The 112,550-nt window shown below is 39.9% G+C and overlaps 2 protein-coding genes across 4 annotated transcripts; one reads left to right on the forward strand and one right to left on the reverse strand.

The window, feature by feature from the left end:
• Positions 1-8,752: 8,752 nt before the first annotated feature.
• Positions 8,753-64,748, reverse strand: SLC9A6 (solute carrier family 9 member A6). 3 transcript variants are annotated; one of them, XR_009450683.1, is made up of 17 exons: positions 64,397-64,748; positions 54,095-54,294; positions 52,636-52,713; positions 52,303-52,379; positions 51,884-51,996; positions 49,449-49,554; positions 41,131-41,277; positions 35,826-35,926; positions 35,441-35,529; positions 33,579-33,692; positions 30,204-30,315; positions 29,124-29,277; positions 22,657-22,687; positions 20,680-20,759; positions 17,595-17,700; positions 10,323-11,431; positions 8,753-9,325 (listed from the first exon to the last, which is right to left on the reverse strand). XR_009450683.1 is itself a non-coding variant. In XM_059679657.1 (16 exons), the coding sequence occupies exons 1-16, from the start codon at positions 64,722-64,724 to the stop codon at positions 9,305-9,307; spliced, it is 1,857 nt and encodes a 618-aa protein (XP_059535640.1). In that variant the 5' UTR covers positions 64,725-64,748; the 3' UTR covers positions 8,753-9,304. The 3 variants fall into 3 exon arrangements, 2 of the variants coding, with proteins under 2 accessions (XP_059535640.1, XP_059535639.1); XM_059679657.1 differs by lacking the exon at positions 10,323-11,431; XM_059679656.1 differs by having other exon boundaries at positions 8,753-11,431.
• A 10,259-nt stretch (positions 64,749-75,007) lies between these two features.
• Positions 75,008-88,108, forward strand: MMGT1 (membrane magnesium transporter 1). The gene is made up of 4 exons (XM_059678924.1): positions 75,008-75,284; positions 80,183-80,235; positions 85,409-85,512; positions 87,398-88,108. Exons 1-4 carry the CDS (start codon positions 75,206-75,208, stop codon positions 87,555-87,557), a joined length of 396 nt encoding a protein of 131 aa, XP_059534907.1. The 5' UTR covers positions 75,008-75,205; the 3' UTR covers positions 87,558-88,108.
• Positions 88,109-112,550: the final 24,442 nt, after the last annotated feature.

Below are 112,550 nucleotides of genomic sequence, written 5' to 3' on the forward strand. Positions count from 1 at the left end.
ATAGTGCAGAAATTATGTGTACAGAGTCTCCTGGTTCAATAAAATCACAGTTGAGAAATCACATAGAAATACCAAACATTAGAAAATATTTAAGAGATTGATCCTGGTAAAGGGCATTATGAAAAGATAGCATGGATTTCTCTATGGGGAAAAATGGCCATTTAGTCTATTTTATTTACAAACTAGGAATTTTAAGCTCCAGACTCACATAGCCAATGGTTTACTGGATGGCTCCATTTGGCTAGCCCACAGGTACTTCATGCTCAATGTGTCCAAACCTGAACTCCTTCCCTTTCCCTCTCCCCTGATGTATTCTTCTTCTTGGGTTCCACATCTTGGGAATGGAACCACCATTCACTCAGTGCAGAAACCTGATGTTTACCTTTAACATCCCACTCTCCCTCACCTCTCATATTCAAGCGGTCAACAGGTCTCCCCTAAACCTGCTTTTGCCCTTCCTTTACTGTCACCATTGGTCAGTTCAGTGATGTCTCCATATTCCTGAATTCAATGGATGCTCTTCTTCCTATGTATTACTTCATCTTTTTCTGATTTTGACAATGTATTTTGAACACTTTCTTCCCTTGATATCTGTAACACCAGTCTCCCCTTGTTTTCTACCAACCTTTCTAGTTATTCCTTCTGTCTCCTTTTATTCTACTTTCCCTTTAAATGCCACTGGTTTTGCTTGGCTTTTTTTCCTAGGACTCTTTCTATTATACACTTTCTATTGGTGATCTCATCCACTGCCCAAATCAAGACCTCTCTCCTGTGCTTCAGGCTTATATATAGAATTTATCCTTTAAGCCAAGGCTCAATTCAACCCCACCTTCTTCAGGAACCATAGAATAATAATTCACCTAATTATAAATCTGTCTCTACCACTAGACAGTGAGCTCCTTGAGGGCAGGTACCATGCCTTATTCACCTCTGAGTTTCTAGTACCCAGGACTGGCACTCAGTTTGTTGAATGAATGAATGAATGAATGAATGATTAGTAGAATCAAGTAATTAGTCTGCTACAAAAGATAGAGGTTTGAATCCCATTGCAGATATTCCTACCAATGAGTCAGAAAGAGTAAAGCTCATCTGGAGAAAATACAGTGTAATGAGAGCGAAGTTGCTGGTTCTATCATTGTATGGACCAGCCAGGTTTGTCCTAGATCAGTGATGGCGAACCTATGACACACATGTCAGAGGTGACATGCGGACTCATTTTTTTGGTTGATTTTTCTTTGTTAAATGACATTTAAATATATAAAATAAATACCAAAAATCTAAGTCTTTGTTTTACTATGGTTGCAAATATCAAAAAATTTCTATATGTGACACGGCACCAGAGTTAAGTTAGGGTTTTTCAAAATGCTGACACGCTAAGCTCAAAAGGTTTGCCATCACTGTCCTAGATATTAACCAGTCATCTTGAAAATGGGATGTTGGTCATCAAGAGGAGTGGGTGCAACACAGAATCACTAACCCAAATGGTGGTAGGGTCTAACCATCCCCAGCAGGTAATCTTCCTCTCTCATTGGTGTCTCCACCTGAACTTTCTTTGTAGGGTGAGACTGGTGTAAGTTCAGGAAAACCTTGGCAAGAGGTACAGGAGAAATGTCTCCTTCCTTAGTGTTCCTAGGGGCTACAGCTCTAACTCCACCAGCTACTAGGAAAGACTACAGTGAACCAATAAGTGAAGGGTGTCCTTTGTGAGGTTCTGAGTTGAATATACATTTTAAAGTCAGCACATGAGTCCTACAATTTCTGGGTGGAGAAATAAAATTCTGCTGAGGAATCAATGTAATCATGGGCTAACATAAAAGCAATTTCAAGAAACACCAATCAGGACTAATATTACTTTTTTTAAAATGACACCTCTCTGTGGATCATCTTTCCCTCAAGGTAGTTCTTAAGTGACTTTTCCAAACGATTCCAGAGGCAAGGAAGACTTCATTTTGGAAACATTGGCTGGTGAGCTGGTGACTCACACCTCAGATGAATTAATGAAAGTTAAGAAAACAAAAACCAGATGTTTCCTTCATCGTAATATAGGCATCTATGGGGTGTTTTTTTTTGGTCACTTACACTGTCAATTGCTGATTTCCTTCTATTGAGGAAAAAATTGATTTTGAAAAAGTTTGTATCCCTGTATATTTAATGAACTCGTTCCAATAGTTGCTATTTGGCTCAAAGGTCCACAAAGACTGCGGCTCAAGAGCTGACTGTTTTAGCAAGCTTATGGCACACAGTGTTTGAGAACAGCATATCAGAAGGCTTTGGATACTAGATTGGATTTGCTAGAAACTCTTGCAACAGCCTTTGGGGAAAAGCACTAAGTGAAGCAGTTTCCTCGCTTGCACATAATCCTCCACAGAACCAGAATGGGTCTGGCTAACTAGCCATAGCTTCCTTTCAAGATCCAGTATTCATTTCTTGGCCCTTTACCCTCCTGGAAAATGCTAAGAACTGCATTTTAGAGATCCCACAACATATATTTTCATTCTTCCGGCTATGGAGGATACACCGAAATCCAGAGTCAGGCACTTTTAAAACATTCCTAACACCACCCTCCTTCCCTGAGAACTTTGGAAGCTTTCTGCTTTGGTTTAAACACTTATTTTCCCCAGACACCACCCATATCAGGAAACTACAGATGTTCCTAGGTTATAATGGGAGAATGGATTACAAGTCCTGGTGTTTTTCAAACTTGCATCCTCTCCCAACTTTCTTGTTTGAGGCACTTAGTCCCCTTCTCCTACCCCCCTTTTCCCAATTGGGCTCCATCTGTCCTTACCTATGTGATCCAGAGGCAAATTTAGATTTGTACCTTTACTGATACATATTTTAATATTGCTGTCAAAAAAGTTATGCTCTAAAACTGTAGTTACTACCATTCCACCCACCCATTTGCCCAATCCAGATTTCTGAGAATCATTGTAAATGGCCCCTTCTCACTCCTTCACTAGATTAGTGTCCAAGTTTTGTTGAATTGGACTAAATGTCTCTTGCATCTATTCCCTCTTCTCCATCTCCATTGACATTTCTCTAGTCCAGGCCACCACTCTCCCTCAGGCCAAGTCTTCTAACCATCATCTGTGCCCACTCTTGCCCCTATCCAAATAATCCATATTTTCCACTGCAGCCACAATGAGAGTGATCTTTCTAGAACCCAAATTGGTCAGTTATCCCATACACTGTCACTCCCTGGTAATGTAGTGGGCATGGCGGCCTGGGAAATTTTCTTACACCAGTGAGTAATGTGGAAGTGTTAGTTAAAGCTAGGCTAAAGTCATAGAAATGACAGGGCTTCCTTAGCCTCCCCATCCTTTCCCCTGTTGTATGTTTATCATCTGGGCTTTCCTTCATTGTGGTGCCACATGGTCTCTATACTTGCTAGTCTTACCCACTGGACTGTGGACTCTGGATCTTGTTAAATTTTGTATCCTCAGCACCATTCACAGTGCCTGACACAGAGCAGGCATTCACAACTGCATACTAATATAGACAACACCTCTCTCTCCAAGTCAGTGTGCCAGTTACCCATTGACCCTGTAACAAATCACTACAAACTCAGTGGCTTAAAACAATACCCACTTGTCATCTTATAGTTATGTAGGTCACAGGTCTGGCACAGATCTTGTTGGGCTAAAACCAAAGTGTCAGCAGGCTTGTGTTCTCTAGGGGAGAACCCTTTTCCTTGCCCTTTCCAGATTCTAGGGGCCGCCTTCTATCTTTAAGGCCAGGAATGTAGCATCTCTCTGACCCTGCTTCTGTAATCGCCTCTCTTTCTCTGAATACTGCCAGGAAAGCTTGGAGGGTCTGTATGATTAGATTGGGCCCACCTGGATAATCCAGGAATATCTCCCCATTTCAAAATCAGTTGATTAGCAGCCTTAATTCCATCTACAACTTTAATTCCTTTTGTCATGTAACTTAATGTATTCACAGGCTCCAGGGATTAGGGTGTGGACATCTTTGGGGTTCATTATTCTGCCAACTATCAATCACAATTAGGGAGGGACCTGAATTCCATACGGCAAACACTTTCTAATGAGTTTCATACAATTGAAATACTTTTTACCTAATTGGCCACAGTCACCTTCAGATCAAAATAATGATTTAGTCATCTCCGTGCCACTAGTGCCTGGCCCAGCGCACAACCCATATGAGGTACTCAGGGTCTGTGACCAGAAGTTAGTGAGTAAAGATTAGTTGACTGGAATGCTTAACTATCAACCTCTTGGTTCCCCTTAGAAAATGGAGCTGTGATTGCTTATGTTTCACAATTATGTTAAAAAAGGTTTTTTTGTAGCACAATTGGGGGTCCAATTGTCATTATCTTGCAATCTCATACTAAACAAGCTCTAAGATTGAAAAAACAGGCATCTTCCATTATCTGACAGAAGACTTCCAGATTTTTCAAATGAAAACAACAGCTCACATGCTTTTGGCCTAGTCCACATGGGAACACAGCTGTATAGGAAATTCAAATGAACAAAATAAAAAAAAAAATCATGCAATAAAGCCTCATGACTCCCAAAGCAACCAAGACTTGAATACTTCTCAAGCAATTTTTGTAGGATTAGAATTTAAAAACACAGTGAATCACTTCAGTTCCAACAAATCTGGAGAAATTAAACCTTGTTTCCAAGAAGCACTCACAGAGCCTTCAATGCAATTTTCCATCACTGCAAAAGAAATAACATGCACAACTAAGCTGCGTCTCTTTAGTGGGTCCCAGTGCCCATCAGACAGCACCAAGTGGAAAATGAGCAGACCTGGAGTCCAGCCAGGACACCAGGGGCAGGACTCCCAAGCTGCAATTGCAGTATGAGTACATGGTAAAGATATGGCTCTTTCACTCGCAGACAGAATTGGCCAGAAACTGTCAGGTCTCATGGAGTTCAGTCTGCAGCCATGACAGTCCCAGCTAAGCCAGTTCTCAGAGTTCAGTCTTTGCCATGGCAACCTCTTGGGACACCTCCAACTCGCTGAACTGGAGATTCTGTAGGAAAGCAGCCCAGAGTAGAAGCATAGTGTGAAAAGTTTTCCATATTTTATTCATATAGCACCTCATCAGCAAGACATCACAGAATACTCAACCTCAGTTTCAAGAGCCTTCTAAATCCTGGTCAAAATGCTTCAATGTATATCACTTCATCTGATTCCCTAGACAGACCTGGCAGCTACTTGGGGCTGGATCATAATCCAGTACCTACCACAGTGCTGGCATATGACAATAGCTCAATAAATGTTTACTGAATCAATGGACTATAATCATTTTTTAAAGGAAGAAACAGGCTCAGAGGGGTTTAACTGGCTTCCTAAAAGCATCCAGTGGCAGACAGGGCTAGGACTGTGGATTATATCACTTCTATGCTACGATGCTGACCTTTGAAAACCAACTCAATAAAGGTCAGGAAGACATTTCACTCCTTTCAACAAACATTCTTTGAGTATCTACCCTAAACTAGACCTTTCCAGCACTCTTCCTCTGTTTTCTGCCTGCCCGGCTCCTTCAAGCCTTGGTACTGTTACCTCCTGAGCAAGGCCATCTGACAAGCCCTCCCACATCTGCCCTGTCCCCATCTCCCTCTACCACATTTCCTATTTCTCACTTATCCCAATCTCTTATTACTTTATGGATATTTGTTTATTTATGGCTGACTGGAATGTAAGGTCCATGAGGGCAGGGGGCTGGCCCACTTTCTGGTGGCAGCCCACCATAAGATGAGGGGGAAGTGGCCACTGAAACAGAAAGCCAATATGGTCTTAGGCACATTCATAAAAATGTCTAGAACAATGATCTTCTGGTATATGTCCAGAAGAAAAGAAGGGAATGGGGTTGTAAGCCTGGCGGGGGCGGGGGGCGGGAGTGAAATGACTCAGAAAAGACATACCAGCTCCTCTTTTCAAAGTTCTGAAGGGTGCTATACAGAGGAGGGGTGTGGAGTTGCCTGAGAGGTGCAGTGGGAGAGAGCTGAAGGGGAGGAAGTTGAGGGGAAGGTTTGGGTTCCAGATGATTCTTGGGTACTATGTCCTGTTTTCCACACTAATATGCAAGTGTTATGAGTGGAGCCCGCATGTATTTATTCCTCACTATGTGGATATAGCACAGTACATGGTATGTTGGTCACTCAATAATTATTTGATTGAATGTTGTATGGAAGATCAAGTGTAGGTAGAGGGCTGTCACTGTTCACTCTGCCTAGCATGTTCCTCATCCTCACCCCCTTCATCTGGTTGACCCTTTGCTTACTCTTGAGGGTTCAGCTAAAATATCACTTGGTCAGAAAAATCTTCCCTCTTCTACCACCAGATCTGAGTCCTCCCTCATGGCTTCCTATAGTTTTCCATCATAGCCTTATGATTATTGTATTTGATGTACTTGCTGATTATTTAAGATAGAGATTCCCCTACCAGAAGGCAATCAGTCTTTCTTGCATGAATAATTCCTAACAACTGGTGATAGCTGTTGGCATTTCCTGCAGAACAGTGGTTCTCAACCTGTGGGTCGCGACCCCTTTGGGGGACGAACGACCCTTTCACAGGGGTCGCCTAAGACCATCGGAAAACACATATATAATTACATATTGTTTTTGGAATTAATCACTATGTTTTAATTATGTTCAATTTATAACAATGAAAATACACCCTGCATATCAGATATTTACATTATGATTCATAACAGTAGCAAAATTACAGTTATGAAGTAGCAACGAAAATAATTTTATGGTTGGGGGTCACCACAACATGAGGAACTGTATTAAAGGATCGCAGCATTAGGAAGGTTGAGAACCACTGCTGTAGAATATGCTGTGAGAGGAGAGACTTTTGTTGTTTGCTGCTGTATCCACTGTGTGTGGCACAAAGTAAGCACTCAACTATTTCTTAATAAATTAACTTTACAGCTAAGTAAGTGGAAAGGCAACTGGCCAATGTTACACAATAAGCAAGTAGCAGAGTCTCGATTTGAACCCAGTTATGTGTAGCTCCAAAGCCTGGGGTTTTTCTATTACACCAAACTATGTGGTCACAGAATCATTATTCAGAACCATAATCTCTGCCCTAAGACATGGGCACCTTGGTGAAAATGTTGAAAGTTAGAGTGTGAAGGCATGATGCTAGCCAGATTGCCTAGCCCATGGGCTCAGAGACACAGGCATCTGTAATAATAAAAGCATAATATGCTAATTAGACCAGACAAACGACCTTCTGGATGTCATTCCAGATGTCCTTCTGGATGAAGCCACAGTGGCGGGGGCTGAGGCAAAGGTGGTTAGGGTCAATCAGGCAGGCAGGCGAGTGGTTAGGGACAATGTGGTAGGCAGGCAGAGTGGTTAGGGGCAATCAGGCAGGCAGGCAGGCCAGGTTAGGACCCAGTGGTCCCAGATTTCAAGAGGGATATCCGACTGTGGGATGAGGCCTAAACTAGCAGTCGGACATCCCCTGAGGGGTCCTGGATTGCGAGAGGGTGCAGGCCAGGCTGAGGGACCCCCCCACCCCCGTACATGAATTTCATGCACTGGGCCTCTAGTTTTAGTAATAATATGAGAAACTTCCCAACCAGGGAACTCTTATCTGCAGTCAATAGTGCAGCAAGTGGAGGAACAGAACTGGGAATTCATGTCCTACCCTGATGACATATAGGTGGTAGGCAGCAGGATAGAAGTCTGCTGTTCCCTTCATCATCTTTCTAGGTATAGCCAAGATGGATTAGCCTGGATCTTGACAATGAAGCCAGTAGAGTAGTGGTTAACAGTTTAGACTTTGGAGTCAAGATTGGATTTGAGTCCTGGCTTTTTCACTTAATAGCAGTATGATAACTTTTCTGAACCCATTTCCTAAGCTTTGAAATGAGAATAGAATGTTCCCCCACAGAATGATTAAGATTAAATTAATATAGATATAAAAATATCTCATATACACATTGTTTTATCTAAGAGGGGCTCAAAAAAGGGGAACTATTGTTATCATGTCTAATTTATTTCAAGCCTTATACCTCATACTGCATTATATGTGGGGTACTTCCTATCAAGGACTTTTTGATTAAGTCAAAACATCTATACTTTCACCTCCATATGCTCATGTATTGAGTCATGTTAACAAGTTTATTGCTAAAATCTAATGTAGGGTTTGATTTGTGAATTAGAAAACAGGGGTTTAGTCAAGAAAAGAGCCTGTGGTGTGTAAGTCCACTAGCTGTGTCTCTCACAGGACCATGAGCAAGGAAGCTGGAATGGATGGCAACAACACAGAAATAGGGTGGTTGGTGCCATTACTATGTTATACAAAATTACTGCCAGCAAAATTTAACCTAGCTTCTTATGTACAAAAAGAAAGACCTAGCTCTAACTTGGAAAAAGAACTATTTGTGTGATCATGCTTTCAGCCAAATGTGGAACTGTCTTTCTACCTAACTGGATACAGAATTTACTCTCTCCATAAAATGGAACTAACATTTTCATTACATTATCCATTACTGAGTTAACAGGCTACCAACCAGTGCAACAGGATTTGACTGATTTGAGTCATATTTCATAAATGGTTCAATTGTCCCCATAAGTAAATACATCCAGCCTTACACATAAGCACCACAAATTTGCCACCCCATAAATTATGTTGTTAGGTTTCTGTTTGTTTCTTTTTAAAACATCTTTCTTCCTCCTTTCCCAGTAGATATATATGTACAAAAATAAATGAGTCAGCACTCTTTACTTCTCACTAGAATAAACTGTGACGTAAATACGGTGAGTAGTTATTTGCAAGGCTATAATTTTTTTAATGACAGATTTTCCTAAAAGAAACCACTATAACATTTGTCCAAGTACTCCAGAGGAAAACAAAAAATACATAAAGATTAGAAGTCTATTACTATAACATCACATTGCCAAACACGGACAACTAGGATAAAATGCCAAGGAACCTTAAAAAATAACTTTAAAAGAGAAGGTTCAAGTCATTTAAACGTGTAAGGTTCACAAAGAACAGAAAAGTCCGAGAGCAGCTCTACTTGTGCGTGATGGCAATTCAAACTGTAGTTCATCTAGGTCCATTCAGGTGTCTAAACCCACAGATGTATGAGCAGAGTTTGTTTTTTTCCTTCTTTGCTTGGAGATGTGCACATAGATTAGAAGAGAGGAGAATCTTCCAGATGCTGATGTGAGCACAGCAGACTTGGTTCCCCTTTGATAATTTACAAAGGCTGATTTAGTTGACTCAAGCATTATCAGTTTCTCTAAGGAAAAGTCATATGCATGCTGAAACAGACAAGTTACCAAAATGTCATGCTAAGTATTTATAGTCATTTTCATAAAGTGAGCTTAGTAACCTGAAAGAATAAAAAAGGTAGCTGTTAATTTCTTGTATATCCTTTTACAACGTGAATAACTTCATGAGTAAATGACACTGAAGTTTAAAGCCCCTCAAGCATACATTAACAAGAAAGTATTGATTGCATGAAGAGGCACACATCATATAAAATGCACACTTCACAGGGTTCCTGCATAGCAGGAAAGTCACTATCACATATAACAAATGGCTCTGCCAACAGTTAGAGCTGCCACTCAAGTGTACAACAGTAGAATTCCCTTAAAATCTCAAGGAGTATTTACAACAGCACAGATACCTTTGGGAGAATAAATATATTTTTTTGGAAAGATATTTTTTGTTGGAAAATTTGAACATCATGTAAATAAATCAATTTTTGAACTGGATAAAATTTAAGGCAATGCTACTCAGACCTGAGGGGGGAAACCCACAAAGTTTCTCTTTTCCTTCAGAAACATTAACAGGTTAGAATCAACATAAGAAAGTATCCCCCTTCCCAGCATTCAATGAACCTTTAGGTATTTTAGGCATCACAAAATAGCATCCACTTTCATACTCTGACTATGAAATGGGAAATTGTTATGCATTCTTCCTTGAAGATTGTAAAAAACAAAAACACATGGCAGCTTAGGTATTTCATATTAAATAATAACATGAAAATAAAGACAACTACACCAGTACACACAGAGGAATCACCACCCTTACAATAAGCTCTCCAGAGCACTGAATTTCTCTTATGACCAAATTTGGTGTAGTGTGCAAAGATCATGGATTCATAAATTAACTTTTAACATTAACTACAGACTAACAAGTGACAGTTAGACACAGTTAAGTTCAAAAATTTTACATTTTGCTCCTGTTTGTCTGCTAAAGAGCAGCAATTTAAATCGATATAAAAACTTGTGACCACAAAGCTTGTTGTACAGATCAAGTACAGAAATCAGAAAGTAAGCAGCAATGAGTTCCTTATTTAAACTTATCTGGTATAGAATATTTACATATTTGGGAAGAGAGACCTGCATGCCACCATTCTCTTTACTCCTCTCCTGCCCTCTGCCCCCTCACAGCCTGCCCAGCTCCTTCAAATTGAAATCAAGTGTCCTGAACTATATATGCCTGTACTTTGGCTAAGCTGGCTGGATGCGTCTTCTACGATCTTGGTCTGGAAGAAAAGAAACAAAGTCTTGGAAGTCAAGTGCAGCCTTCTTTTCCCAACAGTAGTGTACTATAGTCAAGGAATCGGTTCTTTCATAGCAAAGGGGGGAAAGGGCCCCACTTCACTCCCCAACCTGAATGGGGCAAGATTAGAATGCCATCAGCCTCTTGTGCCACAACAGGCCACCAGAGAAAAAGGAAAGAAAAGGTCAGGACAAAGGCAGCAACAATCAACACAAGTCTCCTATCAAAGGAACCTCTCCTCTCTGGGCTTCCCCTGAAATAACATTCCCTCTTTCTTCTTCCCCTCTCCTCCTACAAAACAAAATTAATTCACATCACAAAAACATGGTACTCTTGTTAAGTGTCAGGTAAATATAAGAAAGAGTAACTCTGTCACTTTTTATATTTTAACTGAGACATAAAGCTAACGGAACACACAGCATCACTTAAAATAAATTTCTAAAACAGATCCAGTCTACATAGTGCAGCCAATAAAACATAAAAGAAGAGTTTGTTCACAATCTGCCTCGTACATATTTATATTCTTTCAATGCCATATAAATAGCATTTATATAGCTTAAACATTCAGACATGCACTGGGACTTTTTAGGTAGTACGAATTTCTTCACAATCACATGTGCAAATTTTACAAATCACTAAGTGAATATTAGTAAATTTAGGCTGGACTGTGTCTCGTATTATCTAACAAATTTAATGGGGGTTCAGAATCATCCATAGGAAGGACTAGGCGTGTTCCCCGAATGACCAGTTCATGGTCCCCAAATGCAAGCTCGCGGTCCAAGGCATCTTCAGAACTGTTGCCCATAAATCTCCTTGGGCCACCAGATGTTGCTGATTCAGTGCTCACAGTAGAATCCCCATACGTCAAACTAATATCACCATCATTGAGAATAAGATCGGAATCATCATCTTTCAATTGCTCCTGGTTCTAAAAGCAAATAAAATAAGTTTTAAGAATTGTTAAGAAATTCAAGAAACATTTCCAATAGCAGAATTTTCAAGGACTCCCTATTTAAACCCCTCAGGGGTAGCAGCTGCCCTTGGGATAAAGTCTAAAGTCCTTTCCTTGACCTAAAAGACATTGTTGACTTGTGCCATCAGCTTCATCTCCCACTACAGTCAACTTCCCCAACCCCAATAGCCCCATTGTGTTCTGGCTAGACTAAGCTGCTGACAGCTGCTTAAATCTTTCAAGGTTTCGCTTACCTACTGTCTCTTCTGCCCTCCTTCACGTGATTATCACCTCATTATCAATGAGGTCTCGGCTTAGAGTCATTTTCTCCCAGAAGTCATTCTTGAATTTCCAAGACTAGCTGAGGTGTACCTGCTATGTTCTCCCCTAATCCTGTACTTAGCCCTCTCCCTAGAGCAGCGGTTCTAAACCTGTGGGTTGCGACCCCTTTGGGGGTCGAACGACCCTTTCACAGGGGTCGCCTAAGACCATCCTGCATATCAGATATTTACATTACGATTCATAACAGTAGCAACATTATAGTTATGAAGTAGCAATGAAAATAATTTTATGGTTGGGTCACAACATGAGGAACTGTATTTAAAGGGCCAGAAGGTTGAGAACCACTGCCCTAGAGTGTCACTCACCCTTGTAACTGCAATGACACTGGTCTATTTTGCACTCTCCCCCCACTAGACTAAGTCCCTTCTATGCTCTAGTCCAGTGGTCAGCAAACTCATTAGTCAACAGAGCCAAATATCAACAGTACAACTATTGAAATTTCTTTTGAGCCCAATTATTTAAACTTAAACTATATAGGTAGGTACACTGTTATTAACTTAATTAGGGTACTCCTAAGGCTTAGGAAGAGCCACACTCAAGGGGCCAAAAAAGCCTCATGTGGCTTGTGAGCCGCAGTTTGCCGACCACGGCTCTAGTCCAATAACCTAATAGTTTGGGGCATATAGAGAGAATTCACTAAACTAATTTCAATTGATTATTGAATGGACTTATATAAATGAAGCTTTTACTTCTGTATTAACAATGCCTAGAAATACAATATCCCCCAAATATGTTGAATCCTCACTGCATACTTGTCTCCCAGCTTGATAAACTTTGGTTCTAATGTAAACTTTGTGGCCCAAAGAGTATAATTGAATAAAGCTCTACAAAAGGGAAAAAAGTCAAGAATATATAGTGCCATTTTGGTAAAAAAATAATGTATGTATGCATAGAAAAGTCTAAAAGGGCATTCAACAAAATGATGACAGTTATCTTTGCATGCTAGGGTTGCTAGTAATTTTTATTTTCTTCTTTATGTTTCTGTACTATCACAAATTTTATTATAATGAATACACATTACTTTTAAAAATAAGAAAGTTATTTTTAACGTAAAGAGTAGGAATCGCCAAACCGGTTTGGCTCAGTGGATAGAGCGTTGGCCTGCGGACTGAAGGGTCCCAGGTTTGATTCCGGTCGGGGGCATGTACCTTGGTTGCAGGCGCATCCCCAGTGCGGGGCGTGCAGGAGGCAGCTGATGGATCTTTCTCTCTCGTCAATGTTTCTGACTCTCTGTCCCTATCCCTTCCTCTCTGTGAAAAACCAATAAAATATATTAAAAAAAAAAAAGAGTAGGAATCATTCTAACCACTCATAATGATCAAGGGGAAAAAATAACAACAACCTGTGTGTCTAATACTCCTTAGGAGAATAGAGCTGATAGAAACATCTTACATCCAGCTCTCCAATACTATGTGTGTTTGAAATTTTAAATTTGTGTAAGAGGCCCTCGCTGGTTTGGCTCAGTGGATAGAGTGTTGACCTGCAGACTGAAGGGTCCCGGGTTCAATTCCTGTCAAGGGCACGTACCTCGGTTGCAGGTTACCTGGCCCTGGTCAGGGTGTGTGTAAGAGGCAACCAATCAACGTGTCTCTCTCACATCGATGTTTCTCTCTCCCTCTCCCTTCCACTCTCTCTAAAATAAAGTAAAAATATCCTCGTGTAAGGATTAACAACAACAAAATTGTGTAAGATAGTCAAATAGACTGAGGAGACTACTAGACAAAATAAAATAAATTTAATTTGCTTTGCTTTGCTAGAAATTTGCCTAAATAGTCAAAGATAAAGATCAAACCCGTAACAACCAACCAACTATAATTCCTACCTGCCTAACCTAGTTAAAACACTAAGTCTAACTAGTGTCGTATCACTTAATTCAGCAATGCTCAGAGCAAAGGTCTGTGACACCTTCAAATGTCAGCAGGAGCTCTTCAGCACATCCTAATGTCTTTCTTTATTAAGTTTGAAGTTTGGGGATGTATCTATCAAATTTAAAAATGCATATATGCTTTTGGACCCAGCAATTTAACCTTTAAAATCTATTCTCTATACCGTTATATACTTGAGTAAATTTAGATTCACAAGGATACTCACCATAAACATTGCTTGTAATAACAAAAAGGAAAAGAAAACAACTTAAAGGTCTATCCATAGGAGACTGACTAAATTAATCTTGGGATAGCCATACAATGGAGCACTATGCAGCTACAAATAAAGAGAAGCCAAAGGATCGCATGTACTCTTAAAAAGGTAGCCATGACATATCATTAAGCAAAAAATAAAAAAGCAAGTAGCAGGACAATACACTGATTATGATCTTATTTGTGTAAGACAGTAACAGCTATATATATACATATAAGTTTGTGAAGATAAAATATTTCAGGAGGTATCCACAATAAAACCTTAGTAGACTTCCTCTAAGGCAAGCATGTCAAACTCGTGGCCTGTAGGCTACATGTGGCCCACAATGAATATTTTTGCGGCCCAGCCAATATAACGGTATGTAAGAAACATTTTAATAAAAATTTTGTAACTTAATTTTTACAATATCTTGTTATACATAATTATAAATAACAAACTACAACGTTCGCTAATGACTGATTACTATAATCATGTTGCATTCATTTCCCTTACGCGCCTTATGCGCAGGCGCACCATTTCTCTCCACTAATACTAGCAGCGAATATTTTAGCAGCCAATTGCCACATCATTAGTCTTGTACTGATTTGTTTGGTGTGTGCAACAGGAAATATTTCACTTTCGGAGAACAAGAAAAATAGGTTTATTTGTGTTACGCTTATTAATTTGTCCAGTTATTCAGTGTCTGGTAAGTTAATGTTCAAGAAAAAAATATTACTTTTTATTAAAATGTTCTATTATTTTAGGTTAATGATTACTCATTTATTTGATCCCTTTGTATTCAGCATTTCTCTATCGAAATAAACCTATGTTTCTATAAAAATTGAAGAATTGAAGCTTTTTTTTTTTTGTGGCCCACATAAACTTAAACCTGGTTTATTTGGCCCATGTTAGCCTTTGAGTTTGACATGCTTGCCCTAAGGGATATAGGTAGGAGGAGGGCAACTTTTATTTCTCACTTTGTACATTTCATACTGTTTGAATATTCTTATAAAAAGGGGAGACTTGGACACACACACACAGAGAATACCACGTAAAGATGAAGACAGAGATCTGTGTGATATATCTATAAGCCAAGGATGCCAAAGCTTGGCAGCAAACCCCAAGCTAGGAAACTAGGAGAGAGGCAATGGAACAGATTCTCCCTCACAGCCCTCAGAAGGAACCAGGTCTACCAGAACTGTGAGACAATAAATTTCTGTTGTTAAACCATTCAGTTGTACTACTTGTTACAGCAGCACTAGGAAACTAATACCACAATGTCCTATTTTGCTTTATTCCACAGGACACACAGTCCTTCTGAAACTCTTCTGACTTTTGGAGATGGCTGAGTGGGTCTCTGAAATCCAAGAGCTGAGCTTCACTGATTCACCAACAGAGCTGTCTGACCCCTCTGCACAGAACCACAGAGCACAGAGGGAAAGGAGATTGTGTTTGAGAGAGGGGACTTTGGGCAATGTGGGAGGGAGAGAAGAGACAACATGTGGTGTTCCGTCATCCCAGCAGCACAATCTGTCAGAAATGTAACTCATGACTAAATGTAACACAAAGCTCTAAGGCACTCCACCCTGATCCAGGTGCCACCCCCACTGAGTGAGTCTAATCATCTCCATCTATTCTCTGTGGGGTCTGCACTAACACACCACAGAGAACTGGGGGAGTGCATGTCTGCACTGCTCCACCACAGTCTCGCCTCTCTATTCAAGATGTTGCATCAGAGTAGTCAAAATTGGCGAGTTTTCTTTTTTTTAAAATATATTTTATTGATTTTTTTAGAGAAGGAAGGGAGAGAAATAGAGAGTTAGAAACATTTATGAGAGAGAAACATCGATCAGCTGCCTCCTGCACACCCCCTACTGGGGATGTGACTGCAACCAAGGTACATGCCCTTGACCGGAATCGAACCCAGGACCCTTCAGTCCGTAGGCTGACGCTCTATCCACTGAGCCAAACCAGTTAGGACTGGTGAGTTTTCTTAACATGGTCACTTTATTTGATACTATAGATTATTTTGAAGGGTTAGGTTAGAAATAATTCTTTTTTTGGAAAGAACTTAAAAATAAAATGTTCATACATTAAAGTAAAAGCTGGTTAGCATTTGTCATTTTCTTTCTTTGTTGTACCACTTGCCAACTCATCAATCATATGTTGGTAGCTAAGAAAAAAAATATGGCATCTGCCTAACAGGCATGGCTCAGTGGTTGAGCACCAAGAGCTCACCAGTTCAATTCCTGATCAGGGCACATGCCTGGGTTATGGCTTGATCCCCATTGGGGGCCGGGGGGCGTGCAGGAGACAGCCAATTGATGATTCTCTCTCATCATTGATATTTCTACCTCTCTCTCCCTCTCTCTTCCTCTCTCTGAAATCAATAAAAAATATGGTATCTAGATTATATCTAGTTATGCTCACACCTCCCAGCTATGTGGAATAGAGGTAGAAAAAGCTTCCCTAAGATACAAAAGATGGTAAGTGTGAAATAAAAGATCATCTGTTGCATTTTAGGGGCATCAAAGATTGTTTCATTAATCTCCTCAATATGACTGTGACAACCTGAATTTATAAATTAAGACACACATTTGGTACTGAGCTTAGGCTTCATACTACAAATAAATGAAAACCAGCATGGAAATAGAATTATTTATTAAAATCACCAACAGTTAAATGAGGTACTATTCTAGATTTGTTTTCAAATGCTGTTTCAAAGGCTATCCTATCTAATAAAGAGGGAATATGCTAATTGACCCTCGTCGCAAAGATGGAGGCGCCCACAGCCAATAAGGAGGGAATATGCCAACTGACTGCCCCACCCTCAAAGATGGCAGCACCCACAGCCAATAAGGAGGGAATATGCTAACTGACTGCCCCAATCTCAGAGATGGCAGCGCCCACAGCCAATAAGTAGGGAATATGCTAATTGACCACCATGCCCTCAAAGATGGTGGCACCAACAGCCAATAAGAAGGGAATATGCTAATTGACGGTCATGTCACACCCTTAAAGATGGCGGCACCCACAGCCACAAGATGGCGGCACCCAGTCCCCTCAGCCCCACCAGGGCAGCAGGCGCATGGCCTTGCTGTACACCTGCCTCCAGAGTCCCTCAGTCCCCTAAGCACCCCAGACACCCAGGACCGGCCCAAGGTGCAGGCAAGCCTTGGATGGCAGCTGCCCAGCCAAGGCCCAAGGTGCAGACAAGCCTCAGGTGGTGGCTGCCCAGCTGCCAAGGGCCTGCCCTAGGCACAGGCAAGCCTTGGATGGCAGCTGCCCAGCCGCCCAGGCCGCCCGAGGCTCAGGTAACCAGGGCCGGCTGAGGCTTGCGCTGCCAGCAGTGGCAGCAGCAGAGGTGTGATGGGGACATCGCCTTCCTCTGATCGCCGGGTCACCTCCCGCCCCTGAGGGCTCCTGGACTGTGAGAGGGGGCAGGCCGGGCTGAGGGACGCCCCCTCCAGTGCATGAATTTTCATGCACCGGCCTCTAGTAAATTATATTTATAGATTTCAGTTTATTTTCTGGCTGAGCAAAATATATATGCTTATATTCCCTCTCATGGATTTTATACCTTAAAGGCAAGCAAAACAAAACAAAACTAGTAACTGAACCACAGAGCAAATAAATTTAACTTAATAAAGAGCTTAGGTTTTGGATAAAACCCACTTACTTCATAAGCCTGGGGGCTGGTTAGGCATCTGGCAATGGGTCCACAGCAGGCAGGGAGTGTTGTTGTGAGAGGAGGCCCACTATGCGTCAGCAGAGGCTTCAGATAGCTGTACTGGTTAAGGAAGAGCTGTGTTCCTTTCTTCACAAATTTAAAAGAACAACTCATTTAATAACAACCACTATTTGAATGGATAGCAAAGGAATTTCACATATGTTGTCTCATTTCATCACCACATTATGTCAGTGAGATAGCAAAGGGAGCTTTTGTTATTATCTCTATATCACAGATATGAAAACTAAGGCTCAGAGAGGCCCATGATCTGCCTCAAGTCACACAATTAAGTAAATGAAGCATCAATATTCAAAGCCAGATTGGTTTGATACCAATAATTAAGAGAGTTTGGTATTAATGTAAAAATAGACAAATAGAAAAGAGAGTCCAGAAACAGACCCGCACATATATGGCCCAGTGATTTACAACAAAGGTTCCACTGCAATTCAGTGGGTTAAGGATGCTATTTTCAATAAATGGTGCTGGGTCAATTGAATACCCAGTAGGTCTTGACCCATACCTCACACCGGACACAAACTCAATAACTAAAACAATCATACTTTTAAAAGAAAATATCTTCATGTCCTTGGGATATAAAAGATTTCTTAAGATATAAAAATCACTAATCATAAAAGAAAAGATTGATAAAATAAACCTCATTAAAATGAAGAAGTTTTGTTCCTCAAAAGACAGGATTAAGAACATGAAAAGATGAGCTACATATTGGAAGAAAATATTCACAATACATATAACCAACAAAGAACCCAATTCAGGAATATAGAAAGAACTTCAAATAAGTTAGACAAGACAACTCACATAATGGGTAAAAGAACTGAACAGACATTTTTCAACAAAGAGGATATCAAAATGGCCAATATGAAAGGATGCTTGACCTCAGTGGTTATCAGAGAAATGCAAACTAAACCACATGAGACATCACTACAAACCCATCAATATGGCTAAAAATGAAAAGGTTGACAAATATCATATTTTGGTGGAAATGTGGGACAACTGGAGCTCCTTAACTTGCTAATGGGGGTACAAATTGGTTACAAGCACTCTGGAAAACTGGTTGGCACTAGCTATTAAAGCTAAATATATACTTGCCCTAAATTCTACTCTTAAGTATCTAACTCAAGACAAATGAGTGCCTATGTTTACCAAAAAATATATGCACGAAAGTTTAGCTTCATTTGTAATAGCCCAAAGCTGGAAACAAACCAAATGTTTATCCATAGTAGATGGTTAAAAAAAACCAACCCATAGTATATTCATACTATGGAACACTACACAGCAATGAAAAAAAACAAAAACGCGTCACTAGTACAGACAACAATATGGATAAAATATACAATGTTGAGTGAAAGAAGACATAAAATAGCACACATGATTCCATCTGTATGATAAACAAAAGCAGGTAAAACTAATCCATATTACTAGAAATCAGAATTGTGATTGCCCTTTTGGGGGTGGACAGGGAAGTCATTATTGGCTACAAGGAAACACAAGGTACCTTCTGGGGTGCTGAAAATGTTCTACACACTTTCTATGGGTGGAAGGCACACAAGTATATACCCAGGTCAAAATTCATTAAGCTGTACACTTAAGATTTATGTATATTTCTGTATTTAAGTTGTATCTCAATTATAACAAACAATCTGGCTACACAAAGGAACTGAAATCTAGAGTTGATGAATCATTAATTCCACCAGGGCACTGGGTTTTAAAATTGCCAGGTCTTAGCCTAGTAGTACTTAATAGGGTAATATTGAGTCAAACAAGTCTTGGTGTTTAGCTCTATAAAACTATAAAGAAAAAAAGCTATTATTCTACTCTTTCTCTATATTAGGATAAGTTAACTGATTTGTATATTATGCAGAAAATGTACAGAACATTTTATGTAGGAAACACTAAACAAATTTTGTTGAATGAGAGGGGTGAAAAGGCCCCAAGAGATGTAGAAGTGGCTTATATCCAAAATGCTGATAATGGAGCCAAAAGTAATGACATAATCATTAAACAATTTTAAAGAGCCAGGATCTCTCTCCCTAATGAGAGTCTTAATACCATAGATATGCATGCATTCTTGTTTCCTTACAGTAATTTAATTCATTTGCAGGAATACCCTGTGAAAAGTGAACATAAAAATCTAGCTCACAGAATATAGTAAGTAGTAGATTATAATGATAATTATCCAATGCATTTTTCTTAAATATAAATGATTTTGTTCAGAAAGACAAAAGCAAGGAAAATCTTCTTATGTAGTTGTCCCAAATATGCTTCAATGGAACATAAACCAGGTTTTGATTCATTTACTGGTAAGTCTCAGCTTGAAAGAACTCCATGGTCCCTTTTTATAGTTCAATTTTCAAATGAGAAATTAATTTTAATAAATAGTGATAAAATATTTTTAAAGACATTATGAAAATAGGTTATAGACTATAACTTGACCCAAAGTATAGCTATGAAGAAGACTATTACAAGAGGACAAGAATGAAACTTGGCAAACAATAAAACACTGGCATTCTGAATAGAGTAGAATCTGCCAGTCTTTGGAAAGGTCAGAGAAAAAAGGTATATCACTCATTATTGGGGTATCTAATATTAAACACTGTGTTTTTAATCTTAATCTTGTGCTTTTTCCTAAGGCAGCCTTTCCTTTTTTATTCTAGCAAGTACACTGACAAGAACCAAAAATACCTTTTGCAGGGTTCACTAAATTAGCTAAAGGACAATAAATGTTAAAGTTTGCTCAATAAAAAAACCCTATATATCAAAGAAAATCTAACATAAGGGATCTTTCGTTCCTCCACACAGCCAGCTTTTGAAATTATCAGTTCCTACTGGTTTCATGGGTTTCCAGAGGAATTCATTTGTGTGGGTTTCCTTTAATAACCTTCTCACTACACTGAGGAGAAAGGGAAGACCAAAGGTTTTATGTTCTGCTTCAGGATGGGAATGGTCAAAACAGTTGTTCCATTAAATTGCAATTATCCATGTCCACAATACCATTTTTTTTTTCAATTAAGGATACTTATGATCAAAGTTGTACCACATCCGGAAAAGCCAGGCACTCTCGGCTTTGGTAGTTCTTCTTTCATTTTCAGGAATACCCTGCAAACAAATAATAAATCAATCAATATATAAACAAAGATAAAAACACATTTATTTAAGAGTTATTTCTTTATACAACCAGAAATATAGCCTATTATGTATAAGGTACTCTCCAACCTGGGGGACATTAGAAATTTTCAAAGTTGCTACTATGTTCTAACATTAGCAAAATGAAATCAAGTAGGGAAATTCCATATTAAGCCTGACCAGCTAGGAGGGAAAACTAACATAGCAAGCTGGCGTCTTCGAAATAGCTTCCAAAAACATAAACTGAGTCCTTATTTGTAATGTGGTGGGGCCAGTAGTGGGGAGTTAGGTGAATGGGCTCATGTCGGCTCTGACATGAACTAGTTGGGCAAGTCCCTTCCCCTCTGTGGGCCTACCTGAATTTCTTCATGCATGCAATGTGAGGGTTAGAAAATATTTAAGGCCCTTTCTAGCACAAGTGCTCTATGGTTTTGGTTCCTTCCTGGATATAAATGAATCTTCCTTTAAATATATACACACAATAGAAAAGTGGTCAAGAATACTGCATGGACTTACAAGAGCCAAAAGAGCAATTAAGCTATAAATCTCACCACATAAACACCTGTACACCCAACACCCACACATTCCATACTTACTACACAATTCCTCCGTGCTTCCCAGTGGACCCTCACAATATTGAGTAAACAATGTAACAACCCAAGACATCCATAGGGTTTTGAAGGCAAGGGAAAAACTGTATTTTTTTTCTGTATGTCACAGGTGGTATTCACTAACCTGGCTCTCTCCCTGTCACTCCATTTCCATTTCTCCTCTGTGATGACAGAGGTGACAAAGCAGGTGGAGACTAAGAGGTAATGAACAAGCATTTGTCTGGTGATCTGTATGGTAACTTTACTTTTTTTTGGACATGAGATAGAAGCATTAAGGAGCTATTATCCCCTTGGAAACTACCCCAGCAGCTGAGCATCATGGGAATTTATTCTGCCTAGTTTGCTCAGGTATTTCAAGCCCATGGAATTATACTTCAAGGTTCTTACAAAAGAGAAGTACTTACTATATCACATACACACTTATCACTCATAACTAACAAAATTAGCATTTAGGAAATGGATCTGACTAATGATTTTTTGAACCACACCCTGAAGACAAATAGCCCAGGGCTTGTTTCAGACAAGAAAAAGAATTGTGTTTTGAAAGAGATGCTTTCCACCTTTAAAAATATTTCCGCAATTTCCCATCTAATTCTAAAGTCTAGGGCAGAGTCACATATTAAGCGGTGCTCAGAATCCATTAAAAGGTGGATGGAAAATACCAGGAAAGAGTGGTCAGTCTACAGAAGACACAAAATTACACGGTACTCAGTCTACCAGGTTCAGGTGCCGAGGAACAACTGAGAAAGTAACACATGGAAGCAGGCAAGAAAATGTGGGCAAGGCTAAGGCACAGAGTAAGAAACTGCATTCTCCTGATCAGGCAGGGAAGGCTCCAAAGCAGTTCTCAAGGGCAGCTGCTGGTCATCCAATTTGAATGTTACACAGGAAGAGCAGCTGGAGTGGGGCTTACATCAGAGAAAAGCCTTCATGCGCAAACCCAAGTGGAAAAAGGTTCCCTGTGCCAGAGCAGTCACTTGAAAACTCAGGAGTGCTTATGGGACTGTTCTTCTCTGCAGCCGAAGCCCAGGTAGGCCCACAGATATGAGAGCTGTCACCCCTGATAACCACACACTGTCTAAAATTCAGTTTTGTTTCTATCACAGAGTGAGAAAGGCCAGGAAAGATGCCAGTTAAAAGCTGATACAAATAGGACAGGATCTAAATAATGGTGGCATGAAGTCTACAGCAGATTGTTTTCTTTCCAAACAACTGTACATTTGACAGAAACGCCAGGGACAACACAAATGCATATTTACCAAATGTTCTTGGTCTGAATCAACACCAACCCTAAAGGAGAAAAACAAAAGGCAAATGAGATCTTGAAGCCAAAAAAAAAAAGTCTATTCACATATGTATATTGTCAGGGAACTACTTTTTGCAATGCAGTAGCTATGGAATGGTTAATGTTTTCTTGCTTCTCTCTGGCTGTTGATATAAATTTTTGGCTCCTGCCACTTTGCTTAGCAACAGCTCAGATCCTTAGACAAGCAGGGTCTACTAATGATTCTCTTCCTACAATCCAACTTACCATTTTCAGAAAAATAACATTTGCTTCTCTGAATACAAGTCCATTATAAGCAGAGTCAGAGAAAGCAGCATTGTCCCAGTCACTGAATAAGAACTACTTACTGGGTAGTTCCAAATACAAGACTGGCACAATGCAGTTCCAGCAGGGAGTTTCATGTTTTTGGACCTCTCAGCTCTCATGGTAACATTCTGTTGTGATGACCGAAGAGAGGGTCCAATTACAGTGTTTGTTTTTTTCATAGGCTAATGGATACACATTAGCCTTGGTTCTTCATAATTCTTTTTCATCTGCTCAGAATCCTGCTTTTCGTTTCCCAGGGAACAGCTTCATTATAAAGAAGTTCTCTTTGACTCTTCTTTATCTCCTCAACACCAACAGCACTCAGCAACTCTGTTCATTCTTTCTAAGCTGTCTCTCACATCTTCTCCCCTTTCCATTCCAACTTCTCACGCTCTGGCCTCATTCTGACTCACGGGGTCTGTAGCAACTGGATGTAAGGTTTTCCAGCTGCCAAGCTCTCCCCTAGATTTTGTTATTTAGAGCATAGAACTCAGTGGGTTATTCCCTTGACAAAAGACTCTGAGAGCGGCTTACAACCCAGAGGGTGAAATCTAAAGTCCTTTGTGTGGCATTCAAAATTCTCTACAAATTAGCACCCCACCGATCCAACCTGCCTGTCCCCTTATTCTATTCTACATACTCTCTCTTAGCCACACCTGACTACTCCTCTCCAAAATCCCTGTCCTCTCCCGAGCCTCCATGCCTCTGCTTATGCTGTTCCCTCTACCTGAAATGCACTGTCCCTTGTTTTCTTACTCCTTTTACGAGTTCCAAATGAACCATTCTCTGACCCTCTCCAAGCAGAATCATTTTTCCTTTATGCTTTAACAACACTTTCTAGAACCTTCTATAACACTTAACACAGTACAGTATAGTTATTTAGCTGTCAGTCTCCCCAAACAGACTGTGAGCTCCTTGAGGGTAAAGGTCATGTCTCAATTCATCTCTGTAGCCCCAGAGTCTAGCACAGTACCTGACACACAATAGGTGCTCAAATGTTTAGCGATTAAGGTCACTGCTACAGGTAACATAGAAAAAATAGCAGTGTGAGAAGCTGTAGCAGTAGCAATTCAGAATACAAATAATACTGAAGGGAGAGAAATGATGCAAGACCTCATCTGAAAGGCAAGTGAATCATGGTCAAGTACTTGAAAACAGATGGATTCGTAATTCCAAGAAAGGTTCATTTCTTCTTTGTTAAAATGGCCAGAAGCTGCTCAATAGCTTCTTGAGCACATTAAACTCTAACCACATTTGTGCATCTAAAGTGACACCTAGTGGTCTTAGAGAGAAAGCACCAATTCAATGTAATAAACATTTAGAGAACACTCATTATCTGCCAGGCATTGTGCTAGGCACAGGACATAGACATGAATTAGACATGGCCCCTGCTGTCAAGGAGCTCAAGGACTAGTGGGGGAAACAGACACAACTGGAGCACAATCCCCAAAGACTCTGTAATCAGGGAGAGCTGGGTTCTAATCTGACCTCAGCTCCTTTCCAGCTGTGTGAATGAACTTAGTCAAATTATGTAGCCCAGTGAACCATGATTTTATCACCTGAAAAATAGGGATAATATTCACCACACAGAGTTGCTGCAAGAATTAAATGAGAAAAATACATCTCGAGATGTTAAAAGAGTGTCTGGTATATCATTAACATGAAGTGGTAGCTCTTATAACAATACTAGAGGCCTGGTGCACGAAATTTGTGCACTGGGAGGGGGGGGGGTGGAATCCCTTGGCCTGGCCTGCGCCCTCTCACAGTCTGGGACCCCTCGAGGGATGTCCGCCTGCCAGCTTAGGCCCAATCCCCCCAGCAGTCGGACATCCCTCTCGCAGTCCAGGACCCCTCGCTCCTTACCACCCGCCTGCTCGCTGCTTCTTATTGCTCAGCTTGCTGTTCCTTAGCACTGCTGCAGAGGTGGGAGAGGCTCCTGCCACCGCCACTGTGCTTGCCAGCTGTGAGCCTGGCTTCTGGCTGAGTGGTGCTCCCTCTGTGGGAGCGCACTGACAAGCAGGGGGCAGCTCCTGTGTCTTCCCCCGGTGGTCTGTGCACATCATAGCAACCAGTCGTTCTGCCATTTGGTCGATTTGCATATTAGGGTTTTATTGTATAGGGTTGTTATCACAAGGCTAATTGAAATAAGTGCTGTTATAAAGATACCCAACATTAAGCAAATGGAAGAATGGTTCCAATACAAAAGAAGATGGCAGAAAGGAGAAGGCACTTGAGCTATGTCATTTCTTGGTAGTGAAAGAGAATTCAAGGCAAAGAAACAATGGGAGCAAATGCTCGGAGACAGAGAATTGCAAAATATGTGTGGTAAATGACAGGAAGCCAAATGTGACCATCACAAACTATGAAAAGATGTAGGAATAGCTAGTTGGTTGGCTCTAACTCACTGAGGATCTGTTGTCTATACAATAGCTGGAGTGATGCTTTTACCTTACAAAAATAATCATGTTGCTCCTTTACTTTAAAATCTTACAAGATTTCCAATTGGACTTTAAAATCCAAATTCATTACCATATCTATGAGACCCGAAAGCAGGGGTCCACAAACTAAGGCTCATAGGCCACATCCAGTGCACTTCCTGTTTTTGTGAATAAAGTCTTATTGGAACACAACCACACAACTGACTTATGTATCATCTGTGGGGCTTTTTAAAAAAATATATATTTTTATTGATTTCAGAGAGGAAGTGAGAGGTAGAGAGAGTTAGAAACATCAATGATGAGAGAGAATCATTGATTGGCTGCCTCTTGCATGCTCCCCACTGGGGATCGAGCCTGCAATCTGGGCATGTGCCCTTAACCAGAATTGAACCTGGACCCTTCAGTCTGCAGGCCGATGTTCTATCCACTGAGCCAAACCAGCTAGGGCACATCTTTGGGGCTTTCACGCTAGAGTTGAATAATTGAGACAGAGACCATGTGTCTACAAAGCCTAAATTTTACTAGCCACCCCTTTACAGGATGTGTTTGCCAACTACTGCCCCTATAGGATTTTGCCCACCTTATTTCCTATCTACACTTCAATCACTATATTCTAGCTATGTGGACTTTTTTCCCTGTTCATTAAAGAGGTCAAGTTTGTTCCTGCCTCAGGGCCTTTGCATATGCTTTTCTCTCTGCCTGGGCTGCTCTTCTTCCTGCTCACTGTTTAACTGGCAATACCTTGTCTTTCAGATAGACTGAGGTTAAATGTAGCTGAGAAGAGAGAGAGAGAGAGAGAGAGAGAGAGAGAGAGAGAGAGAGAGAGAGAGAGAGAGAGAGAGAGAGAGAGAAAGAGACCTTTCCTCACCTCCGCCTATAAAATACGTTTGATCCCTAGTCACCATCACAGTACCTTGTTTGTCATCATAAAATTTAATATCACCTAAAATTGCCATTTTCATTTGACTGCTAGTTTAGTCTTCTCCCACTAAAATATAGACTTATGAGACCAGGGACTTTTTCTTTCTTATTACTACTGCTGTACCTCTCTAGAGCAGGGTCTCAATCTTCACATTACTGACATTTTGGCACAGATCTGTGCACTGTAGGGTGTTTAGCAGCACCATGGGCCTCTACTAACTAGATGCCAATAGCAGCTTCCTATCTTAGATTGTGACAATAAAATGTCTCCAGACATTGCCAAATGTCCATTGCAGTGGGGGCGAAATCACCCTCAAATGAGAACCATTAAACAGTGCCTGGCACATGGGATGCTCAATTTATCGAATGAATGACTAAAAGGCACATTAGCAATGTTGTGCTGAGAACTTTACAGACATTAGCTCACTGACTACTTACAACAACCCTAGGAGATGGGTACTAACACACATGACAAATGAGAAAATTAAGGCTTAAAAGGGTAAATTGAGGCTCAAGATCACAGAATTGGTAAAGGAAAGAATAAGAACTCAAAATTAATGAGCAAGAACTCAAAGTAAAGTCTAAGTCTGCATTAATCTTCAACTTTAAGGACTTATTTCAGCCTCCTCAAAATTGTACTAGCCAAATTTCGGAGTTGGGAAGTGAAACTTAAATTCCAGTCTCTCTTTGCAGAGGCCAAAAAATCCCAAAACAAGAATAACAAGAGTTAACCTAAAACTGTAAGGTAATCTATAATAATAAAAGCATAATATGCTAATTAGGCCAGACGTCCTTCTGGATGAAGCCACGTCAGTGGAGGCCAAGGCAGCCGCCACATAGGCAGGGGCTGAGCCCCTTGCATGAATTTCGTGCATAGAGCCTCTAGTATGTGTGTGTGTGTGTGTGTGTGTATAAAAAATTAAGAAACAAACTATGCCATAGGACAGGCAAGATGGGGCCAAAGAGTTTTCAAAGATGGTGAAGTGTATTCAACTTTATGTGAGTATGGGGGGTTGTGGGGTTTTTTTTGGGGGGGGGGTAAAGCATGGATATTTTGTTTGGTTTGTGTGAAGGCAAGTTAGAGAAGAGAACTGATTTTACCTAAACATTAAGACTCCATTTAAGAGTATTATTTTTCCAAAATTATTACATTTAATTTTTCTTAGAATAAGGAGTCTTTATTTACAAGCTCTTGAGAAAAGGAAAATATTTAATCCTCTCAAAATTTACCACCCTCATTTCTTGATGATGTTCCTTTATCCAACATTTAATTGTCTGTATGACACTGAACAACTTAGAATTTTTTAAGCCTCTATTTCCTCATTTGTAAAATGGAGCTACTGTGATTAGATAAATTTGTAAAATGCACTTCGTAAATGCCCAGAACATAGTAGGTGCTCAAAAAAATGCCTGGTCTTTCCTGAAGTAATAATCGGGGTTATACAAACATTATTTTTGTGTATTCTTTATTATATACAGCAGCACAGAAATTGCAAGAAAGGTATTTGAATAGTAAATTAAGATAAAGATAATAATCTCTTTAAAAGTGTGTTTTAAGGCTGGCTGGTCTTTAGAATGAAAAAATGGAAAACAGAGTCTATAAAATGTGAAATACGGTTTTCATTAATGAACCCTAGGTATTCTGGAAGCTCAGTAGCTCTTTTTAAAAAAATATTTTTATTGATTTTAGAGAGAGGAAGGGAGAGGGAGAGAGAGATAGAAACATCAATGATGAGAGAGAATCATTGATCGGCTGCCTCCTGCACACCCCACACCAGGGATGAAGCCTGCAACCTGGGCATGTGCCTTGAATGGGAATCGAACTGTGACCTCTTGGTTCATAGGTCGACGCTCAACCACTGAGCTATGCTGGCCAGGCTCCATAGCTCTTAAGGTCTATGAAGTTTCAGCCAAACACAGGACTAAAATCTACAAAGGCTTTAGCAACATAGGCTGTTGTATCCATGGAAACAATGCAGAACTCTTGAGATACAAGGGAGCTTTCCAGTTGAATACATTAACGAGTTTGAATCTAAGACAGAGACCTCACAATCTCGACCTTGGATTGTCAGGTCAGAAACCATGGTGATCATAAAGATGAGAAATAATGATTATATCTTATATTGATTAGGGTTGAGATAAGCAGGACTGTCTTACAGGGTGCAGAAGAAAAATTTTGATGATCCAATCTGGTGATGTGGATCAAAAGCTTTAAACATATGAATATTCTACATTCAAGCAATCCACTTCTAAGAATGCATCATAAGGAAATAATCAAATGCACAATGGTGTGTGCATTTACAAATGTTCACATTGTTATTGGTAAGAGTAATAGCAAAAGCCTCAAATGTTAATGGTAATAGCAAAATCCTAGAAATAATACAAGGTAGAGATTTGGTTAAATAAATTATAATACAATAAATAAATAAATAAATAAATAAATACTAAACAGCCATTAAAATAATATTATTTACTAATAACATAAATGCCCATGCTATATTACATTTAAAAATAAGTTTATAAGAGTACCTGTAGTATTGGCCCTTTTTGTTAAAAATATATAGAATGTATAGTAAGAGGTCTGGAAAGACATCCTTTAAAGTGTTAACAATGGTTTCTTTTGCATATTTTTCATTTTTCTGTACTACATGTTAGTTTTTAAAAGGAAAACATTAAATATTATAGATTTCTTAAAGTTTAAAAATTTATCATGATTAAAAGAAAGAAACCTGAATTATAATTTAATATGGAAATGAGGTCCCCAATCACTACTTACCTTATATGCAAGCATGACAGCATGGCAGTGGTACCACCACCAAATACCCATACCGTAAAAAACACAATCAGAAGTGTGGTGCTGAACATCATTTGCCGTGCATAAGTGGCAGTATCTCTAATGGCCAAGGCAAATGCCATTGCACCACGAAGGCCTAAAAGGAAATGGAAGAGGCATTTCTTCAATAACTTATTACCAATGTGAGCTTCGTAAATTCAGAGAAATTTCTGAGAATTAGAGGGGTGTGAACAAATACATATGTACCAATAAATGGAAAAGTACCAATAAATGGAAAAAAGTACCAATAAATGGAAAAAAGAATTAGTAGATGATACTGACATACATTGATCTTTTAACAATTTTTTGAAATTTATTTTTAAATTTACATACAGTAAAATTCACTCTTTTGGGTGTATAGTTCCATAAGTTTTGACAAATGCATAGAGGTGTGTGACCATTAACACAACCAAGACACAGAACAGTTTCATTACCCACCCACCCCCAAATTCGTTTGTTCAACCTCTTTTTAATTCAACCTGTCACCCTGCCAAACCCCCGGCAACCAATCATCTGTTCTCCATTGCTATGCTTTTGTCTTTTTCAGAATGTCATAAATGAAATCATACAGTATGTGACCTTTTGAGACGAGCTTCTTTCACTCTGCATAGTGCCTCTGAGGTTCATCCATGTTGTATGTATCAACAGTTTGTTCTTTTTAGTGCTAAGTAGTATTCCATTGCATGGAAATACCAGTTTGCTTATTCATTCACCCATTGGAACAGAAATGGACTGTTTTTAGGTTTGGGTAATTATTAATAGAATTGCCATAAACATTCACATACAGATTTTTGTGTGAAAGTGCATAAATCTTTATCTTCTCTACTATGTGGAACCAGAACATTAAAATTTTCCCATAGAAGGGAATACAGACACTAACTTTTTTTTTTCTATTGGAGGTTGCAACTTCAATGTTTAAGGGAGTAATATCTTACCAGCATATCATTTCCATTTAAAATCAGGCTGGCATATACATTGTGAGTGGTTTCTTGGAATGGGGAAAGAGAGGGAGTTATAACTTACCAGCAAACATCATCATGTGTTGAAAATTTGATCCAATCTTACTTCTTCTACCCAAATTAAGTAAGAGGGACAAGGGGTAAATATTAGCAGCTCTCCCCAAGAAAATAGCAATCTAAAATTATTAATAGGTTAAGGGTAATTTCTTTTTACTATATTAATATTATTTAGACTCTACATTCAAGATGGTGAAAGACTATCTTAGGAAGCTGAGTTTCTAACACAGTCTTTCGATTTCTCTAACACAGAGCAGTCCAATGGAACTTTGTACAATGATGAAATGTTCTATATCTGCATTATCCAACATACTGACTGCTCGAAGTGTGGCCAGTGTGACCTAGGAACTGAAATTTTATTTCATTTAAATTAATTTAAATTTAAATAATCACAAGTTATTTGTGCTTATTTAAATTTGTGCTTATTTAAAGGTTAGTTGCTACCAAATTGGACAGTGCAGATCTAACATATAAGAAACTCATGAGATGAACAGAAACATGTTTAAAAGCAGAGATTCTTGGGTATAATCTTAAGATTATTACTACAATAGGTTAATTCACTGTAATTGTCAGTGTTAGTAGGAGGAAGAGTAATATTGGCTAAACTTGCCCTTGCTTCCTCGGAACAAAGAACCTTATACCACTGAAATTTCTGCTAGCTCCGATGCAGTCCTCTAAGTCTATAACTTCCACCTGCTTCAAAGGGAAGGCTTAATGGTAATTCAGAATGGTTTTAACAACAAAAAACCCCACACAATTTTAGTATCTTTTATTCCAATTTGTTGTCTATAGAGACTCTGCTTTACAATTACAATTTTTATCTCAGGTGTTACAATATAATCTCCACCCCATTTTCTGAAAGATATATAAAGGAAAATCTAAGATTAAAAACAAAACAAGGATGGGGAAACAAGTGCTGACCTAAGTACCGTTGGAAATCATTAGCATCTGTAAGGCTAAAGGCAAAAAGGAACTGTACATAAGCATTATATGCTCATTGGTAAAACTTCTATCTTGTTTAATTCTCAGTTAATTTGGATCTTTGTCACATGAAACCAAATCTAGGTCCTAACTAACATAGCCAGCAAGAGAACAGCTCTCCCTTGTAGGGATCAATTTTCATGGTAGGATTTTGTATCCCGAAACTTCAATTCTTAACAGACTCAGAAACCTAGGGAAAATAATTAGCCTTATTTCCGGTGAAGTACAGTGGAGCAAGGAACGTGACTGTTCAACAATTTCTCAAATACTAGCAGGATATGGAGTTACTGATCTCATGGGAGTCTTCAGGCTAAGGTTCTTCTCTTATTAATAGGGCTTTATCTTTTTTTTCCTGAAGTTCATTCCCAGAAGACTAAGTCTCTGTAGAATGGCATTCACTAATACCTCACTTTCTAACAGAGATCCTACTTAGAGCTTTAAATTAAAAAATATTTCTGCTAATCTCTTTGGCGGAATCTGTATTCTGAGGTGGTTTTAAAATATTTCTTTTTAAAATCACTAATTCAAACATCCTCTCTATTTTTTTTTTCACGTTTCGTGTTTATCTATCTCACTTGGATAGTTCTTCCACCTGTCTGGGACCTCCAGTCCAAAGATTCTGTTACTTTCCCCTCACAGTCAGTCCTTTCCCTGCTTCACTTCCCTTCTTAACCACATCTTTTTTTAAAAAAAAAATATTTTTATTTATTTCACAGAGGGAGAGGGAGAGACAGAAACATCAATGATGAGAGAGAATCATTGATCAGCTGCCTCCTGCATGCCCCCCACTGGGGATCAAGCCCACAATACGGGCATGTGCCTGACCAGCAATTGAACAGTGACTTCCTGGTTCATAGGTCGATGCTCAACTGAGCCACACTGGCTTAGCTTAACCACATCTTAATAATATTCTGCAATACCTGACATTCATTTGTCTCTTTCTGTGCTTTCTTTGCCTTGAGCCCAAAGAGCCGTTTTCTTTGCACCCACTTGACAAAACCCCAAACCTAGATGGAATCAACTATCTCTTTCCTCCACGCTTACAGCTAAGTACTCCAGGTTGAAGTCATACAACAGGGCAGATTGATTCTACTGCTAATATCTATTCCTAAGACTCAAGTGGGTCCCTATTACTGCTCAGCAATCCTACAGCATTTCTTTGGTCAACTCACTGTCCCATTCTCTAAAACAACTATTTCTAAATCTTCTCCACAAAACTCCTGTCACCTGTGGAATCCAGCCTCCAAGATAGTCCTCAAAAATCCCTCCCTGCAATTATTCACAGCCTTGTAACATCCCCGCTCACACTGCACCAGGGTCCACCTGTATGACCAACAGAATGTGGCAGAAGGGATGATGGTATATCACTTCCAAGGTCAGGTTATAAAAGGCACTTTGGATTCCATCTTGGGGCTCTCTTAGCTCACTCCCTCTGGGGGAAGCAATGTTATGAGGTGCCCCATGGAGAAGTCTATGTGGAGCAGAACTGAAGCCTCTATCTAACAGCCGTGTGAGTAAACTTGGGGTGGATTCTCCAGCCCATCAAATCTGCAGAGTCCCAGCCCAGAGAGAGATTGCAACCTCAGGAGGGATGCTTGAGCCTGAAGAGCCCAGCTAAGCTACTTCTAGTATCCTGACTCTCAGAAACTGTGATATAATACATGACTGTTGTTGTTGTAAGCTGCTAAATTTTAGGGTAATTTGTTACATAATAGATAACTGATAGGCCACCTGCTCCTATCTCACTTTCAACAGATAATCTCACCTCATATTTTATAGATTAAAATAGAGGTTAGCAGTCAGGAACACCATCTTACAAATGTGCCTTCATCTCTATATAACCTACCCTCTCCTGGAGCCATGGTGGAGTTATTCCTCCTCCCAGTGAAGGCCAATCCTTCCCCACCCGCTCTGGATTTCATCTCCTCCTGCTTTCTCATGAGGCTGGCAATACTGATTGTTCCCTTTCATGTACTCAGCTTCTCTCTTTCAACTGGATTTTTAAAGACTCAACAAGAATGAGATTGGGGGAAGGCAGCCTCCTTCAGTCTTTCACCAGCTTTCAATGACCCTGTGGCACAGACTGCACTGCTCCCCAGTATCTACACTCTCTTTCTTCGCTTTAGCAAAAGAGGACAAACATTTTATAGTTTTCTCTTTTGGCATTAGCAGAATGGTAGGAAACTTTTTTCTGTCATTTCAATCTATCAGTATTATTTGTGCAATAAACAGATGAAGATAGAATAAACAGAGCAGAAAAAAAGAGTTAAAATCCTTACTTGTACTGAGAGGAACATCTTATATATTTAAATGTATTCTTGTGAACTACCCCTCTAGAAAACACATGCAAATCTCAATTTTTAAAAAAAGTTTTAAAAATAGAACAAATTATAAAGGATACAAATGCTCCTACTACAAATGTTGGGTTAAAGACATGATTCTGGAAGGTGAACAGTGTCAGTCCCATGTAGGAGAAGATGAAATTCTCTGCCAAGAAATTGAGAAGCTCAAACAACTGAAACGAAATGTTAAGAGGTTAGTCCAGTAAATAAATTAAGTTATACAATGTGAAAACATGAGTATTACTAAGACAACAAAACAGATACTTCAAATATGTAAAGTTCATGTATATCCCCCAAAATATGTGATTCAGAGGGAAGCAAATGTAGTTATGACATTTGCTCTGACAATTTTTCTTTTGGAATGTTCCTTGTTGTCCTGCCATTACCTTTGTCTACCTTTCATCACTTCCCACCCATAATGCTGCAAAAGGACCCTAACTGGTATCCCTGTCACCCATCTGTATACCCTTACCCAATTAATCTTTCTAAATATGGCAGTTTCATAGACACTTTCCTCTTCACAGGCCCAAGTTCAAATTCTTTGTCCTGGCATAGAGCACTTCATGACAACTCTCATATTGCTGCCCTGCCGTTTGATTTCACTTTTTACCTGGGTCTTGTCCCTCATTTATGGAATCAGTGCATCATTGTCTTGTGCTCTGTACCCTCCTTCTATGATAGCTTTGTAGCTCATCAAGCCTCAAACCAACCCCCCTGCTTCTCTGAAATCTGGTATGACATGTAATCTGAAACACAAAGCTAGAAGTTCTATTAGTCTGTTTTTTTAAATCTTTATTGTTTTAAGTATTGCATATGACCTCCTTTTCCCCCGATTGACCTCTTCTAGCCCACCCCTGCCCCACTCCAGGCCTTCACCACCCTATTATCTATTTTGTTTTGTGTGTTTTTTATGTACATAAGCTTCATATCACCAATAAGACTGGACACTGTGACCTTGTTTTTTTTTATTCCCCACTCCACTGGGTAGAAAAATGCCACCACCACCCCAGTTGATTATCTTCTCTACACTTATTGCACTGAACTAATTTGTAAAAGGGATTTGTAGCTCCAGTGTATAAGAAGCCTAATTTCTTTTGAGGGGGTGGGGGGGAAAAGCATATGCCAATCACTAAATTTGTGGTTCCAGAAAAAAGAAGTACCTTTGCTCCTGCTTTGTCATGAGTCCTCTCCAGGCTAATCTCAAGTGTTCTAATCATTTGGTAAAACTTAAATCTTCTATTTCTTGATGTAATCATAATCAATTATGCATCTGTTTCTATTCTAAACATTACATATTGTTCATATCTTTGCACCATATACCTCATAAGACTAGAAAATGCTATGCCTAGCTCCTTTATAATTCCCTTCAGGTGCCCCGCACAACTGTGCATTCAAGGCCACATGTAGCCCAACCCCTGATGTTTTCACATTTCTAGAAGTGCCTGAAGGACATTAATCTCTGTAACATCCAGCAGTAGATCCAGTCAAATTAGAAGTTAAACTTACCAACGTCAAACAGCCATGGTTCTAGTCAGACCTGACTAGAAAAACATTCCTCTTAAAAGTCATTAGGTTAAGAAAACAGGGAAGGAAGCTAACTGACACAATCACAATAGTCCCTGGCTATTCTGGTCACCTACCTCTATCCTAAAAACTGTCACCCTTCAACCTGCCAATTCCATCTATTTCTGGAGTCAAAGGAAGAGGAGCCAGGTGGTGAAGGCCTAGGGCAGGATGGGAACTGGGTGGTGGGGGGCAAGGAGGGAAAATGGGAAAGACATTTGTAATACTCTCAATAATAAAGATTAAAAAATAATAAAAATAAAAGAAGAGGAGTCAGAATGAGTAGGCATCATTTTGAACAGATTTGTTTCACTACAGGGAGAAAAACTTTATTCACAAACTATAAAGTTTATCTTACCTGTTTAGTTCTATGCTGAGACTCTGTGGACAAATTATTGTATGTATAATGGGCCTGTGTGATGCCACAGAACAACACTGCAACCACTCCTGCAATGACAAAGTGTTCAAAGTTCACGTGAAAGGAGAGTTCCCGACTTTTCTATGGAGGTTTTTATTTTACAGAAGTAGATTATACGCTATGTGTTGACATTTTCAGTTGTGACTTACTTTGTTGAGACATACCACTTCCATTGAAAATCTTTTTTACATTCTAAAGTGACAGCATATATCACAACCCTAATAAGTGTGTTTAAATACTAAAGGAGTTGGTCTGCCAGTAAAAAAAATTACTAGCAGAGTCACTCTCTGTAAGGACTTACAATCAAAAGGAGAAAGTAACCTACCCGTGAAACCCCATGCTTCAGCCAAGAGGAAGGTACTCCATGACATCAAGAAGAACAAGCCTGTCTCCAACAACTGGAACTCCCGTAATTTGGTGAACTTTGTCACGTAAGACTGTCAAGGTTGGTAACAAGATCTTAATACAGAAGTGCAACTAGAAAAAGTAATAGTCAAAGCAAGGCAACCATGAAAATAAAAGAAGGCTTTACCGCCTAACACAAAAACCACAGAATAAAAAGGCACCAGCGTGAAGCAACTCTTAAAATGAGCATCTCACTGAGTGAGCAGCCATCCCTTTCACGAAGAAGTCTTACAGCTTAGTCTCTCTGATTGTTTTATGGGTATCACATGCCTTGCCAGAAACCACACAGTAAAGGACAGGTAGAGATGGGAGCAACAGATCAGATACACAACATGCCAACACTGATTATTAATCTGTGACGCAAAGCAAAAGAGCTTCCATACTTACAGCAATTTATATTTATTTAAAATGTCATTTCCATGAGATTTTCTATTTATCTGATGCCCTAACATCTCTGTGATGCAGAGCATTCCATGATGAAGAAACTGAGGCATGTCACTCACTTAACACTAGTCTAAAAAGTATTTGCTAGTTGACAATGGAAGGGCCTGTGTGAAGCTGTGACAAACCTCAGGCTGAAATCTACATTCAATTCAATAAACCTGTACTACAACAAAAATATTAATAAGATATACTTCCGACCCTCAAGGAACTGTAATGGGGAAGAGATACTATTGGGCCTAGCTCCTTCGAAGAATTCTTTTTACTGCCCCTTTGTGCCTCAATTCACCTGTAAAAAGCCATAAGACAAGTTCCTTCCAGCACTTAGCTGAAGTATAGAAAACTTATAAAATCTTGAAAGCAGTGTTAATTTTACATGAAAGTGTCTTAGAAGTTTTAGAGCTGGAAGCTCTTTAGAGATCATCTAGTCTGAATGATTTTCCCTGCTGCTCCCACCCTCTACCTTCCTACACAGAGGACCCATGAGGTGAAGTGTCAATGCTTCTATACCAGAAACTCTAGCAAGGCAGAGGTCATGTCTGTCTTGTTTATTTTTGATGCCCAGGAGCATAGCAGCTGGCATATAGTGGGCAATAAAAATGTTTTCTGAATGAATACAAGAATGACTTGCCCAATATTTCAAATTGCAAACTAATGGCAGTGTCTAGGACTCTGTAGTACAAGGTTAAAATTGGTGAAAACTGAGATGAACTCCGATCTACCTTATCCCAGGAACCCTATCTAGTTCAGTTGGCATAATGGTCATAGGTTTCTTATTTTTCCTTTTAAACAAACAGCAAAAGACTGCCAGGCTGAACTGTAAGGCACGGCTATAGGGTTAAGCCTTGGAATGTCCTGTTGGCAAAGCCACAAACAAGTCCCAGCTTAAAGGGCACAGTCCTCTTAGCATAATTAGGCTTGACTTTATAATGCTCCCTAGATCCTTCCTAGGTAGCTAATGGGCTGTGGGAGGCGCAGCAAGTGCTGCCAAAACAAATGAAACTCACAAGAACATTGTAACTATGGTGACCACTACCTTGTTTACCTCTGGCTATAAAATAAAGGCTCAGCTTGCCACTGGATCTATGTGGCCTCAGCCAGGCACAGGAAGATCCACTTAGACCCAGCTTATTCTCTCTGTCTGTTATTTCTTCATCCTTCACTGCCCTCACTCAGGCTTTCGAACCCTTGGCTGAGCTGGCTCGGCGCATGTGGCACCCAACGTGGGGCCTGAGTTCGGGGGAACTACAGTTGTCAGGTGAAAGGGGCTCCAGTGAAGCACGTGCAGAAAACAAGAAGGAAGGTAAGCAACGAAGTTCAGTGATATAACTAGGTGTAAAATATGGGAAATTCAGGATCGCAGGAAAAGAATTTATACGTGTCTATGCTTAAGGCTATGCTCTAAGCATGGGGCTGTTCTGTGAGGTATGAACAGCTTTTCGAGTTGTTGGGTTTTGTGAGTAAAATCTGCCCATGGTTTTCTGAGGAAGGAAAGGTAAATATAGAGGCATGGGATAAGGTAGGAAAACAACTTAAAGATCATTACATAGCTGAAGGTCCAGAGGAAATGCCTGCCTCTGCTTTCAGTCTGTGGTCCCTGATTAGGGACTGCCTAGAGCAGGGGTGGGCAAACTTTTTGACTTGAGGGCCACAATGGGTTCTTAAACTGGAACGGAGGGCCAGAACAAAAGCATGGATGGAGTGTTTGTGTGAACTAATATAAATTCAAAGTAAACATCATTACATAAAAGGGTACGGTCTTTTTTTTTTTTTTTTTAGTTTTTTTTTTTTTTATTGCTTAAAGTATTACAAAGGGTATTACATATGTATCCATTTTATCCCCCCGCCCTAGACAGTCCCCTAGCCTCCCCTATCACCCAGTGTCTTATGTCCATTGGTTATGCTTATATGCATGCATACAAGTCCTTTAGTTGATCTCTTACCCCCCTACCTACTGCCCCCCAACCCTCCCCGGCCTTCCCACTGCAGTTTGACAATCTGTTTGAGGCAGCTCTGCCTCTGTATCTATTATTGTTCAAAAGTTTATAATGGTCTCTTATTCATTTCAAATGGGCCGGATCCGGCCCGCGGGCCGTAGTTTGCCCACGGCTGGCCTAGAGCCCACTCCAGAAAGGGAGTGGATGAATGTGGCAGGGGAATCAAGACAGATGGGGGAAGGCTACCAGAGGCTTCCAACTCCACCTGTACCGTCCGCGCCTCTGCTGCCTCCTCCAGTGCCTGGGGCTACAGCTCCTGTGGGAGAGAGCCCTCCTGATAATGCACTTCCTCCCAAATACGAACGAGGATTGGAGGAAGCTAGGGAACAGCGCCAGCAGGTTTGGGATAATGAGGGTCTGGTGCAAACATTTGGGGAGCTTACTGTTGCTCATAAGCCTCTCCTTTTACCCCCTATACAAGCAGCTAGAAATGAAAGTCAAAGGGCTACAGGGAGTGGAAATAAGCAGTCTGGACTATGTTCAGGATGCAGGAGAGGAAAGCGATTGAGTAAATGACTGATGTTGATAATCCAATGTACCCTAGGTAGGGAAATTTCAAGCGAGGCCAGCCCCGGTCCCACCAGACAGTAGAGTCCTTACCCTTGACTGCACTGCAGCCTTTCCAGCCAGCTCAGTAAACCTTTATCATACCACCCCAGGAAGTGCAGGATTGGCAAACTCTTCCTGGGGTGATAGATCAGGACTCAGGTAATAGCGGAAAGCGCCAATCCTACTCTTAAAATGGATATAAGATAGCATTTGGGGTTTTTCTTTTTAATGCCTGTTTTGGATTGAGTAAATAGATTTTACTTAGTTTTAACACATCAAAGTTAGCTCTTGATACAAAAATAAAAACTAACAGTTTGACTCAAAGTTAAGGTTTTATTTTGAAGTGCTAAGGCTCAAAAGTAGAACCAATTCACAATAAAAATGTAAAGCTGCATAATTTGCAACTTTTTAAGTTAAAGTAGGAAGTCGTAAATACAGAAGAGCATGTATGTTTATATGTATTTAGGAGGTCAGAGCTATTTCTTCAGGTTTCATCATACCATGTTTAGTAGCCTATTCTAATGAGTTCTTACCCACTTTAGCCGAGTAAAACAAAGTTGTCTTATTGAGGCTTCATGTGATATCTTCTGATTTAACATTTTGGAGCACCTGACAGCATTACCAGGGATGAGGAGGAATGCAGTAGCAAGCTCTAAAATGTATACCTTTATATGAATGGTCAGAATTCCATCAATATAAACCTTTTTTATAAAAACAAAAAAAGGGGGAGAAGAATGTTACTTGTTAAATTTTTTGAATTACAATGCAGAGAGTTGTACAGCGGCTGAAAGGCATTGGGCTTCCTGTACAATAGCCTCTGCTGACTTAGCCTGGCAAGAGTTTTGCACAAACCAGCCAAGAGTTTTACCAGATCTAGTAATGATATGGGGAAGATGTTGTGTTTTGTATCTTTCCAGAAGGAGCAGTACAGCCAATTTGGGTACCAGAGTGTTACGTGTGCCACCACAATGGACCCAGAGAAGCTCCTTGTCCCATCGCTCAAAAAACTGATAATTGCCCCGATGACAGCAATACAGAAAAGGAAGATGATGAAGGCTACGCGAGGGACCGAGGTGCCAACATGGGGTCAGCTAAAGAAGTTAACAACTGAGGCCCAGCAGATGGTAGAAAAGCAAGATGTGGAAGCTACTCCCTCAATCATGTTTCTGGATATGCTAGCATTGGTTAGCTGCCAGTCTTCTGCAAAGTCTTGCGCAGCCAAGTCCAAGGACTCTGAGTAAATTAGCAAAAGAAACTTTCATTTAGCAGAAACTCACTTATTGCTGTTTTACATTGGCATTGTTTTGTTATTCTTACTAGTTTTAAAAATGTTAACACATTGGCACTGTTTTGTTGATAGCCAGAGCTTTATGTTTAAGTTTTAAAATGTTAACATGTCTGTAGTTTACGTTTTGCATTGGCATTGTTTTGTTATTGTTTTAATAGCCAGAGTTTGTTCTTGATGCTTAAGTTTTACTTTCATTAAAGTAGCTTAATAATTAAAGAAGGGCGAGATGTGGGGTGCGGTTATAGGGTTAAGCCTTGGAATGACCTGTTAGCAAAGCCACAAACAAGTCCCAGCTTAAAGGGCACAGTTCTCTTAGCATAATTAGGCTTGACCTTATGATGCTCCCTAGATCCTTCCTAGGTAGCTAATGGGCTGTGGGAGGCGCAGCAAGTGCTGCCAAAACAAGCGAAACTCACAAGAACATTGTAACTATGGTGACCACTACCTTGTTTACCTCTGGCTATAAAATAAAGGCTCAGCTTGCCTCTGGATCTCTCTCTGTGCCCTCAGCCAGGCACAAGAAGATCCACCTAGACCCAGCTTATTCTCTCTGTCTGTTATTTCTTCATCCTTCACCATCCTCACTCAGGCTTTCAAACCCTTGGCTGAGCTGGCTTGGCCCACTGAACAACAACACAGAATACTCAGAGTCTCTTTGAAATATATCTGCCTTTATATCTATTTAGTCTACAACCTTAAAATTCACCACAAAGGGTGACTATGTCTAATTAAACCTTTGTAGTGAAAGTTTGAGGGCATGTAATCCTACATAAAATAATTATATTATTTTCTTTATTGGTAAAGATGAATACCTAATGTTTTCAAACCAAGTACTTAGTTATAAGGTTAATAATTATAACACAGTGCCAATTATGGAACTAGGAGAGACCATAGAACACAGCATTCAATTACATTGTTGGGTTAATAAGAAAGGATAAATATTATAAAAGGATATTAAAGCTGTCACCACTCCAGTAGCAGCACCCATCGCAAAAGATCCACTGAAGATCCCAAGGAAAATCCCAATCGATTTGAACATGGCTGTGACATCAAAGGTGTGGCTGTTGTCTCCAGCTGGCTGGTATGCCACTATTGAGCTACAAAGGAGAGATTGTTCTTACTTCTAGAAGCAACTTTTATTTTAGAAACATTACCTAAAAATAATTACATGAACAAATAAATAAAAACACTATCTAGTGTAGAACTTAAAAGATGAAATCAAAGGGGGAAATCAAAAGGCACCAGAGTGATGTTAGTGCTGTACTTTGGATTCAAATTGCCAAAGTAAGGTCAAAAGGTAACAAAACACTGTGTAGTGGCTCGAGCTAACAAGAAAACTCAGCTTTTACATAAATGACAGTTTTAGGTAGTAGAACATTTTAAGGTCCTCTATATGAAAATTGTACTGAGCCTTTTCCTCCAGCCTCTGGATATTGTGCAGTACTATCCTTTTGTGACTGTTTAAGACTTATCAATACTCAGTGCCTGAAAGCCCTAACATACTAATGTGAACAAACCAATGAAAAAGTACACTTATTTCCAGCAGAGAAATAATACGCAATCCAGTCACATTTTGTTATTCCTATGGGGGAAAACAAACAAAAAAAGATGACTGAAGTATCTTTTCAACTTTTAGAATACCAGAATTGGCCCAATGCCTAACATATATTCACTCACTGAAATGGACTTTTACAGGAAAATGGCTTAAAAGGCCTTCCAAGGAATTAGAAACCACTCAACAGTACTTTTAGCATACCCAGCTGGATCATCCACCTCAAACTTCTTAAAGAAAGTCACTCTGTAAGAGGTAAGATAGGCAATTACAGGAGACACCCTCCATCTTGAACTCACAGTCCAAGTCTGGTCTAAAATGCCTCTTTTAAAACAGTCACCCCAGGAAATAGAAATAGCTAAGAAAATCAATGTTGGGAGAAACCAAGATGGCAGCATAGGTAAACACCAAAGATTGCTGCCTCACACAACCACTTCAAAAATACAACTAAAAGACCGAACGGACATCACCCAGAACCACACGAAGGCTGGCTGAGTGGAAATTCTACAACTAGAAGGGAAGAGAAAAGCACATCAAGACTCAGAGGAGGTGCAATGCGGAAGTAAAATACTAAGGTGTGGAGGTGCATGTGGAGCGGGGTGGCGGCTGAGGGCGTGGTTGTCGTTTTCAATCGGGAGGGAGTCTCAGGCTCTGAGCTCCAGTTCCGGGTGAGTCTCTAGGGACCCAGACTCATACGGGAGAAGCGGGACTGTCTGGCATTGGGCGGAACTCGAGGGCAGCTTTCTCTCCAAGGGGCTTGCAGCGATTACCGGGACATTGAGAAGCAAAGCCTCTGAGGCAAAACTGAGAGCAGCCATAACTGCTAGCCCTGCCCTGTTGATCCTGTGGGACCCGCCCCACCCAAGCCCTGCAGGGAGGCTTTTGCTGGGTAGCCTCAGGCAAAGGCTAGATTAGCACCTCCCTAGAGATCCAGGAGCCAGGAGCCACTCAGAGGTCAGAGTGGGACCATCCAGTTTGCAGCTCCGTGGAAACATAAAGGACACACTCAGGGGGCAGACTCAGTGAGCACCAAAGCCCCATTGAAGCAAGTCTTGCCCCAGAGGGGTGTCTCCAGCACAGAAGTTCTCCCACTGCAGACACAGCTGATTCTCACAGCCAATTGGCCAGGAGGCCAATTCCTCCCAGTGATACCTAAAACAATCAAGGCTTAACTACAACAAGACTGTGCAAAAAGCCCACAAGGGGGTGCACCAAGAGTGTCCTCCTCAGGTAATTGGGGAGGCTGAACCACTGGGCCCTAGAGGACACTTAGCACAGAAAACCACTTTATCAACACAGGGAAGCATAAAAAATGCGGAGACAAAGAAAAAGGACACAAATGACAGAAATGGAGGAAAGCAAACTACTGGATATAGAGTTCAAAACCACACTTTTAAGGTCTTGCAATAGTTTTCTAGAAACTGTCGATAAACTTAATGAGATCTACAAGAAATCTAATGAGACCCTCGAGGTTGTGACAAAGGACCAACTAGAAATTAAGCATACACTGACTGAAATAAAGAATATTATACAGACTCCCAACAGCAGACTAGAGGATTGCAAGAATCAAGTCAACGATTTGAAATACGAAGAAGCAAAAAACACCCAACTGGAAAAGCAAAATGAAAAAAAAAATCCAAAAATATGAAGATAGCATAAGGAGCCTCTGGAACAGCTTTAAGCGCACCAACATCCGAATTATAGGGGTGCCAGAAGATGAGAGAGAGCAAGATATTGAAAACCTATTTGAAAAAATAATGACAGAAAACTTCCCCTACCTGGTGAAAGAAATAGACTTACAAGTCCAGGAAGCGCAGAGAACCCCAAACAAAAGGAATCCAAAGAGGACCACACCAAGACACATCATAATTAAAATGCCAAGGGCAAAAGACAAAGAGAGAATCTTAAAAGCAGCAAGAGAAAGAAAGTCAGTTACCTACAAGGGAGTACCCATACGAATGTCAGCTGATTTGTCAACAGAAACTTTGCAGGCCAGAAGGGAGTGGCAAGAAATATTCAAAGTGATGAATGCCAAGAACCTACAACCAAGATTACTTTATCCAGCAAAGCTATCATTCAGAATTGGAGGCCAGATAAAGAGCTTCACAGATAAGAAAAAGCTAAAGGAGTTCATCACCACCAAGCCAGTATTATATGAAATGCTGAAAGGTGTCCTTTAAGAAGAGGAAGAAGAAGAAAAAGGTAAAGATACAAATTTTGAACAACAAATACACATCTATCAACAAGTGAATCTGAAAATCAAGTGAATAATCTGATGAACAGAATGAACTGGTGATTATAATAGAATCAGGGGCATAGAAAGGAAGTGGACTGACTATTCTTGTGGGGGAAAGGGGTGTGGGGGATGAGGGAAGAGACTGGACAAAAATCGTGCACCTATGGATGAGGACAGTGGGTGGGGAGTAAGGGAGGAAGGTGGGGTGGGAACTGGGTGGAGGGGAGTTATGGGGGGAAAAAAGAGGAACAAATGTAATAATCTGAACAATAAATATTTAATAAAAAAAAAAGAAAGAAAATCAGTGTTGCCATCAGGTCTCTGGCAAGAGTGTCCACCATTACTAAATAAGTTCTCATACCAGTAAATTAACGAACCAGTATTTTTATAAAAAGTCCAGATTCAAAGACATCATACAAATCATTTAAAGAAAAGGAGGAAAAAACCCACATTCCTAAGAATATAAGGAAATCTCCCTGTAGTTATAGCAATGTTTTCTTCTGATTCAAAGCTACAAAATAAGCTGGCTGTACCATGTACACCAAGTTCTTTCTATAGCTCCCCAGTTAGGTTAAAAAAACAAACTAAAGTTTCCTAATTTTACCTATTTTATTGAAGTATAGCACTAACATCAATTTCTGGTAATGTTACCAAGAAATTTCTGAGACTCAATCTCAAATGAAAAAAATTAAACATCTGCATTTAAATGTTCAAAGTGACCAGATCACTTTGGGACCAGTAGATTTGATATTGTTTCAATAAATACAAAATGGCCTTTAATGTCATGCTTTCTTACCTACCGATAAAGGACCCCATTACCATAAATGAGATGTGACCACATTATAACATGAAAATATAGCAGCTAGCTGGAGAAAATAAAGGATATTGCTACAACAACCTTTTTTTTCTCCCTAATGACAGTTTTCAAAATGCTGTCTAGAACTATCTAATGCCATGCCTCCTGAGACTGCCTTCCCTGGATTAGTTCATGTATATTCAAGATTCACATTAATCATTATTTTATGCTTCAATCACTAAAATGTATGAGAACACATGAAAAGCATGATGGGCTGAGAACAAATGAGAGGTTTATTTTCTTCTTTTTCAGTCAAATGTTGGCCTCTGGATTGAAACCCTAACTCATCTTTTCTACATCAATCAACATTTTATTTTGAGGCAGTGACATTTTTATGAATACTTTCTAAAAACATTCTGAAAGTAATATAATGTACAATTGGGGAGGGGGAATCACTCCACTACACTGACAGATCTATCATTTTCCATCTGTATTTCTTTTCCCTTTTTGTAACATGCATGCTATTTCATGTTTAGTTATAATCATAGTGAACATATGGTCATGAATTCTGCTTCTTTAACTGACAATGACATAAGAATTATTATAGTATCTCTAACCTTGGCTTTTAAGACTTCAAATTGGTCCAAATGGGAATAACATAAATTTTTAAAGCATTTTCCCACTATTACATATTTAAAATTTGCTTCTAATCTTTTTGCTACTACTAATAACAGTGTGAAAAAAACATATTTGTGCTTTTTAAAAAAATTGGACTATTTCCTCATGCTTCATTCCTAGAAATAAGGTATTACTATACCTATGCCTCTGTTTATATGTTGAATAACTGCTTTCAAATAGATCTGTATTACATTTTTGGAGGGAAATATGACTATATCTCTTAATTTTTTAGTGATCATATCCATTGGCTTAGAAAATCTACATCTAAAATATAACATACAGAAATAGTTTCAAGGATTAACAGAGATTTATACATACATATGTTTGCTGGAGTACTATCCACAATAATACAATATTACAAAAATGCCAAATATTAATCCACAGGGGATTGGAGAGATAAATTTGTAGTATATCCTTATGATGGAATAATAGAGGTATTAATATAATACAATGTCCAAGTGAAAAAAGTTAGTTACAGAAAGTATGTATAGTACAATATCTTTTTGTTTAAAATGATTAATATATTTATATGTACGTTAATATCCTAATAGAAAAAGTCTAGATGAAACCTTAATAATGGTTATTTCCGAGAGCTAGAATTTCAGGAATTTCCTACCTTGTCAAATTATTTGAATTTTTGTTACAAATGTATTAATTTTATGATCATAAATAATGACAAAATCTAAAACACAAAAGAGTAGGTGGTATCAATTTCAATGTTAACACCAATGTACGAGTGCTCTAATTTTACAACACCAGGATTTCTCAATCCAGCATTATTGATATTTGGGGCCAGATAATTATTTGTTGGATGGTGGGTGCTGTCCTGTGTAGGATATTTAGCAGTATCCAACATAAAGTAGACTATTTCTATCTAACATACTTTAAAGGGCGAATGAAAGATGATAATAGACATATTACTGAGCACTCCAGCTAGTTACTTCTCCCAGCCAGCAACACAACTGGTTTCCCTTCGGGTTTTGGGCAGAAACTCATTTGCTCAGCTCCATTAAGACACCTACACTGCTAACAATGCCTTGATATGATATTCTCTAGATATACAGTCCTTCTCCACCAGAGTTCCACCAGACCATGTAATGAGTTAACTTATCTTCTATGAATCTAGAATAGTACTAGCTATGTACCATCTTTAAAAGAGAACTGAGAAAAGAAATCACTCGAATCATTCTCTATAAGGCTTATATTCCCTCACAGAACCCTGCTTGAGAAAGGCTATAATAGAAGGAGGATTGTGGCCCTTTGTGAGTTATTTTCTCCCTTAATACTATTCAACTGTTCATTCTCAAATTTGCAAGAAATAAGTTACTTTACTAATGGGAAAAGTAAGGTACAGGGCACATCAGTTTAAGACAGGACCAGAACAGAGATTTTTCTGACTCTTCATCCAACAGACAATGAAGAAGGAATACTTATTAGTCAGATGATTAAGTAGCAGAATAATTATCTAAGATGAGGAATCCATGCTAAAAGTAACTGCCTGTACCTTATTATTTTCATCTAGTGATCTTACATGCTCCTATGTACTGAAAGCTTCAACAATCTTTGTAGCTTCATTAATTTTTATAGCACCTAAGTTACAGCCACACTATTCATTTCTTCCTCCCTTCAAATAATATAAGACTTTTACTTTGCATCTATTGTCATTGAAGGTACATATGTTCTGTATCAACATTAGTTCTAGCCTTTAGGCTTTATTTCTTAAATTTACATTAGCTATAGACAGCTGCAAAATGTCTGGCAATGAATATGTCAGAGGGGGTGGAATTTACATAAATCACATTCACCAAAACGAATTGGATCTTTTGCATATCTTTACACACAATATTTAAGGGATCAGTGTTACCTTTCAGAAAGGATAATTTTCCACTTTGCAGTAAGGCATTGGGGCCACTCAAGCTATGCAAACCAGTTACTGGTTACTCTTTTATAGTTAATAAAGTGTAAATTAAGGAGAAAAATAAAGAGAAAATGTGGGCTTTTACTTTTCTCTCATAGAAAGTTCTGGTATAGGGTAAAGGCAAATGTCTATAAGATTAGATATTTGCGCCGAAACCGGTTTGGCTCAGTGGATAGAGCGTCGGCCTGTGGACTGAAGGGTCCCGGGTTCGATTCCGGTCAAGGGCATGTGCCTGGGTTGCGGGCACATCCCCAGTGGGAGATGTGCAGGAGGCAGCTGATCGATGTTTCTAACTCTCTATCTCTCTCCCTTCCTCTCTGTAAAAAATCAATAAAATATATTAAAAAAAGAAGAAGAAATTATTAAAAAAAAAAAAAGATTAGATATTTGCTTAGTAGGAGTAGGTTGGCAGGTTTGAATTCCTCAGAGGTTGAGACCCCTTCTTTCACCTATAAACACCTTCTAATAATATGTATAGTAATTTCTATAATTATATTCAAATATTGCTCATTTCAATAATTGTCTTTAAAAAGGAGTATTATTTAACACTTCAAAAATTTAAAACGTGTTTCTGAAATGATTGTATTAAATAAGAGAAATTTTTTTAAAAACCACAATGAAAAATTTCTCAATAATCAAATTACCAAAAATACAAAAGTCTTACAAATAGTCTGCTGGTGAAGTTACAAGGACACAGGCACTCCCATAATTTAGAACTTAAAGTGCAAAATGGCATAATCCCTTTGGTGGGCAAGTTAGCATTGTCTAACAAAATTTCAAATGTATCTACCCCTTAACCCACTAATCTTACTTCTGGAAATTTATCTAATATACCTATGCATATATAAAACAGGTAAGTTCAAGTTTAATCACTGCAGCATTATTTGGATAGCATAGAACTGAAAACACTTTATGTTTCCAACATTAGGAGACTGATAAAATAAACTATAGTTTAATTCATAGTACAGTACATAGAACACTATATGCTCAAAACAAAGAATGAGAAAACTGTTTTGATATGGAAAGATTCCTAGAATACAATTATATAAGAGAAAGCTAGGTTTGGACATATATAGCATGCTACTTTTAAAATAAGAAATAAGAGGCAAATAAGAATATTCATTCATATGTGTGCTTGCATTTGAATAAATAAATACTAGGATACACAGGTAATTGATAAAAATGGTAACCTAGAAGGGGCTAGGGGGACAGGTGGATGAGGACAGGAGTAAAAAAATTTCAATATTTACCTTTCTACATAGTTTTTATTTTTAAATCATGTGAATACATTATCTATCTCAAAAATTTACTTTAATTCAAAAACTAAAAATTTCATGTTACAATAAAACAGAATATAAGATTATATAGATATATGTGTGTGTGTGTGTATATAAATATAAATATATATATATATATATATATATATATATATATATATATATATATATATATAATCACAACTATGTAAAAATATCATGCATAGGAAAAAGAATAAACAGGAAATGTCCTAGAATATCTACATAATAAAAGCCTAAGCAACTGTTACAGCAGAACGACCAAAATGACTGGTCGCTATGATGTGCAATGACCACCAGGGGCAGACGCTCAATGCAGGAGCTGCCCCTTTGTGGTCAGTGCACTCCCACAGGGGGAGCGCCGCTCAGCCAGAAGCCAGGTTCATGGCTGGTGAGCACAGCAGTGGTGGCGGGAACCTCTCCCACTTCCATGGCAGCACTAAGGAGCAGCGAGCCGAGTGGTAAGAAGCAGTGAGCAGCGAGGGGTCCTGGACTGCGAGAGGGCACAGGCCGGGCTGAGGGACACCCCCCCCCCCACCGTGCACATATTTCATGCACTGGACCTCTATTTTACAATAACTGTCTTTAGGTGTTAAGAGTACATATTTTCTTCTTTCTTTTTTATCCCTGCATTTTCCATGTTATCTATAAGTATGCATTTTTTCAAAAGGAAAATAATGCCTCAGTTTTTTCAAATGTTTCCATTCATAATGCACTTCATTCAATAAGTGACTTTTGGTTCCTAGTACCCTAACATTCAATATATGGAATATAATAAGAAACAAACACTTACGAAGATAGCACTATGGCAACAGCATCATTGAGAACACTTTCACCAAAAAGAAGTGCATAAAGTTCAACATCAACTTGAAGCTCGTGGAATATGGCAAGAACAGTCACTAGCAAGTAGAAAGAGTCAGAGTAATATTTAGACATCATATATATGACATATTCCCCTCTGTAGATGATTATAATTGTTATTTAGAAATTCATTTCTTTGTCTTAGAATTCAACTTGAATAAACATTCTCTTACCATATTAAAGATTCAGTAGTTTTATGTCAATATTTTTCTTTTCCCTAAATGTATACTTGCACAATCTCCTTTCTCTCTCTTACAAACAGCTGAAAATAACCTTGGAAGACTGAGTTGGACTACATTCTTCGTGTGAATGCTAATATTCTTGTCCTATACATTTATTTTCCATAAGGAATGTATTCAAAATTTCTTACCGACCAGGTGATCATTAATCTTTGAAGAAGAATATTATGAAAAGCATTTCTGCTACAAACTTCATTTCTTCCTTGGAGCCTTACAACTCACTTCTATTTGACTTGCAAATTTCAAGCACACTGATTTAGCAAAGATAGTAGGAAATGAAAACACAAGCTTGCATTTTTAAAAAACATATGCTTTTATAGATTTTTAGAGAGAGGGGAAAGGAAAGGGCGGTATAGAAACATTGATGAGAGAGAAACATCAACATCAATCAGCTGCCTCCTGCATGCCCCCTGCTGGGGATCAATCCGGCAACCTGGTTATGTGCCCTGACCAGGAATTGAACTAGCAGCCTTCTGGTACATAGGTCGACACTCAACCACTGCGCCACACTGGCAGGACAAGTTTGCTTTTTGACCAGAATTATAGTTGCTTTATTTAACTTAATAAGAAGCCAACTATCATGCTATTATAGCTTGAGAAGGAAAAAAAACCCACTTCTTTTATATGAGAATTCTTAGAAACTCTGATGAGACTGAAGTTGTGTTATAACTACTGAGTCACATACAGCTCACTCACTAAATAAACCCAAACAGGTATATATGCCTTTATAATTCAGACTAACTATAACTGCCCAATTTTATATAAGGAAAAGATTTTTGCTTGGGCCATTCAGAACAAAACCATACGGTTGAAGCAATATAGCCAGTTCTATTGACTTAAATTCCTCATAGGCTTTAAAAAGTGGAGGACCTTGCTTCTAGTGATGACACAGAAAACAGAGAACACTGGCTCCTTGCAAAAACCATGCTATCTTCACATTGATAATGGAAGCAGTTTCAAATACTGTAATGAGGGGGCAGTCTTGATGATCTTTACGGAAGCAATTTGATTTTCAGTTTTAAAAATGCTAAGCTACATAAATACATCTCTAAAATGTCTTCTTATCTTTTAAAATAAACTCTTATAGAATGTAAAACACTTCCTTATTTTCCATAGTCATCAAGGTTAACACAGAATTCAGAGATAACCTCAGGATCCTACCTGTAATTGTGCTGGATAACAATAGAAGGTGATTAACGTTCAGGATCAAAAGGTATAACAGAACAAACCTCTACCGAGCTTCTAAAGTCTAGTATAAGAAAACTTGCTTCCTCAGTTCAAAAACTGCAACTTAGCCCTGGCCCGTGTGACTCAGTTGGTTGCATCCTCCCAGATTGCCAGTCAGGGCACATGCCTGGTTTCAGGTTCTATCCCCAGTAGGGAGAGTGCAGGAGGCAGCCAACTGATGGTTCGCTCTCATCAGTCTCTCTCCCTCTCTCTCAAATCAATAAAAACATATTAAAAATACTGCAACCTATGTTTCTATCCCTACCTCTTCAGCCTACATATTCTTTAACTGCCTAATTTGTAGCTGTTAAGCCCACCAATACTATAGTCGGAAAACTATAACCTAACGCAGTACAATTAAAGTCACTCTTCAGCTGTGCTAATATCAAGACTATTTTATAATCATAAAGCTAATTTTATAAAAACAACTATTTTTTTAGCACAATTGTCTTCATACAATCGTGTAACAACTTCTTTTCTTACTCTTACATGCAATAGCTGAATGTAAATAGAAGATTTTTAGGGAACTGCTTTTCTAGAAGCTTGAAAGGAAGTATATAATTATTACCCATTTTTATTAATCTAGTTCATCTCCCATACCTAATCACTAGGAATAGACACCAACCTAGAATTCTGAAAAAAATACCTTATAGTCTGTTTCCAAACAGCATCAGATTGTGTGGACCAGTAACAGGCAAATGTAATAAAGTAAACGAAAAAAATGTGTTTTTAAGCCAAAAGGAACCATGAATTTTGTTTTTCCCCTCCATAACTGGAAAGTACAGTACTATGGGAAGTACCTAATCATGAATTCTGCACCTCAAAGGAAGAATTGCCCACAAATGTTTGCCAGCAAAACACTGTTCCTTAAGTACTTAATCTCCTCTCATGTAAAACATACCTGGATCAGTTGCTGATACAATGGCACCAAACAGCAGGCAATCTGTAAAGTAAAAATCTCCCGCAAGTTGTCCAGTTACTTTCATCAGTGCTACACAGCCATACATTATTGACCTGTTCAATAAACATATTTCTACTTTAGAAAAAAAAAATCAACTGTTAATGAAGTTAGTATATAGTAAGAATAAGAAGATGAGTCTACTGTAGTACTTTGTAGCTAATCCCAAATTTAATTAATGTCATTTAAATAGGGTAATTCCCTGGCCTTAAGGAAAATTCAAATGATTTATCTATGTGAACACATTTTACTTAAAATGTCCTTAGACTCATTCAGAAATACAATACTGCATAAACCAAATATGCATTATTTTAAAATTATAATTTGCAAGCTAAAACATGTTTTAAGCTGCAAGTACTTACCCAATTACGAAACAAGAAATTGCTGTTCCAAGAAAAGCGTATGCTAGAATAGACCCAAGGTTTCGAAAGAAATGTCTCTGACAAAAGAAAAGATTACACTGTGTTAGAATACTTACCAAAAAAGGTTTTCTATTCTAATGTGCTAATATTAAATGCATTTTCATTAAAGGAAATAAGAGAACTAATATTTGTATAGGCATAAATTTCAGCATTTATAAAGGAGAAGAGAAGGTAGGGAATGTTGGGAAGAACTGTCTGTTTCTGAAGAGTCAAAGATGATAAACCCACGGAGTTTAACATTGTTCAAAGTACATGAAATACAAAAGCACTTACTCTTTTCAGACTATATCCTGCATAAAATATGATAGGAGGAAGTAATATGTTGAAAAATACTTCTGGGTCAAAAGTAACCTGTTAAAATAAAGAGTTCTTTTAGCAGAATTCCCTTATAGCACTTCATATTATATTATCACACTATCAAAAGGAAAAAAAGAGAAATGTTAAACTGGTGAAAGGCAAGAATTTTAGTGTGGTAACCAAAAATATTTCATATAGGATATATGTTGTTTCATTTCTCAACCAAATGACAAGGACATAGATTTGGAACAACCAGTTAAGTCAGATCTGTAAAAATGTGTTGAAATACTATATTAAAAACCTTTAAATAGGAGAAAGCATGAGAAAATAGGAGGAAGTATATTTGTTTTAAATGAGACCCAAAACTAGTAACATGAAATATGGGGGTACAGCATTATGTTTGGCAAGAGGAAACCAACTTCTTTATGCCTAGGTAATATCTCCAAAGGTATATAACATAATATTGTGGTAAAAAAAAGTTTCTGCACAACTCATTTCTAATCCTGACAGTCCATTTCTTTTAATTCTTATTCCCTAGAATAATACAGATGCCCCCTTCTGTTCATAAGGCTCTAGTAGGATTTGATATGAACACAAAGCATCTACACACATACCCATGCTACAAGTTCGTTTACTAGAACTTTTAAGGAACTGGAATTTTCCATAGGTAGAAATAACTCTTGCTGCAAAATAAGCTTGAAGTTCATATGAAATTTTAAAAAGCATTCAAGATGGTCAGGAACACAATCAAGTAGTTATAAAAGCCAAGTCCTGCCAATGTAGAAGATAGAAATGGAGGCAAATGGTCAAGAGTGGGTGGAAACAAAGAGACCCTGAGAAGCTTCAGGAATAGAAACTATGAGGTTAACAGGAGAAAGCAGCTTGAAGAATGTCTGGGAGCCAGTGAGACTGCAACCCAACCTCCTACATAAGGCTCTATGTACAGCCTGGTACAATAACTGACACTCAGACTGAAGCCTCTGAAGTTGTGCCAGATTATGAATCAAAGAAAGATTAAATTGTCCTCAGTACAGAATACCATCAAGGCAAGAAAGAATTCAAAGAGATATTAATAGAATATTTTATGTATTGTCAACTCAATGTGCTGGAGTACTATAAACTCTAAGGACTATCTTCAAATTGAAAGAAACATTTATAAATTCTGCTTAGCTCAATACTGGTTACCATTTATTACAATTGCAAACATCAGAGTGAAAAAAAAGGTTTATAGTACTTAACCTCAATCATAAAATGAAATGGACAGACATGTTCATTACTCTGCATTACATTACATTCCTTGAGATTTTACTCCATTTTAAGAGGCTAATTATTTTAAATATCATTTAAAATTTCATTATTTTTCTCCTGAATCACTTTGCTCCTAATTATCCACTTTTTTAAAAAAATCAAAATTTCCTTTTAATTAAGAACTTACCTTTCTAAGCATGTCATTATCTTGAATGTTATTGAGTTCATGTGGACTAATTTCTCCTTTCAGCGTATACTCATAAAATTTTCCACTAACATTTACCAATAAGGTAGTTGGGCTTGACTGCACTTCACAGCTCAGGGTCACGTTATTTATATCACTTGGAACATGAATTCCATATCGAAGCACAAGGCCCACAAGAAGACCTGGAAATTAAAAAAAAAAACAAAAAAAACCCACAACAATATTAGCTCTTCTTTCAGACAGAGATGATTTCTTTTATACCCTACACACATCTTTAAATTGAAAACAGAAAATATTTTATGATAGTCCCATGAGGTTCAGAACCAATGTTTAGACAGAATGCAATTACATTTTAAAGTATTACTAAATTCACAAAGCTAAGAGTCCAAATTCATGCAATCCAGTGAGACAGAAGGCAAAAACATTCCCTAGGGTAACAACACATTTCATTGCATTTCTAGATCAAGATATGAAGAAGTGATTAGGCAGGTAACAAAATGAGAAAATAGCTTCAAACCATCTGTACACAGAATATGCTCCAAAGTATCTCAACCTGACAGTGCAATCATGTTAGAAATGTGTTTACCACCTCCATCCATCGATTCACAGGACTGCTAAACACACACATATCTCAAGTTACTCCTAAAGCATGTGGCTGGCCAAATAATACACATTTAACGAATTAGAAAGTCAATAATATTTGTAGATTGATTGAGTTCCCCTACTATTAAAAGATCAGATTTTAATTTTAAAATACATACTTCAGCTCTAATTGGTTTGGCTCAGTGGATAGAGCGTCGGCCTGCGGACTGAAGGGTCCCAGGTTTGATTCTGGTCAAGGGCATATACCTTGGTTGTGTGCACATCTCCAGTAGGAAGTGTGCAGGAGGCAGCTGATCGATGTTTCTCTCTCATCGATGTTTCTAACTCTCTATACCTCTCCCTTCCTATCTGTAAAAAATCAATAAAATATATTTAAAAAATACATACTTCAAAATCAAAACATGGAATAGAAGTCCTGAATCTGGCACTATGATATTAACATATTGCTAGAATTTTACCTGGTTCATCATATTGATATTTAAATATGTACAATATTCTAGGTACTATAAAGTTATATTGACCAAATCCCATATAATAAAAGGCTAATATGCAAATAGACTGAAGGGCAGAACAACTGAACCAAACAACTGGTCAATATGACATGCGCTGATCACCAGGGGGCACGCACGGAACATGGCTGGCGTTGGCTGTGGCGGGATGGTGGAGTAAGTGAGCGGGGGCACCAGAACAAGGCGGGGTGCTGGTCACTGTCATCGGGGCGAGTCTCTGGTGGTTACTGAAAATTCTTTGTTCCTGCGTGCCAGGGTCCCACCTGGCACTCGCACCTGCTGCCGGTGCTGGCCCCGCTCGCACCCACTGCCAGCACTGGAGCCACCACTCACACTCACTGCCAGCACAGGCCCCATCCCCGCTCACACCCACAGCCGGAGCTGTCGCTTGCACTTGCTGCCGTCAGTGGGTGTGAATGGCGGCTGCTGGCCCCGATAGCCCCTAAGGGCTTCTCCACCTCCCCCTGCTCCTGAGGGGCAATTGGGGCAGCAGCTGCTGCTTGCACCGGCTGATAGTGCCGGCCCCAATCTGCACGGTCAGTGGATGTGAATGGGGTTGGCACCGTCAGCGTGTGGGAACATAGGCGGGAGTGGAGCTGCTGGCAGACAGGGGACCAGGGACCATGGTGGGAGGGGCCAGGTGGGGGCACAGAGGATGGGCCAAGACTCGCCCCTGTACCCACCACAACCTTGTAGCCCACAGTTGTTTAATAACAGGTGCACGAATTCATGCACTGGGCCCCTGGTTGTTTAATAACAGCTTTATTGAGCTATAATTCATAAACCATAAAGTTTACCCAAAATCAAAAGGAAGTCATAGAAGGGTTATAAGCAGGGACTTAACATCAGATTTCTATTTTAGAAAGACTGGTCTAGACTACAGAGGGTCAAAAAGGTCAGACAGAAGGCCACTGAAGTCATTCAGGCACTAAGAGTTTAGGGCCTAATATAAGAGAGTAGAGACAGGGTGATTTTTATAAGACATTATCTTTCAGAATGATTTGGTAACCAAGCAGACTGGGAGGAAAAAAGGTGATGAAAGACTAAGCAGCCTAAACTAACCTGGCAACTAAGTTGGTAAGCTGTTCTGAGCAACCAGGTGGATAGCATGGCCATTCAGTGACACAGGTAACAGATTTACAAGGAGAAATGCACAGTTCAGTATTTGATATGTTGAGTTTGATGTACCTGTGACACATGCACAGCTGAGTATGTGGGATCTGGAGCTCAAGGAAGGGGGATTGGTCTCTCAGCTGGGGATGCACACTTGTCAGTCATAAGATGATTGAGTCAGGTGCAGAGGAAATTACCTGGGGAGCAAATAAAATGGGAAGAGGACTATGGATATAGGGCTGGGGTTTTAACCCAAGACTTAAGAGCTAACATAAAAATGCTGGTAGAGGAGGAGGAGCTGATGAAAGAATCTAAGAAGGGAAAGCCACAGGAGTAGGAAGAAAAGAGAAGGAAGTGAGAAACTGCAAATGCTGCAGCAAAGTAAAAAAAAAAAAAAAAGGACAGGCATTAAAGAGTCCATTGGGGTTGGCAACAGGAAGGTCATAGGTGACCCTGGTAAGAGCAGTTTCAGTGTAGTGGTAGGGGCAGAGGCCAGCCAGCATGGGAAGTGATGAGGCAGAAATAGCAGGTATAAGAGCAGTAGTTGGTCAGGAAGGGGGAGGGACTGGGAATGAGGGATCCTTCAGTTTTTTTTTTAAGTGAGAAGCAATGATTAAATGGTGAACAGTACAATGACATCAACTTTTTTTTTTAACCCTCACCCAAGGACATAGTACTTAGAGAGAAGAGGGGGAAAGAGAAACATCGATGCAAGAGATTGATCGGCTACCTTCCTAATGTGCCCCGAATGGGAATTGAACACACAACCCAGGTATACACCCTGACCAGAAATGGAACCAACAACCTTTCAGTGCACAGGACGACCAACTGAGCCACTCTGGCTGGGCTTAAAAAAAGTTTTAACAAAGGTTCAGATTTAAAATAAATGAACAAGCCCTAGCCGGTTTGGCTCAGTGGATACAGCGTTGGCCTGAGGACCAAAGGGTTCCAGGTTTGATTCCAGTCAAGGGCACGTACCTTGGTTGGAGGCTCCTCCTGGGCCTAGGCTCTAGTCCAGTGATGGCGAACCTATGACACGCGTGTCAGAGGTGACACGCGAACTAATTTTTCTGGTTGATTTTTCTTTGTTAAATGGCATTTAAATAAATAAAATAAATATCAAAAATATAAATCTTTGTTTTACTATGGATGCAAATATCAAAAAACTTCTATATGTGACATGGCACCACAGTTAAGAGGGTTTTTCAAAATGCTGACACGCCGAGCTCAAAAGGTTCGCCATCACTGCTCTAGTCAGAAGCAACCAATCAATGTGTTTCTCTCTGTCTTTCCTTCTCTCTTCCACTCTCCCTATAAATCAATGGAAAAATATCCTCGGGTGAGGATAAAATAAAATAAAATAATGATACACTTTGAAAATATCTCACCTACAGAAAACAAAATTAAAAAGTGACAAATAGGTATCACCTGTGTTTGATAAACAACTTGGGTGAGTAAAGATCCAGTCAATTCTGTCTATATGATATAGTAATAGCTCTTTCCTCTGCTATCTCACAAGAGCTCTTAAGAGGCTCAGTTAAAGTTTTCCCTTTATACATATGTAGAAATCACAGCTACAGTACTACAAACACTAATAACAGCAGCATAAATTCTTTCCAAGTCCCCAAGCCTGACTCTGTAAGGAAAAGTACCCAATGCTGAAATGTCACTGGGTGCCCTGAGGAAGACTCAGCACTTGGACAAATTTGAGACATACACCTTGGCAGTTAAAACATCAGCAAGGAGAATAATTACTCAAGTTGGAAAAACTCAAGATCCTTTTCTTACAGCATCAGACATCTGAAAATTGAAATTTATTTGAATAAAGTTGAAAGATCAAGTTAATTTGGGTTCTGTGAAAGGTCAAATCCTAATCATGGAGTTAAAGCAGGGGTCCTCAAACTACGGCCCGTGGGCCACATGCAAATACAAATATTGTATTTGTTCCCATTTTGTTTTGTTTTTTTACTTCAAAATAAGATATGTGCAGTGTGCATAGGAATTTGTTCATAGCTTTTTTTTTTAAACTATAGTCCGGCCCTCCAACGGTCTGAGGGACAGTGAACTGGCCTCCTGCTTAAAAAGTTTGAGGACCCCTGAGTTAAAGCAATTCTCAGTAAAGAGAACCTACACAAAAAGAGTGCTTTGTTAAGGGGACAAGGCAGAAACCTCTAGCCTCCTACACAGGCAGAGGAACAAAAATTATTGATATCATGAAATTTTAAATGAACACTAACAGGCAAAAAAGAACACAACCCTGAAGAGATATATTTCACAAAACAGAGAGGTCCCACTCCTCTTACATAGTTCTGACCCTCTTAATGCTAGAAACCCTCTAACAGTTAAAGAACCCAGTATCACCCAAAGCCCCACCATTGGTTTTCTAATTGATTTCAACCCATTCTTCTAGGTTATCACACTATAAGCCTCTGATAGTAAAAAATATGCAAGGAACATCACTGGGGCATTAGGTGTGATCAAAATTGATAAAATTTCCACATATTAAAACGTATGTGTGTGTGTGTGTGTGTGTATATATATATATATATATATATATATATATAGTATTTATCTACGTCTTGAAGAATGCTTAGGTTCTATCTTAAAAGTTCAATGAATTTCCAGATAGGCAAAAAATCAATTGTTCAAGGAACACTTGTGCACTGCTGGTGGGAATGCAGACTGGTGCAGCCACTATGGAAGACAGTATGGAGTTTCCTTAAAAAACTGAAAATGTAACTCCCATTTGACCCTGTGATCCCACTTCTAGGAATATATCCCAAGAAACCAGAAACACCAATCAGAAAGGATATATGCACCCCTATGTTCATAGCAGCACAATTCACCATAGCTAAGATCTGGAAACAGCCTAAGTGCCCATCAGTAGATGAATGGATTAGAAAACTGTGGTACATCTACACGATGGAATACTATGCTGCTGTAAAAAGGAAGGAACTCTTACCATTTGCAACGTCATGGATGGAACTGGAGAGCATTATGCTAAGTGAAATAAGCCAGTCAATAAAGGAAAAATACCACATGATCTCACTCATTCATGGACAATAGAGACCATTATAAACTTTTGAACAATAATAGATACAGAGGCAGAGCTGCCTCAAACAGATTGTCAAACTGCAGCGGGAAGGCCGGGGAGGGTTGGGGGGCAGGAGGTAGGGGGGTAAGAGATCAACTAAAGGACTTGTATGCATGCATATAAGCATAACCAATGGACATAAGACACTGGGTGATAGGGGAGGCTAGGGGACTGTCTAGGGCGGGGGGATAAAATGGATACATATGTAATACCCTTTGTAATACTTTAAGCAATAAAAAAAAAATCAATTGTTCACTTTTGGTTAGTTTTACATGTTTTTATTCATCTGTTTGTGTCCTACAAATCCTCCAACATTTATCCTCCTTCTCAAGTCCTCAATCTCACTGCCTGTTTCTGAGAAGCTGGAGGCCATTTGATATAAGCTGTCTCAATTCCAAGCCTCTCCATCTCAATATGAGCTAATTTCTCATGAGCTTCCCTCTCAGGAATAATCAACCTCATTTCAAGAAAATCCCTTCACCTGGGACCTTGAGCCAATCCCATCCCAATTGTCACTGCATATATCAGTTGATCTTCATAACCTTATGAAATAGATACTATTATAAATCCCTCACTCATTATTTCCTCATCTAAAATGGGGATAAGTGACTTGCCCAAAATTATCTGGCATTAAGTAACAAAGACAGAACTGAAATCTGGGTTTTCCCTTTTCAAAGATATAATTTTCTAATCATCTCGCTCTCACATCAATACTAACTTCTCCAGTGGTTTAGTATTTAGAATGGAGTATCTCCATTCTCTCAAAGCCCTCCCTCACAATTCACCTCCAAAATCCCTACAAATTTCAGTATTATCCCCCTACATATTTCATCTCGTGAAATTTAGTAAAGTATGGTATAGGAGTAAAAGCGTAAGTTTGTAATCATATAGATGTATAAATTCTGGCTCCATCAAGTTCTAGTCTGTAACCTTAGGGTAAATAATTTCTCAGTGAACCTGTCTCACCAAATGTAGTTGATCATAATACTAATTTGTTTTGTCTTCACAGTTAAGTTTTATTGTTTTAACATAAGGCAATGTGGCTAAGGGCTAAGAGAATGAGGCTTTTGAGCCAGAGTGACAGAGCTTGAATCCTGGCTCAATACTTACAAGTTATTTGATTTCAAGCAGGTCATATATTCATTCCATGCTCCAATTTCCTCATCTGTAAAATGGGGAAGATAATAGTACCAACCTCACAGGGCTGTTATGAGCTTTAAATGAAGTGATACTTATATAGAGAGTGCCTAGCAGTGTCTAACACATTGTACTGCTCAATAATCATTACCTATTAAGTCACCAGGTTGTAAGTGCTTTGTGGGCAGGGGTGACTCACATCTATATTTCCCATAACTCATACATCAAAGGCACTTAATATTTATTAATGAATCACATTAATTGAGCACAGGCAAAGTAAATATTTTGTCGTTGTCTTGCTTTTTATACCATCTGTAAGCACACTGCAGTGAGTGATCATTTTTCAGACTTAATTGACTACCCTGACAATTTTTATTACTGGCGACTCACTTTTAAGCTTCTTAAGCAAACTAGCCCAATGAACAAAACACTTGGATGCTTTGACATTGTAGAAACTGACCACATTTACAATTTAATAAGTTTTTAAATCTTGCTTCTCAAAAACATAAAGGAGAGGCTTATTTTAAAAAGCATTTCCCCAGGACTTAGGTAGCTAAATAGACATCACAGAAATAAAATCATCAGTGGACTGAATTTAGAGATCTGGACATTCCCAGAGTAAGAAGCCTTTTCATCTGGAAGTCAAAGTGAAAATGGAAGGTCTTAAAATCATATATTACCATAATAGCCAGGATGGTATAGGAGTCATAAGAAAAGGTAAATGGCAGGCAGTAATTAGGATTAGAAAACCTCAATTTCCATGGCATTGAAACTACTTTGGCTCAATCTTATCTATTCTCAAACTGGACTTGGAAATTAGTCAGGAGGTTGTTCCTCGACAATACCCACAGCCCATAGTAAGAAAATGGGACAGCTAAAGAATGCCAAGCCCTACAGGCATGGTTCAGTGTTGACCTATGAACCAGGTCAGGGTTCAATTCCAATTCCGGGTGGTCAGGGCACATGCCCGGGGTTCAGGCTTGATCCCCAGTAGGGGGCGTGCAGGAGGCAGCCAATCACTAATTCTCTCTTATCATTGATGTTTCTCTCTCTCCTTCCCCCTTCCTCTCTGAAACCAAGAAAATATTTTTTTAAAAAGAATGCCAATTTGTGGCAAATCAACCACTTTTCCACTTTATATTCCACAAGAGATACCCTTGTTTTTCCTTCACAAAATACTAACACTCAGGTGCCCCATTCTTTTTTATTAACTTAGAAATTAGAAACATCAGGAAATGCAATTAGTAATCCCACTTTTTTACTTCAGCCCAAGAAGTAGATGAGGATAATTATATCAAAGAGCAAATATATTCAAGGCAATTCTAAGTCTCTATTTGATTTTTTAAAAAAAATACTGTTGCCTGGCCAGTGTGGCTCAGTGGTTGAGCATTGACCTATGAGCCAGGAGGTTGCGATTTGATTTCCAATCAGGACATATGTCTGGTTTGCAGGCTCGATCCCCAGTGTGGAGCGTGCTGGAGGCAGCCAGTCGTTGATTCTCTCTCATCATTGATGTTTCTATCTCTCCCTCCCTCTTCCTCTCTAAAATCAATAAAAATATATTTTAAAAATATTTTTTGCCTCTTAATTTATAAGACTGAGCAATTAAAAGAACAGTTCTGAGCCTAACCTAAAAAATGCAATTATAACAGCAATAATAATAGTATCATAGCTATAATTTATTGAGTACTTACTTAGGAGTCAGGTACTAAGTTAAAAACCATTTCTTCCTCACAATAATTCTACTATCGTTGTTCCCAATTTATAGATGACAGTGTAATAGCCTAAGGGACTTGCCTAAAATCACACAGAACTATTGGAGCAGTGGGACAGGAACCCAGGTCTGATTCTAAAGCAGGGGCTGGCAAACTACAGGACCAACCCAAGAGCTAAGAATGTTCTTAAAGGTGAAGAAGAAGGAGGAGGAGGAAGAGGAGGAGGAGGTGGAGGAGGCAGAGGAAGAAGAAGGAGAAGAAAAAATGCAAGAGACACAGAGACCTATGTGAAACACAAAGTTGACAGTACTATCTGGACCTTTACAGAAAAAAAAAAAATTACAGATGTCTGGTCTAAAGCCTTGCACCTTTAACCACTATGTCACACTATCTCTTACTGGAAGAGATTTTTGTGATGAATTCCTTATTCTAGCACCATACTATTCATTTGGCATTTAACCAAATTAAAGGTGCAATTATTTTCTTTATATGACCTTCTACCCAAGAAGGGTAAGTTCCTTGGAGGCAGGGATCTTACATTTCTTTGTATTTTCTGTGCCTAAAATGTAGTAGGCTGATTAGCAAATGTTTGTTCAGGATAGTAAATAAAGCACACAGTGTTTTCCAGAGAAATTATATAGAGATGCACATAGCTTATCTGGCCAATTTAACTTAAGGGGTGCTACAAATAAAATGCAAAAAATGAAAACCATCTAAGATGTCTAAAAATTAAAAATCCTAGGAAGCAGATATTTTGCACACAAGCTTAGAATTGTATTATCTTACAAATGAAAAATAGACCTGAATTCACACATTTTCTTGATGCACACAACTATATTTCTTTGCTTCCCTTGAGATACACACTCCAGAAGTCTGTATTTACTGGGAAAGGGTGTACGGGGGTGTATGCATAGGGAAATGTCTTTTTGTGCCAAGGCTTCTTGTACCTTTATGCAAGTCTGAGAAATGAAGTTAAACAAGCTTATCAATTTAAGCCTGTTTCAAATGAAGATGATATTCACCCATATACTGCACAGAAAGAATCATTTGTCCTCCAGAATCTCTTTGGCCACATACACCCTCATAGGCATCTTAGCTTAAAACAGCAATATACATCTTTTCCTCTCATGAGGCCCCAGCACAGGCCAAAATGCTCTGAGCCCATGGTTTGATTTGCCCATTTCCCCTCAGGACCAAAAAAATATAAATAAATAAATAACCTCAAGAAAAAGCACACCAAGACACAAGAACTGAAGCCATTTACTCAATGATCAGTCAATAACCTTATGCCACCAGCAAGTCATACTGCATGTGTGTGGTGTTCCTAATTACTGTTTGGCTGAACTGTCCTTATTATCATATAGTACAACACGCTGCTGGAAGATCTTTAACTCTTCCTCATCCTCTTCTCGGTACGCTTGAATTGAAAGGGTAAACCATATGTACATGCAATCAGATTTTACAAACATTGTACAAAATGCCTAAGCCTTCTATAGCTTCTTCAGTGTTTCGGTTTTTACTTGGGCTACAAGGTAGTAAGGTCTTCAATTTCCATCACGAAAGGACAGGACATAGCAATAACTGGGTGACGGGTAAAGGTGGACTCTGGCTCCAAAACAACACCAGGTTCCAAGCAGTAGAGATATTGCTGCAGCTTCAATGTACCCTAAACAAACTGACACCCCAGAGTAAAGGATCGCTAGGATGTCTTCCCCTCCCCCAGTCCCCAGACCAACCCGAGACACCGAACCCACTCCCTTCCAGTCCTCAGTCCCAGGTCCCCAGCTTGCAAGGCATAGGCAGGGGGTTGCAGAAGAAAAAGGGGGTGGGGTCAGAGGGAAAAAAGATGTGGACAGGCAGAGGAAAGGGCGGTGCAAGGCAGGCAAAATGGGGTGTGAGGCTGAGGAGGAAATGGGGTGAGGCAGAGAAGGGAGCATAGCAGAAAAAAGGGGTCGAGGGAGAGAACCTGGGGTTGGGGGAGGGGGAGAGGCAAAAAATGGAAGGCATCAGAAGAACTCAACTAGGCCCAGCAGGACCAGGGGAGGAGAGCAAGATGCCAGCAGGCAGAGGAAGGGGGAGCCTCAGGGGCGGACATGGGGGGTGAGGCACTTGCCATAAATCATTGCCAGGCCGGTTTCGTGAAGGAAGCGGGCCCGGCGGTGCTTGAAGAGCCAGATCGTGAGAATGGTGAGGGTGAGCAGTAAGATGAAGATAAGCAGATTGGCGCTGTCCTGCCGGTGGCTCTCCTCAGCTTGCTTCTCGGACACGATCTCCTCGTCCATGACTCTCACCGCTCCGCCAGCGCCGTCCGAAGCCCTGGCCCAGCCAAAGACGCCCAGTGCGAGAAGCAACCAGAGAGGCCGAGAGAGCCTGTGGGCCCGGGGGCCGTTGCCGCCAATACTCTTGCGGAGGGTGGAACGCAGCCAGCCTCGCGGAGCCATGATTCCCCCCGCCCCCCACCCCACTCCTCACCCGTCGCCGCCCGAAGTCCGACCACTCCCCTAGGGCTCACGGGAAGGGGGCGGGGCCGCGAGGAAGCAGGCTGAGCGCGCTCTACCACTGCCCCTGCCGCCGCCGCTGCCGCCGCCCATGCCTCACTTAAAGGGACCGCGACACTCACAGTTCGTTCTGCTGGGTCCCTTCGCCTTCTGTCCACCAGCTCCTCCCAGCACAGCACACAGACACTAAGGCGCTGCCAGGGAATGAAAGGCCTTCGAATCTAGCCCACTGCCTTCTGGAAAGGAAACCTCTGCTCAGCGTAATCAAGGAGTGGCAGATTGGGCTAGGCCTGCTTTGATCCTATTCTTAGAGCTCTCAGGGGAATGGATCTTTCAAAACTCATCTCACTAGTCTCCCAGTGTCTCTTAACAGTACAAGAAGTTGTCCCCTTGGGAGTGGCCTAAATCTCTGTAATTTAAATTGGATTCTCCTTCTTCTGTCTTCATTGAAAAACAACACTGTAGTAGTCCATAAAAGAATGAACTCAAAGGCAAGGATTATGCATGTATGTAAGTTTGATTTCTTTTCATATAAACACCTGACATAATTCATCTCTCACATTGGGAACCTATGTAGAGAAACTCATCAATCTCACAAAGAAGATTCATTCGGTTTGTGCTCAAATTTATCCATGCTCCAAACAATCCCTTTCCTTCCCCCAAGAAATCTTTTGTGGTGTGGCCTGGTCTCTCCATCTCCTCTTGCTCCTTTTTCCTGCTATTTTTTAAAATTTAGTTTTATTTATTCAATTACAGTTTACATTCAATATTATTTTGTATTACTTTCAGGTGTACAGTCATATACTTTACAAAGTGTCCCCCCACACACAATAATTCCAGTAGCTACCTGGCACCACATATTAAATTACTATTGATTATATTTTCTATACTCTACTTCACATCCCCATGATTATTTCATAACTACCACTTGTACTTCTCGATCCCTTCATCTTTTTCATCCAGTTCCCCAACACCCCCGCTCCTTCTGGCTTAGTATGTTCTCTATCTTTGAGTCTGTTTCTGTTTTATTTGTTTGTTTATATTGTTCTTCAGATTCCACACAAAAGTGAAATTATATGATATTTGTCTTTCACTGTTTGGCTTATTTCACTTGGCATAATACCTTCTAGTTCCATCAATGCTGTTCTAAATGGAAATATTTCACTATTTTTATGGCTGAGTATTATTTCACTATATATACATACCACCAATTTTTTGTCATCTATTGATGGACAGTAGGTTGCTTCCATAGCTTGGCTATTGCAAATAACGCTGCAATGAACATAGAGGTGCATATATTCCTCCAAATTAGTGTTTTGGGTTTCTTAGTATATATACCCACAAGTGGAATCACTGGGTCATAAGGCAGTTCCATTTTTAATTGTTGGAGAATTCTCCATATTTTTTTCCCATAGTGGCTGCACAAATCTGCATTCCTACCAACACTGCACAAGGGTTTCATTTTCTCCACATTCTCACCAACACTTGTTTGTTGATTTATCAATGATAGCCATTTTGACAGATGTGAGGTGATATCTTATTGTGGTTTTAATTTGCATTTCTCTGATTAGTTTCATTGAGAATCTTTTCATGTCTTTTGGCCATCTGCAGGTCCTCTTTGGAGAAGTATCTATTCAGGTCCTTTGCACATTTTGTAATTGGATTGTTTGTTTTCTTGGTGTTGAGTTGTATAAGTTCTTTAAAAATTGTGGATATTGGGCCCAGCCAGCGTGGCTCAGTGGTTGAGTGTAAACATATGAACCAGGAGGTCACGGTTTGATTCCCAGTCAGGGCACATGTCTGGCTTGTGGGCTCGATCCCCAGTGTAGAACGTGCAGGAGGCAGCTGATCCATGATTCTCTCTCATCATTGATTTTTCTATCTCTCCCTCTCCCTTCCTCTCTGAAATCAATAAAGATATATTTTTAAAAAATAAATTTTAAAAATAAAAGTAATGAAAAACATATCCTCGGGTGAGGATTTAAAATAATAATAATAATAAGAAGAAGAAGAAGAAGAAGAAGAAGAAGAAGAAGTTAAAATTGTGGATATTGCCCTAGCTGGTTTTGCTCAGTGGATAGAGAGTCAGCCTGCGTGGACTGAAAGGTCCTGGGTTTGATTCCGGTCAAGAGCACATACTCAGGTTGCAGGCTAGATCCCCAGCTGGGGGCGTGCAGGAGGCAGGCGATCAATGATTCTCATCATTGATGTTTCTATCTCTCTCTCTTCCTCTCCCTTTCTCTCTGAGATCAATAAAAAAATATATATTGAAATAATAATAAATTATGCATATCAACCCCTTACCAGATGTATCATTGGAGAAAATTATCTCTCATTCAGTGAGTTGTCTTTTTCTTTTGTTGATGGTTTCCTTTGCTGTGCAGAATATTTTTACTTTGATGTAGTCCCATATGTTTATTTTTTCTTTTGTTTTCCTTGGCTGAGGAGATATATCAGAAAAAAAATATTACTAAATGTCCAAAATTTTATGTCTATGTTTTCTTCTAGGAATTTTAGTTTTGAGTCTTACAGTTAAGTCTTTAATCCATTTTAAGATTATTCTTGTAGCTGAAACCGGTTTGGCTCAGTGGATAGAGCGTCAGCCTGCGGACTGAGAGGTCCCGGGTTTGATTCCGGTCAAGGGCATGTACCTGGGTTGCGGGTACATCCCCGGTGGGGGATGTGCAAGAGGCAGCTGATCGATGTTTCTCTCTCATCGATGTTTCTAACTCTCTATCTCTCTCCCTTCCTCTCTGTGAAAAATCAATAAAATATATTTTTTTAAAAAGATTATTCTTGTATATGGTGTAAGAAAGTGGTTTAGATTCATTGCTTTTGCATTCATCTGTCCAATATTCTCAACACCATTTATTGAATAGACTGTCTTTACCCCATTGTATGTTCTTACCTCCTTTGTAAAGTATCAATTGATCATACAGGCATGGGTTTATTTCTGGGCTCTTTATTCTGTTCCATTGATCTATATGTCTGTTTTTATGCCAGTACCATGCTGTTTTGATTACTATTGCCTTGTAGTATACAAGGTAGGGTGATACCTCCAACTTTGTTGTTCTCTTTTTAAAAACATATTTTATTGATTTTTCACAGAGAGGAAGGGAGAGGGACAGAGAGTTAGAAACATCGATGAGAGAGAAGCATCAATCAGCTGCCTCCTGCACACCCCCCACCGGGGATGTGCCCGCAACCAAGGCACATGTCCCCAACCGGAATGGAACCCGGGACTCTTCAGTCACCAGGCCAACGCTCTATCCAGTGAGCCAAACCGGCGAGGCCACTTTGTTCTTCTTTTAAAGATTGTGGTGGCTATTCAGGGTCTTTTGTGGTTCCATATAAATATTTTGACTATTTTGTTCTAGCTCTGTGAAATAGGCCATTGGTATTTTGATAGGAATTGTATTAAGTCTATATATTGCTTTGGGTAGTATGGATATTTTAACAATGTTAATTCTTCCTATCCATGATCACAGTATGTGCATCCATTTATTTGTATCTTCTTCAATTTCTTTCTTAAGTGTCTTATAGTTTTCCAAGTATAGGTCTTTTACCTCCTTGGTTAAACTTACTCCTAGGTATTTTATTTTTTGGTGCAATTGTAAATGGGATTGTTGTCTTAGTTTTCCTTTCTTTCTTTCTTTCTTTCTTCCTTTCTTTCTTTCTTTCTTTCTTTCTTTCTTTCTTTCTTTCTTTTTTTTTTTAAAGAGGGTACACCTCTTTTTTTAAAAAATATATTTTATTGATTTTTTACAGAGAGGAAGGGAGAGAGATAGAGAGTTAGAAACATCTATGAGAGAGAAACACCGATCAGCTGCCTCCTGCACATCTCCCACCGGGGATGTGCCCGCAACCCAGGTACATGCCCTTGACCAGAATCGAACCCAGGACCTTTCAGTCCGCAGGCCGATGCTCTATCCACTGAGCCAAACCGGTTTCGGCTTAGTTTCCCTTTCTGAAAGTTCATTTATTGCTGTATAAAAATGCAACCAATTTCTGGATATTTATTTGTATCCTGACACTGCTAAATTTATTGATCAGTCCTAGTAGTGTTTTGGTGGAATCTTTAGGGTTCTCTATATACAGTAAGTATCATGCCAATAAGGACAGTTTTCCTTCTTCCTTTCCCATTTGGATGCCTTTTATTTCTTCTCCTTGTCTGATTGCTGTGGCTAGTACTTCCAGTACTATGTTGAATAAGAGTGGGGAACGTGAACATCCCTGTCTTGTTCCTGTTCTTAGGGGAAATGCTTTTGGTTTCCCCATTGAGTATGATGTTTTCTGTGGGTTTGTCATATATGGCCTTTATTATGTTGAAATATGCTCACTCTATTGCCACTTTGCTGAGAGTTTTAATCATAAATGCGTTTCCTGCTCTCTTAAAGCTAATTTCCCCAGTTCAGATGTGTTGACCATGAGAAAGAATATAACCACCAAGGATTCCTGGTGGCTAACTGGGCTCAAATTTAAAAACAGAGGGAGAGAGGGAGAGTGGGAGGGGAGAGGGAGAGAGAGAAACACAAATGATGAGAGAGAATCATGGATCGGCTGTCTCCTGCACGCACCCTACTGGGGATAGAGCCCACAACCCGGGCATGTACCCTGACTGAGAATGGAACCTTGACCTCCTGGTGCATGGGTCAATGCTCAACCACTGAACCACACTGGCCGGGCAAAAATGTTTTTAAATGAGCTCATTATTTCCTCCTACAAACATGTATTCCTTTGAAAAAATGTCATACCACTAATGGTACTACTATCAATCCAATTCCTATCATTCTGCCTGGAATTCATGATTCTCAAACATTTTCATCTCATGGAATATAACCTCTTGCCTAAAACAAGTAACATTCAGGCAACACTAAGTTGCCCTGGTGTAGATTCACTCCCACTAACCAGCTGTTTATGTTCTGCAAGGATGTTGAACTTCAAAAAAGGGCGCTAGAACAGTGCTCAACTCCAAGTTGGGTCAAGAACTGTCCAGTAACTGTGAGTTGATTATCTCCTCTTAGTACTTAGATCTGTCTTTGCCTTCCCAAGAAACCTCATGGATGTCTGTTCCCTACACCCTAACTGCAGCCTAACCATACCACTCTGTTCACACAGGGCTTGCTTTGTAGAGGCAAGTATCCTGCATGAGAATCCTTCTCAGTCTCCCACTACCCCCTCCCCAGACCTATCATGGTCACCAAGAAGACTAGTGATGGAGTATACCTGCTTCTTCAGGCCTAATCACCCAGTTCAAATCTTTCTTGCCTCAGCACAAAACCATCTTTCATTGTCCTAGTATTTGGAGCTTGAAAAAAGCAAAGCCACATATTGCTTGCCTAACCACAGTCAGCAAGCCTTTACATCTCAGACTCTACCTCTGTTGATATGACCCCAGCAACACAGTATGCCCTCCCCAGCAACTTCTTTACCTCAGAGTGCCAGGAAGAATCTTGATATGGCAATAACCCTACCAAGTGGGCCAATCCCCAAGATCCTTCAGCTCCCCCAGAATATACTTCCCTCTCAAACCAACACTGCTTTATGCTTCTGACTCTCACCTCCCTGTTTCTCCCCTCACTACTGCCCTTCCTGCCAATGCTTGTCGTGTGCTCTCTGGAATACCTTTCATTATAAACAAACTACCCAACACTCTCAGTTGCTGCATGGATGCTCCCTCTCCTGAATTTCACCCTGGACATCACATGCTCTAAAACTGTTTCAAGTGGAGGCTGCTCATTTCTTCACCACCCCATTGTCCCCCCCCCACACACATACACAAATACACAGAACCCACACACTGTATCAGAGGGCTCCACTTACTTCTTCCAAGCTCATTACACCTCCATCCTCCACTGAAGCTTGAATGACATCTGTTCTTCTTGCCTTCATCTAATGACTTCCTGTTCACTCCCACACATTCATGGAGGACTTGGACATACGGTTCACAGCTTCCTCCTTTCCTCCAGCTCCCCCCACCCCAACCCTGCCATTATCTGGGTGACTTCCATTCTTATACAGACCAGTCACCTGGAATGCACACCTTGCCTCCTTTTTAACTGAAAAAACAAACAAACAAACAAACAAGAGTCTCAAGAAAATTGTTATCACCTTCCTTACCCTGCAACTTAGTTAAATATACCATCAGTGTCTATCCTTTCTTCCTCGCCTCCAGCCTCAGTGTAAGAGGTGTTTCCTACTCCCTTAAGAAAAACGTCTCAGTCTGTACTCTGCATTCCATCACCTCCTTCCTACCTCTTTCAGGATCTACTCCAACAATTCTCTCCAAAGAAGAGAGTGTAGAAAGAGAAGGGCAGTTATATAGGGAATGCCTGAATTCAAGAAATAGAACAAAGACTAGGTCACAACTATCAGAACCCAGTGTAATTATGCTGGAGTTTTCAGTTCATTTCCTAAACACAGCAACCCAATGTGCTAAAAAAGCAAATAAGATGTTCTGTTTCATTTTTGGTATCAAGGGTTTTTAAAAAAATGAATAATCATATTAACCTCAGACAAGTAACCTAGGATATTCTGTGCAGATGTGGTAATGAAACCCCAGAAGAGATATTAGTAAATTGAAATGGTCCAGACGAGAGCAATTAAAATAATCAAAGCAAAAAAGCAACTGATCTTTTAAGAAAGACTAAAGGAATAAACTCTTCAGTCTGGAAAAACAGCTGGAAGAGTCAACAGCAGTGACAGCAATAATAATGATGGTTAACATTTACTGAGTGCTCACTACATACGAGATTATTCTAAACAGTTTATATGTATCATCTCAATCCTGACAACAATTTTATCAGGTAAGTACTGTTATTATCCCCATTTTACATATGGGGAAATTGAGGCACAGTGAAGTTAAATAACTTGTCCAATCTCTTATACGTAGTAAAGGAGAATCCAGGATTCAAATCCAATCTGATTCTAGAGCATATGCTTTTAACCATAGTAGTAGTATGGACCTTCCAGCAAACAAATCTTAAAGACATGAATCAATTAATCACAGTTTTGTTTGCTAAGATTCAAAACTTAAAATACCAAGGCACCACTTAATGATTTAAGAGGAATACATTGTTTTGTCATTTGAATTTTTTTACACTGAGCACACATCACTTTTGTAAAGAAAACATATTAACTGGATGCAATTTCAACATAAATATCGAAAACACTAGTTTATACAGAAGGTAGTCAAATTCTAGAATTTGTTACCCAGTGAAGTTGTAATAAATAGCAATAGCTTGAAAAAATGTCTAGTACCCATAATAGATATGAACCTTTTATAGATACTGATCAGAGTCAGGAATGTATTCTAGGAAAGTGGAGTTTTTAACCACTTAGGAAAGGACAGAGTGTGCTAAATGGAGGGAGAATATGTGTGGGAAATGGAGACTTGGATGAGTGGTATATGAAGTTACTCGTCTAGTTAGTTGGCATGCAACAAAGTTAATTAACTCGACAATTCTAGAATTGCAGTGGTTTCTCTATTCAACAAACTATCCTAGGGAAAGGAGATAAGTCTTCATAAATCTCTGTAGGAAACGCTTTAAAGATGGTTATCCCCACCCTTAATAACGTCCACACCACTTATGCACTGTGCATATGGAAAATGTCTGTTTCTTTGGTAAAACTAAAGGCACTTCTGGGATCACCTAGGAATTTAAATGCTCTTTCTCATGAGGTTTGACTCTTGTTCTAAGAACCCATGTAAAAAGTGCTGCCACTAGATGTACCTTGCACCTTTGGGATTAGCTTCAACCAATGTATGAGTGGATCCAAAGTACTTATTTGAATAATATGGTCTGTGGTAACTGTAACAATGAATACCTTGGCTTCCCTTCATGTTGGAATCCACAGATAAGACAATTAAAATCTCACTCCATGAATATGAGTTAACCATTTATTTCTGGAAAAATGTGAAACTAGCCTAGTTTCTTTTATTCTCAGTACATGGGTATGAGATTCAAAGGAAGAGAGTAGGGAATGCATTTTAAGAAGGTAATGGAGAAAATAAAATTTAATGCCTGGACACATGTCACTTCCCTGAAGACTAGGATAATATATTAGTGGCTTATACAAAAATCAGATCCCTTACTAGCTCTTTCTTTCTTTCTTTTTTTTTTTTTAAATAATCTCATCCTTTTAAAAGACAGAAACAAGATCTCAACTCCTTTAAGAAAACTTATAAATCATTTTCTGCTTCAGATAAATTAATATTAGAAAAGGCAATTTAATAGGGTATCTGAGAAGGCTAACTTCAATTTGACCATCATCAAAGCCAACACAAAATTTTAAGAAATTTTTTTTGTTAACTATTTTTACTATCTTGTAACCTTCCTGTGTGGAGAAGGAAATACTTCCCTGTCTTGTACAGACAGATTACTTCCTGGTTCTCCCTGATTGTGAGTTTTATAAATAGAACTGCACTTGTAAGGAATACATTATACTGTACTTGATATTGATCAAGTACTGTGTCAAATCTTGGTTTAGAGGTGAAGAAATTGGAGAGTTCCCAGAGAAAAATAAGGACCATAATTAAAGGCTTGGACAATGAGACCCAGAACAAAAATATATGTAGGTCAAGTTAAGGAAATCTGATAATTCTTGGAGACCTTCTTTTATTTTTTAGCTTTTCCATCTTGAAAAAGCTCAAGTATATCAGAAAATGTTAATTAATAATCAAATGATTATCAAAATTTAAGAGAGTGTATAAGTTCACAGAGATTTTTTATTTAACCCAATTCAAAGTAATGGAAGGACTCTCTACAGAGATCCTTTCAAATAAGGGTGTATCCCTCCCTGATTCTTTCCTATAATTTATTCATTTGGCAAACTTTTATTTGAATGCTTACTACTTGACAGGCAATGTTCTAGATACAGACAGAAATCTTTGTCCTCTTGGAACTTACAGTCCAGAGGTATATAATAAACAATAATAACACAACAAATATAATAAACTAGAGGCCCAATGCACAAAATTTGTTCAAGGGGCTTGGCCCTCACAGCCCGGGCCTGGTCCGGAAGGTTGTCCGGCTGTCTGGTCTAATTAGCATATTATGCTTTTTATTATTATAGATAGGTAAATCATAGAGTATGTGAGGAGATTGGGAATGGGAAGATTGCAAATTTAAAAGAGGTGGTCAGGATAGGCATTTTCAAGCTAAACTGGGTTGAGGAGAATGAATGTTGACCACACTATGCATTTACCTTGTGATATGCAGTTTACAACCCTGTGCCAATCAGGGGATACTGGTGCAGTTTGGCAAAAAAGATGAATTCGGTTTTGGCCATATTAAGTTCTAAGTGCCAGAGGAAAGAGTTAAATGACCAACAGGTAGATGGAAATGCAGGTCTGGAGCTGGGGGGATACATTTGAGATAGAGACGTCAATTTGAAATCGCAGTAATATGTCTGAAAGCTAAAGCAGAGGGAATGAATTAGGTGAGCTCGCCAAAGAAGAGCAGAGTGAAAAGAGCTCACTATTGAATATCTACATTTTGGGGAATAAAGACAAAGATTAAATCGCGAAAGGAGAGTGCATTTTATTTTGATGAGAGAGAGACAGACAGAGGGAGATAGAGACAAGATGGGCCTGCCTTATTAGCATGCATATATTCCTCCCCTTTCATTTATCCCTAATGTAAACTCGTTCTCTTCATGACAAAACACTCCAGCTGTGCTACCAATTTGCACGGGAATCGTTCTTAAAGACCTTTTGATGCTAAGGAAAAGGGGGACTAACTTTGCCCCGAGGGTGCCTTGTGTCTTGGGCTCCAAATATCCTGGATGTTTTCCTTTGCACCCCACCCGCCTCCTCGCTTTCACACTCTTGCCTCCTCCCATAGTGCCAGTCCGCAAAAGGCTGAAGCATAGGAAAAGCCAACACACACACAAAGGACACAGCTTGAGGGAAAAGCAACAAACAAAACAAGCAAACAAACTGAAAATCCCCTGCCAGGGATAGAAACCCGGCACTGAAAGGCTTTAACCACAGCCTCCAGGCCCCGCCCCTCTGCCGCACCCGGGCCTCTCTATAGCCAGCAAGCCGCCTCTCCATAGGCCCCGCCCCTTGCCCCTTGTCAGCGCTCAGCTTCCTTTCAGCTTTCCCATTGGTCCACTTTTGCCTCTCCTTTCACTCCCCCTTCCTCCCAGCCGCTCCTCCCCTCTCAGAGAGGCGGTGCTATGCAGGCCGTCTCACTGGCGGACCTCCCCCCCTCGCCCCCACTCCCGTGCTTTCCCCTACTTCCCGGCATTTCTGTTTCCGCTTTCTGAAGGCTCTTTAGTTTTCCCACCTCTGCGAGACACTTCGCGCCCAGTGGTCCAGTGACGTCATTTTTCTGCGCTGCGTGGACAACCACCGTTGGGAGAGGGAACTGCTTTGCCGCCCTTCGCTGCTTTCCTCGGGCTGCTGCTCATCCGGAATAATGGCGCTGTCACTGTGGAAGGGGCTGGTAGGCATTGGCCTCTTTGCCCTAGCACACGCGGCCTTTTCTGCTGCTCAGCGTAAGTGCCTGCGAGATACAGACCGTTCCGGTGCGGGACTTCGGAGGGCGGTGTACGGGCGCACCACAGAGGGAGTGTCAGACCGAATGTCCCAGGAAGGGTCATTAGAGACCTTAGAGTTTGGGGTGATTACAAGAAACAGTGCGGGGCTCCCCAGTGGAAGATTGAAGCAACGTTCGAAGTGGGTGTCTGGGAGAGGGCTCAGAGCGTGACAGGTGCTCTGCATGGCATGCAAAGAGGGAGTCTGAGAATCCAGGACAGGTGATGTCAGATCCAGAGCTGGGCTGATCATGCAAAGTGTCAGATGGAGGACCTCGGATGCTCATGGTCCTATGACAACTAGGTGGACAGCATCTTGGGTAGTTCAGGCAGTGACTGAGAAGTTAAGTGACCCTTTGTTTCAGGTAGGGACTAGTACAGGAGAAAGAGCACTGGAACGGGAGTCAGGAGGGCAGGTTCTTAAAGACCTGCTTTGCTGCTAAATCTGTGACCTTGGGTGAGACATGTCACAGAGAGTGACATAGAAAGTTTAAATGAAAAAAGAGTTGAAGTACTTTATCATACAGATAAAATGGTATCATCAAGAAGAAACTTGGAATCCAGCAGAGAATGCTGTTCAATCTTGAGACAGTTGATCTGTTTTGATGTCTTCCCTTCTAGACCAAGGGTCAGCAAACTCTGGCTTGTAGGCCAAATGCAGCTTCCCTCCTGTTTTCGTAGTGAGCTAATAATGTTTTTCCATTTTTTAATTTGTTGGGGTGGAAAAGCAAAAGAATCATCATTTTATGATCCATGACAGTTATATAAAATCGAAGTTCCAATGTCCATTAATGAAGTTTTATTGGCACACTGCCACACCCATTCATCTAGGTATTGTCTGGCTGCTTTCTAAGGGCAGAGTTGAGTTTGTGATAAAAACAGAATGGCTTGCAAATCCTAAAATATTTATTTTCTGACCCTTTACAGGTAAAGTTAGCTGACCTCAGTCCTAGCCTATAGAGCCCATGAGTGCAGGGGCAATGTTTATTTTGTGTTCTTTGCTGTAATTTAAGTGGCTAGCACAGTATGTACTCAATAAATCTGTTGAATGAAGTAAATGAATTCAAACTTGAACTTCTTTTCTTTATTTGCTGGATTGCTTTCTTTATTTAGGAATAAAGTAGAAAATGAAATGTGAATTCCTTCAAAGCTCCATTTTTTTTGGGTCAAGTTAAAAACCTTTAGTTCTGTTCATTATATATAATTTAAATTATCCAATTATTTTAACTATTGATTACATACATGTATTGTGACATTGTCTGAAGGAAATGCAAATTATTTGTTAAATAGATTTTTATTTAGAAGTTTTAGATTTACAGAAAAGTTGCAAAGATACTACAGAGAATGACTTTATACACCTCACTTAGTTTCCACCATTGGTAACATCTTATATTACCCGGTATATTGTCACAACTGAAAAACTGACATTGGTATTATTACTATTACCTGAAGTCTAGCTTTTATTTGCATTTCACCAGTTTTGACATTAATGTCCTCTTTCTGTTCTAGGAATTAATCCAGGGTATCACGTTATATATATTTGTCATGTTTCCCCAGTCTCCTCTGTTCTGTGCTCCAAGCTTTAATGACAATAATAATAACTAACATTATTAAGAGCTTATCAAGTTCCAGGAACTGAACTAAGCATTTTACTTGTATTATATAATTCAGTCCTACCAAAAGCCCTGTGAGGTAGCTATTATTGTTGCTATCATCTTTGAAACAATTAAGAAATTGAGACAGACACCTAGGAAACTTGCATAAAAGTACAGATAAGAAAGTACAATTTGGGCCAAGGATTTAAAGACAAGGAGTTTGACTAGAGCATATGTGCTACACTACTTTATGAAATTCAGTCTCTGGGAATTGGTTGAAATTGCATCATACTTAGGTGCTAGAGCAGGGGTGGGGGACCTTTTTTCTGCCAAGGGAAGGGCCATTTGGAAATTTATAACATCATTTGAGGGCCATATGAAATTATCAACTTAACAATTAACCTGCTATATTTGGTTAAACATTTAATTAACTCACCCCCAATGCCTTGGCAGGGACAGACCAAATTATTTTGAAGGCCTTTTATGGGCCACAGGCCAAACGTTCCTCACCCCTGTGTTAGAGGTACAGCAAGTGATGCCCTGAGGGAGTTCAATGGCAAATGGAGAAACAAATGGACCCAGAAATAATCACAATAAAGTGATATAAATGCCATGCTAAAAATATGTAAAGGTACTTGGAGTTGAGGCAATTCTAGAGCCTTGTTGGCTTAAGTGTGGTCAACAAACCAGCATGATTTTAATCACTTGGGAGCTAGTTAGAAATGCCTGCTCCAGAGCTACTGAAACCAAATCTGCATTTCAAGTCAGATCTCCGGGTGATTTGCATGCACATTCCTTTGAGAAGCAGTGCCCTAGGGGAGGGGAGGATTCTGTGGAGTGCTGCAGCATTTTCTACCATGGGCTTCAGCTGTAAAATTTTAAGGTCCTAGACCAGTGATGGTGAACCTATGACACGCGTGTCAGAGGTGATAACGCGAACTCATTTTTTGGGTTGATTTTTCTTTGTTAAATGGCATTTAAATATATAAAATAAATATAAAAAATATAAGCCTTTGATTTACTATGGTTGCAAATATCAAAAAATTTCTATTTCTGACACGGCACCAGAGTTAAGTTAGGGCTTTTCAAAAATGCTGACACGCCGAGCTCAAAAGGTTTGCCATCACTGTCCTAGACTCAGAGCAAGATCATTAAAGTTCAGCCTCTTAGTTTTACAGATGTGGAAGTGCCTGGTTAAAGGTAGTAGTAGAGAGTCAGACTAGACTTCAAGCAATGAGGAAGCTAGCTGGGATCTGAACAGAGAGTAGGAAGTTAGGCAAAACCTACTTTTGGTATTGGTTTGATTTTTCTTTTACATTTGTCCTTATGATAAACCCTATAAGAAAAAACTCTGGAAATGTCTCTAAACAAATTCTTTTTTAAGAGCCAATCACATTTACTCACAACTATTTGGTTTCTTTTGTTTATAATACACTAGTGGCCCGTTTTACGAAAATCGTGTGTGTGGGGGGGTGTCCCTCAGCCTGGCCTGCACCCTCTCCAATCTGGGACTCCTGGCTCCTAACCGCTCACCAGCCTGCCTGCCTGATTGCCCTAACCACTCTGCCTGCCGGCCTGCTCACCCCCAACTGCCCCACCTACCAGCCTTCTTGCCCCCAACTGCGCCCCTTTGCCAGCCTGATCACACCCAACTGCCCTCCCCTCTTGGCCTGATCACTCCTAACTGCCTCTACCTCTGCCCCACCACCATGGCTTTGTCCAGAAGGTCTCCCGGTCTAATTAGCATATTGCCCTTTTATTAGTATAGATTATTAAATAGGGATTGTGCAAGGTTCATATAGAATCAGGATTTTATATTTTTATTAGAGGCCTGGTGCACAGATTTGTGCACTGGTGGGGTCCTTCGCCCTGGCCTGCAGGGATCAGTGGACCTCCATGCCACTGCAGCCCAGCCTTAACTGCCAGCTCATTGGGCTCCAGCCCACTGTCTGTGTTGATCCCGCACAGCACGAAGTAGTGCAGGAAGTGGCAGGCAGCCGGGGAGGAGCCCGAGCCCAGACAGGGTGCTGTGCTGCTCCCGCTCATCTCAGGCCTGCTGTGCCTGCTGCAGGCTTGTGCCCAGTCAGTCCTGATCGGGAGAGACTCGCGCCGCCAGCCGTGAGCCCTGAGTCTGGTGCCCATTGATCAGCTGAGTGGCACCCCTGCTATGGGAGTACACTGACCACCAGGGGGCAGCTCCTGCATTGAGCATCTGCCTGCTGGTGATGAGTGTGCATCATAGCAACTGGTTGACCAGTCATTTGGTTATTTGGTCACAGGCTTTTATATATATATATATATAGATAACAGAGGCAGAAATTTATGTCCTGGATTTTTTTCCTATCCTACCACTCACTGCCTCAGCATATTCTCTCAGGAAAAACATTTCCCTACCAATTCAATGTGATGGTGATGTTATATCAGAGTGGAGATTTCTGTAAGCTTATTAATTTTAAAATAATTGTGATTGCCCTAACCGGTTTGGCTCAGTGGATAGAGTGTCGGCCTGTGGACTCAAGGGTCCCAGGTTCGATTCTGGTCAAGGGCATGTGCCTTTGTTGCGGGCACATACCCAGTAGGGAGTGTGCAGGAGGCAGCTGATCGATGTTTCTCTCTCATCGATGTTTCTAACTCTCTGTCTCTCTCCCTTCCTCTCTGTAAAAAATCAATAAAATATATTAAAAAAAAAATAAAAATACATAATTGTGATTTCTTTGACCAGTTAGTAAAAGAAATGATTAGTTTCAGAGAATTCTAGTTGTCTTGTGGTAATGAAAGAAAAATTATGTGTAAGTGTTTCTTCCCCATACTTGCTTACTTTTCACTCTTATAAGTACCGCGCGCTAACGGATTGCGCCACTGGAGCTCCGACTTTTCACTCTTTTAAAAACTATAAAACTCTTAAATGTTTATTGTTGAAAGTATTACATATGTCTCCCCCCCTTGACCTCTTCTAGCCCACCCCCACCGCAGGCCTTCACCACCCTATTGTTTGTGTCTATGGGTTATGCATATATGCATACAAGTTCTACTCCTTTCACTCTTACCTCATTTTATAAGGGTACAAAGTAGATTATGATAAGAATTAAATAGCTCAAGATCAGGCTGATTACCTTAGAAGATAGAAGTTTTTGAGGAATCCAGGATTAGCATTACTTTATGTAGCATATAAATAAGGTGCTTCTTTGGTATATTGATTTGCTTGCATTTTAAGGAAGAAATATTAGCTAAAATTTTCTTAATGGTGTGCTTCTGGTTTTGTAGATCGTTCTTATATGCGATTAATGGAAAAGGAAGATGAATCACTGCCAATAGATGTAAGTTGGTCATTTATATTCTATTAACAGAGATTTTAAAAATTAACCATGTGCTTTATAGTAGTATTTTTACTGATTTTTATTATATTAAAAATTTTCAGACATGAAATTACATCTGTTCTCTATTTTTTACACATTCTGTTTGGTTTCTAGAACTAGATTTTAAATAGTCTTTATAGAAGTTGCTCTTCCATAGTCAGAGATGCACTTGAAAATTTGAATGTTTGACTTCATTTTAAAAATCTTTACCACAGAATATGTTTTCATTGATTTTAGAGAGAGAGAGGAAGGGGGAGAGAGAGAAAGAGAGAGAAGAAAGAAACATTAATCAGTGTGTCTGGTACCACCCACCAGGGTTTGAACCTGCAACCTAGATATGTGTCCTGACTGGGAATGGAACCTGCAACCTTTTGGTGTACCAGACGATGCTCCAACCAACTGAGCCACTCCACCAGGGCTTTGACTTCGTTGTTGTTGTTTTTTAATTTTCTTTTTATATAAAGTTTAAGAACAAGCAAAACTAAAAAAACATTGTTTAGGAACATATACATAGGAGGTAAAATCAAAGAAAAACAAGGAAGTGTTCTTTTAAGCTAAAATGATACGTGAACTTCACACACAATTTTTATCTTTATTGGGTTTTAAATTACAAAATAGTAAGTTCATTATAACAGAATCAAACCATAAGTGTAAAAAGTAAAACAGACCCTATTAAAAAAAACTGACTCCATTGCTCAGCATTTCTACTTCTATTATGAATAGTTTATATGGTACAGTACAGTTTTCTTCCTATGCCTAAACAACCTTATCTTTATTTATGTCTGTATAGTTTTCGCTAATAAAAACACAGGTTTTCTTTTAAAAAGTTATTATGCATGGATATGTGTGTGTGTGTGTGTGTGTGTGTGTGTGTGTATAGTTTCTTGTTTGTTTTTAAAAACATATTTTTATTGATTTTTTTAGAAAGAGAGGAAGGGAAGGGAGAGATATATAAATATTAACGAGAGAGATTATTGATTGGCTGCCCTACCAGGGATCAAGCCATAAACCCAGTCATGTGGGAATCAACACTTCTTGTTGCATGGGTCTATGCTTAACCACTGAACCATACCACTGGACTATGTATAGTTTTATAATTAGATTTTTATTACTTAATTTATCTTGACATATTTTCGTGACTACTTACAGATTTACCACATTCTTGTTAATAGTGCCTATGATTGCATTGCATGAAAATGATTGTGGTACACTGGTGGTAGGAATGTAAACTGGTATAACATATGACATTAGGTTTTAATTTAGATAGAGTAATAGCTTGTGGCTAGTTTTGCCTTTAGTTGTCTGTGATTAAGGATATGGTAGATGTGGCTATTAACTTGTTCTCCTATCACTTTTGCTTTGTGATAGATGAACACACATTCATTTATGTCTATTTTAATAACTTTCTTCTATTTACAAATTGGAAATTTTTTGAAATAGATGGAATCACAATCAAGAAAATAAAATATGCCTATAAATTCATGTCAGTTAATGTCAAGCATGCAAATTTTTGCTTGTACAACTTGTTTGGAAAGCAGTTTAATGCTACCTAATACAGTAGAATATGTGTACACGCTACACCAGTGATTCTAGTCCCATGCACCAGGAGATATACACAAGGATATCCATATTGACATTGTAAAAGTAACACACAGGAAACAGCCTACATAACCATCAAAAGTGAAATGGATATATTGTGTTATATATATATATATATATATATATATATATATATATATATATATATATATATATATATATAAAAGGCTAATATGCTAAGTGTCCAACTGTCTGACCGGTCACTATGACGTGAACTGACCACCAGGGGGCAGACGCTTAATTCAGGAGCTGCCGTGACATGCACTAGCCATTTACAGAGAAACAGCACCACAGACCTGGTGCCCACAAAGCAACACTTGGCTTCCTCCAAGTGGGACAAGGCCCTGCCACCACCCTGGAGCAAAATTGCAGCCGACGCTGCCAAGACTCCATGGAGAAAAATGCAGCCCACAGCCCAGCCCAGCCTGGAAACAGTGGCTGTGGGTGCTGGGTAATGATGTCATGTAGCAATGCTCGGCTTCTCCCTAGCGACTAGCCTCCTTGGAGTTACTTCAGCCCAGGAACACGACTTGCTTTATAGCCAGGTGCAAACATTTTATACTTTAACCAAATGTCTGTGAAGCATTTTCCCATGTCTCATTTCATTTGATCCTCACAGAAGTCCTGGAGTAGGTAGATAGGAGACTCGGTAGAATCCTATTTTCTTTTCATTAGCTGGAAAACGGAGATTTAGAAAGTTTAGACACTTGACCTGACTGAAAAGAAGTAAGAAATGGTGGACCTTGAAAATGATTTCAGGTTCTCTCACTGTGCAGAATATAGTCAAATACTGCTGCAGTTATAATACTTTACATTTTGTTCTCCCTGCATGATCTACAATAATAATCTGCTTCGTGTTGGTATTTACTGCTGTGTTGCTGACAGTACCTGAAAGAAGTTGGGGTGCTTCATTGGGCTGGAAAATGTTTAGCTAAATCAGAAAGCAGGTCTAATTAAGCAAGTTTATTCTATATATAAAAGGCTAAGTTGACTCGTGCATGTGCAATACATATAAAGCTCTTGCTGGCGCCAATTGCACACGTGTTTTGATCTGTCATTGTTGATTGTGAATTTAGTTGACTTCTATTATGGAGAAAGGGTGACTAGCGATATTAAAATATTTCTTCTAATTAATTTCCTTTCAATGTGCACAAATCCATGCACCGGGCCACTAGTTTTCATATAATGGAATACAAAACTCAGTGAAAATGAATGGACAACAAAAAGGATGAATCTCACCAAAAGTTTTTCAAAGTGTGGAAAAATAAGCAATATATGTTTTAGAGGTACACACACAGCTGGTAAAATTATGAAGAAAAGCAAAGAACAGATTAATACACAATTTGGGACAGTAGTTAACTTCGAGAGAGAGGGTGAAGAATATAATTGCAGAGGGACACATGGGACTTGAAAGGTATTGGTAATATTCTGTTTCTTAAGCTGGGTGGAGGGTAAGAGTGTTCTTTTTTTAAAAGAATATGTTTCTTTTATTGATTTTAGAGAGGAAGGGAGAGGGAGAGAGAGATAAGAGTATTCTTTTTATACTCTACTAAAGGCCCGGTGCACTCGAGGGGGGTCCCTCAGCCCGGCCTGTGCCCTCTCACAGTCTGGGACCCCTTGGGGGATGTCCACCTGCTGGCTTAGGCACGCTCCCCAGGGAATCGGGCCTAAGATGGCAGTCAGACATCCCTCTGGCAGCCTGGGAGCCCTCGGGGGATGTCCACTTGCCAACAAGGAGCAGACCTAAGCTGCAGTCGGACATCCTTAGTGCTGCTGAGGAGGCAGGAGAGGCTCACGCCACCACCGCTGTGCTGGCAGCCATCAGCCTGGCTTGTGGCTGAGCAGAGCTCCCCCTGTGGGAGTGCACTGACCACCAGGGGGCAGCTCCTGCATTGAGCATCTGCCCCCTGGTGGTCAGTGTGTGTCATAGTGACCAGTCATTCCCAGTCGTTCTGCTGTTAGGGTCAACCTGCATATTACCCTTTTATTATATAGAATAGGGGCCTGGTGCACGGGTGGGGGCTGGCTGGTTTGCCCTGAAGGTTGTCCTGGATTAGGGTGTGGATCCCGCTGGGGTGCCTGGCCAGTCTGGGTGAGGGGCTGATGGCTGTTTGCAGGCTGACCATTGCCCCTTCAGGTTGGGGAGGGTCCTGCTGGGGTGCCTGGCCAGCCTGGGTGAGGGGCTGAGGGCCGTTTTCAGGCTGGCCACACCCCCTTCAGGGTGGGGGTCCCCACTGGGGTGCTTGGCCAGCCTGGGTGAGGGGTTAATGGCTGTTTGCAGGCTGGCCAAGCCCCACAGCAGGGACCCTCACCCCATGGGGTGTGGCCAGCCTGGGTGAGGGGCTGAGGGCCGTTTTCAGGCTGGCCACGCCCCCGGTGACCCAAGCTCCCAGCCTCTCCTTTTTTTCTTTTTTTTTTCAGCCCCTCCTTGAGCAGAGGCCAGGGCGGGCTGGAAGCAGGTACCTGAGATTTATTTATCTTCTATAATTGAAACTTGGTAGCCTTGAGCAGAGCCCAGGGCCGGCCAGGGCAGGCAGGAAGTTTGGCTTCCTCCATCGCCGGGGGCAACCCAAGCCTCCTTTTCACTCCAGCTCTGGTCTCCACCATCTTAGTTGGGTTAATTTTCATACTCGCTCCTGATTGGCTGGTGGGTGTGGCTTGTGGGTGTAGGGACTAGAGGCCCTGTGCACAACATTCGTGCACTGGGGTGGAGTCCCTCAGCCTGGCCTGTGCCCTCTCATAGTCCGGGACCCCTCGGGGGATGTCAGCCTGCCAGCTTAGGCCCACTCCCCCGAGTGGTCCTTAGCGTTGCCACGGAGGTGGGAGAGGCTCCTGCCACCGCCACTGCGCTTGCCAGCTGTGAGCCTGGCTTCTGGCTGAGCCGTGCTCCCCCCGTGGGAGTGCACTGACCACCAGTTTGCCCCCTGGTGGAGTGTGTGCATCATAGTGACCGGTTGTTCCGCATTTGGTTGATTTGCATATTAGCCTTTTACTATATAGGATGATATTTAACAATAATACATTAAAAATTCTTAGTTTGTTTTGGAAGCAAATAGTAGTTGATAATCTGAGTTTTGAATGGCTCAGTACCTGTTTTTTTAAATATATTTTTATTGGTTTCAGAGAGGAAAGGAGAGGGAGAGAGAGAATCATCAATGATGAGAGAGACCCCCGATTAGCTGCCTCCTGCACGCCCCCTACTGGGGATCAAGCCCGCAACCCAGGCATGTGCCCTTGACCAGACTCTAACCCAGGACCCTTGAGTCTACAGTCCAACGCTCTATCCACTGAGCCACGCTGGCTAGGGCTCAGTACCTGTTTTTGCAATTTGAGCAAAACCCACAAGTATTTTTGTAGCCAATCCACAGAATTTACAGATTTTATAGTGTTTAAGTCAAAATCTTTAAACTGAGAATTGACTCCTTGATAGGATCTGGGAGAAATACCTGCTTGAAGCTAAAATTTTATGGAGATAAAATTGTAAAGGTTTATAATAATACTTGTATTTAGTAATCTTTAATCTTTATGCTCACAGATAGTTCTTCAGGCACTTCTGGCCTTTGCGGTTACCTGTTATGGTATAGTTCATATTGCAGGAGAGTTTAAAGACATGGATGCCACTTCAGAACTAAAAAATAAGTAAGTTTTCCCCTTTTAGTAAGCATTTAATTTCTTAAGAATTTTGCTTCATTTACATAAATGTATGTGTTCTGGTACTTAAAAGTTGGTTTTTACATTTTGATTATACAATATGTCTGTGTAATGAAATAAAAATATTGAGGCACTGTTTGATATGATAGGAAAAATGGAAGTTGAATGACAGACTGTTGATATTAGAATAAGATGTTGTGTTTGCCTAAAATTACTTATTGGTTGTTTGGATAGATAGGTGGATGGAAATAGATATATAGGAAGATATTCCCTCAGAAATTTTTTTCCTTCCTTCTGTCTCCTTCCTTCTCTTTGCTTTCCTCTCCTTCCTTCCTATTTTCCTCTTTTGTCCTCTGACTCAACTCTGTCTTTGGAAGAATAAGGGATTTTCTGTTTCCTTTATTACTTGAACCTAATCTGTGATATAAACTCTGTTCTCAGGCCCTTTTCTACTCCTGGATTAAAGTATATTTATTATTCTGCTTTCTTTTTTCTCCTGTACTTCTTCTAAGCTATTTTTGCGAACTTTGCTTGCTTTTCTTGTCTCTATTTCTTTTTAAAAGACTTTTTATTGATTTTTAGAGCAAGATGAAGGGAGGGTAGAGAGAAACACCGATGTGAAAGTGAAACATTGATCAGCTGCCTCCTGCATGTCCCCACCTGCAACCTGGGAATGTGCCCTGAAGGGGAATTGAACTGGCAATCTTTCAGTGCATGGGATAATGCCCAACCAACTGAGCCACACCAGCCAGGGCAATATTTCTTTCATAAAATCATCCATTGCTTTGTTCATTTCCATCTCTGAACTTTACCCACTTCTTTATTCTGGAAAATTTAACCTTTTATAATATTTTCTTGTGAGGATTCACAATAAACATTTATGTGTTAGAGGAAAATCAACCTCTTTTTATTTACATTTTAAATAGTCACATCTCAGGCTTCCTGTTTTAGAAACAAATCAACACTAAAAGCCATACACTTAGGTGATTATGAACTTTATTAGACCACATATCTCCCATTGGAGAAGAAGAAATGATATGCCACTGTAATCACCCACTACTGTTCTTACAAAGAGTCTACTAAGAATCACCGGCAAAGGCCAGGAAAGAAAGAAGTAGCCCTGGCTGGTTTGGCTCTGTGGATGGAACATCGGCTTGCAGACTGAAGGGTTCTGGGTTCAATTCCAGTCAAGGACACAGGCCCAGGTTTTGGGCTCAATCCCCAGTAGGGGGCATGCGGGAGGCAACCGATCAGTGATTCTCATCATTGTTTCTCTCTCTCTGCTTTCCTCTCTGAAGTCAGTAAGAATATATTTTTTAAAAAAGAAGTAAAACAGAAAGGCATTAAGTAGGTGGTAGCAAAATATGATTTTATTAGGTGGTAAATATATGAATTTGGACAACAGCAGGTTCAGAAAGACCAAAGAAATGTAAGGAATTTTTTTGTTATCTTTGAACTATGTTTAGAAACCAGGTCTTTCAGATGATCATAGGACTTGGATAGTGATGGCCAAATGAGGCTAATCAAAGGTACAATCTCTGTACTAGTTTTTTAAAAAGACTATTTGGCATGGGCTTATGTTAGATCTACAGAGGTGATTAAAGTTGAGTAACTACTTATGTTATTCATAGGCATACTGGAAGGACTGGCTGAATGAAAAATTATATGGCTATATATTGCTTTTCCAGGTTTTTTATTTTCCTTGTACAAGAAAGAAATGAGATACAGTATGATTACCGTTTATGATCTGGTTTCATGAATTTAAACATAGTTTTAAGTATAACCAATAGCAAATTCACCAGAAGCCTGCTTATTTTCAAATGGGCTTCTTATAAGGATTTATCTAAAATTGCTGCTTTTTTTTTCTTTTAAGGACATTTGACACATTAAGGAATCACCCATCATTTTATGTATTTAATCATCGTGGTAGAGTACTGTTTCGGCCTTCAGATACAACAAATTCTTCAAATCAAGATGCATTGTCCTCTAACACATCGTTGAAGTTACGAAAACTTGAATCCCTGCGTCGTTAAGATTTTTACAAACAGTACGGGACACAGAGTTGGAATATTGGAGTTTGGAGTATAAAACACTCCCCCCATAAGTATTTATATTGATCTTTTAGATCTAACTAAATCAAGTCTGTGGCCCTTGTTTGTACACTGTTATCAAATTATTTTTTTTGGAGAATTTCAAGATTTATTTATTTTTTTAATTGAATTTATTGGGGTGACATTGGTTAATAAAATTATATGTTTCAGGTGTACAATTTTATAATGTATCATCTGTATATTGTATTGTGTGTTCACCACCCCAAGTCAAGTCTCTTTCCATTACCATTTATACCCTTTTTACCCTCTTCTATCTTCCCTCACCCCACTCACCCTCTGGTAATCACCATACTGTTGTCTGTGTCTTTGAGTTTTCTTTTTGTTTAATCCTTTCACCTTTTTCACCTAGCCCTCCAACCCCCCTCCCCTCTGACAGCTTTCAATTTGTTCTCTGTATCTATGAGTTTGTTTCTATTTTGGTTCTTAGTTTATTTTGTTCATTAAATGGCACATATAAGTGAAATAATATGGTACTTGTCTTTCTCTGACTGGCTTATTTTACTTAGCATAATACTCTCCACGTCTATCCATGCTGTCACAAAAGGCAAGATTTCCTTCTTTTTACTACCAACTAGTAATCCATTTGTAAATGAACCATAGCTTTTTTATCCACTCATCTACTGATGGGCATTTGGGCTGTTTCCACATCTTGGCTACTAAAGGCTGGGTACACGGATTTGTGTACTGGTGGGGGGAGTAGCCTGCGGAATTGGCCCACTATGGTAGCGCCACTCATCTTGGTCAGCTGAGTGGCTGTGGACCAGCTCTCTGAGCTGATATTTCGGGGTAATGTCTTGGGTAAAGGTGTGTTCTATGTCCTGGAGGAACCTGGCTGAGAGCTTTGCACCCCAAAGCCACTCGGTGAATGTCCTTGATGTGTGATGCCAGGTAGGTGACACCATCGGGGAGTTCAGGGCAGCTGTGCTCCAGGATCCTCAGCCATCAGGATAGCCTCCCCGGGGGGTCCACAGTCATGTCCCTCTTGCCATCCGCCTATGCCAGCTCCCCACGCTCTTTCTAGAACACACCTTAGAGGGCCTGCATCAGCTGGTGGGGTCAGGCCAGAGTTTAGATTGTCTCAGGTATTTGATAGGTACAGAGACTCGGCCTCACCCTGGGCCTGCTAGCGGCTGCTCCCACTGCGGGAGCAGCCACTCATCCCGGTTAGCCAAACAGCACTCCCACTGTGGGAGCACACTGACCACCAGGGGGCAGCTCCTGCATTGAGCATCTGCCCCCTGGTGGTCAGTGCACAACACAGTGACTGGTCGACAGGTCGGTCTGGTCGTTCCATCATTCCGTCACTGGTCTTTTATATATATAGATTGTAAATAGTGCTGCAGTGAACGTCGTTATTGATGCTGTATAAATTATTTGTGAAAGGAGCCCTTGATCTTTCATAGTGAGAATTCTTTTTTTCATTTACAACAAATTTACATCGTTTGTAAGAGTCACTGTATTTTGTGTGTTTTTTTTTTTTAAACAACAGAAATTTATTCTCTCACAGTTTTGAAGCCTGGAAGTCCAAAATCAAGGTGTCAGCAGGGTTGTACCCCCGCCAAACGCCCTAGGGGAGAATCTGTTCCTTGGCCCTTGCAGCTTCTGATGCCTCTGAGCATCCCTTGGCTTGTGACCACATCACTCCCTCTTTTGTCTCTGTGATCACACTGTCTCCTCCTCTTCTGTGTGGAATCTCTCTCTGTCTTTAAGAGTCACTGTTTTGAACACATTTCTTTGGAAAAAATGTGTGGGGGGTTTTTGTAATTATTTTTTTTAGATTTCTCTTCTTTTCACTACAGTATTTAGGATCCTTTTGGAATCAGTGTGACTACTGCATTTTGAAGCATTAATGGTAATAAAATGGTCTTCATTTCTTTTTTTTTTAAATTTGGTCTTCATTTCTTAACAACAAATTGGCTTCTCTAAAGCGGTTTAAAAAGGTGACATAATTTTTTCTTATGCCCCCTAAAAAGTGGCTCTGCTTCAACAGATACTTGCCAGTTTTTAATTTATCTATGACTTCTCACTCCACCCGACTCCCATGTACCATCTAACATCAGCGGTCTTGTTTTATCACTTCTCTAGGCTTCTCTGAGCAGTGAGCAATTTTTGTGTCAGAAATTCTTTTTCATAACAAACATATGTATATTTAACACACTCAACTTCCTGTAAAGCTACTTGTGTTCTCTTTAACTGTAAAAATTTCCCTAATTGGTTATGTAGTGTAAGAATAGTTGAAGACACACCAAAAAGACCTTTTGTGATTTAATTACCCTGCCTATGTAGAGGAATAGTAATCACTGAGGAAAACTGATTACTTGTAATTAGCCAGTTTAACTTATGCAAAGTCTTTCTTTATTGCATATTACACTAGTGAATTAGTAAAAATAAATTTCTTGTTAAAGGTAGACTTCAAAGAAATTTGGTCCAATATGTTCTAAATATTTGGAGCTAATATATATATTTTTAATTCAGGTCATTTTTTAAGAAATTGTTTTGTAGCTTTTGACTTGTAGCAGGCTTAGAGTTTTCCATCATCATGGTATGTTAATACAGAGTAGAACTTTTTTAGTAATAGTAATTTAATTTTATGAGGCTGAAGATACAGAATAGTGCTTTTCAGAAACAGTAATTTTAGTTTTAAGGAAATTTGGCTAGCTCTTTGATCTGCAGAACGCTTAACATTTCTTTGTAGAGAACGTTGATTTTATTGAATTCTACAGGTATGTAAATATGGCTTATGTTGAACTGTATAGATGTAAAGGGAATATCTATGCAGATTTGAAAAGGAAACGTGCTTTAGGCAAGAGACATGATGCCCTTACATTTGATGGCATTTTTTCCTTTAGGAATGAACCTCAGCTCTGCTATTCTGCCTGGTAAAATGCATAGCCCCAAAGCAGGTGATTATTTTTTTATTGGGTTTTTATTGTTTTGTTTAGCTTTGTTTTGCCAACCTAGTCTTTCTGTGAAACACTGACTATGATCTCTAAGGAGAACAAAGTTATAAATCTTCTGATAACCTAAAGTAATTTAGAAATTAGTTAAAAATGTTAAGTCAGGGGTTAAAAGTGGTGATAATCAAATAAAAATAGTGTGTGAGAAACCAGCTCCTTATATATCAGCTTGTATGCTGTTTCAGATATGACTGGATTCGTAAGAGCCTCATGTTCTCTTGGGACTGTCTTCCCTTCCTAATATGTTTTTATAAGAACGTTATTAAGATATAATTCACATACCTTACAATTCAGCCATTTAAAAGGTATAATTCAGTGGTTTTATAATATAGTCACAAGTTGTGCAACCATGGCTACAGTCAATTTGAGAACATTGTCATCACCCCAAAAAGAAACCCTCTACCTTTTAAGCATTCATATTTCATTTTCTCCCAATGCCTCCCAGCCCCAAGCAACCACTAATCTACTTTCAATCTCTATGATTTGCCTTCTGGTCATTTACTATAAATGAATTCATATAATATCTGGTCTTTCATGAGTGGCTTCCTAAATAGGCTTTTGTCCTATGTGGAATGAGAAACTGTCATCTTAAGAACTGTGATTACTGTGAAAGGAAGTGGTTGGTCAAATCAGTAGATGTAAGGACGGAATGTCAGATACCTAACAGGTTTCTCATTCAATCGCCATGCTGAATAGTTTTTTCCTCATAACCAAATATTCATGACATACTACTACTTATAATATTTTGGTTAGCCTCTGGAGTGGATATTGAAATCTGCCTGCCTAATCAGTAAAGTCCTGCTAAAAATGATGCCGAATAATTTGGAAAATAATTGACATAGTAGTTTTCAAATGTGTCTCACTTTGCTAGCAGCTTATTTATATACTCAGGGCCAGGTGAACTTCCCGAATTTCTTTACTTTCCTCCAGTGAATTTCTGCTATCTTTTTCAAGTATGCACCATCGAACTAAAGTGATTCAGGTGCACTGTAACAGGGCTAAATAGGTTAGGTCCAAATTTTATTTATACTATGAGACAGTCCATGACTACCTAGGGTAGGGGTGGGGAACCTTTTTTCTGCCAAGGGCCATTTGGGTGTTTATAACATCATTCGCGGGCCATACAAAATTATCAACTTAAAAATTAGCCTGTTATATTTGGTTAAACATTTAATTAACTCACCCCCAATGCCTTGGCAGGGCCAGACCAAGTGATTTTGTGGGCCTTATACGGCTCAGTCCATGGGCAAGACAGTCCCCACCTCCGACCTAGGGTAAGTCCCAAAAATGTAGTAATGTAAGCTAATTCAGCCTGCAGATGACTGATTTCAGTGACATTCAGAAGTCTGAACTATTGAAAGCTCTCTAGAATATGGGAAGACTCACTTCTTAGTAACCAGGGAACCAGCCAAATGCTATGAGCTAATGGCTCAGCTCTAGAAAATGTAGAACAGTGAATTGGAGCTCTCTGTAACCCAGTGGTTCTCATCCTTGGCTGCACATTAGAATCACCTGGGAATCTTTTTAAAATCCTGATTTCTGGGCCTCATATTCTGGAAATTCTGTTTCTTTATTATGGGGTGGGGCCACAACATTAGTAACAAAGAAACAGAATTTCCAGAGGATGAGGCCCAGAAATCAGGATTTTAAAAAGATTCCCAGGTGATTCTAATGTGCAGCCAAGGTTGAGAACCACTGCCTTAGGGATTGTTTCCTAAGCAGTGTAGCTTCTTTTTCAGTGGCATGACAGCATCTTCTTGGCTCTATGTGGCCTGTTTCCATGACGTATTGAGCAGTGTTGTTTGTTGTGAGCATCAGTGCCTATAACACAAGAAAAGCACATTCTTTTGAATATGTTTCCTCTCTTTTAATGACCTGCCCTGTCTAATAAATAAATGATTGTCTCACCTTTACCCTGTTTGGGGCAGTGGATTTTTAATTTTAATCTCATTTTCTTCTGCTTCTCTGTCCCCAGAAAAGATTAAGAGCTAATTTTATGACTATTTTTTAAATTTATTTTATTTATTTAAGAGAGGGATAGATAGAAACATCAATGATAAGAGAGAATCATTGATGGGCTGCTTCCTGCACGCCTCACCCTGGGGACTGAGCCTGCAACCTGGGCATGTGCCCTGACCAGGAATCAAACCATGACCTCCTGGCTCATAGGTCGATGCTCAATCACTGAGTCATGCCAGCTGGGCTTGACTATTTTTTCCAGTGTGATGCTGTTTTACTGAATTCAATGGATACTTTAATTTTTATTGTATATGTAATGTCTTATTGCAATTTAATGGTTTTTTAAAGTCAAAATAAAATGAATAATCCCATTTTTATTTATAAATTTGTCAAATAACCTTTGGGATATAAGAAGTTTTGTCCTTGAGTAACAGTATCTAATAATTTCATCACAAATTTTTTAGATAGCCAAACTGCCATTACAAAATGTCACTTTATATTTAACAGGAAATCATGATTAAAGCATTAGGAGGCAAATCTAAAGTTTAATGAAAATCCAAAAGGAAGTTCTGGTTTGCAAAGCTTGGCACTTATCTGCAAATATTTTTTAAAACTAGAGGCCTAGTGCACAAAAATTTGTGCACTCGGGGGCGGGGGTCCCTCAGCCTGACCTGCGCCCTCTCCCAGTCTGGGATCCCTCGGGGGATGTCCACCTGCTGGCTTAGGCTTGCTCCCTGGGGGATTGGGCCTAAGCTGGCAGTCAGACATCCCTCTGGCAGCCCGGGAGCCCTCGGGGGATGTCCACTTGCCAGCGGGGAGCAGGCCTAAGCTGTAGTCGGACATCCTTAGCACTACTGAGGAGGTGGGAGAGGCTTACGCCACCACCACTGTGCTGGCAGCCGTCAGCCTGGCTTGTGGCTGAGCATAGCTCTTCCTGTGGGAGTGCACTGACCACTAGGGGCAGCTCCTGCATTGAGCGTCTGCCCCCCTGGTGGTCAGTGTGTGTCATAGTGACCAGTCATTCCCAGTCGTTCTGCTGTTAGGGTCAATTTGCATATTACCCTTTTATTATATAGGATAGCACTACCAGTACAGTGGAATCTTGGTTCTTGAACTTAATTTGTTCTGGAAGGCTGTTAGAGAAGCGATTCGTTTGAAAACCAAATCATTTTTTCCCATTAGAAAGAATGTAAATTGAATTAATGTGTTCCAGACCCCCAAATGATTCCCTGCTATAACCTTCCTTAATTACAGTAGATGTCTAATGTACTGTTTAATGGGTAACCAAACACTTCTTTCTTAAATATCTTGAACCATCCCCTACTAGCCTTAGACAATCACTTTCAGCACTCTTTCCAGGGGTGTCTAGCAAGTCAGTATATGGCACCTTCACTTTTTCACATATGGCAGGCTCTGAAATGCTGTCACTGGCTAACTGTTTTTTGTTTATCCAATTTAACAACAGTTCTTCTACCTCTTCAATTGCCTGTGATCATTGTTTCTTTCACAACTAACAACATCAGCCACCTTGCCTCCTTATTTTTTTTTTATTGGTTTCAGAGAGGAAGGGAGAGGGAGATAGAAACATCAATGATGAGAGAGAATTATGGATCGACTGCCTCCTGCACGCCCCCTACTGGGGATCGAGCCTGCAACCTGGGCATGTGCCCTTGAACAGAATTGAACCCAGGTCCTTCAGTCCACAGGCCGACACTCTATCCACTGAGCCAAACCAGCTAGCACCCTTCTTATGTTTTAAAATTGTTTTAATCATCCATTTCACCAGCAACAAAAGCAAAACACACACACACATGCACACACACACACACAAATGTTCACAGCACAATTATCTGAGACGTTAGCAAGGCAAGGTTTAGCTGGAAACTGACTTTACTGGCCCATTTTCTTCTTTGTTTGTGGCCTGAGAGATGCTTTCTGTCATGCTGATGTATAACGTGAAAGCGTTGTCAGGTGGAGAACCAAAGTTAAAACTGAGACTTCTTTTTTTCTGTGAATAACGGTTGAGAATGGAATTGTTTGAGATGAGAGATGTTTGAGAACTGAGGTTTGATTGTATTTAAATCTACCTAAGAATATCTAAACAACCTATTAATCAAGTATTCTTTAAAGAGGAAAAAAATACATGAATATGGCAAAAATCAGATGATTCTGAAAGGCATGAAATGAAAACTTGCCCTTTTCTTTCTACTCCTGGTAATACTTCTCTCCAATGATAATCAGCTTATAGTGTCTTGAATGTTCTTCAGGAAAAATTTATTTGCCAGTAAATATATACATTTTTAAAGTTTATGTGAACAGAATCAGATGGTATTATACTCCTTTGTACCTGGCTTTTTGCTGTTTTATAATATCTTTCAGTATCAGTATATACTGAAATAACTCATTCTTTTTAATGACTGTGTGGTATTCTGATGTGTGAATGTGTTATAAATGTTTAAACATTTTCTATTGCCAAACCATATTGCAGTGAACATACTTGTACATATAATGTGATTATACCAATGGTGTTCATTACTAGCAGTAGAATTGCTGGGTCAAAGGGTATTTTTTATTTCAGTTGTTATTGCCTAATTGTTCTCTGGAAATCTTTGCCCAGCTATTAGTCAACATATAATTCTATATAATAAAAGGACAATATGCAAATTGACCCTAACAGCAGAATGACCGAGAACAACCCATCACTATGATGCGCACTTACCACCAGGGGGCAGACACTCAATGCAGGAGCTGCCCTCTGGTGGTAAGTTCGCTTCCACAGGGGGAGTGCTGATCAGCCAGAAGCTGGCTCATGGTTGGCCAGTGCAGCGACAGTGGCGGGAGCCTCTCCCACCTCCGTGGCAGCACTAAGGATGTCTGACTAGTGGGGAACGGGCCTAAGTCATTAGTCAGACATACCCCAAAGGCTCCCAGGCTGCCAGAGGGATGTCTGATTACCAGCTTAGGCCCAATCCCCCTGGGAGCAGGCCTAAGCCGGCAGGTGGACATCCTCCGATGGGTCCCGGACTGTTGAAGGGTGCCAGCTGGGCTGAGGGACCCCCTGAGTGCATGAATTTTTGTGCACCAGGCCTCTAGTGTATAATAATTATTTATGAGGCCCATGCCAATACTGGGTTTAGTAAACTTTTTAAAATTTGATAATCTGAAATGAACAAACAAAACAGAAACAGATTTATAGATACAGAGAACAGACTGATGGTTGCCAGAGGGGATGGGGGTTGGGGGACTGGGTGGAAAAGGTGAAGGGATTGAGAAATACAGATTGGTAGTCACAGAGTAGTCATGGGGATGTGAAGTACAGCATAGGAAATATAGTTAATAATATTGTAATAACTGTATGGTGACATGTTGGTATTAGACTTATCAGGGGGATCACTTTATAAAGTATATGATTATCTAGCTACTATGCTGTACACCTGAAACATACAAATTAATTATGAATTTAAGCTGTACTTGAAAAAAAATTTTAAAGAAAAGCAATGAGAATACTGGCAAATGTCAAAATCAACAGTTTCAGAACTCTGGAATTAACCAAAGAATTGCAAAAATTCCTAATAAGGTTTATTAAAAAAAAAACCAGCTAAATCACAATAACAGGAATGTTTGTGGTGTTTTAAATTGTTCTCTTCTCATCCTTCTCTCTTGTGCTCCATGGTAGCCTTGAAAATTGAGAATCACAACTATTCTGTGAGAATTATTACTATTTAACATGCCTGGCAACTCTTTGAAAAAGACATTCTCGGGGCTTGTCCATAATTAAACACTTTGGGAGCTCGCTCTGTCTGAACAGCCTATTCACTATTTTGAGGTACAAGGTAGGAATTCCTGTAGTGCAGTGCTGAATAGAAGTGACAAAGGTGGGAATCCTATATTGTTTTGATTTTTCAAGGAACGCTTCCAATTTTTCACTACTAGGAATAATATGTCTTACAGATTTTCAGTAGATACCTTCCTAACAAATGCTTTTAAGAGAGAGAAATTGATTTGTTGTTCCACTTTATGCATTCATTGGCTGATTCTTATATATGCCCTGACCCTAACCCCCTTACCGGGGGATCAAACCTGCACCCTCAGCATCTTGGGATGATGCTCTAACCAACTGAGCTACCAAGACAGTACTGGTGTGCTGTTGTTGTTTTTAAAAATTTATTTCCTCTCAGCTCCAAAATCACTCTTCTAGCCTGCTCTGTGAAAATGGTTATGGTTCCTTTCATTTTTTTCTTGTGGAACTTGACACAAAAGATTATCTGTAGAGGGTGCTAGAGACACTCATTACAGGGAGAAAGTTTTGCTTCCTGGTTCTGGGAGATGCTGGCACAGCTGGCTCCTGCTGGGCACCAGAATCTCCAGCATCAGTCTCTGCATCTCACATAGCTTATCCAGAGCCCAGTTGGTACAGGGTAGTGTGGCTAGCAGCACTCTATGGCCAACAGCTTCCCTGGAACTCCTCTTAGGCAATAATAAATCTCAGTGTCTTCTGGTGAGACACTTCCTCAAGTACATTACTCTCAAACACTCAGTAGTAGTTGCAGCAACTTCCAGAAAGGGAGTTGTTTCTAGAGAGGCACCACAACTTGACTTCCATTTTCTGAGTTACTTCCAGGCTCCTCCAACAAGGTCAGGATCTTAACACTTGGCACGTGGATTCTGGATTCTTTCACCTGGGTGCTCTGTCTCTGCTGGGAAAACATCTCTTCTTTAGTTGTACTCAGTCCAGGTTGTGGGACTATTCCTGGATGATTTACTCCGTGGAGCTGTGTCAGCTCTGTGGAGACACTTCCTTGGGTGCTGATCTCACCAATGGGGAGACATTTTCCTTGTGTCTAATGTACTGTTTTGCTGTGATCATTGTTCCTTTCACAACTTGTGTCAGCGATGTTGAGGAGGGGGCTGTCCTTGTCGCTCTATTTCAGTTTTATGAAGTTTTTCTTGTATAACTCTCTCAGAGCTGGTGAGGGGATTCTTCCTTGGGGGCTTGTATCAGCACCAGAGATGGCAGTGTTTGTTGGCTTGCTATCCAAGCCCTGGGAGGGGAACTTTTCTTTGGGTGCTCTGTATCTGCCTTGGGGCTATGGCTCTTTCCTGGGTGCCTTAGCTCAGCCCTTGGGTTCCTCTCCCTTGAGGGCTCTATCTCAGCCTGTGAGAGGCTCTCCTTGGTGCCTAACTCAGCACTAAGGGGGAACTTTTCCTGGGCACTCTATCTCAGCTATGATGGGGCAATATTTTTTTGTGTTTTGCTCATCCCTAGTGGGAACTCTTAGTGGGTGCCCTATCCCAGTCCTGAGGAGACCTCTTTTGGTGGCTCTGTCACAGTCCTGTGGGGTGACCTTTCTTAGATTCTCAAAGACTAAGCTGGAACTCTCCCTTGGCAGCTCTATCTTAGTCATAGGTGAGGTGGACCTTTACTTTGGGTACTTTCTCACCAATTGGGAGGCATTTTCCTTGTGCACCTTATGTCAGCCATGTTGGGGAGGGGGCTGTCCTTGTTGCTCTATCTCCGTTCTGTGAAGAACTTTTCCTTATGTTATTCTCTCGGTGCTGGTAAGGGGATTCTTCCTTTGGTGCTTCTCTCAGCATCAAGGGTGGGCGTGTTTCTTGGTTTTCTATCCAAGCCCTGGGAAGGGAACTTTTCTTTGGATGCACACACACTGAACAGGGCAGGGATCCAGCCTGTAACCGAGGTATGTGGTATGTATGTGCTCCTGCCCTGAATCGAACCCGAGACCCTTCAGTCTGTGGGCCAATGCTCTATCCACAGAGCCAGACTGGCCAGGGCCCCATTTACTCTTATATTATCAGCTTGAAATTTCTCCCCAAATTAACATGCTGAAATTTAAATATGATTGCTATAATCATTCTGGGGATAAATAACAATAACGATTTAATAATGAGATTTCCAATTTATGCAAAAAGTATTTCTCCCCATTTATAGAAGTCTTTAATGTCTCTCAGTGGTGTTTTATAGATTTACATGTAGTGCTCTAACACATCTTTCATTAGATTTATTTCTGGGTATTTGATATTCTTGAACTATTTTCAATTGTATCTAAGATGTCTTTTTCTTATTATTTCTGTTATTATACAGAAACAGAAGTAATTTTTTATTATTGCCCCTATATCAAGTAAATTGGTTACATTTATTTATGAATTGTAATTATTTTATATCTTTTTGAATATTCTATGTTCAGAGAACTGTCATCTGTGAATAATAACAATTTTACTTCTTTCTTTCCAAACTTTATACCTATTTTATTTTCCTGGCGGGACCTCCATACATTTTTAAAATATATATATTTTTATTGATTTCAGAGAGGAAGGGAGAGGGAGAGGGGGAAGAGATATAGACACCAATGATGAGAGAGAATCATCAATTCACTGCTTCCTGCAGGACCCCCACTGGGGATCAAACTTGCAACCACGGGCCTGTGCTCTGACTGGGAATCGAACCATGACCTGGTTCATAGGTCAACATTCAACCACTGAACACACCAACCAGGCCTCCATATATTTTTGATACATAGTGCACATCCTTGTCTTGTTTACAAACTCAGGGAGAAATTGTTTGATATATCACCATTAAGTATGACATTTCCGATAGGAATTTTTTGGGGGTAGATACTCTCTATTAGGTTAAGAAAATTGCCTTTCTATTATAAGTTACTGATAACTTTATCATGAGTGGTGTTGAACTTAGACCCATCTATGAAATGGTCATGTATTTTTTTCTTCTTCTGTTTATTTTTTTAAGTATGGTTAAGATTGACGAATTATTAAATGTAAACCAATCTTGCCTTCCTGAAGTAGTCTACACTGTGACATGGTGTATATATATTTTTGCTTTCTAATTTTTTGTTTAAGATTTTTGTGTTTATTTTTAGAAAAGAGATCTTGTCTTATAGTTTTATCTTCTACTGGCACCAGGTTTATATTGTCCTCATAAAATGAATTGGGAACTAGTCCCTTATTTTTTACTTTCCAAAAGAGCTTGTGTTACTTCTTTTTTTTTTCTTTTAGAGTAATTTACTATGTTTATTTAATTACTAGTGGCCCGATGCACAAAATTCATGCACATTAAAAGAGGATTAATTAGAGGAAATATTTTTATATTGCTATTTGCCCTTTCTCTATAATAGAAGTGTCAGAGATGAAAGAAAATTAGTAAAATGTATATGAAAATCTCCCTCCTGTCAGAGTCTGGGGCACACCACGGGCCCCAGAGTCAAGTCCCCGCCCACCCACGTGCACCTCGAAATTGTGTGAGACCCAGACCCGGCCGGCCCCACCCCCATTAGGCTAGAACCAGACCCAGCTGGTCCCACCCTTAAGTCCCGCCGGGCGGGGTCGCAGCCTCAGGTCCCCTGGCCTGCTGCTGGGGCGGGGGATGCGGCCTGAGGTCCCCCGTCAAGCCCTGCTGGGTGGGGGCATGGCCTGAGGTCCCCCAGCCTAGCACCAGGGCAGGGGGAGGGGCCTGAGGTCCCCTGTCGAGCCACATGGGGGTGATTGGGGGGCCCAGCCTCAGGTCCCTGCTGATTGCTTGTTAAGGCTTGTTACGGGAACTCGACCTCCACTGTGGGTGCAGCCATCTTGTGTTATGGAAGCGCCCCCCCCCCCCCGCCTCCGCTGTGGGCGCCACCGTCTTTGTGGTGGAGAGACGGTCAATTTGCATATTCCCTCTTTATTATATAGGATGAAGGACTTTTTGAAATGGCAAGCACTGTTTTAGGTCCTGGAGGTACACTGGTAAAAGCAGTTCAAGTCCTGAACTTTCATTACTAGTTACCTATTTCTGTGGACTAGGAACTGTGCTAAGTACCTTTCAAATATTTTCTCACTTATTCCTGAATAATACCCTATGAGATAGGTACTACTACTTACCCCATTTAAAATGAGGAAACTGAGGCACAGAGAGGTTAAATGGCTTCTCTAGCATTCAGGTCTGTTGACTCTTAACAGCTCCATGCTTCCAGAGGGATTGCAAAGCCCTCCGGTTAGGTCTGGATGCTTTTCCTTTCCATGGGCCACAGGGATGCAGGTGAGCTGAGAGAGGGAGAGAAGGAACATTGCCAGAGAAACAGTGGCTGTGAGGAGGGGTGGCACCCCTGGCATCTGGGGATGAGGAAGGTTCTGGAGGCAATTCTATAGGAGTCTCTGAGCCAAGTAGGAGGCCAACACCCCACTACTTTCAGCAGCACTTGGTAAATCGCAGCTTTGCTCTCCTGGTCTCTCCCAGGGGAAGGCAGGACAGGATCTTCTGAGTTCTAGCAGCAGGACTATTTCTTGGGAACTATGATTTGGACTCAAAAGTCTGTGGTTGCTAGGCAAAGGCCCTGCCTTACCTTTCATAGCTGTCTGGCTTGAAATGTCACAAATATTTACAGACTTGCTTTTTTCCCTCTCTCATCAGCTTTGTGACCCTAAACACATTCTCCTTTTTGTGGTAGGCCGTTTGATAGACAGGAGCAGAGCAAAGATGATGGGCCAGGTAGAGAAGGTCACCAGGACAGAAAATCTCCAGGTGCCTAGCAAAGGACAATTGTAGGGTGGGACCTCGCCCCCAAGGTGACCTCTCTTCCCTTAGCATATAGCTGGTCATGCAGTTTGGACCCTCTGACCTTTCTTTCCTAGAGATAACATCTAGGTCTCAGCTCCAGGCCCAGAAAAGCAACAAAACCAGACAAGTGATACCACCAATTAAAAGATTTGGAGTGGGTCGGAGTTGCGCACCAATGACATGAGGCCATAATATATCAAAAGAAATTTTATTCCAGGCACCTGGGTGCAGGTGGGCTGAGACCAAGAAAGGCATTATCGAAGAGAGCAGGGAGAGATAGGTTTTTATTAATTTTTGCTGGCTGTAAGCCGCTCTGCTGATGTAAGTGTCCGCTCCTTCGTTCTTCCCACTGGTCATCTGAGCTATGCGGTGATCAAAGCTGCAAGCTTTCTGCAAGATATCTGCTAAGCACAATCAATTTTTCTCTGCCCTGTTTTATTCTCTTTAACCCTTTCACCAATGACACCAACACTGACCTTGGGACCAGCTGCATTGAATAATGACCCCTGACCTGGTGCTGACCAATCAATCAGTGGAGACCTAGACACACCAGGAAAGCTGCTGAATATTCTATTGAGATCTTCCCCGGGGGGGGGGGGGCAGTTCAAGTCCTTGTTGTAAGGGATCTTACATTCCAATGGCAGATAACAAATACATAAACAGAATTACTACAGATTATAATAAATACTATGAAGATAGTAGTACATGTTATTTCTTCCTTAGTGTTTGGAGGACTCATCAGGAAAGCCTTTTGGACAGGAAGGTTATTAATATTTTGTTACTTGTTTTACCAGGTACAGAAATACTCAGATTTTCTGTTTCTTCTTTGATAAATATTGGTAAGTTTTATTTTTTTCTATTAAGTGTCTCTACTTCCTCTCAATTTTCATATCAGAAATAATGTCTTTCATAGTATTCCCTCCATTTTTATAACCTCTTCTGGGTCTATGTTTATGCCTTCTTTTAAATTTTTTTTTAGTATATTTATGTATTTTTAAAAATATGCTTTTATTGATTTCAGAGAGGAAGGGAAAGGGAGAGAGAGATGAAACATCAATGATGAGTGAGAATCATTGATTGGCTGCCTCCTGCACACTCCACACTGGGGATCGACCCTGCAACCCAAGCATGTGCCCTGACCAGAAACCGAACCTCAAACCGTGACCTCCTAGTTCATAGGTCGACGCTCAAGCACTGAGCCACACTGGCTGGGCCATTTCATTCTTTATATAGTTTAATTGTGGATAAACTTTATCTTGAGCAATTGCACCCAAGATTTGTCTCTGCCTTTATTGATCATCCCTATTGTCATTTTCTTTTTCTATTATTAGTATTGCTTTACTTTAAAATAAAGCTCGTTCTTTCTACTTTATTTGTATTTGTTGTATTCTTCTTCCTAAGTTGACATAGATAATCAATTTTCAGACTTATTTATTGTCTAATAAAAGCATGCAAAACTATATCTCTTTGTCTATGTGCCACTTGAACTGCATTCCATAGGTTTTGCTATTCAATATTTTCCTCATGGTTCACTTGTAAATATTTACTTAGAATGTATTTAAAATTTTGGATTGCTTTTTCTTGTTGCCATTGACTTCTAGTTTATTTTCATTTTATTTAGAGAAGATCATCAATATGAAAGTAAACACTGCAATTTTTTAAAAAGAATATGGCCATTTTTGCAAATATGCTTAAGAATAATTTTTATTCTAATCAATAAAAATTGGATACAGGCTTCTATTTATGGCCATAAATCAAGCTTATTAATTGTAACTTTCAATATATACATTTACTGTTTTTGACCTAAGGCTAAACAAATCAGGACATTCTAATACCTCTTTTACCACAATAACTGGTTCAAATATGAGAATGTGAACTAAAGAGTCCAATTACAGTAAATCTTAGGACTTCTAGGAATGCTAGGACAAAGATATAACCACTTTTTATTGCTAAATATAACTGAAGTAGCTTGTAATTTAGGAGCTCTGGCAGCCATCATGGAATCATGAGGAGGAGCCAGCACTGGAATGAAAGTGGCATCAAAGAAAGCAGAAGAGAATAATAAAAAGAGACTAGGCTCTTGGTAATATTATTGCTCCACTGGATTGTTTCATCTAAAGCTAATTTTTAGTTGTGTGTTGACTTCTTGTAGCATTTAGCCAAAATGAGTGGAGTTTTCTGTTCCTACAATTGAAAGCACCCTATGAAAGCAGTGTTCATTGCAGAAAATAAAAGAAGAAACACACAATACATTTGAAAATCACCAGTCATTCTACCACTCAGAAACAAACACTTTTCACATTTAGTATTACAAAAACCTGGAGACAATTGTTTTATACTTTTATCTTAGTGTGAAGAAATTTTGTCTATCAAAGTTCCCCTACTGTGACAAAACTCTACTTTTTAGTAATCCAGAGACTGGAGTGTAGCTCTCTGAGGGGGAAGAGTTCCCTTCTGCAATACAAGTATGAAGAATTTTTATTCTAATAAAGTAAGAAGAATTTTTATTCTAATAAAAATTTTTATTCTAATTCCACTTTTTAGTAATCCAGAGACTGGAGTGTAGCTCTCTGAGGGAGAAGAGTTCCAATAGATAGATCCAATGTGGGGTGTGGTAGGGGGAACACTAAGAAACCAAAGGCGTGATGGATTCCCCTGTTGTGCTGGAGTCATGTCTGACTATGGTTAAGCTTCCTGTGCTGCTCAACCTTCAAATGGTCACGTTTGTTCAGGCCCTGATCTTCAACATTTTGGGTTCAAAATGCAATTTGAGTAGCTTCTTAGGGAATGCTAATTTTCATAAGGTTGACTTCACACTAAGAAACCTCATAAGAAATTAACTGATTAACCAATGTATCAATTTTGTGGTGAGAAATGTAGGGCTAAGCAAACTGAAATGCCTTTTCACTATTCATTTGTTTTCCTAGGTTCCTTTTATTTATTTTTTACTTATTAAAAGTTGTTTTTTTAATAATTAATAAATGTTGGTTAAAAATTTAGGAACTCCAGAAAAGTCCCATCATTCAAGTTCACCCATAGTTACCCCTTTGATGTATTACTTCCTTTGCTTTGATTTTTTCCCCCTTCTGCATAGTATGTATTTTGCTTCTCAGTGGTTTTGCTTGGTATGCATAACCAACTCTTAATTATCTGCCATGGACTATCTAATTTGTGGGTTGACTATCATTAGATCTAAGACAAATAATTTGTGAAAAAAATATTAAAGCTATCACAAATCAGTGAAAAAATTTATTCAACAAATATCTATTGAATGTCTACTCTACGCCAAGCACATAGCTACAGAGTGAACAGCTGGCACACATGGAATTAACTGCCCTATGTCCTCCCTCACCTACCAGAGGAGGTCTCTCTACTTCCCTCAACCCCATCAGACAGGGGTCCTTGGTCAAACAGAGGTTCTTAATTTTATAAACTCAAGGCTAGAGATGGAGGGATTAAGTGAAAGAGGGGAAGCACATTTCAATTCCACTCTGATATTTGAAGATTTCCTAGATTCTGTTTAAACATTCTTGAAGATAGCACATGGGGCCTCATCCTATAGATTTCCATTACTTTTTCATTCTGGCTAGTCTTAATGATGACCACTTACTTTACACATCTCTATGCTTTCATAAGATGTGACTCTTACAAGTAAAGAGATTGTGATTAACAGATTATATTTAAGGCTGACTATTTTTTAAAAATATATTTTTATTGATTTCAGAGAAGAGGGGAGAGAAACGTCAGCGATGAGAGAGAATCATTGATTGGCTGCCTACTACATGCCCCCTACTGGGGATCGAGCCTGCAACCTGGGCATATGCCCTGACTGGAAATCGAACCCTGACCTCCTGGTTCATAGGTTGATGTTCAACCACTGAGCCACGCTGGCTGCGAAGGCTGACTGTTTTTGACCTAAGAGAAGACACTGTTACTGCCAAGGCATCCCATTGATTATGGGAATCTTTGCAAACACTGATTTCTCTTAGTCCCAAATATTTTCTTCCCAAACTTGTCCCTGAGTTTTTACCAGTATTATGGCTTCATGGAAAATTAAGTGTTAGAACGTGTAAAGCCTTTAGAAGAAGACCTGGCTGGTATTAAATGCTCCATGAAAATAATTTGCCCCCTTTGCACTTCTCTTTAGTGGGAAATGCAAATTATTCAGAAAGGTGTTTAATACCATTTTATTCAAATAATGGTAGAGTAGATTCTTGGATTATCCTTGGATGATAAAAACTTTAAGCTAGTCTTTCATATTAATACATCACATTTTCATCTACCACCAACACTTAATAGTGGCCATTGCATGGCTCCCAGAGTGAAATAATTGAATCTCTGTGTGATTGGAAGCAGCTGATTAAAGATTTCTAAATACTCTGTCCTTCACCATATACAAGTAACATTCTGTAAAGTATCCGTCAATATTTGTTAATGGCTAGTTTAAATTAAATAATCCCAAGAAAATGAGTTATTTCTCTTAATAAGGATTGGGACAGAATGGTTTATACTTCCTCAAAGAGGTAATTACATGTTTATTCATTTTTGGCTGATGAGATTCACTAATTCACTAAATCATGTACTATATATGGCTTTGGACTACACTTATATGTTACCTTTCTCCTTTTTCACTTCTACTGGATTAAAATTAGATGTTATTCTTTCTGAGAATAGTGTTTGTTAGGACATGGTAAACTTTGATGATTAAAACTAACATTAATGGTGTAAATGCATGCTGTACATACATATGTAGAATGTAATTTTGTAATGGTCGTATTCTGTCATTAATGTAATTTGTTTATTGATGTTTCTCAATAAATGACTGATGAAAAAGAGGAATTTGCTGTAAGGCTTGAAAGCAAAATGAAACGTCATAGAGAACACAACAATCCATCTTCATCTAAGACAGTGGTTCTCAACCTTCTGGCCCTTTAAATACAGTTCCTCATGTTGTGACCCAACCATAAAATTATTTTCGTTGCTACTTCATAACTGTGATGTTGCTACTGTTATGAGTTGTAATGTAAATATCTGATATGCAGGATGGTCTTAGGCGACCCCTGTGAAAGGGTCGTTCGACTGCCAAAGGGGTCGCGACCCACAGGTTGAGAACCGCTGATCTAAGATAAGCCAGAATATGACCCTGCTGTCAATGACAGAGGAAGAGGGAGAACCCCATTTTAGGGTCTCAGCCATGTCTATGGAAGAAGGTAAGGATGCCTGTCCTTGCCTCCTGATCTTACCCAGTTACAGTCTGGCCTCTACATCCTCCACTACACTGGAGCTGTTCTCATCAAAGTCACTAATTTTGGCTGATGCTGCCATTAATTTCTCAGCCACATTTGACACAGTTGTTCACTCTCTCCTTCATGGAAACTTTCTTGGATTTCCATACTCCACAATCTACTAGTTTTCTTCTCCTTATGGGTGACATTTCATTCTTTTCTTCCTCTCCTCTAAACATTGTAATCATTCCTAAATCCTACCATTAATCTATCCCTCTAGTGCACACTGATGTAGTTCACCAAATTATAATAGTTTTTTTTTTTTTAGCTAATATCCTTTCCTTCAAACTTGTCTCTCTTTAACTCACCATCTGCAATGTAGCCATAGTTATCATGTCATGCCATGTCCACCCTGAAAACCCATCATGAACTTTCCTATGCACTCACAACAAAATCTAAACTCCCGACTCTAGTATACAAGCTCTGCATGACCTGACCCTGCTGTCCTTTCCTAACACAAGTCCTATCTGTCTCCTTGTTCTCTCTGCCTCTATCCTTTACTTTATGGTTCTGGCTTGAGCCTTCATAGGGACCGTGCACATGCCTGGAACTTCCTCTGCATATGCACAGGGCAGGCTCTTTGTTGCTGGCTCTGCCCAAAGGACACCTCCTCAGAAGGTCGTGCTCCACCACTCTACCCACTGAGGCTTCCCCTGCCCATCTCTGTTACACCCTTGCTTCCTCCCTAACATGAATTCAAATTGTAATTATTTTGTTTTTATTTTGCACTTACCATGTGACTTTCCCATGAGAATTTGTCAAGTCTGAGATTTCTCTCTGGCCTAGCCTCCTACTATGAAAAAAAATCTGACACTGAGGAGCACATGCATGTTCATGTGGGTTTGATATAATACAAATTGCAGCTCAAACTCTAAATTGGTTTCCAGATGCTCTCATCAGCACAATATTTATGAGGAGGTGAGAGAAAGTGGTTAAACCCCACCTAATGGCTTCTTATAAAAACCTATTCCACTGGAACTTATGAATATGGCAGAAAATAATATTCCACCCAACCAATTAGATTTTCTGTGTCATGATTTAACCAGTCTCAGCAAAGTGGACTGATTCACAAACCTGGTAGTAATATACTTGGAGGAGGAATCATTGCCAGCTATCTCTTTGGAGATGACCCAAAAGGTACAGCAACATCTGATGTGAATGTGATGTCGCACAAATTGCTATTAAGTCCAGAGGAAATCACTCTGATATAAAACATCAATTAAGGAAGGAAATTCAAAAGTTTGGATGAAGTAAGTAGTATAGCAATTTTTATTAATTAAACCATGGGGAGTATCTCTCATTTAATGATTTAGAATAGATTCAACTTCCCTACCTCTTGAGGCTCATCTGTTGCCAGAAACAGGTTTTCATATCATTTAGGGTGGTTCCTCTTTACTTGGACTACTAGTAAAATGTTACAATGTACACTTCTCATCTTTTTTTCTTACTTAGTTATTGCTTATTAGCATTCCATTGGTAAATATGTTTAGGTGTCTTGATTTAAACTTTTAAAAGTATTTTTATTGATTTTTTAGAGAGAGGAAGGGAGAGAAACATTGATGTGAAAGTGAAGCATCAATTGGCTGCCTCCAGCATGCCCCTTACTGGGAATCAGGGATTGAGTCTGCAACCCTGGCATGTACCCTGACTGGGAATTGAACTAGCAACCTTTTGGTGCATGAGACGATGCCAACCCAACTGAGCCACACTGGCTAGGGCTCTTGATTTATACTTGTAAAATTCATACGTTGTGTAACATTCTAGCCCTTGAGTGATTATGAGATAGTGCATACACCAAGACTGACTTTTATTTCCTCTTCATATATGAGAAATACTGAAGGTTTATTCTTAAATATATCTTCAGAATACGAAAAACTCTTTAAATTTCTTAGAGGAGTACAAGGACCTCTAGAGGAAAAAATTGGTTGAATTTTCAATCAAGGAAGCAAAAAGGTGGGTGCAAGAGAGGAACTCTCCAATTTTTTAATGGCTGAGGTGAATTGTGGGTACAGGCCCTGACTTGCTTTTCTCAAACCCTGCTCCTCACTCAGAGTTAAGGCTGTCACCACAGTTATTAAGGTTTATATTATCTTAGTCTGTTTCATTCTCCAAACTCAAGATTTCTATTCACACCAGAGTTTGAGATGGGCATGGACCCTGAATTAACACACTATGTATTTGCTATATTGTCACTTACTCTGAAAATACATTTTCTATTCCCATGTAAATTCTAAGCTCCTCTTTCCATTCCCTACAGTGCCTCCTGCATCACAGGTTCTTTGCACATCTTTTGGCTAATGATTTGTCTCTTTATTTTTATATTTAGAAGAAGACACTTAATTCAGTGCCTTGAAAAGTTACTAGAAAAAATACATTCTGACCTTTTTCGAAACAAAGATAATTACACCCCAAACATGTAATCCTGCTATCAAAATGATTCATGATAAACAAAAACCAGATTGCTAAGGAGGTATGGGTATGGTTTTAGGAGCTCAGAGTGGCTTTAGCTGGAATAAGAAAATGGGGAACTCAGTCTTACAGCCTTAAGAAACAAGAACTGCCAAAAACCTGAAAGAGCTCAAAAACAGTTTTCTCTCTGAGTCTCCACTTAATGACTGACATCTTTACTTTGGCATTGTAAGACCCCAAGCAGAGAGACTGATTCCGTAAGGAATCTAGTTTTCCTTTTGTTGAGTACAGTCATACTAGTGTATAGCTCTTAAGAGCATGGGTAATGGAGTAAAGGACACCTGGATTTAAGTCTGATTTTAGCTGTGAACCAATAGTCTTACTTTTGGCAATGACATGACTTCTGGAGGCTCAGTTTTCTCAGGCATTAACTGGAAATCCTAGCCTCATGAGGTAATTGTGGGATTGAAATAAGAATGGAGTAAGAAGCCATAGCGAATCTTGGCCCATTTTACATGCTCAGTCAATGTTCTACTCAGGGTTGGTACTGCATGCATGGCTCAGTACCTAGGAGATGGGTAAGCTCTGGTGCAGAGAGAAGTTCAAGGTGAGTCATTCACTTCTTGTCAGTGATCTACTTTGGAGAATACATAGAGAGCAGAACACCCCCTGCCCCCCCCCCCAACACACCATGGGGCACAGATTAGCTGAGGGAGTTTCAGCACTTTTTGACAGGATAGTAATACCTGGGAGTCCTAAGAGCTGACAGTCTGAGGCAGAGGCAGATGAAAATTAGTCCATCCCTCCCCTGGGAACTACTCTCAAGGAGGAAGAGTGAGTGGAAAACATTCTGGATTTAGGGTCATATGGCAAATAGGAACCAATGGGGACTGTGAGCCTGGGTTAGCCTAAGGCTGTGGAGTCTAGGGACAACACTGAAGGAATGAAAAGAACCTGGAATTTAAGACAGACCTAGCTCTAAGTAGTTGCTTCAGGTGTATCTTCAATTTGCTCTTGACCTGGGGCTTTTAACCTAACCTTTTAAGGTTTGCATACCTTTTTGTAAACTGAGGATCTTGACATCATTGACCTCCTAGGTTGGTTGAGAGAATTTATTCATTTGGGTAGACCCAAGATGGTGGCAGAGTAGGTGGAAGTTACACTCACCATCTCCCAGAACAAAACTGGACTTACAACTAAAATATGGAACAATCAATTTGAATATCCAATTGAAGACTAGCTGAAGAAAAGTCTTATAACCAAGAATTTACAGAAGAAACCATATGGAGATGGTAGGAAGGGTAGAGTTGTGAAAAGGGCTGGCTCAGCAACCAAGTGGAGGTGGGGTGAGGGTAGGGGATAAGAATCCGGAGGGATATCTCAGCTGCAAAGGTTCCTCCTGAAAACCTAAAATTTTTCCTGAGGAGTGAGGGATTTCAACCCCACACTAGGCTGCCCAGGACACCAGAGGCAGGAAGAGAAGCCCACATAACATCTGGCTGTTAAAACCAGTGGGATTCTGTCTGCCAGGAAGAGATGGATGTCTGCTAGAAACCCAGGCAACTTCTTTAAAAAATTTTAAATAAATATATTATTATTATTTTAAAGGTTTTATTTATTTTATTTTATTTTTAAAATTTTGTTCTATTGCTTAAAGTATTACAAAGAGTATTACATATGTCTCCTTTTTCCCCCCTTGACATTCCCCTGGCCTCCCCTACCCCCCAGTGTCTTGTGTCCATTGGTTACGCTTATATGCATGCATACAAGTCCTTTGGTTGGTCTCTTACTGCCCACCCCCCAACCCTCCCTGGCCTTCCTGCTGCAGTTTGACAAAAAACCCCAAACAATATACAGTGCAATATTAGCCATAAAAAGAAGGAAATCTTAACTTTTGCAACAACATGGATGGATCTAGAGGGTATTATGCTAAGTGAAGTTAGGCAGACAAAGACAAATACCATATGATTTCACTTACATGTGAAACCTAAAACAAAAATAAATAAACAAAATTGAAACAAATTCATAGGTATAAAAAGGGGGTGGTGTTGGAGGACTGGGTGAAAAAGGTGAAGGGATTAAGAAATATAAATTAGCAGTTTAAACATAGGCATGGGGTTGTAAATATAGCATAGAAAATATAATGTATAATATTGGTGGTGTCAGGTGGGTACTAGACTTACTGGGGATCACTTTATAAGTTTTATAAATGTCTAATCACTATGCTGTACACCTAAATCTAATATAATGTTGAATAACAACTGTAATTGAAAAATATATTTTTTTTTTAAAAAAAGAACATCTGAGTTAGGCTTCCTTCCAGGGCTGAAATTGTGCACCCAAGAAAAAGATCCCTTTGCAGGGCTTAGATCAAGTGCCCAAGATAGTGTCCTCCCTTAGGACTGAAAGAGACCAACTTCCTTTCCCAGGCTGAGATAGAGCACCTCAGCAATAGCCCCACTCCCCACAGAGCCCCTGAGGAACCACCCACCGCAGGGTTAAGGTAGTGCACCCATGTGAGAGCCCTCTCCCAGAAAGAGTCACCACATTCATATTGAGCTTGATGACCAATGGAGTTCTGCTTAGAGCAAGCATACAAGGACCACCCCCCCGCCCCCCGCCCCCCACCCCCCCGCACACAAAGGTTGAAATCTAGATCTGGCTGGAGTGGCCCAGGTGTGATTCAATGGATGGCAGAGAGTTTTTGAGGTGCCACACCAGTGGAACTAGCTGGAAATCCACCATCTGGAATTAGAGATATATCATGCAAGGAAGAATGCCTTTGCCCAGGGCTGAGAGAGTTCACCCAAGGAAAAGTCCCTTCCAAAACATGACTTAGATAGAGCGCACTGGAAAGAGCTCCTCATCACAAGACTGAAATAAGGGACACAAGTAATGCCTATGGGAGATAGAGCACTCAAGGAAAAGTATTCTCACCCCCAGTGTTAAAATTCTCACTTTGCTGGAGGAGCCTGGCAGAAACTCACAGAATGTCAATAAGATTGTCATTGTACCACACCAGTGGAACGTTCTAGAAATCTGCCCTCTGGAAGTTGCTGGAAATCTGCCTCTAAAGTGTCTAGGAATGTTGTACACAGGGAAGTAAATGTCTCACCAGAAGCACTCCGATATATTACTGCCAAAGGGAGGTGTAAGGGAAGCTGCTGGCCATGGAGTGATCCTGGCCACCATGCCCGGCACTAGCCAGGCTCTGGAGAAGCCACGTGAGATGACAAGCCCAGTGGTGGAGAAGCCTGGTGCTCAGCAGGAGTCAGCTGTGCCAGCATACCTGAACTAAGAAGCAAAACTTTTCCCTTTCACGGTCTCTGCCGCCCTCTAGTGAACAATCCTCATTAATCACTGCCACAAAAGAAAAATTAAAGGGAGGACCCAGAACATTTTCACAAAGCAGGAAAAAGGAGTGAATTTGGCGCTTAAAGGCAATACAACCAGCACACTTTATTAATAGATTAAAAGAGGAAAGTCATGCGACCATCGCAATGAGTGAAAAAAAAAACACATGGGATGAAGTGCAATAACTATTTATGAAGAAAAATCTGAAAACATTTATTAAGAAGGGTATATACCAGAAATCTATAGCATGCAGTATTCCTGGGTGAAAAAATTAGAAATATTTCCTATATGATGAAAAAAACCATCCAGAAGACAAGGTGTCCACTGTTATTCCTTCTATTCAACACTGCATTACAGGAATTCTTACCTTGTACCTTCAGGT

Source organism: Myotis daubentonii, chromosome X (assembly GCF_963259705.1).
Source record: "Myotis daubentonii chromosome X, mMyoDau2.1, whole genome shotgun sequence".
In the NCBI taxonomy this organism is placed as follows: domain Eukaryota; kingdom Metazoa; phylum Chordata; class Mammalia; order Chiroptera; family Vespertilionidae; genus Myotis; species Myotis daubentonii.

What these genes read in the sequence shown, in the direction of transcription:
- SLC9A6 (XM_059679656.1), bottom strand. Translation starts at nt 64,724, where the DNA reads ATGGCTCCGCGAGGCTGGCTGCGTTCCACCCTCCGCAAGAGTATTGGC. An exon ending in CTCAGCATAGAACTAAACAG is followed by an intron (nt 33,693 to 35,440) that starts GTAAGATAAACT and finishes ATTTCGTTTCAG; the next exon opens with TTGTTTGAGCTTCTCAATTT. An exon ending in ATTCAGACCAAGAACATTTG is followed by an intron (nt 20,760 to 22,656) that starts GTAAATATGCAT and finishes ATTTGTTTGCAG; the next exon opens with GGTATTCCTGAAAATGAAAG.
- MMGT1 (XM_059678924.1), top strand. Translation starts at nt 75,206, where the DNA reads ATGGCGCTGTCACTGTGGAAGGGGCTGGTAGGCATTGGCCTCTTTGCC. An exon ending in ATGAATCACTGCCAATAGAT is followed by an intron (nt 80,236 to 85,408) that starts GTAAGTTGGTCA and finishes TTATGCTCACAG; the next exon opens with ATAGTTCTTCAGGCACTTCT. An exon ending in ACTTCAGAACTAAAAAATAA is followed by an intron (nt 85,513 to 87,397) that starts GTAAGTTTTCCC and finishes TTTTCTTTTAAG; the next exon opens with GACATTTGACACATTAAGGA.